The sequence below is a fragment of the Kogia breviceps genome, chromosome 11, assembly GCF_026419965.1.
Source record: "Kogia breviceps isolate mKogBre1 chromosome 11, mKogBre1 haplotype 1, whole genome shotgun sequence".
In the NCBI taxonomy this organism is placed as follows: domain Eukaryota; kingdom Metazoa; phylum Chordata; class Mammalia; order Artiodactyla; family Physeteridae; genus Kogia; species Kogia breviceps.
In genome coordinates, this window is record NC_081320.1 from 11,182,973 (window position 1) to 11,304,868 (window position 121,896).

The window sequence follows — 121,896 nt, forward strand, 5'->3', positions numbered from 1 at the left end:
AAATGGCCTGGTCAGAATCAAGTTGGTTTCTTTCCATTTTTTTGCACCCAGAAAAGACAGGATATCCCTCTGAGCTCCACATCGGCTGCCTCAGAGGCTGCTGCAAGCCAACAGGACCCAGCAAAAAAGAGTCAGAGGAAAAGGCAGCGCATGGAAGGGAAGCCAGGTGTGTGTGGCCATTCACACTTATCCCTGCTCTCTGAATGAATGAAAAGGTGATAGATCATCACGGCTCCAGCATCACTTCTTCTTCCCTGGACTCTCATGGGTGTGGGTCTGCAGGGCAGGGGAAAGGGTGTCCAGGGTGAGACTGGAGGTCGCTATCTTGTTCACCTTTGTAGTTATTAAAGACATCAATGACCAGAGAGTTTCACATTTGTCTCCATAGAGGTGCCCCCCAGGCAGAAAGATCCATGGAAAGAGGCGCAGGAGAGCAGTTTTTCCCCGGCAAAGAAAGGTAAATGTTAATTCACTTCCTACCCTCCTTTATAGACAAAGTGCAAAGGGGGTGACAGTCAATCTTATCCCTTCAGATGTCACATGCAACATACTCAAGGTGAGTGAGAAGGTAGGAAGAGCACAGTGTTTCCCAGGTGGGTCCCTCCCCTGATCACACAGGGTCCTTCCTCTCTCCTGGCAGCTGCTCAGGATGGGAGCCCTCTGGCCTCCAGTTCTGCCCCTCCAGAGGCTGTCTCTGAGCAGAGAACCAGGAGGATGAGAGGCCAGAAGAGGAAGAGACTGATGGATGTCAAGGGAGGTGTGGTGTCCTCAGCTTCCTTGGCCCTGAACAGAACATCAGTTACTGCTGAGTAACCACTTGTTGTCTTGTCCTCAGGAGGCAGGGTTCAATCTTCAGGGTGAGCTGCAAGGGAAGACTCAGGACCTCCCAGGTGGGTCAGGTCTGTGCTCACACAGAGTCTTGTTCCTGCAGCCGCCCAGGAGAGCAGCCCCCTGGCCTCCAGTCCCACCTCCCCAGAAGCTGTCTCGGAGCTGAAGTCCTGGAAGAAGAGCAGTCAGAGGAGGAACATGTGGACTGTCAGTCATGTCGAGGGAACGAAACTCAGGATGAGCAAGAGAAGATCCAGTTATCGTCCAGAAGACCAAGAGGCCTTCTACCGGCTTCTGGGTCTGTGCTCTGAGCCAGTGGAGTGTCAGGTCCCTTCTACACTGAGGATCCCAGAGGTCCCGGGATCATGGCCAAACCTCCCCCTGGGGCTCAGAGCAGTGAGGTGTCCAGGTGGCACAGAGGCCGATCACTGTTTCCACATTTCTACTGCGGTGCTGATGGGTTTTCATCTGACACAAGTTCTTGGAGGGAGAAGGGGAAAAAAGGACTCACGGTTGAGTGTTCAATTATCAAGACATTTTAGGACAAATCAAGGGAGGAATCCCCTGCCCACATTTATTCCCTCCAGTTAAGATTTTAGAGATTAGTGATGAAAGGACAAATTAGATCTCGCTGCCTTTATGCTCAAAGTGGGAGGAGACCAAAAAAAAAAAATCACAGAAGGGCTTCCCTGGTGGCGCAGTGGTTGAGAATCCGCCTGCAGATGCAGGGGACACGGGTTCGTGCCCCGGTCCGGGAAGATCCCACATGCCGCGGAGCGGCTGGAACCGTGAGCCGTGGCCGCTGGGCCTGTGCGTCCGGAGCCTGTGCTCCGCAACGGGAGAGGCCACAGCAGTGAGAGGCCCGCGTACCACCAAAAAAAAAAAAAAAAAAAAAAAATCACAGAAATCAGTTGTTCTCAGCCAGTGACAAATGCAGAGAAGGAAAAGGCAATGACACCTAGAGATGGGCTGTGAGCAAGAGTAGGAGAGCTTTGTGACAGATACTCAGGGAAGGTCTGCAGAGAAGGTGACGTCAGGCCCAGAGGCAGCACCGAGTGTGGCAGCCTGGGGGATGACATGGAGCTGACACTGTCCAATGCAGCACCCGCTAGCCACGTGCAGTTATGCAAATGTAATTCTACGTGCGTTAAAATAACCTTCTAAAACTCAGTTCCTGGTTCTCACCAGTCACATTTCATGAGCGCAGTAGCCACGCGTGGCTAATGGCTACCGTATCGGACAGCCAGCTACAGAATATTTTCATCATCACACAAAGCAATGCCCTTCCGGGAGCCAGGCCGCCTGGACAAGGGTCCGGGAGCGCGAAATGATCCATGACGCCTCCATCCTCCCGTCCGGGTAAATGTCATTGCCCAGGGCAAGGTGTGAAGGACGAGGAGGGCCTGGCATTCTCAGGCCGTCACTGGAAAATGGCACCTCCAGGGACAACTCTAATCCCAGATGAGCCTGCTGGGGCCAGGGGAGGCCAGGTCATTATCAGCAGGAAGTGAAGGGGTCCAGGAGAAGGAGGGTGGAATGCCCAGTGTCCCCCCACCCCCGCCCAGGGGGGTATGAACTCTCCACTGCCCACACCAACGCTCAGTTATCAGGTGGGGCAGGAAAGGGCTGCAGTCACAGGATGATGAAGGGACGGGAACGTAGTGCCCAGAGGCCCAAAGCCACACCCAAGCTTTGGCTCGAGGAAAGTAATGTTAAACTTTGAGAATCAGGCCATATCTCTTTATGAAACACACATACCCACCCATGTGTTGAAGATTAAATAACAATAGCAAAATTCCTGCCCCACAGTTGAGACTCACTCTCCCTGGGTCAATGGAAGGAACAGCTTTGTCACTGTTAAGGCTCTGAGCCTTCCTGGGGGAAGGGAGCTGCCTCTACTTCCTGAAACAGAGGAACTGGGAGAAGTTTCCAGTTCTCCTCCTCCCTGTGAAATGTCCCACAGCTCCAGGCTCGCTGCTCCCAGAAGGGCTGCTCCAAGGCCCTCATCACGTCTCCCTTCCTTTACAGAGGACCCTGTTATCCAGAGCTTCTTGGAAGCTGATATCTTCCTGAAAGTGTCTGACAAGGTACTCACAGCACTAAAATTATGAGGGACCAAGGGGTCTGAAGTGTCACCACCCCCTGGGGCTGGGGACGGAGGACAAGGTGTCCGCCTGAGCAGAGGCCCTGGACAGACCCGCCCTTGGTGCCAGAAAGGAAGAAAGGACACACTGCTGGTGCCCCGGCCCTTGGGCCTCTTCTCCCTGGCCTCCCATAAGCTCATCTCCACACATCAAAGGGCCATGAGACCCTTAGCCTCTCTCCTGCCCTGTCTCCACGCAGTACCTGCTCTCCATGGTGGTGGAGTACTTCGGCCGTGTCGGGCTGCCTGGTCACCTCTACAACAGGATCCACTTCTTCCTGGCCCTGTGAGCAATGCCTGAGGGCCCCCAGTGGTGGCTCAAGGCCCTCAAGGGCTCACATGGTCAGAGCAGGGGAAGGGCAAGGAGGAAGGTCCTGGGATAATGAACGTAGCCAGGAAACACCATTTGCTGCCCAGAGACTGAGGGACCCGAGGTAGAAAGTCCCAGGGAAATGGCAACAGCCAGAACCTTGACCTGGGCCGGGCCCAGCACGGGCCCAGCAGCCGTGGTGCTGAGGACGGTCCTGCCCTCTGTGGTCCCGGGCCCTCCTCCAGGGTGACCTCAGCAGCCTCTCTCCACTGTCTCGCCCGAGTCCTTGTGGGGGCCAGGATCAGCTAGCCCTCTTTTCTGACGGCAGCTACATCGCCTCTGACATGGAGGAGGACAACCCCACGGCCAAGCAGAGCATCTTCCAGTTCCTGCTGGGCAGGGAGCACTGGCCTGACCTCTACAAGCAGTTCCTCAGGTTGAAGGTGGAATTCTTCCATGCGATGGAGCACCGAGCCTGGGTCCCCCTGGATTTGTGTGAGGAGGTCTGTCGGGGATGAGGGCCGGGGAGCGCACCCCAGAGGTGGAGGCGCTGGGCCCCTCCTCCAGGCGCTCACCCTGCTGTGCTTCCCTTTCAGATCCAGGCCCAGAACCCACATCACTGGGTCTGGAGTCGGGCACGCCAGTGCGCCCCCTAGGTTCCCAAGGAATGGAGCAGGGGCTGCAGGTGGTCCAAGTGAGTACTGGGCCTCCTGGTGGGGACAACCCCAGCCCGTGCCCTGCAGTCACCTCCAGGGCTGGTGGTCACGAGGAAGTGTCCCTGCATCGCTTAATGCACTGTTAGCCTAGTAAGGGCTCTGAGAACTCCCACAGCACAGAAAGTAATTACTGTGTTTATACAGAAATTCTCCAAATAGATTCAATTATGGAATCATTTACTATGCTATACAAGGTCCCAATCTGCATATTAATTTTTCTTTTTTCTTTTTTTTTTTTTAGGAAAACTCTTGGAAATGCTGATCTGAGTAATGAATGAAAAAACCTCTGCAGGGTTTTGATCTGAGTTGATTTTTAAATATAAATACATGAAAAACACTGAAGTCATCCTTTCTGGAAAAGGAGCCATTACCATGGTGGTTCTTGGGAAAAAAGAGAACGATTAACTCCAACATGTCATCAAAGGTTTTGTGCGCTTTGCTCCCACTTGATGCAGGCTACCCTGAGCTGGGTCCCTGTAGTATGTGTCAGGGTCTAGCCTCACGTGGACGGAAGGAGCTCCTAGGGCTCTCTAGTCTCTGAACAAATAAGCTCGCTGGAAAATAAAGGAAACAAGTACACATGCAGGGCTGTGAGGAAGCCCGTGGCAAACGACACTTGCACAGACCGATCACCTGACTAGCATCACACGCCTTAGCATTTGTTTTCCTTGGCTTAAATTTCATTTTTATGTGTGGATTTACTTGAAGTGGAGGGAGACCTTCTGTGAAATGCATAAGGAACCCCCCTGCCTGGGCAGACGGCTGTACTAGGGCAGTCCTATGAGCCGAGCCCCCCACCCTTTGCCTCATTGCAGGGGCCCATTCTGACCCCAGGAGAAAGAAAAGGAGAGAGAAAAGCAGGGCAAGTGTGTTCTGAGATAAACCGAATTTGGTATGAAGTTTCATTCATCCCCCAGGTTTTTGAGGACCAAGAATATGTCAGGACTACATATTCCTACTGTATACAGCAGAAGTCTCAAAATTGGAAAGAAAATAGTGTTTTTACTACAATAAGAAAAAGAAAAAAGAAAGAAAGAAAAATATCCGGGGCCCCTCTTGGATCTGGTCTAAGAGCAATGAGGGTGACAGCTGATTTTCCCGGAGCCCCTGTCCTACACGCACCTTGTGCTGTGGTGCTGACAGCTTCCTCGCTGGGGGGTCTGCCTTCCACTCCGATCTCACTTTCTCTCTTTTCTTGTAGCTCCCGCCCCCCTCTCCCTCCCCCACCACAGGGCCTCCAGGCAGCTGTAGAGGGACAGCACTGGGCCTCCAGCTCTCCTCAGGCCTGCAGATCACGGCAGCCTGAACCTGGGGTGTCAAAAGCAGCCAGTGGCATGACGGCCCCCCAGCCTTCCAGTGGGTGTCAGCTGACAAAGACCCTGACTCCTGAGTGCTCTGAAAGGGTCTAGCAGTAAGGGGGGCACCCAAGGGAGACAACAGACCAGAGCAGGAGCCTCCACAGAGACCGAGGATGGGCCGAGGAGAAGGAAAGAAGGTCAGGGGGAGGCCTGGACCACCAAGGAGGAGGAATCTGAGAAGAGCCCAAAGAAACGGCTAGAAGGTAGTGAGGAAAAGAGGCGGAGACAGGAAGGAGAGAGACACAGGAGGAGAGAGGAGGACAATCAGCATCTCATCTGCTGGAGAGCAGCCTTATCCAGCGAAGAGATGGGAAATTTCAGCCGAAGGACTGAGGGAGGGCATGGAGAACATCCGTGGACCCATCTCAGGCGCACACAGAGTGGGAACAGAAGCGGGGAATCGTATGCTATCGTTCACGCTGACATTACAGACATAACCCAATCTTCAAACTCAGAAGGGAGAGAGCAGGGGAGGGGCTCATGAATGCTGCCTGGGGGAGAGGTGGGGAGGTGCCAGGGTGCCATCAAAGCTGGAAACAAAACAGTGGAAGCCGAGATAAGGAAAAGAGGGATTCAAGGAATCCTATGAAGGTATCAGTGTTAAATGCAGTCACAAAAACACGAGCCATCCTAAATGCCAAAGTCATGAATACAACAAATTTTGAGAGCAAACAGACCAAATAAAGATACACAGTTAAATATAAGAAGTGCGGTATAAATAGAGAAATATAAAAACTAGACACACCTTAGATCATATTATTAATAAATCTGAACTCACTACTAAGAGAAAAAGATCTTCAGATTGAATCACAAAGCAAAACCCAGCTGTGTGGTTTGTTAAGAGCTTATCCTTAAATCATCAGAGGTGCAAGGGGTACACCAACAGACATGCTCAACTAAGAGTAGGAATTGTGATTTTTACACCAGGAGAAGGAAAATTAAGGCTCAAAACCCTTCAGAGAGACCAAGAAGGTCACTTGGGGTCAGGGTGGGGGGCCCTGGGGGCACCTGTCCAGCATTAAAGGCCATCCCAGGGCCTGGGCTGGTCCACTGCAGCTTGATTTGCTCAGTGATGTTCAGGTTTACAGCTCTCTATATGTATAGCCCCTGTAGGTAGGAAGTTTTATTACCGGGCAGCTGCTATACAGTATTACTGGGTAATGACTGCAACTGCCAGACAGAAACTATCTAGTTCTTCGTCTCTTTTTTTTTCCCCTGGAAACGTCTAATTTTGCCAAGAAATTTCTGGTAAGGTTCCCAGGAACCTCACAGTCAAGTCTTATAAAAAGCCGACTCCTTTCAGGAAGCAATACAGTTGTTCAACGCTCTCTATCCCATGAAGGTTTAGCATTTTCTTCGAGTCCTCGAAACTTCCAGCAGCAAATGACCACAGTACTTTTCAGTCTGTGACACCCAGTCTGTGCTGCCCCAGAAGGCCAAGGTGGAAGCAGCTGGGCTAAGGGTTGGTTCTCTCCTCAGAGTGGCCACTGAGGGGCAAACCCAGAACCGACAGGACTGGGCAATGGGCCACACTATGTCCCCATCCACACACTGGTGACTCCGTCCCAGGAAGCCTGACACAAATGGGGCCAACCCCAATGCATTCCAGTTACTCAGCTACAAGGTCGCCTAGTCTTCCTTTATTTAGTCAGAGAGTCCCCTCAGCATGTTCGGGGAGACCCAAGGCCACTCGGGGGGTCAGTGCTGCTGCAGTACCGAGGCTGGTGCCTTCCGGGAGGGCCGGCGCAAGGATTCCAGGACTGCAGAGAACAGCCGAGCGTCTGACAACGGAAGAGGCAAGCAAACAGCACTGAGAGCTCAGGGGAGGTAACCAAGGGGCTGCAAACTCCACGAGCAAAGCCAGGGGAGAACAAGTGGTGGGGAATCGGGACGGGCTGTGTTCACATCTGGGTCATGACGCCCCACACAGCACCACAGGGTCTGCTCAGGAACCCAAGCAGAAAGGGTGCTGCTAAAGGGAAGCAGATGGAGGGGGTTTTGGAGGAGAGGATGAAGAAGCCCCAACAAACCTCCAGAAACTCCAGGGCGGTGCCCTCGGGCAGAGCTGGTATTAACGCCCTGCTGCCAGGTAGGCACCATCTGCCCTCGTGTCCGCCTATAACGGCTTCGCCTCCTCTCCCACCTCCCGGCCTTGCCTGGGCATCTCTCGCTGGCACCTCCCAACGGCACACTCTTACCTGGTCCCACACGGGAAACGTAGGTGGAGGCTAAGGAGAGAGGAGGAGGTGGTGAAGATGCCGAGTTGACACCCAGGCCCGTCACAGGGCACAGGGGATGACCTACAGGTGAACCAGTGCAACAGAGCGGGTGCGGAGGGAGGTGACCAGACAGCACCTGCGCCCTCCTCTAGGGACCTGCAGAGATTTCATCACCTGGGAGCTGGAGCTCCTCTCATCTAGATCTTACAGGGCAGGAGACTGCAGCCAGGGATGCTAATTACAGTGGATTTGCTAAGGATTCGTCCTTCAACTCCAGAGTTATACACATTTACCCAAAATACCTTCTTAATCTCCGAAATGGTACAGTAAGCAGAATTAAAATATTCTTGAGAAGTGAAAGATATGCACACAAATAAACACAAATGAAAGAAAAACAAGTGGCACCAACTAGCTTCCAACCACTGTCCCTGTGATGAGTCCCCCAGTAATGTGACTCCACAGATGAGGATCTGGCACGTCTGGGTTCTGAAAGCACACGGTCCACAGCGTCCCAAGGCCCTGCACCTGCACGTAAGACTCAGGATGGCGCCACTGACTACAGAGGCAAGGCGAGACACTTCACACCCGAGTACTGGAGTAAAAGCAGTGGAAATTAAGAACGTGTGTTTATTTACAGATTTGCATTGCTTTTATTGAGCTTTGTATAAAATTAATTATTTTCCTAAATTTCCTACTTCACATCTTAATGTACCATGGAAGAAATATTTTCAGCTAAAAGAGAAAATTTTTAATTAAGATAGTTGTTGTAATGACCAAGAAGGCAACACACAGGTTAGTTCAATTAATCTGATTCCAAGAAATTACACGAAGGCCTTTGTTTTTCCAAAGATGCACAGAAAAGGAAAGAGTCAGTGTGTCTGCTTTTTAAAGGTGTTCATAAGCTCTGCCTGGTGCAACGTCCTTGTAACTTACATTTAATCGGCCTCTTCCTGCGGGTCTACTGGACCAGGAAGAAAGGCAGTAGCGGACCAGGTTCTCAGATAGAAACAGCGTGATCTGGGCGCCCGGGCTTGTCTGGGCTGTGACGGGGAGCGGTGCGGACTTGGGCCAGCCACGCCTCCCTGGCCTCCGGGTCTCAGCTGTAGAACAAGGGGCAGGACCAGATGCCACCTGAGGGAGCTTCTGGTGCAGCTGCCTGGTCGATGGGCTCCCCTCGTCTGGGGCCTGAAAGTCCTGCCCTCTGAGCAGCCCCCACTTTCCATCCCAGCCTCACTTTCACTCAAGAACGTAAGATGGAGCAAAGCAAGAGGATGGAGAACAGGCAAGTCTTCCTTATCCACAGGCAAAAATCAAGGATATGGCTTTAGGGGCTCTTCTTTTATTGAAAAAGACTTTTTGGAAGCTTGTGACTGTAATGAGAAGCAACCAATGTATTTTGGAGAAGGCGGAACCTGGCCTTGGAAGCAGGAAAATACAGTCACCCGGGAAGCTCTGGAACCAGCGTGGGTATCTGCCAGGCGCAGTAAGTGCTGACAGAGGCCTCCACGTGGAGGGGGTGCTTTTCCGACCTCACCTCTGCTTCCTTCCACTGCCGGTTAAAAACTGCAGACACAGGGGTACAGAGGTGACCAAATCCTCTCCCCTCCCCCATTGCTTAACTGGAGAGATCTTCATACAGTGAGGCATTTTCCCCAAAATTTGGTCAGTATGAGGATGGGGAACCCAGAAGAGAGGCCCCCAACCCTGTATGAAGGAGGCAACAAAGTCTTCCTGCTTCGGTCTCAGATTGGTCCACGGCCTTCAGTTTCACCCAGTTCCCAACATCCTCTCCCAGCCTGGCCTACTCCTGTCGCTCAGACTGGGCTTTGGCATGTGCTTCCCTTGGAATCGTCACAAGTCCATTCCTCTGACAGTTCCTGCCTCGGCTCCCACAGGCTCTGGCTTTCAGTCCAGTGCTGGCTCCCACGCTCAGGCCTGTCTACAGCCCAGCAGGCTTGCCGGCCTCCCACCAAGCGCGTTTGCACACTGACCACCAGGCTGAGAGATGCGAGCCCCCCTCCTTCCTGCCTCCTCTCGGATGTCAGGAGATCCCCTAAGCTGGGACATGCCCCTCTCCGTATGCTGTGAAGTCAGCTGGTTTCTAGACAAAGGGTGAGAAAGTGGCCTTATTCAAGTAAGATTACGCAGCACCAAGGAGAAGTTCTGTGAGGCTTACACCAATGGTGTCCTGCGGTAAGGCCTGGCGTCTGTGCCTCAGAGCTTCCCACAAGTTCATGCCTTCACTCCTTTGGAAGACACTCGAGCGAGGAGCACAGATGTCAGCATCCGCTGGGGAAACAGTAATAACCTGAGTGTGTGTGTGTGACTGTACTGTTTCTTTAATCATGTCCATCTATGGAGGCAATGACATGCATTTCCATCGGTGTAAGCAGAGAAGATGGATGCACAAGTGAGGAATCACACTGTGACAGACATTACCAGTACTCACCAGTGCCTAGTTCTCCCCTGTGTGAAAGAACACTTATGAGGTGGAGCAAGTTATTTCGTGCCAACAGGCTGTAGCCAGAAGTGACATGGGCCACTTCTGGGCCAAAACACACTCCGAGCTGGATGCGTTTCTCCAGCTCTTCCCTGCCATGGCTGTGAGGAGGCTAAAACGTTCTAGATGCTGAGAGCCCACAAAGAGCTGGCATTGACTTCTCCGATGATCCTAACGTGTTTGTGCTCGGGAGCAGACTGTCCAGAACATCATCTGTGCTCCTCGGGAGGCCCAAAATATAAAGACAATGCTGTTTCCAGACCATCTGCAATCTTCCATCCTGCTCTCCCCCTTATAAAGCCTTATTTTTGCCTTTGTTGACAACATTCCAGTGACTGTTCTCCTTCATACGTGTGCAAATAACTCAAGTCATTCTTCAATCAGAGAAAAGCTTAGAAGTGATAAACAACAGAGAGTGAAGACAGCGACAGCTGCCCAATACTGAGTTCTCCATGCCGACTCAAATGGAATTTCCATAATCTACCATTTAAATTTTTTTCTTTTCTTTTTAATTAGAAGAAAAAACTCTTTAAGTGTGAAGAAAGCACATTTCACCCTCCCAATCAGTCACCTTGCCTATGCTTCACACGCAGGGGCAAAGTCCCGGGGCGGGCACACAGGTGGAACAGTGAGGGTCTGAAGAGAACCACGGATGCACGCCTTCTGGACGCAAGCCCCCTCTGCAGGAGCAAACACAAGGGTATCTGTCAAACTCTCAATGGAAACATTTCTATTTGCTTTCATTTTTACTTTTAAAGCTAAACCCCACAATTCAGGGTGTGGAAACGTGAAATCACTGGATGGACCTTGCAGCTTCGACCAGTTTACGGTCCCACCGGCCATTTAGGAGGCAGAGGGCACATCAGTATCTGGACACCAGGGAGCCTTCTTCTTCCTGAACTGGAAACCTGAAGCTGCAGACACCTTTATACAAATCCCTTTCCTCAGCATCTGGTCCAGAAACTTGATACAGACGTACGTTCTCTAAATCCTGGGTGGAAATGAACTCTTTTTTTAAAAAAAATTATTTATTTATTTTATTTCATTTATTTTATTTTTGGCTGTGTTGGGTCTTCGTTGCTGCGAGCGGGCTTTTCTCTAGTTGCGGCAAATGTGGGCTACACTTCGTTGCGGTGCACGGGCTTCTCATTGCCATGGCTTCTCTTGTTGTGGAGCATGGGCTGTAGGTGTGCAGGCTTCAGTAGTTGTGGCACACGGGCTCGGCAGTTGTAGTTCATGGGCTCTAGAGCGCAGGCTCAGTAGTTGTGGCACACGGGCTTAGTCGCTCCGCGGCATGTGGGATCTTCCTGGACCAGGGCTCGAACCCGTGTCCCCTGCATTGGCAGGCAGACTCTTAACCACTGCGCCACCAGGGAAGCCCCTGAACTTTTATTTTAAAATATAATTTCTGAAGACCTCTCTGTAGTGGAAATTTCTTATTTTCTCTATTTACAGCAGGCTTCATGTTGGGCAATTCTTCATTAGGGTATAAATCTCCTCCTGTTTAAGATGATCGACCATACTATGAGGATGCCTAGCACTGTCACAGGATGTACGAACTTACTTTAGACAAGATTATGGTGACACCTTAGGAAATGCTAAAAGCCCTTCATTGCTGCAGAAAGTAAAACTACATTACAGAGCTTCTTTAAAAACTTTGCATTTCTGAGCATAAAGTCACTTCACCTGAATCACCATAGCTGAAAGATTTCAAAAACTAATATCCATCTCAGCCCCCGCTGCTCTACTCTCTGAAACCCCAAACTAAAGTAATCATCAAAAGTTTTGAAAACAAACCAAAAAATTTTATTTACAAAAGTAAATTTTCACTCATTTTTATATTCTTATAATGTTAATGCGAACAGCAACAGTGTCTCTGGAATATTTAAAACCCTTGATTTTAAAATACATTGAGGTTTGTGCAGCTCATCTCCCCCCAGTTATACTATAAAACTTATAAAGGTTTCTTTAGCTTTGTTGTTTGGTCATGTTTTTGTGCAGAAGTCATGTTTCAGGGTAGGCTTACCACCAGACATGATCACATAAGCATTGGTTGTGGATTTCCAAGAAGCAAAGGAGCCAATCTCAGCAAAGCTCGCACTGGCATCTTCAGCTGTTTAAATTTGAAGAGGAGTTCTGCGAAGCTTGTGTTCCCTAAAGAAATGGAATTGGAGGGAAGGGGTCACATATCTAAATAAATTCAGCCATACATCCTCTTTCAAGGAAGCTTCAGACACATAATCACATTTCAAGCTGGCGTTCTTTGGTTTGAAAACAATTACTGAAAGGTAATATTTAAACTATGAATTTCCCTAATGTACTATAGGGTATGATTTGATATAAAATTTTAATTTATCCATTCTGTACTTCAGAAATGACCTGTAACCATATGTGAAACTATTAATACTGTTTAAATACATATATTACTTAAATATAATTAATAAATGTGCCCATCTATCCTCAATTACCATAATCCATGCCCTTAATAATTTGCCTAAAAAAAAAGACATAGGCTCAAAATGAGTAACAGAGAAGTTAATCTAACACCTCTTCCTCTAACAAGCAATGGTTCCCAACCTTGGTCCAACAGAGTCAGATGTAATTTATGTGGAGTACAGCCTGGGCATCTGGAGCTTTGAAAGCTGCCCAGGTGATTCTGATGTGCAGCCAAGGTCAAGAACCACTGCTCTAAAGGGACGCAGGAAGTGTATTACCTGAAAATTCTATTAAGCATCATCTTCCTCTTTGCCTCCATCCTCACCACATGCCACTGTCCACAGTTCCCTTTCCTCAGCCCCAACATATACACATGCATGATCCCGATGAGTCTCTAAGCCACAACAAGCATCCTAGTAGACATACAGATGGCAGAGTCTACAGGTGGGTCATATGATCCCATGAAGATGGACAGAGAAGAGTCTCATGATATGAATCAAGTGGCTTTCTGATAAAAGCATAACTAACACAAGAAAGAGTTGTTAAATGCTGCACAGAATATGAAGAAAGCAACTATTTCTCTTTAGTATTTCCTTTTATTGACTCTGCCAGTAATCTGTGAATTAAATGTGTTTAATAAACCTCATATAATAAATTTATTAGTCATAATAAGTTAAGACAAATTTCCTATTTAATTGTTATCCACAGTGTTCCCAAGACCTTGCTAAAACTCAAAGACAGAGAACAAATACATATGAGCCATGGAAAATATCTCCAATGTTCTGATACACTGTGGACTCTAACAGACCATTTAGACTTTTTTTTTTTTGGCCACAACACGTGGCATGAGGGATCTTAGTTCCCTGACCAAGGATTGAACCCTCACCCCCTGCAGTGGAAGCACAGAGTCCTAACCACTGGACCACCAGGGAAGTCCCCAGACCATTTAGACTTAATGCGATTGTCACTATGATTAGCTTTAAATGTATCATCTTGCTATTTGTTTTCTATTTTCTCTGTCTGTTCTCTGGTTCCCCCTTTTCCTCTCTCTTGGACTGAGTACTTTTTATGATTCCACTATAGCTCCTTTATTGCTTATTAGTTCTAACTCTGTTTTCTTATCTTAGTGGTTGCTTTATGATTTATAGTATCATCTCTATCACAGATTACCTTCAAGTAAGATTATACCTCTTCACAGGTAGTATAAGAGCCTTACGGCTGTAATTCCATTTCTCCCTGCCCAGCCTCTGAGCTATTATTGTCATACACTTTGCTTTTCAGATTTTACAAACCCCATAGTACATTGTTATTATTTTTATAAGTCAATTATCTTTAAAGAGTATTTTTAAAAGAAACAAACCTTATGTATATATCCATGTTGTTACCATTTCCAAAGCTCTTCATTCTTTTGTGTAGATCCATATTTCAATCTGACATTATTTTCCTTCTGCCTCAAGGACTTACTGTAACATTTCCAGTAGTGTGGGTCTGCTGTTGATGAATTCTTTCAGCTTTTGTGTGTCTGAAAAAGGCTTTATTTCATGGTCTTTTTTTTTTTTTCTTTGAAAGATATTTTTGCTGGGTATAAAATTCTAACTAGATAGTGTTTTTCCTTTGAGTCCTTTACAGATGTTACTCCACTAATTTATCACTTGCACTGTTTCCTACGAAAAATATGCTATGACTCTTATTTTTTGTTTCTGTCCTTTTCTTCTGGCTGCTTTTAAGACTTTTTATCATTAGTTTTGGGCAATTTGGTTATTATGTGCCTTGGTGCAACTTTCTTCATGTTTCTCAGGCTTGGGATTCATTGAACTTCTTCCATCTGTGGACTTTAGTTTTCATTAAACTTGTAAATTTTCCAGCCATTATTTCTTCAAGTATTTTTTTCTGTCCCTCTCCCCCATTTTTCTCTTCTTCAGGGACTCCAATCTCATGTAAATTGGGTCCTTTAAGTCGCAGAGCTTACTCCATTTTTAATGCTCTGTTCCTTTTTTAAAAAAATTCTTTCTTCTTTTTGTATTTCATTTTGGATAGTTTCTAATGCTATGTCTTCAAACTCACTTTTTTTTTATTCTGCAATGTCTAATCTGCTATTAATCCCATTCAGTGTGTTTTTCTCAGAATTATAGTTTTCACCTCTAAAAGTTCAGTTAGATTCTTTTTATATTTCCATATCTCTTAATGTTTTGAAATATGGAATAAGGTTATATGGAATCGAGTTATAACTGTCTTAATGTCCTTGTCTGCTAACTAACAACCATGTCAATTCCAGGTCAGTTGTAATTGATTCCTCACCTCCTTCATTTTCGTATTTCTGTATTCTTGAGCTTTCAGAATATAGTTATATTACTTGAAAAGCAGTTTGATCCTTTTGTGTCGTGCTTTTAAGATTTTTAAGGGGGGCTAAAATATTTTAGTCTAGGGCTAAATATTTCCCATTGTTGAGGCAAGACTACACTGAGTACAGCCCCTTAAATTGTGAAGTTGTGGGAACAGACACTGTTCCTGAACCTGTGCAAACTGGTTCTCTCTAATCCATTAGGACAGCTCTTCCCTCAGCCTTGGGAAACTTCTTCACAAGCATGTGTTGATTAGTAAGGACTCTTCTGATATTTGAGGGGGACCCTCTGCAGACATCTGGCATTCTCTGTGTGTAGCTCTCTCCTCTCTGGCACTCTATCATGTAAACTCTAGCTCCTTTGGCTCCCTGTACTCTCAGCTCCATCACCTCAACTGAAGGAGTCTTCCAGGCTCTTCCTGGATTCCCTCACCCTCCTTCACAGTCTGGAAACTCTCAAGGCTGTTAGCTGGGCCAATCACAGGGCTTATCTCATTTATTTCTCATCTCTCAGGGATCACTCTTCTTCATTGCCTGATATACATCTCAAAAGCCATTGTTTCATATGCAGTGTCCAGTTTTCTTTGTTGTTTTTTCAGTTTGTTTATTTTGTGTTGTTTTGTTTTCTTGTTTCAGGTAGGATAGTAAATCAGATCTCTGTTACTCCATCCTGGATGAAAAAGGAAGTCTATGCTTTAAAATTTTTTCCTCTTTTATTTTTAGTACCTTGACTATTATGCAACTAGGTGTGGTTTTCTTTGTATTTATCTTGCTCAGGGGTCACTGTAGGTTGATGTCGATCATCCATTTTTCAAAATTCTTAGCCTCTGTCTCTTTAAATATGGCTTCTATCTCATGTTCTCTCTCCTCATGTTCTGGGATCTCAACTACATGCATGTTCGACTTCTTCACCACGTTCCACAAGTCTCTTACTCTCTTTTCTGAATTTTCCATTCATTTTTCTCTCTGTGCTTCAATCTGTTTATTTTCTACACACTTGTCTTCCAGTTCATTTATCTGCTGTGTCTAATATGTTAATCTACACATTGAATTCGTTTTTCTTTTTTTTTTTTTTTTTTTTTTTTGCTGCACCCACACAGCTTACAGGATCTTAGTTTCCCAACCAGGGATCAAATCTGGGACCCGGGCAGTGAAAGCATGGAATCCTAAGAACTGAACTGCCAGGGAATTCCCTATATACTGAATTCTTAATTTTAGTTATATTTTTCAGTTTTAGAATTTCCATTTAACTCTCACTGATTCCAGATTTCTGGTGAAATTCTGTATCTTTTCCTCTATTTTCTTGGAAATATTAGTCAGTTATTAGTCATAGTAACTCCAGATACTGGAGTTATGGAATAGTTTATTAGTATATACTGGTATCTGGGGCCCTGTGAAGAATCCATCCTCTTCTGAATGTAAATAAAGGTTTATGCATGTGTAAAATTCAGATAGTTTGGGTCTTTTTCTTCTTCCAGAAAAAATTCTCAACAATAACACTCAAACATGAAGGAAGCCAAAAACCTAACTGGAGAAAATAACTCAGTTTAGAAACTCCTCCTAACAAGAAACTAAAGCCATCAGCGGGTAATACAGGTACTGAAAAGAGGATGTAGACATGCAATTACCTTCTAATCCTATAGACGGCAGGTGCCGCGGGGCTGGCACTGAGTGGTAGACGAGGAAACAGGCCAGCATGCTCAGCTGCGACTCCTCGCAGGGCTGTCCGTTGAGGTAGGCATGCACACACCCATCACCCCCAGCTGTGAGAGAAGCACACATGGAACAGAACCAATCGATAACAGAACTAAGAGGTACAAGGAACACCTTCTTTTTATTATTTTCTCATCAAGAGCTCATTGAGCACTTATCATATACCACACAGGTCCTGTGCTGGGCATTAAGGCTACTGTGGTAAACCAGACAGAGAGCTCGTCACTGCGGAGTTTAGAGTGCTGCGGGGGACGGAGATACTACATACCTAACGATGCAAACAAATACTAATCATAAATTATGATGAGTGCCATGAGGGTGCAGTGGTCACCATGGTCGTCTCCCCAAACACCCATTCTACCACCCTTCCCTCCACTGTCACATCTGAGGGGACTGACTGCAGCTCCAGGACTGGATCCTGATTTGTCTTGGCCAGAGGTTCTCAAACTTTAACAGGTATCAGAATCACCTAGCAGACTGATTAGAACACAGATGGGTGGGTCCTCACAATTTCTTGGATGGGCCAGAAAGACTGCCTTTCTAACAGGTTCCCAAGTGATCCCACTGTTGCTGCCCCAGAGACCACACTGTGAGAACCACTGGTCCGGGACAATGAGGGCAAGCCCACCTCCCTGACACAGCGACTGGTTCAAGGACAGGCAGACCTAAGCCACTCAGAGAGACATGCTGCCCCGGGGACTGATGGAGGAATGTGCACGAGTTCCAGTGCAAGCCAGAGACACAAGGAGATTCTTGAGAACATGTTTGCTAGAGGCTTCTGGGAAACAAATTCCTCATTCTTATGGCAAAGCTCCTGGAAGCAACTCTATTCTTCCTCTGAGTTGGAGGCAAGGAACTGTTACAGTCAGTTCATTGCCATCAGAAAGAAGTACTCTGAAGATAAAGCCATGGCACAGGGTGTCACTGATGGAACCTCAGAGAAATGGAGCTGGAGCCACTGGAGTGACAGCCTGCCGTAACTGTGGACTTCCAATTATATAAGTTTATAGGTGTCCTACTGTTAGAGCCAGGCTGAGTCAGGCCTTCTGTTACTTGCAGACAAAGGCATTTTGATACAGAGAAAAAGGTTGAGAGAGAGAAAGAGAGAAATAAAGATGGCAGGAAAGCTGCCTGAGGCAGTGTGGTCTTGGAAGGCCTGTGTGGAATGGAGGCTGCAAGAATGAGTATGAGTTGGGCAGGCAAAGAATGAGAGGAAAAAGGTTCTCGGGAGGGGAAGCAGCATATTCAACAGTCCCGTGGTGAGAAAGAACTCCATGCTTTCGGGGAACTGGAAGGGGCCAGGGTGCCTGAATGGAGTTTGTGAGGAGCAGGTGGTATAGAAAGAGGCTGTAGAGGGAGACAGAGGCCTTGCTGGTCATGAGGGGCCTGCTGGCCACACGGTACAGATTTTTTTCACAACTGAATCAGCAGCCTTTGCAAGGTTTTAGGCAGAAGTGTTGGGTCTGTTTACTCTTTGAAAGACCATTGTCAGTTGACTAGAGGCAGTGAGAGGGAGGTGAGAAAGAAAAGCAGGAAGACCTGCAGGAGGCGACAACAGTCGTCCAGGCAAGAAATAATCACGCTGTGTTCTAGGACAGAAGCAGCAAAATGTGGACAGAGTTAGGAGATATTTAAGAGTTAGGACTGAAAGGATGTGGTAATGGATTGGCTACCGCAAAAGAGAGGAGAGGGAGGGAGAGGAAGGGGCAAGGGTGACTCCCAGAAAGGTAACGAAGGAATAACAGTGAAATAGTGATGAAACTAAGAAAGAATGGTCAGAAGTTTTTTTTTAAAAAAAAAAAAGGACTGGGAAAGTGGGAAAGTGTGCCGTCACAAAGGCGAAGGGAGGTCTGTTTCCATAAGAACGAGACAGAGTGACAGGAACACTATAAGGAGTCCACTGAACCTGACATGAGGATGTTAGTCTGGTGGGAGTGGGAACATCTGAGGGTGGCAGCAGGAGGGGTGATAAAGGAGGCAAGAAGAGACCCTGCTGTGGCAGGGTCTCAAAAGAGGAAGGAGAGAACGCGGTCGGCTCACAGCTCCTTGTCAATAACTTTCTCATGCCTACTGGCTTTTTGTTTCACTGATTTTCTCTACACTTTTTCTGCTTCCAATTTCATTGATTTCAGCTCTTATATCCTTGCTTTGGGTTTATTTTGCTTTTCTTTTTCTAATTTCTCGAAGAACTTAGATTAGTGATTTGAGACTTTCCTACTGTAAGCATTTAGCACTATAAATTTCCCACTTTAGCAGGAAGACTTACCCTACAAAATTTCAAAATTTACTCTAAACCTACAGTAGTTAGGAAAGTGTAGTACTGGCATAAAGACAGAATACAGATCAATCGTACAGAATTGAGTCCAGAAACAGACTCACACTTATACAGTTCACTGATTTTCAACAAAGGCTCCAGAGCAATTCAATGAGAAGGAAAAGTCTTTTGCACAAATGGTCCTGGAACAACTAGATATCCATATTTAAAGTTAAGAAAAAAGAAAACTCCTACCTCATACCAGGCATAAAAAGTAGGAGAACATATCTGCAAAACATATCTGACAGAGCTTGCAGTCAGAATATGTTAAAAACTCCTACAACTCAATACTCAAGACAGCCAATTTTAAAAATAGGTAAAGGTTTGAACAGACACTTTGCAAAGGGTATATGAATAATGAACACATGAAAAAATAATTAACATAATGAGTCATCATGGAAATGCAAATTAAAAGTACATTGAGACACCACTACATATTCAGTAGACTGTCTAAAACTACAGACTAACAATGCCCAAATGTGCACTGCATCCCACTGCTGGCAGAAATGTAAAATTGCAGAATTTGGAAAATAACTGAGCATGTCAATGGGTAGTTTGTAGAATGTACAGATGATATAAGAATGGCAGAATGTTGATACTGCTGAAGCTGCGTAATGGGATTTATTATACTATTATGTTTACTTTGCATTATGCTTTACATTTTCCATAATAAAATATAAAAGTAAATAAAACTTTTTAAGTTCTTCAACTTTAAACCCATTTTCTTTGCTCAAGATTACAATCCAATTGAGGAGATAAATCACAAAACATGTACACAATATGATCAATCGGCTCCATTTTCAGACTTCGTGGCTACAGTTTGGGTTACCAGTGAGCCACCTTCAAAGTCCACATATGCATCTGTGATTTCACTGAGACACAAAAATGAATGACATTTTCCAGTGCTGCCACACGGCCTCTGCATCGTCATTTAATTTATTGTTCTCCACCTCAAAGCTAATAGTATCTGTGAGGGGAGACCACATACTTAAGAGTTTTTTTTAAGTGATAGTTCTTTTTAAATAAAAAAATAAATAGACATTTTTGGCAATCAGAGTGACACGTCAAAGCTGGTGAAGGTTACTTACAATGCTGTAACCCACCAAATGCCCTAAAGAGCAGTGAGGGGAAAGCAATTCAGGGCACTGTTTCAGAGAATGCTCTAGTCACTGCCAAAGCGTCATCACATTATATGAAACATGCAAATCAGAGAATCTGCAAAGGTTTAAGGACTTATTTCTTATCAACAGCAAGGGTCTGCTATGGGTGATCAAACACTAAATTGAATTTTAAAAACATCAACACCTATAAAATAAAATGTATTTTTTTTCCCTAACATGAGAACAAAATGATTATAGTTTTAGAAATTGTGAGACTGCACGAGCTTTCAAACCCCAAGAAGAAATAACAGCACACGCAGGTGTTAAACATAAACACTGGGAGTTTGAAATTGCTCTTTTCCATATATATCACTCACAATCTGGTTTACGGTTAAATTTTTTCGGAATTTTTTTTTCAAGAAACAAATAGCGTATTCATTTGGGGGGAGAGAAGGGTGCAGATGGGAAATAGGGAGGCAAGGGTCCCCCTCATGTTTGCCAAAAACCACTGCCCCACCCACCTCCACCCTCACCTCCCTCCTCTGGGGAGGGGCCCTGGCAGGCTCCCCCACTTCTAGTGGGTCTCCCTCTTCCTCCTCCCCTGCACCTCCAGTGCCTGAGCAGAGCCCACCTCGGCTCTAAAGCCGGGTGAAGACAGGCTCAAACTAACGTTCTTCCCCCTTCCTCCACCTCCCCCTCACTCCCATCTCTTGTCTAACTAAAATACAGAAAAAGCAAGAGCAGCTGGGGCCTGGGAGAATCAGTCACCCGGGGGCTGGGGCAGGGCAGGCAGCAGAGCCTCAGCCAGGCTTAGTGGAACACGCAGAGAGCTTTAAACAAAATTATATTCCAATTCCTGGGTTCTACCGGTTACTAACAACTTTACAGAATTAGGAAGTGTTCCTACTGATATCACTAGAGTTAGTATTTACTCAAAGCAAGTTGCTGTCAGATACATACCGGAAGCATCAGAACTGAAAAGAATAAAAAGATCAAGGGGTTAACTATTAAAAATCAATTTCAGGCATATATCACACATCAAACAGCTTTCCATATAGCAAAAGGCCCCATCACTTGCCTCCCATGATTACTTCTACACTGTCAGGAGTAACTTCACAATCTCCCTGCAATCACAAGGCAGTGCTTCCGCTGACAGAAAGCCAGTTACATGTGCCCCAGGTCCTCACTGACTGACTCACAGAACTGGTAAAAGAAGCATTCACTCTAAGTCCACATCAAGTTTTCAGTTCACACAGGGTAAAGGCAGAAAAAAGGGCCTCGGGTAGGTGACAGGCCACACCCCTAAGAAACAGAAGAGAGAGGCACTGGAAAGAAACATGATCTGATGTTAGAAAAAATAAAACAAGTTCCTAAGTGTCAAGTGGTATTTAAAATGCTATATGTATATTCTTCCTGTGGCTTATAAAGCAGAGTTAAATATATTTGTTGAAGAAGTTAAAGTAGATAATCAATGTAATTCACCGAACTGGAAACATCACATCTATAGCCATTCGGGATTGTACTCAGACTTAACTTGCTTTCCAATGAAAAAAAAGGTTAAGACAGAAACACCTGAGTCCCAGGGTAGCTTAAAAGCACAAAGGGCACAAAGCTGTTATTACCTTGTAGCCACTGGTCCAGAGTATTATCAATAGTGCATTTGACAACAGGGAGGAATTCTGAGTTCATAAAGAGCCCTCGCTTAGGGTGGTTCTGCAGCCGCTCCTGATGGCTTCTGGAGCTGAAAAACTCTAACACCAACTTTATCTGCCAAAGTTCAGATGTCTCGGACGTTTCTCTTCTCCCCAGTCTTCTTACAGCCTTGCAGAGAAGAGAGAAACAGCAATCCACTTCATGAAAGAGTAAAGATGCTAACTGTCACTTCCTCAGAGTTGTATACTAGAGCATTTTTCAAATGTGCCTCATAAGATCAATAAAAGGCAGAGGGGAAGTCATTCTGTGCTTTGCTGCAGTCTGTCCCACAGAGGAGCCCCCTACTGGGTTTACATACGTGACCCATTCTCTTCAAAATGAACACGAACAGCTTTCAGGTGAAAAAACAGCAAAGGCAAATGAGCTCATTCTTGGCTCAATGGCTCTGAAAAATGAAGACCAGTAGGTCTACAGCCAGTCACCTCTGGGAAACCCAGGTTGGGTACAATGACATGGCCAGGATCAGGCCAGGGATACCAGGGGTCAGAAGGCAAAAGAAGTTATTATTGATAATGCTGTTCTTGGGACCCATCTGCAAAGTCACCACGGCTGCGACCAGAAGGGATGTTCTTCTCTAGATACACACCCACAACTGCTAGGGGTGAAGGTTCAGAGCATAAAAAAAGAACACACTCTCAGCCAGCAACTAAAAAATACAACTCATTACTTACTTGGCTGTTGTATAGAGAGACACTGTGAGAAGCAGTACCAGTGTGGACATCATATATTCATACTTCTCAACCAAAAAGGTGGATACCTGACAATAACGGCATTCTAGGCCTACTCGGTTACACTGGAACTGGCCTTTTAATTAAGATTGTTACTTAACACAGGTTTTTGGGAATTATCTCCTGTGTTTTCCCACTCAGTTTTTCAATAGAGATTATTTTTCCATTAGAGAGTACTTCCTTTGACTTTAGACACTGAGTCCCAAATTCCCATCTGTGAACTCATTATATCATAGTAACTCAAAGGGCTGTTTAAAACTACAGATCCTGGACTTCATCTCAGAAATTCTGATTCAGTAGCTATGGAATGGGACTTGAGGATCTGAATTGTTAAGATTCCCCAGATAAATTTTAGCCAAGTTAGAAAACTACTGGCTTAGTTTAACTGCAAATTTGAGTCTGAAAGATATGACACTATTAAAAAAGCCGTATTTGTTACTAATAACCTAAAGTGAATAAATTAGTCCGATCCTTTAGGAAAGCTGTTGAGCATTATCTTCTGCATTACCCCTTTTAGGCTCTTTTAAAACAATAATAACACGAAAGAAATTTTAAAATGAACTCCAGCTCCCTAAATCCCCACATGCTGATGCTGTAACCTCTGTGAGCTTAATTACGCAGGTGTAACTGCACACTATGCTATCATCGGGGCACCGTTTGTTCACTTACTGCTCACTTGCACGATCTTTTCCACGAAGAGGCTTTATCGGGAGGAAGGCAAGAGACATGAGGATACTAGGGGAGAAAGCAAGGGAACGTGCTCTTCCTCTACTCGTCAGAGGAAGAGGCCAGAAGAGGCGAGTGGGAACCCCTGGAGTAACCCCACTTGTCATCATAAACTCTAAACTATACAGAGCTTTCAACTTTGATAGGGATTCCTTTTTTAAAATTCTAAAAGCAAATGAGAAACTAAAAAGATGGACATAGAGAGAATCTTACCTCACTGTTCATATGTTATGTGAAGTACAGGATAAATCTCATCAGAACTGGAATAGGTGTTTTGAACCATACCTGATCCATTGCTACGTATGCAGGCAACATCTCTGGGGTCTCCTGGGTCACACATTCATAGAGTACTGAAGAAAAGAGATCCAGAATTTCCTGTTTCTGTGGAAAGTCAGAATCTTTTTGTAGCACATCAATGTATATTCCAAAATCAATTCGAAAAACAACTGTATAGCAATTACTATGACCCATTCTTAAGTTCTGCAGTGAATGATATAAAAGGGCAAAACAGCTAGGTCTTTATAAAATCAAAGTGCATGCAATATTAAACACGCATAAAATATAACCAAAATTAAGGCTATAAGTGCTGTGGATGAGAGGAGTGAACCAAGCTGGGTAAAATGAGCAGACAGGACATCACAGAGCTATGTCTTGGGTTGGGCTGGCAAGAACAGAATCCAGAAAGGTCACCCAGGATCCACCAAGATGCAGTAGAAACACTGAGCAGAACAGGTTAGGGGAAGCCTGCACAGCAAGCCCAGCTGGGGTTAAGGGCAGCCATGGGTTTTCACCAGAGACCTGTGGTCTTGAGTGCAGGCCCCAGCCCTCACTGGTTGTGTGATCTTGGGCATGTGACATCTCTCACTGGCAGTATCCCCAACTGTAAACCCACAACAATAAAGTGCCTACCCTCTGGGTCAGAATTAAAGGAAAAAATTACAAAAAGTACTGAGCAGAGTACCCAATATACAGTGAAAATTCAGTAAGTGGCAGGAAGGTTATATCACTTAACTTTCAAAGCAACAATGTAAGGTAGGTTCTATTATAATCCCACTTTTAGAAATAAGGAAACTACATCTCAAAGAGGTTGAAAAATTTTCCCAAGGCTACACACACTTGCAGGCAATAGGCCATCGATCCTGGATATTCTAATTCCTACATCCAGTCCTTGCCATGTGAAATGATGGATTAAATCAAAGATCTACCAGCAAGTACCCTTTGAACTCTTAAGAGAACGGTTTTATGACCAACAAAAAGAAGGGTTACAAAACAAATAGAAAACAAAATTTATAAAATTATGTAAAAACAAGAGAAGGGTAGTAAACACTGAAAACATGAATTAGTACAAGAATGGACATGAAGTATCACCTATCAAAACTAATGTCTTAGGGGCTTCCCTGGTGGCGCAGTGGTTGAGAATCCGCCTGCAGATGCAGGAGACACGGGTTCGTGCCCTGGTCCGGGAAGATCCCACATGCCGTGGAGCAACTAAGCCCGTGAGCCATGGCCGCTAGGCCTGCGCGTCCGGAGCCTGTGCTCCGCAATGGGAGAGGCCACAACAGTGAGAGGCCCGCATACCGCAAAAAAAAAAAAAAAAAAAAAAAAAAAAAAAAAAAAAAAACTAATGTCTTAGGAATTTTAAGTTGTTTTCTTCTATCAAGGTAGGAAGTTACTGAATTTAATAGTTTTAGACTATGAAAAATCTATACTTGCCAAACAAAAATCATCCAATGTGCCTGAGGCACATTATCAATATCAAAGCTAGATATGGATATTTTAGGTTTTTTTGGTGGTCCACAGATAGAAACAACAAAGTCTAGCAAACTACATAATACATACCTGACCCATGTTCACAGTTGGTTTGCAGAAATATTCAGCAAATGACAGAAGTGCTGGATCAGAAGTGAATGCTGAAATCGTTTCAGGCTAAAAAATAAACAAACAAACAAGCATAAGTGAGATAATAAAGATTTTTTTTCATTACTACTCAAACTGTAATGCATGCACCTATAACCTACCTTATTTTTTTCCCACAGCGTTCCCACAAAACCCAAGGTAAAACTTGCTAGAGCTTCGTCAACCTGTTCTGCTGAGAAGTTTTAAGAAACTTTTTGCACAAGCTACCGTGAGCTACTGATTTATCAAAACAGGTGCTTCTTATACAACTCACCCAAAAAAGGCTTTCCCCCTCCTTCCTTAACGAACTGAAAGGCAAACTAGAAACTAGAATTGTTACTGAAAAGGTAAGGAAAAAAAGAGTATCACTCTAATAAGCCATTCACAAAAAGACAAATGCTGTCATAAGGTCACTAGGGTCATCAAAGTCATAGAGAGAGAAAGCAGAACGGTGGTTGCCAGGGGCTGGGCAAAGGGGGAGTGGGGCGTTAGTGTTAACGGGGGCAGAGCTGCAGTTTTGCAAGATGAACAGAGTCGTGGAGATGGATGGTGGTAGTGGCAGCACATCATTATGAATGTACTTAGTACCAATGAACTATACATTTAAAAGGGTTAAGCCAGTATATTTTATGTTATGTGTACTTTAGCACAATAAAAAAATTGGAAGGAAGGGTGAGGAGGACTATCACTCAAGTTTCAAGACTGAAAACAGAATATGAAGGTATTACCATTTTCCACCGAGTTACAGTTTACTTCTGAACTCCCAGCAGGAAGGAAATGGAGATGTCTTTTAATTTTTATAAATTTGACCCATTCAAACTCAAGTCTAAACTTATCTATTTTCTTTATAAATTGGATTAGGATCTTCGAGATGGGCCCTAGTTTATAAATCAAAGCAACAGTGCTAATTCAAGTTAAACTTTGCCCCAGAATCCTTCAAAAGTATTTCATAGGGACTTCCCTGGCAGTACAGTGGCTAAGACTTCGCCTTCCAATGCAGGGGGTGTGGGTTCAATCCCTGGTCAGGGAGCTAAGATCCCACATGCCTCCTGGCCAAGAAACCAAAACATAAAACTGAAACAATATTGTAACAAATTCAATAAAGACCTAGAAAAACAAAAAGGTCCACACCAAAATAATCTTAAAAAAAAAAAGTATTTCATAGAGAATCTATTGAATACTGACAAACCAAATTCACTGATGTCAACTATACCTATTTATTCCCTGGAAGCTATTATAAAGGCTCAGTCATAACAACTAATAAGTGCTACCTTGCAAAAATCTTTTATTTGGGTCATGTCTTAAGTAAATCTTAATGGATTTGAGGATTAATTATTAAGCTAAATTTTTTTTAGTGTTAAGATATATTCTGACTGTCCCTGCCACTAAATGTAAATCATCCTTAGAGTCCTGGCAGATGGCCCATATTTTATAATGGTTGTCACAGAAAACAGCCAACAGGCCCAAGATCATTCATCCTTTATAATCTGCAATGATTAGAGAGAGCAGATCTACCTAAACGGTACCATAAATGTTATTATCATAGAAGTATATGCTTTGGGTGGACTAGTGGGATTTGAACCTATTCCCTTTCATCATTCAATTTTGGGGGTTTTTAAAATTGAGATATAATTGACATATAACAGTTTATTAGTTTCAGGTGTTCAACATAATGATTCAACATATGTATATATTGAGAAATGATCACCACAATAAATCTAGGTGACATCCATCATCACACAAAGTTATAAATATTTTTTTCTTCAGATGAGAATATCCTTCAGTTTTTACCAATTACTACCTTGAAAGCCCGAGCTTCAGAGTTCCTGTTAGCAACAGTCTGGGCCAACAAACTTTGCCACCCCATTGGATCTTCCTTGTATGAGAGCTGACCTGCTCTGAGCTTAACATATAAAACCCCGTCCTTGGAAAGAATTGACCTGAAAGAAAACAAGAATGAATTTAATATGAGGTATTACTGGAAGTTGTTGGCTGGGAATGTAGTGTTTCCCAATAATAGTATTGGTAAACAAGTGAAGTCTTAAACAAGACTTCACATGAGGTGAAGTCTTCACCACTTTCCACTAAGATATATGATCATTTACTGTGTCTAAACTCAATCAGTCCCTACAAGAAAGTCATAATCAGGTTCTGCTTTTCCCTGCCATCTAGATTCACGGGACCTGGTAAATAAGAAGTCATTCTGACTATCAGCTCAAGTGTGGACTTCAAAGGAGGTATTTTATCTAACATGTCTTCATATTCCCTTAAATATCTATTGATTGGTTTATAGCAAAAAGAAAAGGATGCTGCAAATCTAAGACAGAACAATACAGAAAACAGCTACTATATAGATAGTCTGGGAGAAACAAAAATGAGGACTATACTTTAAAAACTGTTACAAGCTTGTTAAACTTTCTGGGAATTTAAAGACTTAATTTACACACTAATTGAAGTGTAAAATTATTCACCAATTGAAGTGTAAAATTATTAACACTCTCTGTTCTTCAAAGTAATTACTTGCATATGACTATTTCTACCCAAAAGCAATCTACCATAACCTCAATTTTATGAGAGCAATATAACAAGAGAATGGTAAAGAGATGCAACAGAAGACGTGGTCTGATAAACACCGTTACAAAGTTCCCTTTGTAGACATATAAATCAGCCTCATTTTCTTAAACTAAATCTTTCATTATTTCTCCAAAAGACAATTCCATTACTGTCCCAATTTAAGTCACTTCAAGTTTCTCAATGAATTAATATAAATAGGATTTGACTTCTAAATTTAAAATTTTACTTTCTAATACAAACTGTTTCAAAGATACAGACCACTTTATTCAACACTACATATGTCCTGGATGACATTAAAGGGTGACAAGGAGCATTCTACATAATAATCTATAATTTATACCTTCCCATATATTTCTATTCCCTTCACAGACACATCTGAGAAATTCTATATACTTACTTCAAGTGTTGGGTTCCCTTGCTTAAATCTATGAGCAGTTCCCAGTATCGTGGGCCTTTAACTTTAATCTGCCAAGATAAATGTAAACAGTCAATCCAATGCTGGGAAAGTGCTAGTTTGATAAAATGAAACCCATGCTTCTCAGAGGAAATAAAAATAAAATGGGCTAGGAAGAGATACTGAGAGGTTAACAAGCCCCATCTCCAGACGAACATGTAAGTGAATCATGTTCTCAGGCCATCTCAGCCATCGGTAAAGACCTTCTCTATTCCTCAGGACTATTCCTCCTGTACTGCTTTCCTATTTCTTATAAAACACTGAGAAAGCATAGACTTTTATTTAGCTATCTTTAAATGCTATGCTGTTCTGATTGAATTTACCCCTTGGATAAATCTCCCTATTCACATCCTACTTACCTGCTTTAAAAGGTGGAGTTCTGGAAGAAGGGTAGGAGCCATCAATTCTTCTTTGGTTTGTTCATACCACTGAGTGCCCTTTACAAATGTAAAAGAAGAGTCACAGTTCACTATATAGTCAGGGAAAAGTACAAAAAGAACATCACTCTACACTTCCCCTTCCCTGCAGTTTGTAGACAGATTGTCAAATGGCTCAAAATCCTCTCTGATACTCAAGTCTGGAAGGGCTACTGTCTACAATCTTTGCAGAGCTAGCACCACCTTCCAGCACTCTGAGCCCTGCACTTCACCTGCCAGCAGTACTGAAGCTCTGCACTTGAGAGTACTCTGGGTTTCTGCATGTTGTCTCCTCTCCTGGGAACGTGCCCAGCTTAGCTGGCAAATCTCAGCCCAGACACCATGTCTACTATGACGGCCTTCCAACCCCCAGAGATGCTGGATGGGAGCACCACGTCTCCACTCCCCCTGCATCCCACACAAACCTCCAATTTTCACATGCTGTTCTTAGTGCATCTGTGCCTGACTCCCCAGTGAAAGAAGTTCCTTAAGGAAAATGGCTATGTCATCTCAACTTTGTACCCCAGAGCCTAGCACAGTTTTGATATATGGAAGGTACCTAACAATTTTCTGAAGGAAGGATACATGACTTGTAATCTATCTGTACATCTAAATCAAAGATCTCTCATCACATATACAACCTTGGGCTTTAAAGCACTCTGCTAACAAATCTAAGAATCATTCTAACAGAATTCGTTTTTTTAGAACACCGCTATCAGCTGCGTAAAGTTAACAAGGACATTTTCAAACTCCAAGCTCTAAAGATAAAAGAGCAGCTGATCGGGGCTTCCCTGGTGGCGCAGTGGTTGGGAGTCCGCCTGCCGATGCAGGAGACACGGGTTCGTGCCCTGGTCCGGGAGGATCCCACATGCCGTGGAGCGGCTGGGCCCGTGAGCCATGGCCGCCGGGCCTGCGCGTCCGGAGCCTGTGCTCCGCAACGGGAAAAAGAGCAGCTGATGGTCTCTAAAATATTACACCCATAGACTACAAATGAGCCTGAACGGACCGGCAGAATGTACAAGAACTTTGGAAGCTTCCAGTTTTACGAGAGTTCAACTCACTACTGTCATCTTTTAAAGGACAACACTTTCAAAATATTTGGGTTTGCAAAGATGGATGAGTGGCAATAAAATTACAAATCAACAACAGGGGGAGGGCGCTACCTCATAGGTCACTTCTAAGAGGGCATAGCAGGGCGTGTTTGTGTCCACATCCACGGGCACGAGAAGTCTTGGTTCTGCAGCCAGCACATACAGATGCCGCAGAGCCTGGAGGTGATACCTGCTCAGAGAAAACACAGAAAGGTGGTAAAAAAAAAAAAAAACAGGTGACGGCACATGAGCTCTACAATCTGCTGTGGTCTACGAGTTAAACCAAGTCAGAGCCAAGTGATACCTTCTCAGGACAGCAATCCTAAAGGAAGATGATGAGGTTCAATTAAAAAGTAATGGGAGAAAAGATGTTTAAAAAAAAAAAAAAAAAAAGGTAATGGAGAAATTCTCTTTAAAAAATTAGATACGTGACCCTTGACCCAAGAATTCTTTGAGTCTTCACAGTGAAGAGGTTTTATAGGGAAGTAAAAATTATCTAAACATGAAAATATTTAGTAATAAATTGATCACTTATAATGTTTCAAATCCTTTTCTGCTCAACACAGGCATCTCCTTTTACCTTCTATGGGATCTATTTCTTTCTTTCTTTCTTTTTCTTAAGGTTTGGTAGGGAAAAGGGGGAAAGAAAGCATGACAGTTTTCCTCAGACAGCAAAGCTCTTCTCCATATACATCCCTATACACAAATACATACTCACACACCCAGAACACAGTACACCGAAAATTAATGGGTGACATTAATGGGGAACATTATTCTTGCTGTGTGTGTGCTCTTCTGAGTTTTCAAAAAAAGGTTTTTTTAACTTTAAAATTTATATTTTAGAATTCAAACACATATAAAGCTATTACATTTTAAGATTCCATAAAAGGATAAAGTGAGACTTCAAATTTACTTTGCTTTCACTGCAGTTATAGCAATACCCTCCCTCTTCCCACCCAAATCTACCCACTCCTATAAATCTACCAGAAACAAAATCAATCAACGCCAGAAGAAACGGATACATATACTGATACATATCAGTTATATAAAGGTTCTTGTGCTTATCACCAAATTGCTTTGTTTAAAATAGCTGATACTCTGACCAGCAACATGTGAGGGCAGCTCTCCCTTGTACCCTAACCAATAGCTGACTTCAACAACTCAAAACACCCTTCCCTCAACTGACAAATGACAGCCCACCTGTCCGAGTTTTATTAATTTCACAACAATAGTCTCATGCACCACGTATCACTGAATTAGGAACTTCAGACCAGGCTACTTTTATAAAGCAGCTGCCTTTCTGTCATTAGCGTCTCTGTGTTAGGCTGCAGCTTTGAACAGTGGCTGTGGCTGCAATGAGTGCTCCCTCTCTTGCTCCTTCTCTGGGCAGATCCCTGGGGGTGCCTTCAGTTGAGCTAACGAAGCACCTAGGATGTCACTGGGATATAAGGAGCTATTTTCTTCCCTTCCTCCACAAACAGAGATTGGCTAGGCCTGAAACTCATAGGGAAACGAAGTATTGGTGGTTCTTTCTGCAAGCCTTTCCCATGGTCTTGGTCTTGGGGTCTGAAAGCACCTGGTCTTCTGAGGCCCTTGGCTCCTTCCTCTTGAGCTCAACTTGGATGCTGCAGGTTCAAAGAAGGAAAAAGTGGACACAGTAGACGAGCAAGATGTGATGAGGGGAGGAGACCTCCACCCCCTCCAAGAGGGAAGACCTCTTTCCAGAGACAGGGCCAAGGGGGTGGTGGGGCTCAGGCCATCTCTCCGCCACGCAGTGTGCCGCCGAGGCTATGGCCGGCTTGGGTGGGGTGGGTCGGGGGTTCCGACCAGGGCAGGAGTGGCACTGGCCCAGAGAGGGCTTAGGGAGAGGTGCTGGGGGATTCTGGTCTTGAGCCCACCACTGGCAGATAGGGAGCCGGGGACTGATAGATGCAGTGCCCTCAGCAGCCCCGAACTGCTCGGCCTCTGACATGACAATCTTCAACACCAACTTCATGGGGGTGATGAGGGCAGGGGGCTTTGAAGGGCTGAGGAAGATGTCAGCAAAGCCCTGCTGCTTGGAGCAAACGGAATGGAAGGTGGGGCCAAGCCCCAGGGACTGAGGCGGGGGCGTAAAAGGCCAAATGGTGGTAGGGTCGATGAGGGCTCCAGAAGAGGATCTGTGGCTGGTGGTGGGCTCTCTGGAGGGTTTGCAGACAGGGAAGATGGTTGGAGTGGGGGTTCCAGGTTCCTGGGCAGAGGCTTTAGCTGGTGAACCCAGCTCTTTTTGCTGGGATGATGAAGCTTGGAGTCTCACTGGCAAAGCCCTCCGCTGGGGGTCTGGAGCTGGCAATGTCCTCTAGCATCACCACCCGCGTGGGCTGGGGGGCCTGGTCCACCTTTTGTGAAGGGCCCTCCTCTGGGCCTGGTGTTGTCCTTGATGGCTGCCGCAGGGTGGAAGAGGGCCGACGGACACAGCTCAAGGGCTCTGGGCATAAGGGCAGTGGGCCGGAAGGCCTGGCCTGTGGGGACCACGTGGCCCGCCTGCGTGGCTACGGACAGAATCCTGACGGTTGCTGCGGTGCCGTGGGCTGGAGATCTCCTCTTGGGGCACCAGGGGGACCATGTGGGCAGCCACGACATCTTCCAGGACCATGGCCAGGACCTGCCGAGAGGCTTTTTCCAAGGGCGAAGAGGCCCTGAGGGGCTGCAGATTCAGCCGTTTGGGGCTCCTGGCTCCCCATAATGCTCGAGCCAGGGGCTGGTGGATAAACAAAATGGTGTCTCTATCCATATAATGGGATATTATTTGGCCATAAAGGAAATAATTTTTTTTTCCATGCTGTGTAGCTTACAGAATCTTAGTTCCCCAACCAGGGATTGAACCCAAGCCCCAGCTGTGAAAGCGCTAAGTCCTAAGCACTGGACTGCCAAGGAATCCCCTTCTTTTTAAACATATCGAAAACTTGACCATATGCAGAGCTTTGTATCATCAGGCCACCTCTACATGTTTGAGGTTCTGTTGCTTACTTCCACTTCTAAATTGTCTAATTCTTTGCCGCATTTTGCTTTTCTGTCCCTTCTCTGTCAATCATACACAACTTCTCAGCATTCATGTAAAAGAGAGAAAACACAGAATTCATATAGACATTGCCACTAAATCAGACAAATTCCTCTCTTGGAACTAAACAATTTTGCCCAAACACATTCATCTTCTCTTAGCTGCTCTCTTTTGCATGATGAGTTTTTCCCTAAAGATAACCCTGTCTGCCTTACTTCTGGGTTTAGAGCAGCAGCTCTATTGCCTGGAGAGAGGGAGAAGACTGATCAGTCATCAGATGCCCAAAGCTCTCTTCCGGCTTAATATTTTGTGAGAGAAAACTTTTTAAAAGATGTACCCAGGGAGATAACTAAGTTGAAGAACAGAATAAAGCTAATTTGGAAACAAATCCATGGAGCCAAAACACAATCAACTTACCCCCTTAGAGAACTTAAGAAAGATCACATGAGGAAAATCACTAGACTCACCGGTTGTCAGTGCTGTGAGCTGGGAAGTGCGGGTAAAGGGCACAGAGGAGAGCCGCAATGGAAGAGTTTGATGTGCTCAAAGAGTACCTGCAAAACAAATTCGGGAGGGACAGACGCTGTTAATCATACTGTGCAAACTTTCACGGCATTCTCGAGAATCAGGAAATTCGGGTAGCGTGGCAAGGCACACTGATAGAGCTAAGCCTTGATCAATACAAATGCGTCAACGCTGTGAACATGACTTTACAGTCAGTCCTTAAGCCACTTCAACACCATCTACTATTTAAAGCAGGAGTGACTTTTCACAAATATTAAATTTTAAAACTTGAATTAGTAAGCAAAGTTTTAACCTAAAAGAGAATAGTAGTGAGGACCATGAGTGCAATTCTAGAGATTATAGGTATTGAAAAACTCAAGTGTAAAGTATGCTACATTCTCCAGTTTTATATATACCAATTTATAGAAATATGAACCTTACTTCTAAACATACAAGGTTTCTTTACTGGGTATCTCAAACATTTTTTTCCTTTCTGTAAAGCATAAGCATTTCTTTAGAATGCTAGACTAAATAAAACAGGCAAAAGCTACCATTAAAAATTTACAGTGAATGGATAAACAACTATTCCTTGAAAAACAAATAGTTCTTTTTCTTATCTATATGATAAACTTATTTTACAAAGGCCACATACTCTTAGTAAAGTAAAATCTTTTGAAATTTTCGTCCAATTATTTTACTGTTGCTTGAATTCCGCATGGCAAACAGGCAGATTTGTCTAAAGTTTTAGCTTTTCTTACAAATATTTTGAAATAAATATGGTTCAGATCACATAAAACCACTGTTGTCACTATTCTATATACATGTATCTTTTATTATACACATACACACATCCCCAAATCTCTTTCCTTATCTTTTTTAATAATTAGGATATCAAGTAAGAATTTAGCATTTATCATACATACATATATTTAATGAAGAAGAGATTTCAAAATTTAAATATGGAAATACTTCTATGTTGACATGTGCATAGACTAGGCCATTTCCGCTTTGCCATTCTGATAAAACCAAAATCCAAAGATAAACATTAGATATTAATGTTAGAAATGTTGAGATTAAGCATAAGGGTGTAACTATGCTATGAGAAATGTAAATGTTGTTACAGAGTACATATAAGCATTCAAAGATTTTAAAAGTCACTAGAAAAGCAGCAGCAGAATGGGAGAAAATCTACTCAGTATGAAAGAAGAACAAGTAGGGTCATGCAATGTGCGATGACAAAAGATGAGATTGAATAAAGATAAAATAAATGTAGGGGCTTATTTTGAAAGGAGATAAATTTTCAAAAATCATAAAATAAGAATTTTCATAATATTTCCTTAACCACTCTTAATTTTAAGCAATTAAAAGAAAGTTCTACAAAACCTGTCAAAAGGGAATGAATGCACACCTTTCTAACAATCTTTACTTTCTGAAAGGGTGAGTTCCAATGTTTTAACTCAGTCTTAAGAGTGTAAAATAGGACTTCCCTGGTGGCGCAGTGGTTGAGAATATGCCTACCAACGCGGGGGACGCGGGTTCGAGCCCTGGTCTGGGAAGATCCCACATGCCACAGAGCAACTAGGCCCGTGAGCCACAACTACTGAATCTGAGCGTCTGGAGCTTGTGCTCCGCAGCAAGAGAGGCTACGATAGTGAGAGGCCCGTGCACTGCGATGAAGAGTGGCCCCCGCTTGCTGCAACTAGAGAAAGCCCTCGCACAGAAACGAAGACCCAACACAGCCAAAAAGAAATAAATAAAGAAGCTTTCAAGAGCGTAAAATAAACCTACTGACTTATAGGAAGTATGTCAGTTGTCTAAGGTCACATACCAAATAAATGAAAGGATACACCATACCCACAGATTGAGAGACTCAATGTTATAACAGATTTCAATTCCTCCAAACCAATGGATAGACTCAATGCCACTCCGATCAATATTCTATCATGTTACTTAGTGTGGAAAAATCAAAAACAAATTCAACTATTTACAGAAAATGCAAAAAGCCAAGAACAGAAAATCACATTTTTGAAGAAGAAATCTCAGTTTGGAGGATTTACTCTAACTGGATATCAAAACTTATTACAAAACTACAATAATTAAGACAAGTGTGATACTGTGCAAGTACAGAAAAACAGACAATTGAACATAACAGCCCAGAAATAAACATATGTATATGGACATTTAATTTATAACAAAAGTGGTACTACAGAATAGTGGAGAAAGGATAAACTTTTTGATACCTGTAAGGTGTCAACTGGGGAAAAAAACACGGAAAAATTAGTTCCAGGTTAACTTTAAATCCAAATGTGAATGGAAAAGCTAAAAAACTTCTAGAAGATAAATAAGCAAATATCTTCATTTCTGGTGGATAAGGATATATTTCATCAGAAGGACAAAGAAGTACAAACCATAAAAGAAAAATATTAATAATTCTGTTCATCAAAAGACAACATTAAGAGAGTTAAAAGGCAAGCCACAGAGTAGGAGAAGATAACTACAACATACAAAACTGACAAAGGTCTTGGGATCATAATGATAAGCTAATATGGAATAGTCATATTAAAAGAAACAGAAAGTAGGGACTTCCCTGGTGGCGCAGTGGTTAAGAATCCGTGTGCCAATGCAGGGGACATGGGTTCGAGCCCTGGTCTGGGGAGATCCCACATGCCGCGGAGCAACTAAGCCCGTGTGCCACAACTACTGAGCCCGTGAGCCACAACCAGTGAGCTCACATGCCGCAGCTACTGAAGCCTGCATGCCTAGAGCCCGTGCTCCACAGCAAGAGAAGCCACCTCAGCAAGAAGCCCACACACCGCAACTGAAGAGTAGCCTTCGCTCGCCGCAACCAGAGAAAGCCTGCGCGCAGCAACGAAAACCCAACACAGCCAAAAATAAATAAATAATTAATTTTTTAAAAAAGAAACAAAGTAGAACAGTGGTTGCCAGGGGGTGGGGGAAGGGGAAATGAAGTGTAGCTGTTTAAAGAGTATATATAGAGTTTCAGTTTTGAAAATGAAAAAGTTTTGGAGATTGGTTGCACAACAATGTGAATATATCTAATACTACTGAACTGTACATTTAAAAATGGTTAAGATAGGAAATTTTATGTTATGTATATTATATCACAAATAAAAATTTTTTAATGAATAAACCAATATGAAAATGGGTAGCAAGAGATTTGGACATCACAAGAGGGGACTTTTCAGTTGGCCATTAAAGATATAAAAAGGTACCAAATACCATTATCCAGGAAAATGGAAATTAAAGCCACAATGAGATACTACTACGTGACGGCTAAAATTAGGAAGGCTAACAATAACAAGTGTTGACAGGATGGGGAGCAACTGGAACTTCATATGATGCTGATGAGTATATAAAATGGTAAAACCACTCTGGCTTACTGATGGCATTATTTACTGAAATAGAACATACATATACACCCTATGACCCAGTTCTACTCATAGATCTATCTATACATAACAAAATCAAAAACATGTATAAGAACATTCATAACAGTCCCAAACTAGAAAACAAACATATCCATCACTAACAGAATAGATTAAAAACTGTGGTATAACCATACAGTGGAATTCAACAGCACTGAAACATGAATAAACCAATGCTACATGCAACATGGATGAATCTCAAACATAATGTTGAGCAAAAGAAATAAAGTACAAAAGGATACACAGTATATGATTTCGTCTGAATTTCAAAAACAGGCAAAACCAGTCAAAGGCGTTAGAAAGCTATGTAGCAGTTATCTTTGGGCAGAAGTAAAGTAACAGTGAATTGGGAGGGACAGAGCAGGGTTGCAGATGGATTGTCTCAGTTACATCTTGATCTACATAATATCAAACAGATTTTCATACTGTAGGTAGTTCACTGAGTCATGCTCCTATGATATGCACACTTTTCTGTGTATGTATTTTGATTCAAAATAGATCATTAAAAGCCAAGGAAGTCTTATAAAGGGATGAGGTGGTTAGGAATGATAGATGCTGGAAAGAGAGCAAGGAAGTTGAAAACTAAGGCAATCTCATAGGATTTGGTGACTGAAAGTGTTCATGACCATTATGAGAAAGCAATTTAGTAGAAGAGTAAAGTCATTAATGAGTGGGAACAAGAGGTGATGCAATGAAGTACTGAGTACAGACTCTTCTGAGAAATGTAGTGATGCCAATGTGTTAGAGACAGGATGGTAACTCTACTAAGTGGGGCATAAATTGGTGGTTAAACTATTAAAAAGCCCTTTTAAAGTGTAATAATGCCCTGAGATAAGCTAATAGCTAGTCAGAACTGAAATTTTTCATGCATCTTCAAAATCAAAATAAGTCACTCTTTGAGATCTTGCTCATGAGATCTTTTCACTGAGGAAAAAATATATATATTCATTTACCTTCCTCCTCCCAAAAACAGAAGTCCGAGGGCCATGTGATGGGCTAAGTGGAAACCATAGTTCATTTCACCACCTGTTTTCATGTGTAAGAAGCGACAAAGCTGCAAAACCTTCAGGTTCCCCGAGCCAGCCATCACCATGGCGAGAGACAGCAGCACCACACTCAGGCAAGTCTCCAGGTTGTAAGGACCTGTCTGGAGATGCAGAAGATGACATAGTATAACCACTGTGCTACCTTTTCTTTATTATCAAAACTAAAGCAGCCAGCATTAGACTACAAATATTCACAACTTTAAAAAATCTAAAAAACCAATATTTTCCCCGAATACTAACAGCTATAAACATTTTGGCTTTCTTTTTCTCCAAATCTTCCCCTGTATCTATTTTGCTTTTAATGAAACTGAGATATTACTATACATAGTATTTTTAAGCTTTTTAATCTATTTTATTATGAGCAATCTTCACTCATCAATAATTCTTACAGAACATGATTTTGATAGCTCCTCTATATAACAGTGTAGATACACCACAGTCCATTTTTTGACTACTTTTAGATTTTTTGATGTTTCCAGTTTTCTAATATAAATAATGTTGATTAAATGTGGTGTTGTTCTTTTAACCAGGAAATAAAATCTTGCAGTCTTACTATCATCAGAGCAGCAATCCTCAAAAGCAACTGCATTTTTACTAAGTACTAATTTTTTCAAAAAGCAGTTACCATGATTCAGTACTGAGCATGGCACAAGGTATGACAATCCATGAAGGTTATAGCTTTTCTTATTTATTTTCTTGTCACAAGAATTAGATACCTTCAAGCATAGTCACATTCTCAACTAATATCCCAGAACTAAAATACAAAGATAAGCCAAAGCTTCAAATCTCCCATTCTAAATTCAAAAACTGTGCATATATTTGGCAACACATAAGTAATCGAATTATCAGTGAATTTTCTTCAAGTTTAAATTTATTCCCAAGGAGAATCATCATAAAAAGACTTACTACAGAAGCATTAGGTGCAGACAAATAAGTCATAAAATCTTTTGCAAATTTATGCTGGAAAAACAAAAGAAAAAATAAGGTTAAAAGAAGCATACTAAGACTCTAAAAAAGAAAACAGAACACAGTAAACGAAGATACTTCTTACCAAACAGTTAAATGCTGATAAGTTTTCTGAGCCAGCAAATCGAAAACCCAGAGACAAACAAGCTCCTGCAATTATGTAGACATGTGCCTGCCTGAAAACAGATCACAAGAAATTTAAATACTGTCCTTGTCTTGCTTTAAAATTCATTATTACTATTATTTGGGGATACAAATAATAAATATTCCTGTTCTCTAAATTATCAATAGTTTATATTCTTCTGGGAACGCTCAGCTGTGCCTCTACTCAATCAACTGGACAGATTTCCATCCGGTTTTCTTCAGTGGAAGCACCATGCGGCTCTTGCTGATCAAGTCGGCCTCTTGCCTGCACTGTTTCATATGCAGCAAAAGAAGATTATTTTTAACAATCACTGCCAATTTTTTTTAATGGAAAGGATAAAAGAGGAATATGTACAAGTTAAAACTCAGACACCGTTTTTTGAGGGTTAAGAACTCTATACTTCAGAGAGCCAAACCAAAAACAAACTTGTGAACATCTGGTAAATAATGGTTAGAAACATGGAGGATTCAGAATAATTATTCAAATCAAGGAGAGTATTCCTCCTACACAGTATATTCCAATTCATTTATCTGACAGATGCTAGAGTAGCTGATTTATATTACATGTTTTAGGACTTACGACAAAGTTTCCAAATTCAAATCCTCTGAACACGGCAATTCGATTTCACTGAGAGAGATACTATTTTCTCTTATAATCTGTCAAGACAGAAGGCAAGAATACTTGGACATTAACATTCAAGTTACAAGTATTTAATAATTTGAAGAGTAACATATTGCTTATGGCCATATTTATATAAAATAAGCTTTACCAAACCATCTCATTCAAAGGCCTATATTTTAATCACATTGAATGCAATCCAATTTCAAATCTAAGATTGGCCAAATAACTGAATAGGACTGAACGAATATAAACTGGAGGACTTAAGTATATTCTGAATCAATAACAAGAGTAATAATGTTTCATGCAAGTGAACTGAAATGCAAAGATGATGGCCACAGAGCAGAGCTGGGGCAGGAGTGAGGGGCAGCAGCAGGGAAAGTAGAAAAAAGCAGTTGCAGAGAACTCTAACCAGAGACGTATATTTCTTACTCATGAATGTTTCTAGTATTAAGCCTACCTACCTACCAAAGGTGAGAGTCACCAGATTAATTACACAAGCTAAACTGTCAATATGTTAATCTGTAACTACTGTTTAGAAACACATCCCTTTCCTTTTAGTATAAGTAGTGAACAAGAATTTATTTTTTAAAAAATATAGACAATATCTAACTTTAACAACCAAAAACTGATTTGATTCTCTTCACTTAAATACAAATAAAAAAGATAAAGCTACATATTCTCTAAACTTATGAATGCAAGTACACAGATGTAAAACTCTGAAGATTTATTCCTATAATTCTTCTTAGAAGATTGTTCAGGGGAGTAATATTTCAGGATGCTTTCCATAATAAATCAATAAGTATTCAGAAGTCGCTTATGATACAATCTTCCTATATACTGAATATCACCAGATCAAAAAACTTGAAATACCTTTTCTCTTTGATAATCTCAATGAGGTAAGCAACTATGTTGGCTGCGTAATATAGGCTGATAACTACTTCCATCTTTCTTCCTTCCTCTTGTCTTTATTTTTAATTTTGGATGTATTTACTCAGAAATTGAGTGACATTCTGAAAAACTGATAAAACTCCAAAGTGAGTAATTAATATATTCATGGATAACCTGATTATAACATTCATATAAATTAGCAATATCATACATGAATGAAATAATTCTATATTGACAGCAGACATTTACAAGCTCCTTTTTGTCTTCAAAAGAGCATGTAGCCTGGAGCTTGAAGGTCTAGATTCTAATCCCAGCAGGGCCACACACTAGCCCTGGGACCACATCTGTAAAAATGAGCAAAAATAAACTTCCTACCTTCTAGGTGTCTGTGAGAATTAGAGGACTTAACGGACTCAAAGCTCTTAAAATTAATGCTTGGCACATATGCTCTGCAAGTGTTAGCTCCATTATCATCATTATTATAGATCTGTACCATTGCTATCACAAGACCACACTTGATCATAACCACTTTAAAACATCACTAAAAACTTGGGTTATAAATAACTGTGGGGGGACTTCCCTGGTGGCACAGTGGTTAAGACTCCGCCTGCCAATGCAGGGGACACGGGTTCAAGCCCTGGTCCAGGAAGATCCCACATGCCGCGGAGCAACTAAGCCCATATGCCACAACTACTGAGCCTGCGTGTCACAACTACCGAAGCCTGTGAGCCTAGACCCGTGTTCCACCACAAGAGAAGCCACAGCAATGAGAAGCCTGCGCACTGCAACGAGAGGGGTGGGATAGGGAGGGTGGGAAGGAGACGCAAGAGGGGGGAGATATGGGGATGTATGTATATGTATAGCTGATTCACTTTGTTATAAGGCAGAAACTATCACACCATTGTAAAGCAATTCTACTCCAATAAAGATGTTTAAAAAAAAAAAAAGAGTAGCCCCCCACTCACCACAACTAGAGAAAAACCCAATGCGCAGCCCCCCAAAATTTTTTAATAAATAAATAAATTTATATATAAAAGAAGAAGGCATGCAGTCCAATTATGTCATCAAATAATAATCCTGTTTTAAATAAATACACAACTGTGGGGGTGGGGAGCACACTTCAACCCAGTCCTTGTAACCTTTGCCATGGTCTCCTAAAGTTTAAAAAATAGCAAGAAATATAAGGAGTAATCAAAGGGAAACATGTAATCACTTAAAGGCAGGTTGAGGCACAAAGGAAATGAACAAGAAAAGACCACCAAACTGCCCTGTCTTGTAGAGTCTTATACAAAAACCTCAAGCTCTGAAGTCCTAACAGCTAGTTTCAGTTTTGCCCCACCTCTTACTAGCTGGATGGTTTTGGACCAGTCTGTCCTCTTTCAATGTAACAGTGTTATACTGAACTCTAGCTAATGTGCGCGAAGTCGCTAGGAATGAAAGATGGAAAAGACACAGTAGCTGGCCTTGAGAAGTTCATGGTCTAATAGATACACAAACAGATAATCAAAAGTAGCACATCATTCCCACCCATACAATGGGGGCAATACTTTAACAATTTATAGCACAACACCACAAAAAAGAAAAACATTAGGCTGTAGAGGAAAGCTTTTTATGAAGGAAAAAGTGCTATGAAGATGCTAGTTACTGTATTTGACACATGCCTTAAATTCAAACAAATAAGCAGTTTACAAAGTGACCTTTTTAATCCCACCTTTGATGCTAAGTTGCTCCCTACAAGGGACCCTATACAGAATCAATGAGATGAGTGGGCAAGAACTAGGAGAAAGTGGAGAGTGACAGGCAATACCAACCAACAGAACTGTGAACTTATTATATGTCCTACTGTGTATCCCTGATGTAATAAAGACCAAATTTAAAATTATTAAGTCTGAAGTAAAATAAATATCAGAGAGATATATTTGTATTAAAAGTCCAAGAGACTTCCCTGGTGGTCCAGTTGTTAAGACTCCATGCTCCCAATGCAGGGGGCCCAGGTTCAATCCCTGGTCAGAGAACCAGATCCCGCATGCCGCAACTAAGAACCCACATGCCGCAACTAAGTGCCCGCATGCCGCAAGTAGGAGACCGCATGCCAAAACTAAAGATTCCACATGCTGCAACGAAGATCCCACGTTCCACAACTAAGACCCAGCACAGCCAAATAAATAAATAAATATTTTTTAAAAGTCCAAAGACTACATTTCCACAAAAGTTTAAAGAAAGAACTGACATGAATTTTCACCTTCCATTTGAGAATACAGTTACTTGTGTACATGTTTAACTTCATTTTGTAAACAAAATTTAGTAAAATAAAGTTTTCTCAAAGGCATTCTACATGTCAGATGCATCTTAAATGCAGCATAGAATTTAATATGGTGTCTTGCATTTGCAAAGGTTCAACAAACATATGCTGAATGAAGAAAAAGTATGTGTTCATCCTACAGTGTACATTTACTTTCCAAAAGGAACTGATATCTCTGACATCTAAATGTGCTGGGAGTTAAATGTCTGCCTGACCCATGAACCATACGTGATCAGGGCAGACTCAGCCTCCAGAGGATAAAAGAACTAAACTAAAATTAGAACCGGCAGACAAGAGACAGGGTTTGACATTTGATTACAAGTAAATTAACTGCTTGCTTTAAAACGAAATGTTGTGTGTGTGTGTGTGTGTGTGTGTGTGTGTGAGTGTGTACACAAATACACACACAGAGATATGTATGTATGTACATATGTATCAACACTCTTTAGAGGAATACAGTACAGAAACTAGAGTCTTCAAAAGACAACATGCACAATGTCCCAGATACAAATCAAAATTACTTAACATAAGAACAAGAAATGCAACATATTCTCAGCAGAAAAGATCATGGAAAACAATCCTGAAATGACCACACTGTTGGCATTAGAAAAGAAAGATTTTAAAGCAGCTCTTCTAACTAGAAGGACAGTATGCCCATAATGAGTGAAAACACAGAAAATCTCACCAAAAAAAGTAGAAATTATTTTTTTAAAAAAAGGAAAAACAACTAAAAAGTACAGTAAATATAATTTTAAAATTCACTGCATGTATTTAATAGGAAAATAAAATGCCTGAAGAGTGAATGAACAGAAAGATAAATCAATAGAAACTTGCAATCTGTAGAAAAGACAGAAAAAGAATAAAAAACCAGTCATCTCATATATACACTACCAAATGTAAAATAGATAGCTAGTGGGAAGCAGCCGCATAGCACAGGGAGATCAGCTGGGTGCTTTGTGACCACCTAGAGGGGTGGGATAGCGAGGGTGGGAGGGAGGGAGACACAAGAGGGAAGAGATATGGGAACATATGTCTATGTATAACTGATTCACTTTGTTATAAAGCAGAAACTAACACACCATTGTAAAGCAGTTATACTCCAATAAGGATGTAAAAAAAAAAAAAAAAAGACCAGTCATCTAATTTTTGATAAAGGAGGCACAGGAATACAATAAGGAGAAGGTGTTTTCAACACACAGTGTTGGCACAACTAAATATCTATATTTTTTAAATGAAAACCATAACCCTATCCTCGTAACATAAACAAAATTACTTTGAGATGAATTACGTAATTATACATAAAAGCTAAAACATCAGGGCTTTTAGAAAAAAATAAATCTTCAGGCTAGGTAAATATTTTTTCCATAGGACACAAAAAAACCACCATAAAATTAAAAGTTGATAAATTAGACATTATCACATTTTTAAAATTTTCTACTCATCAAAAATAGTACTAAGAAAATGAATGGGCAAGTCAGATTAGAAGGGATATTTGCAAAACATTTATCTGACAAAGGATAGGTTTCCAGAATATATAAAAAATTCTAGCATCTCAGTAATAAAAAGATAAATACAAAAATTTTTTTAATGGGCAAAATAGACATTTCATTAAAAAAGATATATGAAGAAGCAATAAGCAAATGAAAACGTTCTCAACATGCAAATTGAAACTACAATAAGGTATCATTACATATTGACCAGCAGATCTAAAATTAAAAAGACTACCACCAAATACAGTCAAGATGTGCAGCAGCTGCGAGACATGCAATAGCCAGCATTCTCATACACTGCTGGTCCCAGAGTAAAGCGGTGCAACGTCTTTGGAAAAATGTTTACCAGTCCTTATAAAACTAAACATACCGCTACTCTATGCCTCAGTAATTCCAATCCTAAGTATTTACTCAAGAGAAACTAAAACATAAATCCACATATATATTTGCATAAGAATATTTATGGTACCAAAACCTGGAATGAGCCCAGGCATCCAACAAAAGAGAATGAAAAAAGAAACTGTGGTATATTCATACAATGGGATACTACTTAACAATAAAAAGGTTGAACTACTGATATACTCAATGGTGTCTCAAAATCATGCTCAGTGAAAGAAGTCTTATACAAAAGGGTATACACTGTGATTCCATTAATATAAAGTCCTATATTGGGCAAACTAATATATTTTGGAGAAAAAAATCAGAAAACTGGTTGTCTTGGGGGTGGTGAGTGAGTGCACAGACTGAGTGGGAAGGGAACTTCTGGCCATTTTGATAAAGGTTTGTTTCCATGAACTTATACATTAGTTGAATCGTATCAATAGTATAATTAAAATTTGTGCAGTTCATTATATACAAATTTTACCTTAAAAGGAAAAGAAAAGAGGTAAACACTGAATTCTTGTTAATAATACACATGCTGAAGTACTTAAGGAAATGTGTATGACTATCTGTAACTAACTTTGAAATTCATCAAAAAATAATGGGTTGGATAGAGGAAGAGATAAATGGATAGATATGTGATTAAACAAGTTTATACAGTAAAATATTAACTGTAGAATCTAATTGGTTGTATGGGTGTTTGTATAAAGTTCTTTCAGCCTTTATTTTGAAATTTTCTTATTAAAACATTGGAGGGAACATTCTAGCATTCTGAAGGATAAACAGATTTATTTTCTAAATAAAAAGGTACTGAGGACATGGACAGTTAATTAAGGGCAATATTTAATTACAATACTTACAATATTTGATTTGGAGTTTTTACAAAAGAGTCTGCTTATTTTTAACTATTTGGCTTATTGTGTAAATATGCCATAAAGTAATTAAAACAACTTAACATACGAGATAAAATATTGTCACAAAGTATAACAGTATTTTAGATAAATGTATCCTTATTTAGGATAAAAATGTCAAAAATACTTTTTTAGAGTTCTTTGATACATTTAATTTTTAAAAATCACCATTTCTAGTGCTCTGTAACCAAACAAGGGAGGCTGTGGTCTGTGCTCAGCATACAATCTTAAAATGACAGTTCCTACATTTTCAAGAAATATAGTAATCATAACCATCACTACTGCCTTCAAAAGAAAAAGTATTTTATAAGGTTTTAGAAAATCCCACAGGAAAACATAATCTTATGTGATTAAAGATATAATAATATTTATTATACATACGTACTTGAGGAACGTTGCTATCAACCCACTTGGAATTTGGTAAAATATCATCCCACAAAATCAGGCATCGAGCAAGCGTCTTAAAAAATGCAATACAGAAAAATTAATTACAGCAAGCAAAGTTCATAGATTTTGTAACAATGGTAATACTGTTAACAGAACAATTTAAGAATTAGTTCCCAACTGATGAAAATTTTGAAAAAAAAAGTATATAGTATCAACCTAAGCCACTCATTAAACTAAACTGAAGATTTACATTTATCTCAAAAAATCTCAGATTGACTTGATCATCACTGAAGTTTGGAGGAGTTGGAGAGAAGTTTTTAAAACTTGCTCCATAGAAGAAAAATCATAAAGAAAAGAATCATACATAGATCTGTCTACATAATTTAAAGCCTTTCATATGCTAAAAGCATAAACATTGTAGAAAAGGGAAAATCTGAATCAAATTTATGTCAAACAGTTACTGTAACTAATTATACCCTTAATAGTATTATTGCATTCTTAACAGTAATGAAAGAATGTAAAATAAAGTAGTAATGAAGCCCCAGTGTCTTGTTACTTATTAGGAAGTTTTGAATAATAATGTGAAACGTTAAAATGTCACTCCAAGTATTATATATCAAGGTGGTTGTCTTTCCTGGCAATTCCTACAGTTATATTTGGGAAATTTCAAAAGAACACTACCAATTATATATACACACGATGGATTAACAGTAAAGCTCCTTTGTGGAAACATTTTATAGACTCCTCATGTTAACAGAAATTAAAAATTGCCAAGTACCATACCCTAAGTAAGAGAAATTCTGGCTTCACAAAGTCCAGCAAATACATGGTGTCGGGAGCTCGGAGCCAATCTGCAATGGATCTGTTGGTGGTAGATACCAGTAAGCGTTATTGCTCAAGAAGAGAATAAGATCATCAAGACCACAAGACAGGTTTCAAGAACCTTCCTTCCACTCCAACCACTGTCCTATTTTTTCCCATAGTACTTTACATCCTCCAACGTAATACTTAGTATGTATTTATGTCTTACTGTAAGTTTCCTAAGGGCAGATATTTTTAGCTTTCTTTTGTAAAATGAAACATCTCCAGTGCCAAGAAAGCAATGTCATATACTTTCATCCAAAAAGTAGATGAATAAACCTGTTTTTAACCACTTTGTTAATTTTGCAAACATTCACTTTGTCTAAAAAAGGAATATACAACATTGAAAAACTTCTTTAATCTTAGAATGTTTTTTAAATTAAAAGACTTAAAACCCAACTTACTCTTCTATACAAAATGTAAAAGAATAAACGCCAAACATCTACTTTCAAGTGTCAGCACTCATTACAGGGCTTGGGCAGGCAGAAGGAATAGCTATTAGGAAGAAAGCTCTTGAACTAAGCAGAAACCATTTTTAGGAATGGTAACCAGGAATATCATAATGCTAAGTATTTCTGATTTACCCAGGCCTCATAACAACAAGCAAAATTAATGAAAAGGAATTTAGACATTGTTTGATTGTCAGTGACATAAGCGATAAAATAAAAGTGAATAGAAATTGGCAACTGTATTATCAAATATCATTAAAATAACCAAATGTATTATTTCTAGATAAAACTCTATATCTTGTAGTATCTGAGAGCACTAAAATCAGGCTGATCTAGCACAGGAGCGGTTAACACAGTAAGATAATTTAGTTTTACTACTGAGGTCAGAAAGGAAGTCGCATGGTCATGGCAAGGGATGGGGTGGGGAGATGCAGTACCTGTTATTGGTTTTTAAGTAGATCATGGCCAAAGCGAGAGTGGCACCTGGACAAGTTACATCCACATTTATGGTATCTCCTTCCTATCAAAAGAAAAGTTTGTGTAAAAGAGCTCTGAATTATTATAAAATTCTTCTGAATACTGGCCTATGCTTAAAATTAACATATTTACAAATGTTGGTATGAAAACTACTCTTTTCAAATTAACTTCTGGGCTTCCAGTTTGATCTGTTGCTTGATTGGACTTACTTTGATTTGATAACTTGGAGATTTATGTTTCTCCCTGTGCATCCCTGCTTGAAAGCGCCTATGGCCTCCAACCATGTACTGATAGAGCTGCTCGGGCACATTGAGATCAGACATACCTATCAAATTACTGCCGTGCTGTAAACGAAGTAACAGACAAGGGAAAGGAAATTTTACAGAATAAGATCCATAACACATACCCATAACAAATAAAACAATAAACTAACTTCAAAGCCAGTCTTCTGGGTTTTTTATCAATTAAAATCTCATGAGTTAATACTCAGTCTATTAATAATTCACATTAAAAATTATAATACATACACAGGCAAGTTAATACTTTCATTTCGTAAAATACATAAAGGCTTCAAAATACAGTTAACTGCATTAACAGTTAAAGAAAATATTAGGTAGGTAAATGAAACCTGAACTATGAACACCTGAATCCTTTCATTATTGTGCCTATGAACTATTCCAGCAATAATAACTTACTGAACGCTTAACGCTCTTCCAGGCATGATTCTGTATGTTTAACATGGATTAACTTACTTAGTATGACAATTCGATCAAACAGCTACTATTTTACAGGTGAGGAAAGGGAGGCACAAAGAGATTACACCCAAGGTTACATAACTAGTAAGGAGCAGCAGTGGATAGAAAACAAGGCAGTCTGGTTCCACAGCCTATCGAGCTGCTTAACTATTACAAAATACTGTAGTTAAGTGATGTCAGGACTCACTGGTCAGGACCAGAATTCACATCCCAATTCCCAGTATGATGCTTTTCCATTGTTTTATCTGCCTCTTTAGTTCATGTGTCAAATGTGAAGAGTCAAAAGCCTAAACGACAGTCGACTTTCTTTATATAATTCAGTTTCAGTATAACACTGTATTGGTGGTTCTTCAAAGGACCCACATTCCAGCTGACATAGTCATTTAATGTTTCTGGTAACCCCACACTACATCTACTGGATAGGGTTAAAGATGGGGAGTCAGGGGCTTCCCTGGTGGCGCAGTGGTTGAGAGTCTGCCTGCTGATGCAGGGAACGCGGGTTCGTGCCCCGGTCCGGGAAGATCCCACGTGCCGTGGAGCAGCTGGGCCCGTGAGCCATGGCTGCTGGGCCTGCGTGTCCGGAGCCTGTGCTCCGCAGTGGGAGAGCCACAACGGTGAGAGGCCCGTGTACCGCAAAAAAAAAAAAAAAAAAAAACATGGGGAGTCAGAATGATACTGCATTCTGTCACAAAGCAGCTGCTATTGTGGCAACGTTCTGGGATACCTAGTGAACACCTGGGTGCCAAAAGAGAGTTCTGGTTTATCTCTAGTCCTACAGACTCTTAAGGCTCCCCGTCATACACCCATTTTCACTTTTTTCTGTTTTCTCACTGAGTGAACTGTCATTTCTTCATCTTACATCTTGAACTCTTTTCGAGAAACTTCATTCCCTTAGTTCATTCATGAACACTTATATCTTAGCCAGGGGGAAAGACACCTTAAAGCTCCATTCTTCACTACAATTTCTCTCCATTCCCAAATCTGGCACTTTGAAAAATATCCAGAAAGAAGAAAGAGCTGAGAATCATAGTAAGTTAAGTCACAGTAAGGCAGAGTGGTATTCAGAGTAAAGTGTCAAGGCTACTTGTCTCAACAAGCAGAACTTGTAACTGAAGCATCTGCAGGCACAGACTCTGCTTACCCCCAAGCAAACCATGCCCAGAGCCAAGCCAGCAGCCAAAGAGTAAGACTCTCTGTCCGTGCAGTATTCCATTTCAGGACCAGGGGGCCGTCCTATAAAACAGAAAGTAACACAATTCAAACTGGCCTCTTAAAATCCTAACTTGTAAAAGTTTTAGAGTTAACTTTCTAGTAAGTTGCATAAGAACTATGGATTCAATATAACCCCACTAAGAAAGATCTGACGTTGAAGAATTAAAAACCACCTAAAAATCCTGAAAATAAGACAATGATTAGGCAATTTATAGAAAACCAACTCAATGAGCTATTCCACAATATAAAATTAATTTTTTTAATTAGCTACTATTTTTTCCTTAATTTTTATAATCTTACTATCATTTTTACTTTGGTTCCTGTGGAATGGTAAAAATACACTTACGAAACCATAGCACTATTAATGCCATACCTATTTCAGCCAACAAGACTTCTGCGGTATGCCTATGAGCTGTCCCTTGATAAACAAGGCCGATGCCAACCACTGCAGCCACTTGGACGTTGTGAGGAACATCAAGCTCTGTGGACGTTGGGGGCAAGAGAGCAGGAATGTGGATGCTAAGAAGCCGTGTAATCGACATATCCATGGTGCCTAGTTTAGCAGCAGAAACACCAAGGAGCAGTCCAATGCTTGTCATCTCATGACCCTAAGACAGAAAATAGAATGAGACTTAAGTCACTACCAAAACAAATATGTAGTTTTGAATAAAATACTGCCTGCCAGTACTGTGACAGGCACAGTGAGAAGCTCCAAGAATACACGAGCAAACCAAACACACAGGCTCCTTGTTCTGATGAAGTTAGTGCCCTTGGGGAAGGGAAAGTGTTAAACTAAAAAATATATATTATTGAAAACTCATCAAATGAAAAAGTATAAAGATTATGAAAGAGTATTTTAACAGAGCCTACTTTAGATTAGAAGGGACTGGAGAATTATTAAGAATCTCTAAAAAGTAAAATTTACAATAGAATGAGTACAAATTAGCCAGGCAAAGTGGCAAGAAGGGAGGGCACTCAAATTTATAAAGTGAGGGAGAATGATGACAGGTGATGGAAAAACATGTAAATGACGCTAAGATGATTTTTTAAAAAACCCTCACATTGATATTCAATTGACTACAAGGGTGCCAAGACAATTCAATGGGAAAAAAAGAGTTTTTTCAAAAACCGATGCTGTGATAACTATACAGCCACTTGAAAAAGAATGAAATTGGACCCCTACCTGACATCATACATAAAAATTAACTTCAAGCAAGATATAACTAAAAGTAAAAAAAAAACTCTTAGAAGAAAACATAGGTGTAAATCTATGTAATATATATAAATCCAAGTGATCTTGTGCTAGGCAGTAACTTCTTAGATATGACATCAAAAGCACAGTAACCAAAGAAAAAGTAGATGAATTGGACTTCATCAAAATGTAAAACTTTTGTGCTTCAAAGACACCATCAGAAAGTCAAAAGACAACACAATGGCAGAAAATTTTTGCAAATCATGTATCTGTTAATGGACTGCTATTCAGATTACATAAGGAACTCTTACAACTCAACAACAAAGACAGCCAATTAGAAAATAAGCAAAGGATTTGAATAGACATTTCTCCAAAGATGACATACAAATGACCAATGAGCACATGTAAAGATGTTCAATATCATTAGCCATCAGGGAAATAAATGCAAATCAAAACCACACTGAGCTATTGCTTCACACCTACTAGGATGACTATAATTAAAAAGACAGATAATAACAAGTGTTGGCAAGAGTGAAGAGAAATTGGAACCCTTATGTATTGCTGGTGGGATTACAAAATGGTGCAGCCACTCTGGAAAACAATTTGGTAGTTCTTCAAACTTTAAAACAGAGATACCATATGATGTAGCAATTCCACTCCTCGGAATATACCCAAGAGAAATGAAAACATTCATCCACACAAAAATGTGCATATAAATGTTCATAGTAGCATTATTTGTAATAGTCAAAAAGTAGTAATAACTCAAGTATCCATCAACTGATGAATGGAAAAATAAAATATGGTATATCCATACAATGAATATCTATTCAGCAATAAAAAGGAATGAAGTGCTAATACATAGTACAACACAGACAAACCTTGAAAACATTACAGTAAGCAAAAGAAGCCAGTCATAAAAGACCATATATTGTCTGGTTCCATTTATATGAAATGTCCATAGTAGGCAAATCCTTATAGAGACAGCAAGTAGATGAGCAGTTTGCCAGGGGCTGGAGGGAAAGGGGAACGGAGAGTGACTGCTACTAGGCAGGGGGTTCCTTCATGGGGTGATGAAGATGTTCTAAAATTAACAGTGGTAATGGATGCACAACTCTGTGAATATAATACAAACCACTGAATTGTGTACTTCATATGGGTGAACTTTTATGGCATAGACATGGAAAAGTTTACGCCAAGAGAACGAGTTTGGTCTGCCAAGGAGCTAATACAATCAGTCTCTACGGCTGGAGCATAGGGAGCAAGGAAAAGAGAAGCACAAAGTAAGGCTGGGGAAGTGAGCAGGATCACACAGGCTCCTAGAATGTACATTAAGAGCAATGGAAGATCACTCAACAGTTTGACCAGGGAAGCAATATATTCCGATTTACACTTTAGAAAGATTTCTCTGCCTGCTATGAGAAGAATGCTCTTAGAGGTACAAGACTGAAGAAGAGCAAACAGAACAACTAGGAGCTACTGTAAATAGCCCAGGGGAGGCACAATGCCAGGAGCTGGCAGCACGAGTTCTCACCTTCGTCAGGTAGTCATGGATGTTGAGAGTAGCCAGCTTGGTGAGGTGCCCGTTCAGACCCAGGGCCATGAGAAAGCCGGCATACTCATTGGCTAACTCGGCGTGCTTGGGCTTATTGTAGACAATCCAGGCTGAGTCGATCTGGGAGGCAGGGGCTATCTTCAGGCCGGCAGCCACGCCATTATGGAAGCTGGCCCAGCTGGTCATGTTGGGAGGCACATCGATGTTGCCACTGTTCAGGTCTACCGTTGTGTTCCGAGGGGGTGCCCGCCCTATTCAGGCAAACAAAATTTAAAATTGAGAGAACAAAAATTCAGAAACCGAAATTGTTACATTTAGATTCTTTGAGAACAGAGATCACTTTTCTACATTCAAAACCCTTAACCCCTTAATACTTGTAATGATGTTAGGTTACTATGCATACTTAAAGTTTTATACACGTGAGTCAAACTTGATGCAAGGTGGAAAAACCTTAACTGTATAAAATAATTCACTGTCCTTTCTGCTAAAATATATGGGACTATAATAAGATAACTGATACCAATTTAACTGTGTACAAATCTGATTAGGATACCCACTGCTTTGAAATCTTTCTTTCAAACAGCAGGAAGTTCACGGAAAAATTAAAAGAAAATTAACATCACAAACTACATGAATAATAATTCCAAAATGTGATTGACAACAATGATGTTAATTTCAAATGTGCCATCCCATCTTTTGCTCTGGACGTTATGGAAAAATGATATTTTTTAAAAAGACAAGGAACTTTATAAATTTGCTCTATCTCTTACCTACACATCTCTCTATATGATATAGAAATCTAACTACACACTATTGGTAAAAATGCCAAATTGCATTCAAAGATACCTATATAAAAAACATTTTATACACTTGAGTTACCCAGTGAACCATAAAAGAGTGTTCACTAAATTTAAATTTGTGGTCAACTTATTTAAGAACAGTATAAATTAAATGTTTATGATGCTATGTTCTCTTTGAATGCCTTTTCTTGAGTGTTATGACTATACTGCATACCCGCAAATACTGAATTATCTCTGTTTTTAATATTCTGTATTAGCTCAAGTCATGGATGAATATTTAAAATAAATATTCTACATACAGTAAGTCCCTTACATACGAACTTTCAAATTGCTAACTTTCAAAGATACAAATGTGCGTTCACGTGTCCAATCCCGTAAGTTAGTTCACGCGTCTGGTGTACGTTGTCACGTGTGTGCATCCTCTACAAGTGGTTGTGCTTTTGTGTACTTTACTGTACGGTACTGTACAGAGTACAGTAGTACAGTATCTTTATTTCAAGCCCAGGATGTCCAGAAGCAAGCAATGATGTAGCTGGTACAGTGTAGCCAATTGTGTTAGCTGGGTACCTAGGCCAACTTTGTTGGACTTAACGAACAAATTGGACTGATGAACGTGCTCCCGGAACTGAACTCATTCATATGTAGGGGACTTACTGTATTGCATAAAGTTATACAGTTCGCTAGAGGTTTGAAAATATGGTTTTAAAGGAGTTCTGAAAGTTATGTAAATTTTAATTAGATGCAGTGTCTTGTTTGTAGTCTATATACACATACACACACATACACAGACACAAGCATAAAATAAAATATATTTGTATTTACTATTTGCTTCTTGTACCTAAGAGCTAACTCAAATGCTGGTCTGTGATATCACCACACTGGTGACAAGTTCATGAGTTATACTTTTACTTTCTCAAAAAGGGCAGAGAGATTAACAATGAAAAACTAAGTAAAATTTCTAAAACAACAATTCAACATATGCATAAGACATAATATGTATACACAAGAGAAAATAAAAGGCAAAGGGTAAAGCGAATTTTCTTCAATAAGAATAATTACATACAAAAGCACAACAGGACAAACCAGTGTCAGTTAAGGAACTATTTCAAGTGAACATTTTTTTCCTAAATGAATTTAGTATTAAAATAAGATCATCTATTGGGGGGCAGGGTGCTGGTCTGGGAGGGAGTCCTACCAGAATGATTAAAAGAATAAATCTTTGCATCAATGTCATAAATACATTTTAAATCACGCAAATTTAAACGCATTCAGAAAAAGAGAGACAATGATTCATGCATTTACTTTTTAACATCCACCCAAGCATTACCACCCAGATTTAATACATTTTAACATTTGCCAATTTTGCATGATTTTCTTTTTAACCCAAACCTTTTATATGAAAACACTCAGTTAAAAGACTAATAAAATGAACACCTATACACAGTACCCTCCATCAAGATTCACTAATTGTTCTGATTCTGCCATAGCTGTTTTATCTCTAAGAGAGAGAACAATTAAAATACTGAAGGTAACTCTGTTTGCTGTGTCTGTCAATGAGATCATGGCTCCAGAGAAGGTGTGATATAGGATATGGGAATGTGTTCTTCACTAGCCGATCTCATTTTCTGCTAAAAACACAAGCTCTTTACAAATCTCAGTGGGACCCTGGGTTTTTTAATTATGTAACTTAAAATACGGTGGAATGGTATTCGCATATACTATATCCTATACACTACTGTATGTATCATACACAACGTTCTGTATGGGTCACATATACTATATACTTTAAGGGATTTTCAATAACAATTTCAACTGTATACAACTGTCACATTTAGTATACAGTCAAACCAGATCAGGTGGATGGATGTGCACTATAAAACCCATTATAATCAGTAACGTTGGGAAATAAATACACTTATATCTGGCAGAAGTAAAAACTCATGTAACCAACCAGAAAGGAAATTTGATAATATGTTACATCAGTCTTAAAATCTCGCTGCCCTAGGAGTTCTATCTAAGCAATTATCCTAAATAAATAAGGTAAATATAACCCAACAATATGTTTGTAATGGCAAAAAACAATAATTTCCAAAAACACCAGGTGGTTTATATAAACTATATTTCATTAAGTGAAATATTCTGGAGCAAATAAAAATGAAGTTGTTGATTAAGAATGTGTATAAAATACATATACATAATTGTACACATATATATGCTAGATATAAAAGGATGCTCACTCACTATATAGTAAATTTAAAAAAACAATTTCTAAAACAGTTTTAAATCTTCTGATAAACAAATATAAAATTATAAAATGGAGAAATAAAATTGGGAAACAAATAAACCAAAGTGTTATTTAACACTAGTGAACTCTAACAAGCTGGGACTACTATGAGTGACCGTTTTTTCTTTTTGCTTAGTATATTTTCTTGTTTTTGTACAAGCATCATCTATTCATACTAAGACATAACAAGATATTTTAAGATTAAATATTTTTACATATTGAATTTAAGATTATGTAAAGTTTAATAATCTCATCATTCAATAGTATCTTTCTAAACTTCCCCAAGTGCCTTTTTATATCTTGAAATGGTCTCATTAAAAACAAAATTTAGCAATGGGCTATATTCTACTTCCCTCAATGTTTAATTTGATTTGCTACTTGAGCTTTGATAACCACTACAGTAGCTATTAACAATATTTAAAATCACAGGGGATAGAGCATTTCTTTGGTTTTAACTACAATGACTCAAAAGAACTCCACTAAAAATATACTCATTTTCCTTTCTCATTGAGCCCAGAATTTAACATACCAGTCAGATTCAACTTAGGAATAGGCAATGGCTCCGTTGGAACAGGATGGTATGAAAACAAGGTAAACATTCCCCGTCCTACTGGAAGAGCCATAGTTCGCTGACACAACTGGAGCAATCTATAATTAAAATTAAAACCAACATGTGAAAAAATTTTAAACAAAAAAAACTGGAATATAACCTGTAGGCAAGTATTTCAAAAGCAGCAGTGCTGTGTAAGATGAAGCCACATCAAAGTAAATCCATACAAAGTCTTGAGTGAGTCATCTAAACACGGTTGTTCTCATTTTAATACTCTTACTCCCATCAGAAACTCTAAAGGGGAGACACATTTCTTTCTTCTGTTTCATATTTGCTTTGAATTAAAACCAGCTGTTCTATAAACCAAGCCAACTCTCCCTAAGCATTCAAAAAGTAAAACCTATAATTCTACTCTAAACGATGCTAACCCTCTTGGAGGAGAATATCGTATTTGTTGGGTTTCCTCACTGTGCTGTTATCAGTTTAGCTGGGATCCTCCTCTCATCCTTTTTGTGAATATAGCCCAAGTGCCACCTCCATGGGTGCACACAAGGTAAAAAAGGAAGTCCCTATTTTGGAGGTCAGTGGATTTCACGGTGTCTCCAGGGAACACAGAAGGAGTTTCATTTACTTGATGGTGAGGACTTATAGGACTAATAGCACTACATGTCAACTATTTTCAAGGTTAAAATGGCTTCTACAGGCTATACTTTGAAACTAACACACTACAATTTAATTTGTTTCTACGTTAAAATAGATGGCATCAAACAAATTGTGGAAGCAGGGGCATTCCTAACCAGGAAACACTTATCACAAGTTATATCTGAACAGAGAAATATCCCTCCTCCTTCTGAGGCTAACTAGAGGCTGAAATTCTCTCTGCAGACAAAGTTATTCACAAGCACCCTCTCTCCCTAACCGTAAATATATATAGCTGCTTTTCTAGTTCATTGGTGAGGAAAATTGTGCTGTCCTAAGATTCTTTGGGAACACTGCCCCACATGAATCTAAAATCAGGGAAATTTAGAATCAGGCCAGCAGACTACATTCCATAACATGTTTAGCAGAAACATTATACATAATCTACAAATTTATAATAGTGAAAACAAAAACTGTATATCCCCCCTTCCATTTAAGATGCCATTGATTTTAAGATGCAGCACTATTTCATGAGGTACTAAAAAAGAAAAAACACTGCCATTTAAACCATAACACCGACAAACACCTACAGATTGAAAGACATAACCTGAAAGACATAATCTGATTTCAGAAATAGTAAAAGGTACAAAAAAAAAATCAGGATCATACAATCAGTGAACTCTGACAATAATCGCTGACTGCACTGAGCTTTACTATGTACTGGGCAGTGTTCTAAGCACTGCGTAGAAATGACCCACTTGATTCCCAGAGAAACTCTGTGAGGTGTGAATGCTACAGTCATGCCTATTCTTACAGTTGAACAAAATGAGGCATTACTTAATTTTTTATTTAAATTTTTACTTAAACTACAGCAGTTAATGTTTTCCTTTACCTGTTCTCTTTTTCCTCAATGAACTCGTGGTCACTGAGTTCCGGGTACTGCACCACGTTGACGCGGACAGGATGCGCACTCTGAAGGAGCCTTCGCACATCCTGCACCCTTAAGTCTTCACTCCATATTAGTGACATCACCTCCTGATTCATGTCATTCATGCCATCATCCTCCTCCTCAGTTTCTGTTCCTGAAGGAACATCTGATGAGAGCACCTGAGTAACAGACTAGGTTGTAATACTAATTTAAAAACCAGCCAACACACACTTATTGAACATGAAGATACACAGGATGAGCTACCAAGTCTACATCAGTGCAGAGAAAAAATATATTCCAAAGCAGGGCTGGCTTGGGTTCCCAATACATACTGGGACCCTAACCTAAAAATCTTTTTTTTTAAAGTATAATTAATATTGCCCACTTGGAAACATTCTTTACTGAGCCAAGGGGAAAGCTTTCAACTTAAGACAATGGTCGAGAAGCTGATTCCATTGAAAGATATATTCTAAATAAATTGTAAAAATCTAACTATATCCTAAATATTCCAAAAAGGACACAAATTACTGCAAACGGAATATTATTCCCATGCATTAAAGAACCAACACCAATTTAAATACTGTCTTTAATTAATAGAAGCAGAAGAAAACAACCTCGAAGGATATAAACCAAGGGCTGGAGGAGGTCAGACAACACTTTCTCACTTCTGTACTTTAAATAGAACAAATCATGGTTGGTTTTCACTTTTTTTTTTTTTCCTAAGTATGTTCCAACTGTATTTCTTAAAAGGAAAGGGATTAAATGAAGCAAAACAAGTGAGGAGAGTTAATTCCTTGCTTATCATTCTGTCCTCATAAGCTCAGTATGTACTTTACTATGAGCCTTCCCAGTCCAAATAATTCAGTCAGACTTTAAGATAAATATTAATAGCAGAAATCTCATTTTCTCTCCGAGTTTTAACTCCTCACAAAAGATTAACTACTAGGTGAAATGCTAAAGTTTTGCAACATTTAATGTGGAAGCAACATTAGCCTGAAAAAAGAATAAAGGTAGATATGACTAGATAATCAGTCTGACTTTAGTTGATAAAAATTTATTGTAATTCCTATGGAATATCTAATTTTAAAAGAAACTACATTCTAATAGGTGAGTTAGCAATAAGATATAGACCCAAATAGCTGATAAATTTGAGACGAGTTATAAAATGTAACCTCAAATAACTGAACAAATTTAACTTAGCCAGAATTACTTAAAATGACTTATAAATATAGATGAATAATTATCAATACCATTTGGCATTAGTGCTAATGATGTTCTCATTCATAGTAATAAAAGAGGTCTAAATGCTAAAGACTTATCTTGGTCAAGGTAAAGATAACCATATTATTAGCAAAAAAAATTGGTTTTCTGTTTAAAACAAGACAAATGCTAATTCAACTAAGAGTTGTTATTTCAGCACAGATTAAAAGACAGATGTGGACTTCCCTGGTGGCACAGTGGTTGAGAATCTGCCTGCTAATGCAGGGGACACGGGTTCGAGCCCTGATCTGGGAGGATCCCACATGCCACAGAGCAACTAGGCCCGTGAGCCACAACTACGGAGCCTGCGTGGCTGGAGCCTGTGCTCCGCAACAAGAGGCCGCGATAGTGAGTGGCCCCCGCTTGCCACAACTAGAGAAAGCCCTCACACAGAAACGAAGACCCAACACAGCAAAAATAAATTTTTAAAAAAAATTAATATACTCCTACCCCCAATATCTTCTTTAAAAAAAAAATTTTTTTTAAAGACAGATGTGCTGGTACAACCATGCTGGAGATGGGATCCCCCCATGGAAACTGCTTCTGTCACAGATCCGTTATTTAACTCTGATGATGGGAATAAATTTTGATAACAGTCTCTGAAGAAGCATTAATAGCCTAAGATCTAATGTGGATTATGAACAGTTACAATGTATTGATTATTATGTGTTGGTTCAAACGTTAATAAGAGATGAGCCAAATCTGCACTGTTTTCTCAGAGACATAAAGTACCAAAGTCACCAGGGGTGGAATAACAATCCCTGAATCCTCCTTAATCCTTCAGGTAAATGCAGTGCTACCATTTTTTTTTAAGTTAACTGCAGTTCTAGAAGAAGTTTTAAAAGTTCCGTTTTTAAGTTTTAAAAGAGGCTGATTTTAAAAAGAAAGGAGGATAACGATATATTTCACTTTCTATTTGTAGGATCTTAGAACCCATTCTTAAAAAAACAGATTTGAACATTAATGAAGGGCACTGTTTGAGGAGGCATTAACATGAAGACAGCTTCTAAACAACTTTAGTGCCCCCCTGCAAAAAAACCTTTTTCCTGGGGCTTCAGTTTTATGTGATTAACGATATATTTACACCTATGTAAAAGGTTAAATTTAAGAAATGTAACACATTAAAAAAAGTATGAAGGAGAAAATAGTTATAATTTATTCACATTCAGGACATTATGGGCTCTCCCTATTTCCACATAATAATTACAAAGTAGTTAATTACTAACATGGTACAAGTAGGGAATCAGTCATGGTAGCTGCTCTGCTGACTTGGCACTTATCCTGACTCAAGGCACAGAAAGGTCCAGGCAAGACAGAGCATTCACAAAATCTGTTCCCATGTTTGATTTACAATTAATAAGATTTGTCCAATTTTAAACCATATCTAGCATATAATATAAAAGATAATCTGATATATACACTTGCAAAAAGACTTAAAGGAAAATGGAGAACATTTCTACTCTGATTTTATTGAGGCTAAATCTGAATGTGGACTTTCCATATTGATACTCACAGACTTCCCTTTGGGCAAGTTTCCTTCACAGGCCTGCTTGGAAAGATCCTGACGTCCAATCAAGAGACAAACAGCTTCTGGCCAGTCTGAAGCAGGCTGCTCCCGACAGTGATAAATCGCATCTCTGATGGGAAGAGCAATTCCAAAGGGAAGAGTTGCCAAGTCTCTTAAAGCGAAACCTTGTGGTGAAAGGAAGGGAGAAAATTTTTCACTTAGACTTACCACTGTCCCAATTATTCTCTGAGTGAAGTTAGTAAACTCTATCCTAACAAATAAGCAAGAAACTGATTTTATTCATCTTACTACCAGACCAGTGTCTTGACCTCAGGGATTAGTATAAAATTTTGTTTTAAACAAAAAATTCCTAAAAACTTTAAGAAAAAGACCAACAATCCAATAGGAAAACCACAAAGGACAAAAAGACATTTCCCTAAGAGGAAACACAAATGGTCAATAAACATATGAAAAGATGCTCTATCCAATGAGTGATCAGGGAAATGTAAATTAAAACCACTAGAAAATAAAATTTCACACTCACTTGACAGACACGTATTAAAGTCAATAGATACCAAGTGTTGGTAACTATAGAGCAACAGTAATTCTCTTCCACAGCCAGTGGTGGTGTATACGGGTCCAATCACTTTGGAAAACATTCAGCATGTAGAGTTAGGTCCACCCCTATGGTCCATCACCAGACATACAGAAAGTTGCGCACATGACACTGGGACATAAGCGTTAAAATATTCATTAGTGGGGCTTCCCTGGTGGCGCAGCGGTTGAGAGTCCGCCTGCCGATGCAGGGGACGTGGGTTCACGCCCCGGTACGGGAAGATCCCACATGCCGCGGAGCGGCTGGGCCCGTGAGCCATGGCCGCTGAGCCTGCGCATCCGGAGCCTTTGCTCCGCAACGGGAGAGGCCACAACAGTGAGAGGCCTGCATACCGCAAAAAATAATAAATAAATAAATAAATAAATAAATAAATAAATAAATAAATATTCATTAGTAATGTTTCATTATGGCAAAAAAGGGAAGGGAGGAAAGAGCCCAATTGCTATCATCAATAGAATGGATAAATAAGTTGTAATATATTCAAGGAGTAGATCATACAGCAGTGAAAATGAATGATCTTCTGCTACATGAGTCAACATGGATGAATCTTTAATAATATTGAGTGAAGAAAATAAGATAGTAAAAAAACATGTTTATCTATTTACATAAAGTTAAAAAACATACAACACTAAGCAATATATGAAGTGATAAAACTCAAAAAAAAATGACAGAAGGTAATACAAAATTTAAGTAGAGTATGGTACAGGTACTTTACCTCTAGCAATGGGTGTATGAGAAAAGGATGCCAGGCAGGAGTAGATCCACAGGGCTTTCTGCTACACTGGCAATGTTTTATTTCTAATGGTGGGTCACCAGGACATCGATGTTCATTTTATTATTATTCTCTAAATACATTTTATACACTCTTATATGTATACCATATTTCATTTAAAAATACTTCAAATCCTCAGGTTAATTTCTTCTTAATAATTTTCTAAATTTTATAATATTATACATTATTTATTAATATAGAAGGTTAATTATTGAGGTAAAAATGTTACCTTATTTGAGAATAACACTTTTATTAAATACTATGTAATACACAAATGAATAGAACTCATATTTTTCAGCATAAGTATCTCATCTGTAATACTATAATGACAATTACTGGAATTGTCAAGGAAGCATACAAAAAAGAACAGTGAAAAACTAAGTCATTTAGAACATTCCCTAAATAAGAATTCAGAAACATCCTGTAATATTCATTAAAGCATTACTTTCTAACATACTACTCTATAACATTTTCCTTTTTTACATTTTCATATCAGTAATATTTTTTTTTAGTTCATTTTTATAGGAAATTTTAGTATTTTACTCAGCTTAAAACCTAAAGGCACAGGCTTAGGAAGAGAGAATAAACTCTTTTCCTTCCTTTCCCTTGTTCCAGGGGAATCTGTCTCTTGGTGCATAAAATCCCTGGCCTGTATCATTCAAAAGCACACCCTGAAATATTTACACATTACTTTTGGATTTTGCCAGAAATACTCATTTCTGATAGCCCAGATATTAGTATAGGGAAGCTGTGAGACTGTCAGAGAAAGGAAGGGTGGCTTGATGGGCCATCATGTCCATCCTGTGGGATCCTTCTGTAGAGTGAGAGGCCCTCCCTTTTCACGCCTTCCAGCTCTAGTGAGCTCTGAGGAGGAAGGGTCTACTTAGGAAGGAGAGTCCGGGGAAAGGATTTCAAAGACACATGAAAAGTAACAAAGACCACCTTACCTACATTAGTCATCCAGACGACTAATCTCTCAGCTAGACTAGAAACTGATGTAGAATGCCTGAAACTAAACCTATAAGAGAACAAACATGAAGTTATTAAACATGAAGTTATTAAACATATTGTGTAAAAGCACAATCTGAATAAAAGTCACCTGTTCTCCTCTTGTTCTGCTTGTGACTTCTGTGGGGCTAAAACAAAATGAAACTTTATTTTGATAGTTATCCTGGTAAAGAAAACACATAACATGTAGAAAATATATGCAAATAAAAATTCATTAATAAACAACTGCTAAAAATAATAAGCAGTACTCTGGCAGGCTGGAAAGTATAATCATTTCCCTTGGGCTAAAACAGTCCTTTTTTAGGCACACTGAAAATGTAAAATTTGTTACATTTTAAGCAAACTTAGTCTCCAAAAGTCAGATGTGGACTCCAAACTAAAACAGTGCAATTATGTCACCTCTAAAATGAAGCAAGACATGGCCTCTAAAGTACACTCAGAAAATTTTTAATTTTTTTTATTTCAACTCTGATATCAACATCTATAAAAATTTGTTTGGGAAAGCTTAACGTTAGACTGACTTACCTATACTTATTCTGGATAAATACTGTGAGGATTCATCAGAAACAGAACTTTCATCACCAAGTATGTAGAGTGCAATACTCTGCATAAGGAGAAAGTTAACATTATTTTTTAAACTATTGGGGCATAATTACATATAGGAAAACTCACCCACTTTAAATGTACAGCTCTGTGTTTTGACAAATGTTATACAATCATATAACCACTACCACAGTCATGATACAGAATGCCTGCATCAAACCAAAAAGTTCCCTGGTACCCCTTGGAGTCAATCCACTCCCTCCCCTACACCAAGCAGTGGAAATAACGCATCTTTTTTCTCTCCCTAAATTTTGCCTACTCTACAATGTCATGCAAATGGAGTCACAGAACACGTAGTCTTCTGTGCCCTACTTCTTTAACTCTGCACTCCTTTGAGATTCATCCACCTTACTGCACGTATCAGTAGTTTGTTTCTTTTTACTGCTGACGAGTATTCCATTATACAGATGTACCAACCTTTGTTTATCTACGTATAAACTGATTGACATTTGGGTCATTTTTGGTGAGGTACACCCTAACTCTCTACCCCTCTAGGCCTAACCTTTCTCTGCTTCAGTCTTCAAAGTTCTCGTTTGAATACATGCTACTATCACTAAGATCTACGCCTGCAGCTTTTTTTTTTTTTCCGAAAGAAAGTAGCAGCATGATCTTATTAAAATTTCAGCACAATGCTGGAGGATCTTCAAGTCCTACATTCTAAACCAATACAAGCACTGCAAATGATATATTCCTAAAGCTAGTTGACATCATATCTAACAAAGATATAATATGAATGTCTACAAATTGACTACTATTATTTAAGTTGAGGCTGAACACCTCTGGCTTATTCATATTTCTCTAGCTCCCCTTTGGGTAGATGTAACACTGAGTCTAACACATTTCAGCAGAGTTGGACAGGACCAATGTATCTGGTGATTTCACCTGAATGTTTCCACACAAGCAGCAAGGAATGAAAAAGTTCTGGGATTAAGCTGCTCTTAATACATTGTGAATGTATTTAATGCCACTGAATTGTACACTTAAAAATAGTTAAAATAATAAAATTATTTATATTTTATCAGCATTTTTTTTTTTAAAAAGAAGAATTACCATGCTGCGTGTCAATTTCAGAGCCACAGGGGGTTCTGAAGCCTTTCTCAACATGAAGCAAAGCAGAATGCAGAGTAAAGGAAAAGATGGGTGCGGAGCAAGGACATTCATACACTCCAGTGACGTTTGGGAGAGGAGACAAAAGATCTGGTTCTCCTCTAAGTCTGGGAAGGCTCCATCTCCAGAAAGGTCCACAAAAGACCTGTAGGCAGGCTACTCCAGTAGGGGGACCAAGAGAAAGGAGTGTGAAGGAACTCACCTTTGCCAACACCCTCTGGTTCTATTTGAAGGTCTGAACTTGGATTAACTATGTATTAACAGAATGAATTAATTTTTTTAAATAAAAACTATTTTATTTTTAAAAATTCAAGTAGGATTTTTTGTAGCTATGGAGAAGCTGATTATAAAGTTTAAATGAAAAGGCAAAGGAATTTAAATAGCTAAAACAATTCTGAAAAAGAAAAGTAATGGAAGGAAAAGTCATAATAACCAATTTTAAGACTTACTATAAAGCTACAGTAATCAAGAGTGTGTGGACCACAACAGAGATCAACGGACCAGAATAAAAAGTCTAGAAACAGACCCACAAGAATGTGGTCAACTGATTTTTAACAAAAGTGCAAAAAAGAAAGAATAGTGTTTTCAACAAATGCTGTTAAAAGAACTGACCATCCAAATGGAACAAAAATCTCAACATAAACCTCACATCATATAAAAATTAACAAAATGGATCATAGATCTAAATGTAAAACATAAAACTGTAAAACTTCTAGGAGAAAACTGAAGAAAATCCTTGTGACCTAAACAATGAATTTATAGATATGACACCAAAAGCAGGATCCATAAAAGAAAAAAATGGATAAACTGGTTTCATCAAAATTAAACATTTTTGCTTCACAAAGGAAACATTAAGAGAACAATGGAACATGACAAACTACAGGAGAGAATACTTGAAATCCATATATCTGACAAAACCTCATATCTAGGAATACTCAAAATATCTCTAGCCATTAAGAAAATGCAAATTAAAACCACAATGAGATATCACACACATCTATCAGAATGACAAAAATTACAAATCATGACAATACCAAACACTGACCAGGATGCAGGGAAATTGAAACTCTCACACATTGAGGGTGGAAATGTAAAATGGTACATATACTCTGAAAAACAGTTTACAGTTTCTTAAATATAAATATATTAATCTTAAATATACACTTACTACATGGCCATCAATCACACCTCTGGGTATCTACCCTAGAGAAATGAAAACTTTTGTTCACACAAAAAACCTGGACATGAATGTTTACAGCAACTGTATTCATAATTGCTAACAACTGGAGTCAACCCAAATATCTTCAATGGATGAATGGATAAACCAATGTGATATATCCACACAATGTATAGCATGCACTCAGCAATTAAGTGCAACGAACCGCTGATACAGCAACACTGGGATGAATCTCAAAAGCATGAGGGAATTTTCTGAGGGGGGTGATGGAACTGTTCTGAATCCTAATTATGGTGGTGATTACACGAACTCTACATTTGTTGAAATCCTCAGAGCTACACACAAAATGAAAAAACAAAGTTAATTTAACTGTATGATAATTTTAAAAATTATACTGAAAGAGAAAATGAAAAAAACAAGCTCGGCAACGCTTTGAATACATACCAAGACTACAAGCCTGCTCCTTTCGCAGACGGCGGGGAGGTAAGGATAGGGCGGCACTCCTTCACCCTTCAAACAAGAACTCACCCACTGATAAATACTTGGTGGCTCACAAGTAAAAAATGATGGATGATGCATAAATCCTGTTTGTCCTTTAAAATTAGATAAATGTTTATAAAGATACATTAATACAATACCGTTTTATTCTAAAGGAAAAATAATCAACAATACCTAGCATTTGAAAACTATCAGAATAACATTTTTCCAGTCTCCAAAATGCTTCATGTTTGCTGCCACAGTAACTGACCATATTAATATGTGGAATTTAATTGACTAATATTTTATCCAATCCTAGAAGGAAATTTAGAAAATTCTTGTGTTCAAGGCACATAAAGAATCTAAACAAAAATTTCTGCCCTAACCCTAAAGATGAGAAAACAGACAAGACACCCAGGATTGTGCTCTGTTTTAACAACTGGGCCTCATTCCTGAGTCGCTTTAACTCAGGGTCTAAGACAGTACAGTGCTTATGGAAATGTTCGGTATCTGTACTGTCCAATACGGCAACCACTAGCCCCATATGGCTACTGAGCACTTGAAACGTGGCCAGTGCAGCTAAGGAACTGAATTTTTAATATAATTAACTTAAATAGCACATGGCAGGTGGCTACTAACTGGGCAGCACAGGACAGCAAAGCACCCTTAGCACTGGAAGCTCTAAGCTTTTGCAAGGCAGAAACTTAGGGATGAGTAACATTTTCCCCCTACACTGAAGAAATTATGGCTCACTGCAAGTCAGAGATCAAACACTACAAACTAAAATCTGCCTGGTGGAAAGACACTGCCTCTGATTTAGAGGCTAATGGTAAGAAATATATCCTCTGCTATTCACCAAGAAAAATACAAGCCAATGTCACTACATTGTTCAGAAAACCTTTAACAGCACACTTACCTTGATCAATTGTACACACTTGTCCAGTAGTTCTGACAAGTGTTGGGTAATCTCTATAGTAATGATCTACATAAGCCTCCAATTTTAAGTCCCTAAAACAATAAGAACATATAAAAAAGAAATAACAAGGAAGGTATTATAGCATGTTCCTCCCAAAGAGTTAGAAGGACTCATCAGTTGAACTTTTCAATTCAAAAAATTTACTTATGAGAAAGAAGACAACCAGATCTAGAGCCTCTGTATTCTATTTCTGGACTTTAAAGTGCCCAGTATGACAAATGGAACCCAAACTCCTTTTGCTAGATGAATTTTGTGGATAAAACTACTGTGAAAACACTGTGGTCCATTTTCTCCTCTTTTATTAGCTGTGTGATCGTCAGCAAGTCAACTCTATGAATCTCAGTATTTTTTCTTCTAGAAAATGCAGAAACACCAGTTAACGCACTCTCAAATTTTTAAGATTAAATAAGATAATATGTTTGAGAAATACTTTACAAAATGTAAAACATTTTACAAATGTTACCGGTTTCAGAGAGCCATGATTAGGGTTTGAAAATCATTTCATTACAAAAGAATTTTCATCATAGTAATGATTTGTCATTAAGAGAAACTGACCATCAATTAAATCTGCCATGTCTCAGAAAAGAATTTCAGTATCTCAAGGAAGATAACAGAAATTAGAAAACATACTACAACCTTAACGCAGAGGTTGGCATTTTGATTCAAAGTTAACTTTCTTTATCACCAAGGGTCACAAAGCCTCAAATAACACCTAAGTATGACCTTCCCAGTGCAGTGCCAAACACAAGGTGCTAGAAAGGCTTTTAAAAATATTATCAGAACAATCTTATTATGGATCCACTATGAGAGGCTGAAAGACGGGCAAGACCACAGACTGAGATAACAAAGGAACAGCAAAGACAGCCCATGACTAGCAAACGACACCTGTTCTTGGAAACAAACTTGAGCAAGTTTCCTCATCGCTGAAACAGGGATTGTAATACCTACTTTGACAATTCCTACATGTAAATTACAATTTTGTTCGCTGTAAACACTATCTGAACATAGGCATTATTACGAAAACAGCAGGTGTCATTACAGGCCTTTCACCACAGTCATCGTGTCAAAATGAAAGCTGAGCAGGTCATCCTCACCGTGTAACACACTCCGGTGTCTTCCCACTCATCGTAGGACAAAGACCAGCAACCCCAGCATGACCCACAGGCCCTTACGTAGTGGATACCTTCAAACAATTCTGTGGTTTATAGAAAATGCTGTGGTTTGTTGAGATGGTAGATTTCAGAAATTTATTTACAAGCTTCCTATATGATATTCATGTCTAAGATCAAGTCAGCTAACGACCTCTTGAAGTTTCTAATCTCCAAACAACATTTACCTTGCCAACTGAACGAGAAGTTCAACAAGTGAACGAATTCCTTCTCCCATTAGAGTGTTCAACTTAAGCTCCTCATAGACCAGGTGAAGAACAAAAAAAATTGCAGGTATGTGAGTGAAAAGAAGTGTAGAAGAGTCCAAACTGAGATTCTGTGACAAATCCTCATCCTTCATCTGTGAAACTTCCAAAGGACTCAAACATAAAGATCTATTCAAAAGATGAGACTCAACATTCTGGTGGTAGTCTGAATTTAGTAAATATTCCCAGTCCTGAGAAGAATAAAAAGGATATTAACTTTTAAAATAATCCCTCCTTGTAATGTCATCATTAAAAAAGAAAATCAAATTCACTTAAAACAATTCAAGTTCCACTTTCACATTAAGTTGTTAATAATATAAAAAATCACAATGCTGAAAAATTAGAACCAACACTTAAAATAGCTAAGCAGTTTCCAGGTGCCAGCAATAAATATTAAGACAAGCCACCTTTAAAAACCACTTGAAAAAATGTAGTCACGCCCTTTTAGGGAAGAGACTTTGGAAGAAAAATCCTACTACCTACGTAGAGATTGAGAGAGAAAAATTTAAGATTATCTTGGGCTACGTCTTATGAGCCAAAAGTAGAGAAGGAAAGGTGGGAAGTGTAGCCAGGCGGGTATAAGGACCACTACATTGATTTGGGTTTTAGTAAGAGGAGAGGTCTACCTGTATCCAGCTGGTATATGTATCTTTCAATGTTTATGAGATGATGACGCTAGTAACGTGCCCAACTGTCAACTGAATTTTATATTCAAACTGTGCTACACTTTACAAGTATTAAGTGTGTTTTAGTTTCTACTTGTGATTTATTGTATTGTGCTGAGAGAATGTGGTCTATGGTTTTGTCACAACTTGGAATTTACTGGTACTTTTGTCAGGCTTAATACAGTGTGTTATTCTAACTTAAAAACTCTTGCAACGGATATAAAACCAACCATAAAAGTAAAAAATTTATAAGTTAGAAAACCAAAATAAAAAATTCTGCTCACTGAAAGACACTGTTAAGCCACATACTGGGAGAAAATATTCCCAAAATACACATAATGACAAAGAATGTCATATCTAAAATATATAAAGAACTTCTACAACTTAATAAATATTTTTTTCAATCCAATTTTAAAATAGGTAAAACACCTGAACAGAAACTTCACACAAACATATGCAAGTAGCTAATAAGCATATGACACAGTGCCTAACATCATTAGTCATTAGGGAAAGGCAAATTAAAACCTCTTAGAGAAACTGCTTTCCACATATCCAAATGGCTAAAAGGAAAAAGACTGACAGCAAATATTGGCCAACTCATATATTACTCGTCAGTGTTAACATGGTATAACCAGTCTGAGAACCAGCAATGACCCAACAAGTTCACTGCTAGGTATTTAGCCACGAGAAATGAAAACATATGTCCACAAAGACTTACTACTGAATGTTGGCAGCAGCTTTACACATAACAGTCAAATAACGGAAATGGGCTAGATATCCATCAGCGGAAGAATGAATAAACAAACTATGGTATATTCATACTACCCACCAATAAAAAGGCACAAACTGCTGATATCTGCAAGAACATGGATGAATCTCAAAAGCATGCTCAATGAAAGAAACTTTATGCCAAAGATTACATACTACATTCCTTCATTTGTATCAATCTAGAGCTGGCGACACTAACATACGACAGCATTCAAATCAGTGGACGTTTTGAGAAGAAAAAAATGATTTAAAATGGCACAGGAGAGCTTTATGGAATGATGGAAATGTTTTGTTCTTGAAAGGAGTGTGGGTTACACGAGTGTGCATTTGGCAAAATTGATCAAACTGCATATTTAAGATCTGAGCATTTCATTTATGTAAATTAAACCTCAATTTTAAAAGAATGTTTTGAAACAACAAGAATACACCCATGGAATCTGATACATTTGAAAACCTAAATTAAAGAAACACTGCCTAAAAAGGCAAATTCTGCCACTTTAGGTGCTCAATTGGCAGTAAAACATCTATAAATCCAAATTTAAATCACACAGCATTATGTATGTTTAGTAATTTTTAGATGATCATTAAAGACAAAAGTGAATAAATAGCCACAGAAAATGTAACAGGTCCTGTCCTTCAAAACAGCTGTCATTCAGTATTAAAATAAGTAAAAGGTGTTAGAAATACACGCAAATCAACAGGAACACTACAAATGTGGGGGACCAGTATAAAACTCACAGATTAATTTTTATTTGCAAGAAAAAACAATGCTTACATCATCAGATCCCGTCTCAGAAGGTCTTGCTTTTTTGGGTGCAATGACTGGGGAAAGTGATCCTTCAAAGTCAAACTGGAAGATAGCCCCAAAAGAGAAGACAAAATCATGTAAATTTATCACTGACAACTGATCAACTTAAATGATTCTGAAATCAGTTCTACCAATTATGGAAACTGAGGAATGTCACCAAAACTCACTTTCTCATCTGGAAAAACATGGTATGAAAACCTTTCTTCTAGGATCATTGTGAAGATTAAATGAAATCATCTATGTAAAGCACCTAGTCCAGTGCCTGGGCTCACAGGTACTGCAATGGTAGCTTCCTTTCCTCCCCTACTTCTCTGATGACACAGATCTTCACCCCACTGGCACAAAGAACAGGACCATTAGCTACACCCAAAATACGCCAAGTCTCAAAGAATCAACCCAGTGTCAGCCAAATGTCAGAACTTAGCAGACATTTATTTAGAGTCTGTCTACAGTGACAGTCTAACAATTCTATGGCAGAGATGGGTAGCTACTCTCCAAAATCTGTGTTCTCTTCTTTCTCCTGGACCCACAGCCAGGCTATGTATCCCTGCCCCCTCACAGTTAGTTGTGGCCCTCTGACAGTATGATTATGAATGAAAGTAGATGTCACCACTGCCAGGCCCAGTTCATGAAAACCTCCCATTCATGCTCCCCTAGGCTCTTTCCCTTGCAACTAGCATCAACTCTAAGGCTATCTTTGAAGCCTCACGTTGAAGAAGACAGATGCTCCATCAGCCTGGGTCCCTAATAACCATGAGGCCTGTTTACCTGCTAAGTACTGTTTTATGAACAAGATACACATTTTTATTGTGTGTGAGCCATTATATCTTGAGAGCTTCCTGTTATAATAGTTAGCCTATCCTAATGCAGTTACATAAAAGCAATTTTCTAAAAGTTCAGTCTTATTCAATTCCCTCTGGCATAACCTTTGCCACCTGCTACTTTACACAGACACTGAACTACCAACTAATCAACCATAACCCTATAAATAGCAATAGCTATTTTCCTACACTATAAAAACTTACATATTTATCAATTAATCTCATTCATCTGAAAGTTGGTTTCTATATAAAAACCAAACATAGATAGCAATAATTTTTAAAACTGAATGTTTAAATATAAAACCGCATAAAGTATTTTTTTAAACTGAATAAAGTAATTTAAAACACTGATCAAGAGAACAGATTTTCTTGTGAAGCCTTTAAATAAAACACAGCCCAACTTACACACAATATTATCAAAAAACAAAAATAACAAGAGCAAAATCAAAGCAACACACAGATGAAATGATAGCTATCTTACCTAAAACTTCAACCAAATATAGCGTACGTGTGTGCGTGTGCGCACACACACACATAGTCTAAGTCCCACAGTCAGAAAGAATGTCTCAGCTATGGTTATCAGATTCATTAAGACCTGGAATTATGGGAAAGGACAGCGGAGATTGTCTGATACAGATACCTCTTTGTGACATATATGGATCTGTCTTATTTTCATTATTTTAATATGTCACAGGTTAGCCAATCCTGTTATATAATTCTGTGGACCCCTGACCTTGATCTATCATAACCTGGATATAAAATATTCATTTATCTGCCTTCCCCTAGGGAAGGGGAAGATAGTTCCTCTCAATTCCATGAGAGGAACTATCTGTCTTCCCTAATGCGTATTTGAAAAGCCTGGCTTCATGCCTGGCGCACATCAGGGACTCAATATCTATCTTATGAAAATATGAGCATCCCAAAGGACAGAACAGTTAACCCTAGATGCAACCACTCACAGAATGCAAGAACTAAAAAGAAACATCTGGCCCAGTCCTCTCATTTAACTAATTAGTAAATTAAGGAAGGCCCAAAGAAATGCCAAAATCACAGAGCTAGTCATTGGCAGAAATTCGATACTCTACCCTCCACCCTATTACTTAAATGAAAACAAAAGAGATATATCTGGACAAGGCAAAATAAAAACCATTTACCACTGAGGACCATTTCATCCTGAGCTTTGACGGTGAGGACAAAAGACAGCACGGTTTAACTATACAGTCCTACAAATAAAAGTCAGAGCTGATTTCCCCGTTCCTTCCTTTAGGGCTATCATGCAATAAGTAAATCAAAGAATCGTGTTCTTCTTTACAAAAGAAAAAAACTGAGGGCGCTCAGTCCTAACCACAACATGGAAACACGAGGGGGCACTGGCTCTCTGCTAGAGAATGGGGCACAGTGATCTGTATTCCTCAACAAGTTCCACAGGACAGTAACATACAAAAACTACAAGAAGCTGAAGTGGACTTATTCATATTGTAGAAATCCTCAGTTTCTGTAAGGCACAATTTTTTCATATTTAATAAAGAATGGAAAAATCTGGAATGAAGTAGCATTCATGCAATTGTTTGGAATAAGAAAATTATCCCTATTTTCCCAGGAAAATTTTTCCCAAGGAAACTGCAGAGGGCGATTCTTTCATATGATGCAACAGACACAACAATGTTAAAAATAATACTTCATTCAGGTGGAAAAGGGCATTCATTCAACAAATGTTCACTAAGCACCCATCTATGCCAGGCACTATTGTGGGTCCTAGAGATAGAGTAGTGAACAAAACCAAACAAAAATCCTTGCCCACACAGAATTTACCTTCCTGTGGGAGGAGAAGAGACACACAAACAAAATAAATAAAATATACAGCATATTATATATAATTAGTGCTAAGAGAAAAAAAAAGATAAAGGGGATAATAAGGGGGTCATGGAGCATAGGTACAATTCTACACAGAATGGACAGGGCAGGTTACACTGAGGTGACATCTGGAAAAGGCCTCAGCTTGTCTTGTCTGAGGGAAGTCATTTTCTCCAGGGGTAACAGCAAGTGCAAAGACCCTGAGGCAGGAACATGCTTGGGGTGTTCAGGGGAAACCGTGGGAACCAGTGTGGCGGGGACAGTGGGAGCAAGGCAGGGATGAGCAAGCAGTAAAACCAGACGCAAGAGAAGCTGGCTCGCGTGGTGTCTGCAGGCCTTTGGCTTTTACTGTGTAGGATGGGAAGGCACTGGAGGGTTCTGAGCAGAGGACTGACTTGATCTGACTTTATTGGACAGGATTACTTTGGCTGCTAGGTGGAGAGGAGAATGAAACAGGTAAGCCATGAAATGCAAGTCAAAAAATAAAAACTATAAATGACCAAAGAGAATTTTTAAAAGCCATTCCCATTTACTTATACAGAAATAACATATTAGTTCTGAGTTGGCAAAGGTTCACCGCACTCAAATAGTCAATGTGGTGAAATGGGTTTAAATGATGCTGGTGAAAATGTTGACTGCTTGCACAACTCTTTTTGAACATTACTTCACCTAGTAATCCCCCTTTTAGGGTTCAATTCTTGGGAAATGACTAGAGATGTACAGATTTACATATAAAAGAATGTTTGCAAATTACTCATAAGAAAAAAAAGGTTCAACAATGTTCAGTTATTAGCTATTAATCATGATAAAACCACAGGGTAGCCTATAAAATGAAGGGGGTTTTTTAAGAACTTTTAATGATACGGGAAATTTTCATTGATATCGTGTTTATCTATAAAGCAACAGCAAAATGTTTAGAGTGGTTGTCCCTGAGTAGTATTATTTTCCTCTTAATTCCTCCATTTTCCACGTTCTCCTCAGTAAGCATGTATACTTTCATAATTAAAAAAACAAATGATTTTTTTAATGGATTTGCTGGTACGAAACCAAAATGTATAGACAAGTACAGCTGAGTTACCTGGAGAAAGGTAAGTGTGTTTTACAGTGATTTCTTCAGAGTGACCCAGGCAAGGCTGTCCTGGGAGTGATCTCCAGAGGCAAAAGGAAATCACCAATACTGAAGACACTACCCTGATTTTGTAAATAACCTACTAAGGGCCTGGAAGAAAGTTTCTAGGGAGGGAGATGAGGAACGCAGCTTTGTATAATTAGCAGACTAGATACTTACGCTAAAGCACTTTAAATCTCCTTCAAATCAAACCTTCCTCCTCACAGACCAAGCAATTGTGTGTGAAAACACAGTCTGGGCTTTAGAAAAGAACATTAAGCCATAAGTCAGAAGATACAATGAAGGCCCAGTTTTGAGCAAATCTCTAGTTGGTGATTTCTTCGTGTTTCAGTTTCTTCATCAACGAAATCAAGACTACTACTACTAATCCAGGCATAACTTATAGCCATTTTACAAAGATGAAGTGAGAAATAATAGCCAAAGTGCTTTACCATATTATGAAAATGCAATAATTCTAATTACTAGTAAAATGTTATTAAATATTAATGATATTTGACTTAAAATGTATAGATAATATAAGCCTTAACATTATTCCATTTCATTGAATGAGGTCTGCCTGTTAGTAAACTGATATGTTACATACTGTGAATACTGCACAACCGATTATGCAAACAAAATTGGTGGATTTGTTTTTTGGTTTGGTTGCTCTCTTCTTTCTTTCTTTCTTTATTTTTTACAACATTTTAAAAATTTATTTTAATAATTATTTTTTATTTTAATAACCTTATTTTATTGTATTTTATCTTCTTCTTTCTTTCATTCTTTTTTTTCCTCCCTTTTATTCTGAGCCATGTGGATGACAGGCTCTTGGTGCTCCAGCCAGGTGTCAGGGCTGTGCCTCTGAGGTGGGAGAGCCAAGTTCAGGACATTGGTCCACCAGAGACCTCCCAGCTCCACGTAATATCAAATGGTGAAAATCTCCCAGAGATCTCCATCTCAACGCCAAGACCCCGCTCCACTCAACGACCAGAAAGCTCCAGTGCTGGACACCCTATGCCAAACAACTACCAAGACAGGAACACAACCCCATCCATTAGCAGACAGGTTGCCTAAAATCATAATAAGGTCACAGATACCCCTAAACACACCACCAGACACGGATCTGCCCACCAGAAAGACAAGATCCAGCCTCATCCACCAGAACATAGACACTAGGTCCCCTCCACCAGGAAGCCTACACAACCCACTGAACCAACCTTACCCAATGGGGGCAGACACCAAAAACAACAGGAACTACGAACCTGCAGCCTGTGAAAAGGAGACCCCAAACACAGTAAGTTAACCAAAATGAGAAGACAGAGAAACACACAGCAGATGAAGGAGCAAGGTAAACTACCACCAGACGTAACAAATGAAGAGGAAATAGGCAGTCTACCTGAAAAAGAATTCAGAATAATGATAGTAAAGATGATCCAAAATCTTGGAAATAGAATGGAGAAAATACAAGAAATGTTTAACAAGGACCTAGAAGAACTAAAGAGCAGACAAACAGTGATGAACACCACAATAAATGAAATTAAAAATTCTCTAAAGGGGATCAACAGCAGAATAACTGAGGCAGAAGAACAGATAAGTGACCTGGAAGATAAAATAGTGGAAATAACTACAGCAGAGCAGAAGAAAGAAAAAAAAAAGAAAAGAAAAGAATTGAGGACAGGCTCAAAGACCTCTGGGAGAACATTAAATGCACCAACCTTCGAATTATAGGGGTCCCAGAAGAAGAAGATAAAAAGAAAGGGACTGAGAAAATATTTGAAGAGATTATAGTTGAAAACTTCCCTAATATGGGAAAGGAAATAATCAAGTCCAGGAAGAACAGAGAGTCCCATACAGGATAAATCCAAGGAGAAACACTCCAAGACACATATTAATCAAACTATCAAAAATTAAATACAAAGAAAACATATTAAAAGCAGCAAGGGAAAAACAACAAATATAACATACAAGGGAATCCCCATAAGGTTAACAGTGGATCTTTCAGCAGAAACTCTGCAAGCCAGAAGGGAGTGGCAGGACATATTTAAAGTGATGAAGGGGGAAACCTACAACCAAGATTACTCTACCCAGCAAGGATCTCATTCAGATTTGATGGAGAAATTAAAACCTTTACAGACAAGCAAAAGCTGAGAGAGTTCAGCACCACCAAACCAGCTTTACAACAAATGCTAAAGGAACTTCTCTAGGCAGGAAACACAAGAGAAGGAAAAGACCTGCAATAACAAACCCAAAACAATTAAGAAAATGGTAATAGGAACATACCTGTTGATAATTACCTTAAATGTAAATGGATTAAATGCTCCAAACAAAAGACATAGACTGGCTGAATGGATACAAAAATAAGACACATATATATGCTGTCTACAAAAGACACACTTCAGACCTAGGGACACATACAGACTGAAAGTGAGGGGATGGAAGAAGATATTCCATTCAAATGGAAATCAAAAGAAAGCTGAAGTAGCCATTCTCATATCAGAAAAAATAGACTTTAAAACAAAGACTATTACAAGAGACAAAGAAGGACACTACATAATGATCAAGGAATCAATCCAAGAAGAAGATATAACAACTGTAAATATTTATGCACCCAACATAGGAGCACCTCAATATATAAAGCAAATGCTAACAGCCAAAAAGGGGAAATGACAGTAACATGATCACAGTAGGGTACTTTAACACCCCACTTTCACCAATGCACAGATCATCCAAAACGAAAATAAATAAGGAAACACACACTTTAAATGATACATTAAACAAGATGGACTTAATTGGTATTTATAGGACATTCCATCCAAAAACAACAGAATACACTTTCTTCTCAAGTGCTCATGGAACATCCTCCAGGATAGATCATATCTTGGGTCACAAATCAAGCCTTGGTAACTTCAAGAAAATTAAAATCGTATCAAGTATCTTTTCTGACCACAATGCTATGAGACTAGTTATCAATTACAGGAAAAAAATCTGTAAAAAATACAAACACATGGAGGCTAAACAATGCACTACTTAATAACCAAGAGATCACTGAAGAATCAAAGAAGAAATCAAAAAATACTTAGAAACAAATGACAATGAACACACGATAACCCAAAAGCTATGGGATGCAGCAAAAGCAGTTCTAAGAGGGAGGTTTATAGCAATACAATCCTACCTCAAGAAACAAGAAATATCTCAAATAAACAACCTAACCTTACACCTAAAGCAGTGAGAGAAAGAACAAAAAAGCCCCGAAGTTAGCAGAAGGAAAGAAATCATAAAGATCAGATCAGAAATAAATGAACATGAAATAAAGGAAATGATAGCAAAGATCAATAGAACTAAAAGCTGAGGATATGGGGAGGGGGAAGGGTAAGCTGGGACAAAGTGACAGGGTGGCATGGACATATATATACTACCAAATGTAAAATAGATAGCTAGTGGGAAGCAGCCGCATAACACAGGAAGATCAGCTCGGTGCTTTGTGACCACCTAGAGGGGTGGGATAGGGAGGGTGGGAGAGAGGGAGATGCAAGAGGGAAGAGATATGGGGATATATGTATAACTGATTCACTTTGTTATAAAGCAGAAACTAACACACCATTGTAAAGCAATTATACTCCAATAAAGATGTTAAAAAAAATTATGCAAACATTACATTGGTAACAACAGAATATCTCAGGAGGAAAAACAATTATCTGTACTTACATTCCTTGTCCATGCTAAGCGGTCTGTGTTATAACCCATCATGTTCATGAGACAAGTCAGAAATAAGTTCCACTCTGAGTGATAACTGGGTCCTCCCGGAGCACTGTGGACACTGTACCACTTGACAAGCATCTGAACAGCTACTTCTTTTGGCAGGATAAGTTTAATTGCTTGCAAACAAGTTTGCACTATTAAAAGCAAAGGTTAACTTTAGTATGCTTCCTATGCATGCATTTCTTTTCCCCTTTTACTAAGAACATTTTTTAATTATTACTATATAAAGGCCAAGTACTAGGAAAAAAGAACTGCCATTAAAGAGCCAATGGGATGCAAATCTGACCTAGCCAATCAACTGACACTGAATTTAACAGGGCTTGCGAGAGGTCTCAGGGCAGCTTTCTGATCATTAATTTTGGATCAGAAATAGAGTAACCAAAGAGCTGAGATTACCTAAGACAGAACTGATTGACTTCCATGGCCCTGACAGTTATTAATAGCTCCCCATTTCACTCTCAAAAATGTCCTAGTTCGGACAATAAATTAAAGGCTATTCTAACAAAAACACACAATTTCTTCATTAATAAATTCATATAAAATATTGCTTCAATACTTCAATAAATATGTAACAATCAATATATACTTCCTCAAATAGCAATGCTTACCTAGCATTAAAATATGTTCTGAATGATTGAACATTCTGGTTAACCAAAGCTTTATAACTTTTCATCATTTCTGACAGCATTGTTTCTAAAATGTTTTATATGCTCTCTGATCAATCAATACCATGTAAACTATAACTTTCTTAATGACTCAATATCATTAGTATGACTATCACTTACAGTGCTACACTGTCATACAGAGACTCCCTCAGGGTGGCAAGGGCTTCTGCTATAAAGACGTCTGGGTCTGCTTTTAGTAGGAAATGGCCCCAAACTGCAATGCTTTCGTATCCTCCCATAATCTCTTTAGGGATTCTTTTCTTCCCTTCCCACTGGCACTGTCACCGGGGCCCATCCTCAGCAGCATATGCTTTTTCTCATCAATTTGCTACGTGTGTGCATACACAGCAAAGGTTGGAATCAAATGAAACCAATGTTAGAAAACCTAATAATCAAGTTTGTCATGATTGAATCCAAAATAAGTGTAAACCAGATACTGCCTGAGGGGCTGAGGAAAGCTTTATAAGTAAAGTACAAAAATTTACATACATGAACTATTTGCTTCTATTTGCTCCTGAGAAAGATTTTTTTTTTTAAATTAACCTGTTGTTTTCATGTACTTTGGTTAGGCTTATACTTCTTAAGATCACTGGCTAAATACCTTTCAGAAAAGCAAGGCACCTCCATACAAACTCAGAATATCATTTACTACACCAATGAAAGATACTTCCTAAAACGCAAAAGTCATTCTAGCCCACTTAGCAAATTCCAGAATTCACACAATCTGCCAACGCTCTGCTCTGGCAGTTAGACTTTGAAACTAATAGATGTCCTGAATTTTCTTATATCATACAAGCATTCTTTTCTTAATTTACATTTGTTGGCAAATCTTTTCAATTCCACAGTTTTCTTTACTATTCTATGTTCAGAAATATTCTTCACCTATTACTTTCCAAATTGCATTTCAATAATAATTCAAGCAGACTCCAATTTTATCAAAATACTCCTGAGTGTATTTTTACTATAATGTTAAGTTTTATTCTGTTAAAGGCAATTATGTTAATTTTCAATGTATCTAACAATTGAGAGATATATTTTTGGATTAAAAACCATCAATATGCCGAAAACTATTTTAGTTGCTTGGGCTTCCTTGTTTTTGAGATTTTCTTGCAAGAGGCGTGTCCATACACTGTAATCTCACTGCATGGCTTCTTTTTCCTAAGAAATCTCACAGAAGCAGAACTAGCACACACTTCTCGGGTTCCCCCAGCCTTAGAGCACACATGGAGCGGACAGCACAAAGTGCCCCCCAGCTCTTTTTTATAGCTTCTCAGCCAGCACAGTAAAAAACTCCATCTCATGGCTTCAAAAACAGCAAAAAATTTAAAAACCCCAATTATTCATGTAAATCAGCAATTACTGCAAATCTTTTAAATCAAACTAAGAACACACAAAAGTGAGGTTTGATTCTTAATCATACCTAATTCAGAGGTGGCAATTTCAGGAATAGTGATCCTAACCATGGAGCCATTACTCAGTTCCTAGGGAAAAGAATGGAAACAAATAAGAGCAAGTAATACAATCTGTGCATTCTAAGTCTCTGAATGTCTTAAAAATAGCTGATGCTTTACAAGACTGTCTGTCAAACAAAAATGCAATAAAATAAATGAAAAACAAGCAATATTTTTCAAACAGAATTGAATACTTAGAAGTTTTAGAAACAATAAATGTACTTATTTGTAAAACATTTACAAAAATTCTTATCTTTAACAAACTGCCTTATTTTCATATAGACACTTGAGTCAACATCACCAAAAATAAGAGGCTCACTTTTAAGAGAAAGACAAAAACCATGCCCATATAAAATTCAACTGATTGAACAAGCTTTGTTTTCAATAAATTTTTTAATAATACACAAACTTCAGAAAAGTTGGGTGGAACTACTTTAAAGTAAAATAGGGCAAAAAAATGACACATTACAAGAGATTTTAAAAATCACAAGAAACATTTGTTTCCATTTTTCACAAAATTCTGCGTTCTGACAAACTTTAAATAACAGCCAAAATTCTTGGAAAGTTGCCTGACCTTTTAAAAATAAATATGCATACTTACTAGCGTTACCCTGTTATGGACAGGGTCTCTTATAGAATGAATGTAAGTTCCAAGCTGTTGGAAAGTACAATCCTCATTATAGAGAGAATCATGAAGCTTTGAAGAATCCCTTAGTTCTGGAACTGGGGACAATAGAACAGCCTGTAAAAAGTCATAAATACAACACATGTGAAGCATGTTTTGAGAAATTAAGGTTAAAGAAACTATATATCTTTTTTGCATATGGTCTAGCAATTGTACATAATGGTTTAAAACCATTCTGCTCTAATCATGTCTAAGTACCTTGTAGCAGACCAAGGTCCTCATCAAAAGAAACTAGAAAAAGTCGATAAAAATAGCACATCTGACGGACAGCACTACAAAGCTCTGGAGACTACCTGGACTTGAGGGACCAAGATCAGGAGAGAAAGAAAGGAATCGGAAGGAGGTAGCCCCAGAGTCTTACAACACTTGGGATCTAATTGGTCTATCTGCAATCCCAAGATAAACCTATCTAAAACACAAATCCTAACATTCTTAACTCCATGCTCAAAAACCTATAATGCCCTGCAGACTGCATTTGGAATAAAAACCCTTTTCATCCTTTCTTTTTCAAGAGCATGTTAGGAAGACAGTGTAAATCCTAGCTCTACCACTTATTAGCTGTATGTCGTTAGACCAGTAACCTCCTTGTACCTCTCTATTTGCCCATTTGTAAAACAAGGATTAACATTTTCCTAATAAAGCTGTTTTAAGGGATTAAATGAGTTAATACATATAAAACACTCAGAACAGTCCCTAGTACACAGATAACACTAGAAAACAGGTTGTTATTATCCCACCCCCTGCCCTGCCTCACCCAAGAGACTACATGTACTTTTATAAGCATTCATTCATTCCACAGACTTCTTGAGTCTTCACTTGTATGCTGGGAGATGGAGATACAACTATGTGTTAAAATGTTCTGCACTGTCCTGCCTCCACACCCACACCCATGCAATTCCGCTTACCCCAAAGCCCCCCTCCATCTACAGACATCCTACTTACCCTCCAGGTCCAAACCAAGGTAGACACATCTCTAGAAGAGGAGCCTTTGATTCCACCACATCATCCCATCAGAATGTATCTTCCTATCAGTGAATCTCCTATGGTACTTCCTGTTCCTCTTAAGTCTTAATAGTCTACCTATCTTAAATTATAATCTCTTAAAACAGACAGTACATCTGTTCCACCCAAGTAAATTGTGAGATCCCTAGATGAAAAAGAATGCATCACTTTCCTCATTGCAGCACCTTCAAAAAGTACCTTACACATCAGAAGGGAAGTCAATGTATGTTTACTGAATCATTTATGTTTGAAAATATACACATTAGCCAAACTTCCAATTCTGTCATCATTAAAACAGAAAAAAGTTAACCATGGAGAGAACTAATATTTGACCAAACTTCTTTAAAACACTATTAATTTTTGACAACACCCACTCCCTGTCTTACCTCATCCAGGGATCCAAGCAGCTTACTCAGAGGGTTAGGAGTACTAACGCTGTCAAGCGGGGTGCTGGGACGAGGCATCGTGTTCGACATCGTCAGGGAGGGAGCTGGCAGCCCAGGAATGAAAACCTTTCCCACCTTTAAGCAATAAAAAAATGCGGAAAAAAATTAGCTTTAATGTTTTTGTTGTTGTTTTTTTGGCCACGCCACACGGCTTATAACTACTGGACCACCAGGGAATTCCCTACTGTATCATGTTCTTAAATGAAACGTTAAGGCACGTAAGTATATATTCCTTTAGATATTTCAAAGTCTATGATCACCAAACACAACTAAAAAACAAAGAGAATTAAAATTTTAATAATGTATCAAATTCTACCAACCAAATATGAATATCTTGGCATAAATTCTTAGTCTGATTCCTTCTTTACATAACTAAGGACTTCTCTGGGGGCAGGAAACAGGGGGAACGTTAATATAGTCAAGACACTATACAAAATTCAAGTATACTATGCATTTTTCTACCTCATTGGTGGTAAAGGCAGCAGAGACACTAAGCTTTCAGAGACTATAAGCATCAGTCTTGTTAAGTATTTTCCAGGCAGAGAGAAAGACATCAATTACTTCTTGGGAGCCAAAAAATTTAGGCTGAAGCGATACTCAAGATATTAAATCCAACCTAATTCAAACCGTGCTCTCTAGCTCACAATCTGTCTTATCATAAACTTTCAAATACTTCATCCTCAAAAAAAATTTACATAAACTTCATTGACCTTAAAAAATGAGCCAGCAATCCACGCTACCCACTCCCTTCCTTTCAGCTACCCACAGGGTTCTCAGGAAAAACACAACAGAAATTCACACCCACACAGGCTGAAAACTCTTGATAAGACTAAAAGGAGATACTCAGAACTAAAGTCGAATTTTGACAATATACATATTTATGTCAATATACTACCCAAAAGCTAATAGAATTACAGAAGTTGCCCAAATAAAATCCTTAGGATTAAAAAACAAAAATGACAGGAGAACTAGTATCTATGAAGTTTTTAAAAAGCCATCAGAGACCACCCCCACTCCAGGTCATAAAAATATGCAATAAGCACATTCCCTGCTATTCCTCCCACTAATTACCACCACAACAAAATCTGCATGAAATGTATGATGTAACTAGCAGAAGACTCCAAAAGGTGAGGAAAGAAGACTGACTGGCTAAGGGCCTGAGAACCAGGAATGAACTATGAATTCCCTAGCTTTTGTTTTCGTTTCTCCAACTCCCTATATAACCAGGCCTTGGGCTCTCAAGAGGCCTGCAACCCAGAAATGCCCACAGGCACACACCAAAAGAGAGCCCATGAAAACCTTGCTCTTTTGGCCAAAACTTGGTCAGGAAGAGAGACTGAGCAGGGCAGAAACACTTTCGCCCCACCTGCCCCACTTCAGGCAAACACACAGAAAAAGCCACAGCCCTCAGGGCCCGCCCCATCAGGAGCTGTGTTTGGAGACTATGGGCAGGGTCCTGTCATCCCACCTGCAAGGACTAGGTGGCGCCCTGCCCCAGCACAGAGACAGGCGGGGAGGCCTATCTTCCAGCCCAGCCATGCAGTAACCATGAGGCATCGCCTCCCCTCAGGCACTGCAGCTGCAGACACTGCGGACAAAGCTCTGCTCTCATTGCCACAAGGCAGCCCCTCTCCACCTCCCCACCATGTGCAGCAACTGTCAAGGGGGAAGAGCCTGGCTTTCATCCTCCCTCTATATAATAAAAAGCAGCCTACCTCTCCCCTCCCTCTTCCAGAGACTGTGGGTGGAGCACTCTACTCCATCCCTACCCTGCAATAACAAAGCAGCAACCCCTCACTGTCCCAACTAGGGAGTGGGGGGAGGAATGGAGAGGAAGGAAATAGAGAAAAGGACTTTCTAAATACGTATATGAAATCCTGGTGTGTTTTTTAGGATTAAAAAACAAAAATGACAGAAGGACTAGTATATATAAAGTTTTTGTGAAACTGACCAACAATGAGTGACCCATGTGTGAAAGTGACCAACAATGACACAGTAAAAGATCTGAGAACTAAACACTGATCTATAACACCACTTGGTTCTCAAACTGGCCTCTAGGTAACGTGGAAGTTGAGGCAGACCACAAACTCATTACGGAAGCAGACAGGAAAAAAGACCCAATCAGGAAAGGAATAGCTAGAAAACTTCTAGACAATGAACAACCTACTCCAGACAAACACGATAGGAAAATACTGCACCCCACCCCTCGCCCTGTGAGCAAAGGCCAGGTGGGAGCCTGGACTTCCATTATCACCTGGCTGTAAAGAGGCACCAATTTGAGAAAAACAAAAACAAAAAGCTAACAGTACTTTGGGTTAGCAAGAATGTAAAGAAACTTCGAGAGTTCTCATACACTGTTGGAGGCAAGGAGTATAACCTTGCAACCTTGATGCAACCTACACTTTGGAAAACAATGTGGCACCATGCGGCTAAGTTGAATATGCATATATTCCTTTTTTTTTTTTTTTTTGCAGTACACGGGCCTCTCAATGTTGTGGTCTCTTCCGTTGCAGAGCACAGGCTCCGGACGCGCAGGCCCAGAAGCCATGGCTCGTGGGCCCAGCCGCTCTGCGGCATGTGGGATCTTCCCGGACCGGGGCACAAACCCGTGTCCCCTGCATTGGCAGGCGGACTCCCAACCACTGCGCCACCAGGGAAGCCCAAATATGCATATATTCTAAAGGCTAGGAGATTTTTTTTTTTTTTTTTTTACTTTTAAAGCATTGTTTATTAGAGGAAACAGCAAAACAACCCTAGTGGCTGGTAAAATTCTGGTATAATCATACAACGGAAAACTAGGTAACAGTGCATGAGTCAACAACAGCTACACATCAACACAAATAAATCTAAAAATAATATAATGTTGAGCAAAATAAGTCAGAGAAGAGTATGTGGTATGTTTTCTTCATATGAAAATCCAAAAACAAGAAAAACTAAACAATTTACTCATCACTGATACATACATAACTGCAAAAACTAGTAATAAAAACAAGGGAGTGATTTATTCCAAGTAAGGATCTCTGGGGGATGAGGATACAATGAGGAAAGAAAATCCAAGCGACTGTAAACATATGGCAACGTCCTATTTCTTAACCTGGGTAGCAGTTATATGAATGTTTGCTTCATTATCCTTCAAACTGTATTTAAATTTCATAATTTAAATTTGTAAAATTTACATTATTCCATATGTAAAGTTCACAACTGTTTAAAAAGACACAGACAACATATATTATACATTTAATACAATGAAACTAAACTTTGAGACTTAAGAAAGCTACCCATACATCAATTTCAAAACTATATTCTTTATAAAACTTCAATTAACTTTTTTCTTTTTTTAAAGTTATCTATATTCATTAGTTTCCCCAACTGCCCTGTTTTCCTAGTGCCAATCCATCTAATGACAGTGAGTCCTAGACCTCCAAATAAGTCCCAACCTAAATTGAAGACTTCATTGTCAACTCTTACAAGAATCTTCTGCCAAATTCTATAGACAGGAAGTAACAAATTTTAAATATCAAACTAAAGTAACATTAAAAAATAATAATTAAGGAAGTAGTCCTACTAAAAGCATGAAATGCTATTTATTACTTACCCGAACCACTCCTGTGTACAGCACCAGGTTTCCACTGCCTTCCAGGACCAGCATAGTGTCTATCTTCTAAAAAAAAAATAAAAGGCAAAAATTTTATTTTCCAATCTGTTCGAATTATAAAGCACAATGATTTTCAACTTCTCAAGAAATGTGCCTGCATTTACCTCCACTGGAGCTGCATCCTTTGCCTGTATGTTGGTGACGGAGCCAAAGATGAGCTGGGTTTTATCATTACTCTCTTGAAACTTTACACATCTAAATATTCAAATTAAAAAAGAAATACACTATTGATATATGCAACAACCTCTACTGATCTCAAGGGTATTATACTAACTGTAAAAAGCCAATTTCAAAAGGTTACTTACTATATGATTCCATTTATAAAACATTTTCAAATGACAAAATTATAGAGATGGAGAACAGATTAGTGGTTACCAGGGATTGGGGACTGTGGTAGATGGGTGTGGTGTATGTGACTCTACAGTGGGTAGCATGAGGGAGATCTGTGAGGTGATAAAGAAGTTCTGAATATTGATTGGGTGTTCGCACAAATCTACACATGATAAAATTTCATGGAATCATATACACACATAAATGAGTACACGCAAAACTGATGAAGTTTGAATGAGGCCCGTTGATTGTACTAATGTCAATTTCCTTAACAATGCACTATAGATATGGAAGATGTTACCCCTGGAGGAAAAAGTGCAGGCTACACAGGACCTCTACTACTTTACAACATCCTGTGATCTATAATAATTTCAAAATTAAAGGTCAATAAATTGGTAAATATATAAATACACATTTTACCTAAGAAGATAAATGAAAGGCTAATAAGCACATGAGAAGATGCTCAACATCATAAGTCATTAGGGAAAAGTAAATTAAAACCACTTCAGGGGTTTCCCTGGTGGCACAGAAGTTAAGAACCCGTCTGCCAATGCAGGGGACATGGGTTTGAGCCCTGGTCCGGGAAAATCCCACGTGCCGTGGAGCAACTAAGCCCGTGAACCACAACAGCTGAGTCTGCGCTCTAGAGCCCACAGTGCCACAACTACTGAAGCCCACGTGCCTAGAGCCCGTGCTCCACAACAAAGAGAAGCCACCACAATGAGAAGGCTGTGCACCGCAAGAAGAATAGCCCCCCCACTCACCGCAACTAGAGAAAGCCCATGCGCAGCAACGAACACCCAACACAGCCAAAAAATAAATAAATAAATAAAATTTTTAAAAAACACTTCACACCCACCAGAATGGCTATAATCAAAGAAAATGACAATATCAAATCTTGTCGAAAGGAACCAAGATGGGGGAGTAGAAGGATGTGCTCTCACTCCCTCTTGTGAGAATACCAGAATCACAACTAGCTGCTAGACAATCATCGACAGGAAGACACTGGAATTGACCAAAAAAGATACCCCACATCCAAAGACAAAGAAGAAGTCACAATCAGATGGTAGGAGGGGTGCAATCAGTAAAATCAAATCCCATAATTGCTGGGTGGGTGACTCACAAACTGGAGAACACTTAAACCACAGAAGTCCACCCACTGGAGTGAAGGTTCTGAGCCCCACATCAGGCTTCCCAACCTGGGGGTCTGACAACAGGAGAAGGAATTCCTAGAGAATCAAACTTTGAAGCCCAGTGGGATTTGATTGCAGGACTTCGACAGGACTGAGGGAAACAGAGACTCCACTCTTGGAGGGCACACACAAAGTAGTGTGCACATCGGGACCCAGAGGAAGGAGCAGTGACCCCAGGGGAGACTGAACCAGACCTACTTGCTAGTGTTGGAGGGCCTCCTGCAGACACAGGGGGTGGCTGTGGCTCACCATGGGGACAAGGACACTGGTGGCAGAAGTTCTGGGAAGTACTCCTTGACATGAGCCCTCCCAAAGTCTGTCATTAGCCCCACCAAAGAGCCCAGGTAGGCTCCAGTGTTGGGTTGCCTCAGGCCAAACAACAAAAAGGGAGGGAAGCCAGCCCCACCCATCAACAGTCAAGTAGATTAAAGTTTTACTGAGCTCTGCCCAGCAGAGCAACACCCAGCTCTACCCACCACCAGTCCCTCCCATCAGGAAGTTTGAACAAACCTCTTAGATAGCCTTATCCACCAGAGGGCAGACAGCAGAAGCAAGACGAACTACAATCCTGCAGCCTGTGGAACAAAAACCACATTCACAGAAAGACAGACAAGATGAAAAGGCAGAGGGCTATGTACCAGATGAAGGAACAAGATAAAACCCCAGAAAAACAACTAAATGAAGTCGAGATAGGCAACCTTCCAGAAAAAGAATTCAGAATAATGATAGTGAAGATGATCCAGGACCTCGGAAAAAGAATGGAGGCAAAGATTGAGAAGATGCAAGAAATGTTTAACAAAGACCTAGAAGAATTAAAGAACAAACAAACAGAGATGAACAATACAATAACTGAAATGAAAACTACACTAGAAGGAATCAATAGCAGAATAACTGAGGCAGAAGAATGGATAAGTGACCCGGAAGACAGAATGGTGGAATTCACTGCTGCAGAACAGAATAAAGAAAAAAGAATGAAAAGAAATGAAGGCAGCCTAAGAGACCTCTGGGACAACATTAAACACAACAACATTCGCATTATAGGGGTCCCAGAAGGAGAAGAGAGAGAAAGGACCAGAGAAAACATCTGAAGAGATTATAGTCGAAAACTTCCCTAACATGGGGAAGGAAACAGCCACCCAAGTCCAGGAAGCACACCGAGTCTCATACAGGATAAACCCAAGCAGTAACACGCCAACACACATAGTAATCAAACTGCCAAAAATTAAAGATCAAGAAAAATTATTGTAAGTGGCAAGGGAAAAATAACACACAATGGAACGTCCATAAGGTTAACAGCTGATTACTCAGCAGAAACTCTGCAAGCCAGAAGGGAGTGGCAGGACATATTGAAAGTGATGAAGGGGAAAAACCTACAACCAAGATTACTCTACCCAGCAAGGATCTCATTCAGATTCGATGGACAAATCAAAAGCTTTACAGACAAGCAAAAGCTAAGAGAACTCAGCACCACCAAACCAGCTCTACAACAAATGCTGAAGGAGCTTCTCTAACTGGGAAACACAAAAGAAGAAAAGGACCTGCAAAAAAAACCCCAAAACAATTAAGAAAATGGTCATAGGAACATACATATCGATAATTACCTTAAACATGAATGGATTAAATGCTCCAACCAAAAGACACAAGCTTGCTGAATGGATACAAAAACAAGACCCATACATGTGCTATCTACAAGAGACCCACTTCAGACCTAGGGACACATACAGACTGAAAGTGAGGGGATGGAAAAAGATATTCCATGCAAACGGAAATCAAAAGAAAGCTGGAGTAGCAATACTCATATCAGATAAAACAGCCTTTAAAATAAAGAATGGGGCTTCCCTGGTGGTGCAGTGGTTGAGAGTCCGCCTGCTGATGCAGGGGACGCAGGTTCGTGCCCCAGTCCGGAAAGATCCCACATGCCGCGGAGCGGCTAGGTCGGTGAGCCATGGCAGCTGAGCCTGCGCGTCTGGAGCCTGTGCTGCGCAATGGGAGACACCACAGCAGTGAGAGGCCCACGTACCACAAAAAAATAATAATAATAATAAAATAATAAATTTTAAAAAAATAATAAAGAATGTTACAAGAGACAAGGAAGGTCACAACATAACGATCAAGGGATCAATCCAAGAAGAAGATATAACAATTGCAAATATTTATGCACCCAACATAGGAGCACCTCAATACATAAGGCAAATGCTAACAGCTATAAAAGAGGAAATTGACAGTAACACAATAGTGGGGGACTTTAACACCTCACTTACACCAATGGACAGATAATCCAAAATGAAAATAAATAAGGAAACAGAAGCTTTAAATGACACAACAGACCAGACAGATTTAATTGATATTTATAGGACATTCCAACCAAAACCAGCAGATTACACTTTCTTCTCAAGTGCGCACGGAACATTCTCCAGGATAGATCACATCTTGGGTCACAAATCAAGCCTCAGTAAATTTAAGAAAATTGAAATTCATATCAAGCATCCTTTCGGACCACAACGCTATGAGATTAGAAATGAATTACAAGGAAAAAAAATGTAAAAAAAAAAAACACATGGAGGCTTAACAATACATTATTAAATAACCTAGAGATCACTGAAGAAATCAAAGAGGAAATCAAAAAATAACTAGAGGGCTTCCCTGGTGGCGCAGTGGTTGAGAGTCCACCCGCTGATGCAGGGGACATGGGTTCATGCCCCGGGAGGATCCCACATGCCGCAGAGAAACTAAGCCCGTGAGCCATGGCCACTGAGCCTGCGCATCCGGAGCCTGTGCTCCAAAACGGGAGAGGCCAAATACAGTGAGAGGCCCACATACCGCAAAAAAAAAAAAAAAAAAATCTAGAGACAAATGACAATGAAAACACGACGATCTAAAACCTACAGGATGCAGCAAAAGCAGGTCTAAGAGGAAAGTTTATAGCTATACAAGCCTACCTCAAGAAACAAGAAAAATCTCAAGTAAACAATCTAACCTTATGCCTAAAGGAAGGAGAGAAAGAAGAACAAACAAAACCCAAAGTAAGCGGAAGGAAAGAAATCATAAAGATCAGAGCAGAAATAAATGAAATAGCAACAAAGAAAACAATAGCAAAGGTCAACAAAACTAAAAGCTGGTTTTTTGAGAAGATAAACAAAATTGATAAACCATTAGTCAGACTCATCAAGAAAAAGAGGGAGAGGACTCAAATCAATAAAATTAGAAATGAAAAAGGAGAAGTTACAACAGACACCACAAAAACACAAAGCATCCTAAGAGACTACTACAAGCAACTCTATGCCAATAAAATGGACAACCTGGAAGAAATGGACAAATTCTTAGAAAGATATAACCTTCCGAGGCTGAAACAGGAAGAAACAGGACATATGAACAGACCAATCACAATTAATGAAACTAAAACTGTGATTAAATATCTTCCAACAAACAAAAGTCCAGGACCAAATGGCTTCACAGGTGATTCTATCAAACACTCAGAGAAGAGCTAAAACAATCCTTCTCAAACTCTTCCAAAAAACTACAGAGGAAGGAACTCTCCCAAACTCATTCTATGAGGCCACCATCACACTGATACCAAAACCAGACAAAGATACTACAAAAAAAGAAAATTACAGACCAGTATCACTGATGAATATAGATGCAAAAATCCTCAACAAAACAGTAGCAAACAGAATCCAACAACACATTAAAAGGATCATACACCATGATCAACTGGGATTTATCCCAGGGATGCAAGGATTCTTCAATATACGCAAATCAACCAATGTGATACACCATATTAACAAACTGAAGGATAAAAACCATATGATCATCTCAATAGATGCAGAAAAAGCTTTTGACAAGATTCAACACCCATTTATAATAAAAACTCTCCAGAAAGTGGGCACAGAGGGAACCCACCTCAACATAATAAAGGCCATATATGACAAACCCACAGCAAACATCATTCTCAATGGTGAAAAACTGAAAACATTTCCTCTAAGATCAGGAACAAGACAATGTTGCCCACTCTCACCACTATTATTCAACATAGTTTTGGAAGTTTTAGCCACAGCAATCAGAGAAGAAAAAGAAATAAAAGGAATCCAAATCGAAAAAGAAGAAGTAAAACTGTCACTGTTTGCAGATGACATGATACTATACATAGAGAATCCTGAAGATGCTACCAGAAAACTACTAGAGCTAATCAATGAATTTGGTAAAGTAGCAGGATGCAAAATTAATGCACAGAAATCTCTGGCATTCCTATACACTGATGATGAAAAATCTGAAAGAGAAAAAAGCAAGGAAACACTCCCATTTACCACTGCAACAAAAACAATAAAATACCTAGGAATAAACCTACCTAGGGAGACAAAAGACCTGTATGCAGAAAACTATAAGACACCGATGAAAGAAATTAAAGATGATACAAACAGATAGAGAGATATACCATGTTCTTGGATTGGAAGAATCAATATTGTGAAAATGACTATACTACCCAAAGCAATCTACAGGTTCAATGCAATCCCTATCAAATTGCCAATGGCATTTTTTACAGAACTAGAACAAAAAAATCTTAAAATTTTTATGGTGACACAAAAGACCCCGAATAGCTAAAGCAGTCTTGAGGGAAAAAAACAGCGGGAGAAATAAGACTCCCTGACTTCAGACTATATTACAAAGCTACAGTAATCAAGACAATATGGTACTGGCACAGAAACAGAAATATAGATCAATGGAACAAGATAGAAAGCCCAGAGGTAAACCCACACACCTATGGTCAACTAATCTATGACAAAGGAGGCAAGGATATACAATGGAGAAAAGACAGTCTCTTCAATAAGTGGTGCTGGGAAAACTGGACAGCTACATGTAAAAGAATGAAATTAGAACACTCCCTAACACCATACACAAAAATAAACTCGGGCTTCCCTGGTGGCGCAGTGGTTGAGAATCCGCCTGCCGATGCAGGGAACACGGGTTCGTGCCCCGGTCTGGAAGATCCCACATGCCGCGGAGCGGCTGGGCCCGTGAGCCATGGCCGCTGAGCCTGCGCGTCCGGAGCCTGTGCTCCGCAAGGGAGAGGCCACAACAGTGAGGCCCGCATACCACAAAAAATAAATAAATAAATAAATAAAATAAACTCAAAATGGATTTGAGACCTAAATGTAAGACCGGACACTATAAAACTCTTAGAGGACAACATAGGAAGAACACTCTTTGACATAAATCACAGAAAGATCTTTTTTGATCCACCCCCTAGAGTAATGGAAACAAAAACAAAAATAAACAAATGGGACCTAATGAAACTTCAAAGTTTTTGCACAGCAAAGGAAACCATAAACAAGACGAAAAGACAACCCTCAGAATGGGAGAAAATATGTGCAAACAAATCAATGGACAAAGGATTAATCTCCAAAATATATAAACAGCTCATGCTGCTCAATATTGAAGAAAAAACAACCCAATCCAAAAATGGGCAGAAGACCTAAATAGACATTTCTCCAAAGAAGACATAGAGATGGCCAAGAAGCACATGAAAAGCTGCTCAGCATCACTAATTATTAGAGAAATGCAAATGAAAACTACAATGAGGTATCACCTCACACCAGTGAGAATGGGCATCATCAGAAAAGCTACAAACAACAAATGCTGGAGAGGGTGTAGAGAAAAGGGAACCCTCTTGCACTGTTGGTAGGAATGTAAATTGATACAGCCACTATGGAGAACAGTATGAAGGTTCCTTAAAAAACTAAAAATAGAATTACCATATGATCCAGCAATCGCACTACTGGGCATATGCCCAGAGAAAACCATAATTCAAAAAGACACATGCACCCCAATGTTCATTGCAGCACTATTTACAATAGCCAGGTCATGGAAACGACCTAAATGCCCATCGACAGACAAATGAATAAAGAAGTTGTGGTACATATATACAATGGAATATTACTCAGCCATAAAAACTAATGAAATTGGGTCATTTGTTGAGACATGGATGAACCTAGAGACTGTCATACAGAGTGAAGTAAGTCAGAAAGAGAAAAACAAATATCGTATATTAACACATGTATGTGGAACCTAGAAAAATGGTACAGATGAACCGGTTTGCAGGGCAGAAGTTGAGACACAGATGTAGAGAACAAATGTATGGACACCAAGGGGGGAAAGCCGCAGGGGGGTGGGGTGGTGGTGTGATGAATTGGGCAATTGGGATTGACATGTATACACTGATGTGTAAAAAATTGATGACTAATAATAACCTGCTGTATAAAAAGATAAATAAAATAATATTCAAAAATTTTAAAAAAAATCTTGTCAAGGATGAAGAAATTGGAACACTCAAACATTACTGGTGGGAATGTAAAATGGTACAGCTTATTTGGAAGACAAATTTAGCAATTTCTTTAAAAGTTTACAATGAATTTATCATTTGATCCATTCCTAGTTATACCTATCTATCTACATGAAATCATGTATGTCCACACAAAGGCTTTGGCTCCAATGTTCATAGTGTCATAGTCCAAAACGGTCAGAAAAGTGGAAACAAATCAAATGCCCATCAACTAATGCCTAGATAAACAAAATGTGGTATATTTATACAATACTACACAGCAAGAGGAATAAAATATTTATACATGTTACAACATGGTAGGCCCTAAGAAACATGCTAAGTCAAAGAAGGTGGACACAAAAAAACTATCTATTGTATGATTCTATTTACATAAAATTTCCAGAAAAGGAAAATCTGCAGAGGCAGAAAGCCTATAATACACTGGTTGCCTGAGGTTGGGAATGGGAACAGAGACTGAATGCAAGTCAAGCACAAGACATCTTTTGAAAGTGATAGAAATTTTTAAAACTGGAGTGTGGTAATGCTGCGTAACTGTAAATTTACTAAAAATCATTAAACTATACACTTAAAAATGTTAATTTTACGGTATGTAAATTATTTCAATAAAGCTACTTAAGCCAAAAAAAAAAAAAGAGAGAGAGAGAGAAAAAGAAAAAGAAAAAATAGTCCTAAGCTTACTTATACCAAATCAATGAGATACATAAATGCACTTACCGTAACTGGAGCTGGGACTCTACTAAAAAGCACAAGAATTTCTGCCCACATAGGTCAGATGTAATAAAGACTTTTGAGGCCTGTGAATTTTTCTCCCTGTAATAGATATATTAATAAAGAAACTGTTGGCACTCACTTAAAAATCTACCATAGTAATTATTAAAAGTCTTTGAAAATATTCTACAGGAAATACTACTTGGGCCAGCAATAATCTTGAAGACACAAAAGCACTTCTAAGAATTGAACTTCATGATCTCTAAGATTCCTTTCAGCTCTCTGACTCTGAGTCCACTACACAGCTTTTTTGGGGAAAAATTACAATAAATGTAATCATTACCAACAGACTTTTTAATTCCACATTATTCAAGCCGCCTACTGCTAAAATCATGCAAACTTGAAGAGATCTTAGACCTCTTACAGGGTCTAAGGGGTCAGACGTTTTATAACATGACCTCTCCAATCTATCCTCACTCTCTCTCAGATTAGGCTCCACTTCATCCCTTTTTTTTTAACCCATACTCAAAAATTCTCTATTCTCAAGAATTTCATTGTAACTCTGTACCATAAGGATCTGCAATATATCCAACTTAGCAATAAGGTATTTAAAGACAAATGATTTTTAAATACAGGGAATTTTTATTCTACAGAATTTTTATTCTATATATAAGGAATCTTTATTTTATAAGGAATTTTTATTTTATATATATAAAAATAGAACATACTTCAACACTGTACTCACATCTTTCCTTTCCTCCAACTGCCTATCCTGGACCTGCCAGCCTAAGAACATGAGCCTGTCTTTCTACTTGGAAAGTAGAAAGCTTAAGGATAGCTTAAGGCCGCACAGCCAGCTGTATTTTCAGTGCTTTCCCTGCTCTGGGTATATAGTCTTTTCGTAGCCTACTCTCTCATATTAAAATGAATCTTTAAATACAAAGATGGACTAAATATTAGATTATATAAAGGACTTACTGTAAATTTGGCTGGGTGTAAAAATGGTAGCATGGTTAGGTAAGAAAATGTCCTTATTTAGAGAAACACACTTAGGTATTTAAGGGCAAAAATGAAGACTAATTTTCTCTAACATAGTTCAGGAAAAACAAAACTCTCCCTTGACCCTGAGATTCCCTCAGCTAGTTTTGTATCCCCATTCCCATTCAAAGGTAAACTCCTTGGACAGTCTGTATATCTATGTTCACCTCCTCAGTCCCCATTTACTTTTTCCACCCCATTCCACTCCACCCTAGACCCCCACCCCCAGGTGCTCTGGCCAAGGTCACCAGTGACCTTGCCATCCAGGTACTGCCTCTCTGAGCTCACCTAAGAGTGCCACACTTCACCAGCACCTGGCAACATTGGCACCTTCTTCTCAAAAGCCACTTTTCTTGTGTTCCATGACATGTCCTGCTGCTTCCCCCACCTGACCTCTCTTGCTCTGTCTCTCTGCAGCAGCTTTATCCCTTTTTACCTCCCCCCGCCAAATCTTAAGTTTCCAAGACTTTAGTCATTAGCCCTCTTCTGATTCTACATAGCCTGGTTTTAACTATTCGGAGGTCACAGACTCTGAGAATCTAATGAATGTTAAACCCTCTCCTAAAGAAAAGGCCTATACACCACACATACCCATGATTACCATCTTTGATTCCAGAGAGTTACCAGAACCCCTGCAACTGCAAGCTCATCCACAGGCCTTCCAGGAACCCAACGTCTACACACTCCATAAACTCCAATCCACCTGTCTTGCCTCCATCACCACTGATAAGTGACTGCTCTGACCCCTGAGTTTATGACCCACATATAAAGCACCTTCTTACAGCTCTCATCAAACAGAACAGCCCAAAGGGCCATCTCTCTCCACCTCCTCTTTCGCAGCCCTTTCCCCTCCTCCTGCACAAACAAATGGAGGGTATTTTAAATTCCCTGAACAAACCACACATTCACACTTCTGCACTTTTCTTCTGATCCCCTCTAACTACTGTGTACTGCCCCGCTTACCCACCCAGGAAATACCTAGTCATCTTTCCAAAGCCCTACCAACAGATGAGCAGTGCCATCATCCTCCAGCTGTCTCTTTCTGAGGACAGGGACAGCAACTTATTTGCTGATAAACCACAGCCACTAGCACACACACTGGCATTGACTGAATGAATAGTTAAAGAGAACATAAAAGGAAGAAGGTCACATGGAACAGAGGTCTGAGCTGTGTTTCCCAGAAAAACAGCTGATACTCAACTAACATAAAGACAAAACTGAAGAAAAATGTTACAAATTCCCAAGTTTCCTAATCTATAGAAATTAGTTGTCTCTCCCTAAAACATCAAACACCTCAAATCTGAGAGATTACTAAGTTAAGGAAGAAATAGCAAATGACAAAAGAATATTTTTATGATCACCTTAATATCACTAACATCCTCTACTGAAAATGAGGTAGCCTTTAATACATATCTCTATGTAGTTTACAAATATTAATAACTGCTTATACTCAAAGGAAGCTTTACACAAAATACCAAGTATTTTCTAAAACTTTTAGTATCATTTTTCTTTGAATATAAAAATATATACTCCAAACCTTGTATTAGTAATCGTTTCTGTCCATAAATGGTCAATACAAAGTTCAGGAACAATTGGCTCTGTTTCTGGTGCAAGAAAGGAGCCGTTAGAATTACTATTTGGAGAATGAGAAATACTGTGTCTCTTTGGAGATTGATTATGGCTTGAAAGGTTGAACCTTTGCACCCCTGAAAAAGAGTGCACTCCTAAGGCTGGAGAATGAGCACGACTGCAAAATAAAGAGAACAGAGCACACCACAATTAATACCGCAGGCTGACAGAACACACTTCCTAATAAAGCTTTCCAAATTCTATGTACGGAGAGTATTCATAACATAAACCCAGTCAGAAATACAATTTTTTTAAAAAGGAGTAGCTACTTAAACGGTTTGTCCACATGCTTTATTATATTCTAAAGATTTAGAATTCCTGTTAGAATTCTTTTTTTTAACTGAAAATCAGTTCATTTTCTGCCTCAGAAAATCAATTATTTATATCAATAATATTCAAAAAAGTTTAAACTATGTTCCTATACATTCAAACATATACACACCAAAAAAACTATGTCCCTATTGCACCAGACAGATATTAACAAAAACAAAAGAAAAGCTAATGCAAATTAAGACAAAAGAAAACAGTACCAAAAAATTTCTGTAATTAATATTCACCAAACAGGGCTTCCCTGGTGGCGCAGTGGTTGAGAATCCGCCTGCCGATGCAGGAGACACGGGTTCGTGCCCTGGTCCGGGAAGATCCCACATGCCGCGGAGCAACTAAGCCCGTGAGCCATGGCCGCTAGGCCTGTGCGTCCGGAGCCTGTGCTCCGCAACGGGAGAGGCCACAGCAGTGAGAGGCCCGCATACCACAAAAAAAAAAAAAAAAAAAAAAAAAAAATTCACCAAACAGCTGCCACTTAGTGGTAAAAATGAGGCACTCTTACAACAAGCACTGGCAGTTTCTAAATATGACTCAGTGAAAAAGTAACACAGTGGGCCTGGAAGTCTTAGTAAAAATAGCACAACTGGAATAATGCTGTTTTCTCTAAAAGATACTCAGGATCTGTCAACAGAAATTTTAAATCCTTCAAATCACAAGAGAAAGTTTTAAAAGAAGGTATCTTTTTCTTGGGATGTCTTGTTTAAAGCAAGGAAATGCTTCCACACTTAATTCTCACCTGAGAGCTGCCATGTTGGAAATGGAAGGCGAGCGGGAGTGTAGGCTGGGCGAGGAGGCTGAGCGACTCTGGCTGTGGATGGAGGAGTAGTTCTGGAAGGGGGAAGCCACGGGGGAGTCTCCCCTGGAGAGGCTTCTGAGGTGTGCTGTGAGCGAGCTGCTGGTGGCCACATTCTGTGGGGTGGCCCCCTGTTCAGAGAACTTTAAAACAACATTTTCTTCCTTAAGTCAAAATGAAAAGGGGGAGGGAGGCAGAAAATAATTAGATTAAAAGGGCAATTTCCTTGTGAGAATGCAGGGTAGTTGCCAGTTATTAAAGATACATCTTTTTAACTAAGGCACTCAACCAATTTCACAAGTGATTCTTCTAAAAACCTGCAAAGTTTTTAGTGTTAACTATCCTTTTCTATTAAGAAGTGATCTGCCTTTACCCTTACCTCTGTTTTGACTCTCCGCAGAGCCCACACAGAATGCAAACCTTGAACGGTGTCATAGGTCATTACAACGGAGGGATCAGTATTGAGAAAAACAATTTTCATTGCATGATCTACAACATATTGTACCCGTGATGAACCAAAAAGACCTTAAAGACAGAACAGAAATGATCAGGTAAAGAACAATGGACTTTTACAAGGCTGTTGTTTATGAAGTGACTTCTTGCAATTCCTAAAGATAAAGAGAAATCAAGGCAATTAAGGCACAAAAATCTATTAATATATTATGTAATTAACCCTCAATTTTTAATAAATTTACTTTGAGTATCAATTCCTTTAAAATATATTAAAGATGAGAATGTTACGAGTTTTGATTTCACACACATGCAACTAAATGTTGAAGATTTGTGCTGACTAAGCCATTAAATTCATCAGCCACAGGTAAAAGGTCCATGACTCCTTTAACAACTGACTTCTTCTTAAATTGCACTCAACCATTTGGCCAAGTTTGACTTCGTTACTGGTTCTTTTCTTCTCTAAGAAATCTGTTCTCTACTATAACTATTCAAACAGTACTGAACAGTACACTACTGTTTCTGCTTTACTGGGTACACATGCAAAATAAGTTTTTTCCTAGTGAGTCCAGCTTCTACATCTACAGTACCATAAACTGGTTTCTACATCCTTATTGGACTGTTTCCTAAATGCTTCCCTCTCAGTTAAAATATTGAAAAATTTTTAAAGAATTATTTTATAAAAGGAGTACTTTACATAGAAAGAAATAAAAATCATTCATGATTCCACTCAAAAATATCTCTACTAATAAATTTGGGAGCACTCCTCTGAGTTTTTATTTTTCCTATACAGACATATTTTTTATGTTCTTACAAAATTAGGATGATTATTGCAGTTAGTTTTCTACCTTACTTAACATTATGAATAAGCAATTCCTGAGGTCATTAAATATTATTCAAAAACATGATCAATAATGGCTGCATACCATTCAATCACACACTCTGACATGTTTTTCTAGGTTGCTTGTAGTTGTTAGCAGTATAATATAGAACTATCAATAAACTTTTTCTGTAAAAGGCCGAAGAGTGAATAGTTTAGGCTTTGCAGACATACTGACTCTGCAGCATAATTTTTTTTGTTTTCTACAACCTTTTAAAAAGGTAAAAACCACTCTTGGCTCTTAAGCCTTAGAAAAACAAACTGGATTTAGCCCCTAGCCTGTAGTTTGCCAAGCCCTGATATAGAAGATATGGAAGATAAAAACCTCAGTGGTATTGCAGAATATATACTGGGGATAAAGTCCTTAAAGTAAAATTGGTCAAAGAATATAAATATTTTTTTTTTAGCCTTCAAGTCCTCATTGTTCATAATAGCCTATGTTTGGTCACATTTAAAATTTTAAAACAAGCATCTAGAAATACCTCTAGGAACTACTAAAAGTCTGAGTCCCAACAAATTATGTTATTATGAGCAGGGAAAATGAAATATTAAAAATTTCCAAAGTAAAGGTCTAAGGCCCTACATTTCTTTTTTCCAAAAAAAGGAAACGATTTTAGTTTATCTAAGTATTGTTCATTTACTTAATAATTACTAAGGAACAAAGTCCAGAGGCATCTACAGGTAAGTTAGAAAATATATCAGTATTTCTCGTTGATGTATAGGCTCTATTTTTACTAAAAGAATAGCTGTTAAAACAATTAATACCAGGGTATTCAATGAATTAATATGAATTATTTTCATAATAAGTTATTTTTAAATGCCTAAATTATATTATTTTTATAAAACAAATCTAATTTTCATAAGCTCCTTTACTTCCTCCCCATCCCCAAACTCAAAAGAGAGACTACAGAAAAGATTTTATAAAAATACACTTACTTCCAGATTTACAAACAAGAGGTGTAATTTCATCTAGTGGATGCAGCATGCTGAACATAGTGGGTAAAGGTTCTCTAGTAAAGAACAAATAAACAATGACCAACACAGGATGACTCCATTTGTGCACAAATTTTGTACTTTCCTTACAAAGAAATGTCTTCTGCAGATTACACTACCAACTAGAAACCTACCATCTCAAAAAGCAACCCTCTAAAAACTTTTCAACTACTGTTTTTCACAGTATCTTCTATTTTATTCCTAGAACTCTCTCCTCTTATGCAGGGTAAATTTGCACACACACACACACACACGGAACTCAGTGTAGCCCAGGGAGTATCTGTGAGCAGCAGTCAACACCTTACAGAACAAACAGAGTAATGGGCATAAGGCAGTCACTTTTTTAAAAAAACCTCTCTTAGTGGCAGTGTGTCTCCAACAGCTAGGAAAGAAATTTAGTCTTCTAGACCTATTTACAAAGGAGAGTATTAAAAAAAAAAAAAAGAAGAAGAAGAAGAAACATTTCAAGTAAATAAAATGGCTGCATTTTCTTAAGGAGTGACTGAAAAAAGAGGAAAAAACAGACCTTCTCTCTAAACACAGAGAGAGATTAAAATCTGTAAGCAATTTTCTTAAAACTCAGTGTCTACTACTTGCACCACACTGTGACAGGTACTGTATGTTCCTGCCCTTCAACGAGCTCACAGCTGATTAGGGAGACAAAGTAAACAGACTATAATTTATTACACACCTGAGACATATGAAGCCCTATGTCAGAGATTATATACATTAGCTTGTTAAACCACTGCATAAATCCTAAGAAATAAATGACAGTATTCATCCTGTAACAGATAAGGAAACTAAAGCCAAAGCTAATGACTTGCCCAAAGTAACATGATGGAAAAAATAGCAGAGCTAAGAATTGAGTTTTGTTATCTTTAAGCCAAGTTTGCTCAACTTTACTACTTGGGGAAAAAAGCTGTAGATAATTGCCAAGTGAGAAGCAGAACTCATAAGGGTACGATGCTGAGATGAGAGAAAAAGGCATCTATCTGTGATGACAGCATGGAAATTATCATCATCCCAAACTTTTGGGTAAACAATCTTACCTTAGAACCAACCAAAAAAAGCCCAAGGAATCACATTCTGACCCGCATACCTGGGTGGGCCTGGAGGAACCTCATGTGAAGAGCTGCTTCTTTCGAACAACAGGCCATACTTCGTAGGCCAAACATTTGCAACCTATTGGGTAAAAGGGTGCGGAAAAAAACTGAAGTAAAAGAAACTATTCTTTATAACATGTTTTTACGAAACATTACAGAACATTAGATTTTCTTCCAATTTAATAAGAGTTTTGCAAACTAATAATCATTAACTATAATTTTTTTAAGTAATTCTAACAAGTAAATCTAAGACAAAAATCAAATCTAAGGATGAGAAGTTTGACCTGAAATTCCTGCCAGTAGCTAATATCAGTACCAAAATGACAATGTGATTAAAGTGTAACAACAGCATTAGGGTATGAAAAAGATAATGAGAAACAGGAGAAAGACTAATATTGATCAAGTGCTTGAAAAAAAACCAAAATGATTTCTTATATGTCACTTAAACTGAAAAAAAACCTCTCAGAAAAGATTTCATAATTCACTTCACTAAATAATTTATTTTTAAGACAAAGGATGGAAATGGTAAGCCACTACAATTTTATTTCAGTAAAAATAACATTTTTTATTACAAGACATGAGAGTAGCAATACTTCTGAAACCAATTAATTCACGAATATTCTCCAATAAAACACAAAAACATTGAAACACTCGAGTTTACCTGAAAAGGTAAAGAAGCTATGTAATCCTTTCCTTCTATGCTATGCATGTTAATACATGAGCTTTGCAATATACATATGCATTTTTCTACTTCATCACTACCTGAAAAGAGAGAGTACAAGATATATGCATTGTTTTCAAAAAAAAATCCCAATAATCATAAATTTCAATTCCCAGGACTTCCCTGGTGGCACAGTGGTTAAGAATCCACCTGCCAATGCAGGGGACACGGGTTCGAGCCCTGGTCCGGGAAGATCCCACATGCTGTGGAGCAACTAAGCCTGTGCAGCACAACTTCTGAGCCTACGCTCTAGAGCCCGAGAGCCACGACTACTGAGCCTGTGTGCCACAACTGCTGAAGCCCAAGTGCCTAGAGCCCGTGCTCCACAACAAGAGAAGCCACGGCAATGAGAAGCCTGCGCACTGCAACGAAGAATAGCCCCTGCTCACCGCAACCAGAGAAAGCCCGCATGCAACAATGGAGACCCAACACAGCCAAAAATAAATAAATAAATAATTTTTTAAAAAATAAATAAATTGCAATTCCCAACAGCACAAATTCTTTAATGCACAATATAAAAATGCTTGCACTAATCGACCATTATTAGTAGCTTACTTATTTTGAATGAAAAACAATGAGATAAACATTTGGGAAAAAAAATGAGATAAACATTTGGCATCATCATAAGATCAAATAAAATTTCAAAAAGAAACTTACTGTAGTCCTTTTCAGACTTATCCTGTGATATAATGAAGTCACACCACAATGCCTAAAATCAAAACAAAATGCTTACCTAAGAAAATTACATCTAAATAATAACCTATCAACTAATGGTATCTAAATAATAGTGTCACATAATGGTCTCTCCTCATCAACTCAACACATATACCACGGGAACAAAGAAAAATAAGATAAAATTAGACTAATTAATGATAACTATCTTAAGGAAAGATAAACTGTGCTTGCAAATAAAAAGAAGAGGGAAAACAAAATCAAGAAACCTACTAGATAGAAGCTTTGCAGCAAAAGTGAATTCAAATAGTGGTTCAAGCTGTAGTAAACCCTATATCCTATACAAAGCTAAAGATTATCAGAAGAGTTGAAAATTGCCAAGCTATTTTATAATCTCCAGACTTACCTAATCTCATCATTCTTTGACTCACCAGAAAGAATATTTAGAAAAACATTTCCCTTTCTTAAGGGCCCATCTTAAAAATATATATACAAACTAGGAAAAGCCATTAAACTTCAACTGGTATGCTTGACAATCGCTTATTGAAATTTTTTAATGGCATTTTTATGTGTCTTTTTAATTGTGGTAAAATATACATAACATAAAATTTACCATCTTAACTGTTTTTCAGTGGTATTAAATACATTCACAATGTTACATAAGGGGGAAATTATCAGCAAAAAGAGCACTGGCTTCAACACTCCTGGATGGAACTGCTTTCACACATGCTCTCAAATTTGGGAATAATTCAGTTTACCCTTCCTAATAAATTGTTAGAGGAGTACAACACTCATCAGGAAATAGTTCATGGAAAATAAATAAATAAATAAGCAGTGTCGAGGTACAATTTCAGTGTCTACAAATGGGGAACTTTACATGAGTAAAAAAAGCTTCTAAAACCTCCTGTCAGTAGCCTAACAAGTAATGCAACCAACATAAATGTTTTCATTTCTCCCCCAACTTGATATTCTAAAAACTTTCAGTACGAAAAGATGAAACAGTACAGTGAATATCTATCTCACCTGAATTTTGCCGTACCTGTTTAAGGGCATTTGAGTACATGTGGAATTGCAGGGGGTGGGGGCTCACTATTTGAAAATTGCACACATCATGACACTTTACCCCTAAACACTTCATCGTGCATTTCCTAAAACTAAAGATGTACTCCTATATAACCACAAAACCATCATCCCACCTGAGGAAAAATAATGTAATTTTCTTCTAGCACCTGATGTCCAGTCCATTTTATCAAGTAATTCACAGGGTAATACCTTGGTGCCATGGTAATATCCTTTCACCCAAGAGTGTTAATATCCATTAACAATCCTTTTCTGAATCCATTATTACACTGGAGGTTACAAAGTGGTGATATTTTTAACTCTACCCTTCTTTCTATATTTATTAGCTGGCATTCATCCATAAATAAGGGTGTTCCTTCATTAACTTGAGATGAACTGCACGTCTTCCTAGAAAGGCAGGGAAAATGCTTAATTCCTTCCCTTTAATTACCGATTTTCATAATAGAGTTAGGTGTAATAGCCAACTGCAACGATAAGTTAGTTTTTTTCTTTCTCTTTCTGATTATCACTAGGAACCAGATTTTTATTTATTAAATACTCTGCAATCAATTATAATCATAATGTGTTAACAGTATTCTTTGTACCCTAAATGCCTTAGAAATTTTTATTGACAATAACAAATTGAATTACTCAAGAACAGTGTTTAAAGACTATCATTAAATTGACAAAGGATGGTGTAAAAAAAAGTGATGATACAGAAAACAAACGAAATTTTTTAAATGGACACCCAGCTGCTGGGACCATTACACTGTTTTTATTATTTCTATTAAATTTTAGGACAAAAACTTTTTTAAGTGTTAAGCAGTCAATCAAATGCTAAAATTCAAATCAACTCACCTGTTGAACAGGACTGTCAACTGTAAACGCTTTATAAACAGCCAATGCCTGGCTTTTACTTCCTTTGCTCCAGATAACCATATTTCCAGCCACATAGAGTTCCTCATCGTAATCTACTTCTTCTCCAATTTCACTTACGCCTTTCCTTAACTGCCAGCTCTCCTTAAAAATTAACACATGTAGGACATGTTCAAGCACTTTTTTCCAAAGTATGGAGCAGGATTTATTAATTAAATCAAATAATCATTCAGAGGCAAGTCTCCTACTCTCTCTGTGCCTGGGGAGTAAGACTCAATCTAAGCCCAATTCTTAGAAGCTTAGTGCCACTGATTAACAAAGTGGGGTGTGTGCATATGTGTATTATATACCTTACAGGATGTTTTATATTATATACTACTATATTATTTGCCCAAAATATAAACAAACAAAAATTATACCATATCTACAGATCCCAAAATCAAATCAACATGCTAGGGAAACTAAAATGGTATATAAGGTGCATGGGGAAGTGATGGAGAGGGGGCAGGGAGGTGCATGTAGAAATCACTGGGGGAGTTTATTCACAGGGTAGATTTCCCTGCTTCACAACTACATATACATTCACCTTCCTTCCCTTGTCCCACTCATCAAAATAAATGGGAAAGAGAAAGGTTCAGATTTCTAACTACATAGATAGACTTCCTCTCCCTGAGATTTTGGTATCCCAAATGGAATGAAAGTGGAATAAGGTGGGAAAGACTGATTTTCTGACACACGCTAACATCTCATTCTCCTATTTAAGAACTAGTACTCTATCTACTTATGTGGCATTTTTTTTGTCCTCAAGAAACATGTAAGTCTTTCTGCAGCAGGGACCATTTCTAACTCTACCATCTAATAATCAAACAACATGAAATCTGGTCCCCACACACTAAGTGAAGAGAAAGAGGTTTAGAATGGACCATAATCATAGTACTTACTATAAAACCATGAGTTATATGTCTAAATAAATGGTTATGACACCATAATACAATGAAGTCATTGTTTTAGTCTTGACTGAAATTACCAAATCTTAACCATTACCCTGGAAGTAGCATTATACTCATTTCTCAGTTGCAGGTAGCCTTAAATTACAAGTAGATCACAACATTCTATGTTTCAAAAATACAATGGGAAACTTAACGGAACCTTCTGTTTCTCGTGGATCGTAACCTCCTGAAGGGATCCCACCAAGCCAGCAGCACCATCAGAAGACCATAACTCCGACGCTGGCTGCAGCTGGCGAAGCTGAAGGTTCAAAGCATTAGGGTGGTGCTTGCAGTGGTCTCGACCAAAAGGAACAAATTCCTGCAAATCCCCGGCTGCAATCATTGTTGCCCTTTCTTCATAGAAGTTCGACATGGGTTCCAAATATCAACATTATTTCTGTATGAATTCAAACACACTCTGGTCAGCTTCTAGAGTTAAAACCAGAATAAAATATCATAAAAGTTTACAGAAGAGCCTTTAATCCTTAGATGAGTGTCAATCCTATTACATTGTAGGTGTACAAGTAATTATAACATCAAAGGTCATTCCAGATCTGACTCTCAGGTGATTACAGTTGTCGCCACATTTTAGCTGGAGACTGACCAATAGACCGTTACCACTGAAGGAAACCACTGGGCTGAGACAAGCGCTTACATTCCACAACACCGATCCTGTTTCCTACTACTATATGCTAGTTTTTCCACACTTCACATATGAAGTATTTAGACAAGTTGTACTTTATAGTCCCATGACTGCCCGGCTTCTCAACATTAAAGGTCATTTCTGTTCAGCTGTTGGAAACTCATTTGAAAAGCACACCTCAAGGACCACTGGCATATTGGAATGAAACAAACAAAAAAACCCACAAAAAACCACATATTACTTCTGATTCATCACAAATTGAACTACTCGTTTCAGCTGACCAATCCACAAAAGACCTAGTAAACTGTCAAATGTCATCAGTAGATTTGACACCCCAGTCCACCTAAATATATGACTACAATCAACTCCAATTTGGGGTCCAAACACAGGAAACCAAGGCATGAAGAACTCTGGCCATGGGACAGCCACACCTGCAGCAAATTTATGAGTCCCAGCTTTTAATTAACACAACCTATTACAGTACAGCTTATCACTATAAAGATGTGGCTGTGCTGTGGGGGGAACCATGCCTCTTTACTTCCAAAACATTTCTACATACAGTAGTTGACAGCTAGTAAAATTCACTGCATAATGTGGTATATAAGGTGGATGCCAGTTTTCTCTCCAAGAAAACACCTACATTGAAAATGGATTTTGTGGCATCACATTTAAGCTACGATCCTCAAACACAGATCAAAACCAACATTTGACCACAGCACCATAGACAACTTTAAAGGGTTTGAAACGGCACTCACAATTAAAAGTTTAACTAAATTTGATTTATATTTCTCACCTGAGGTCTTCTGGCATCAGTAGGGTTTTTTTTCCTGCAAAATCTCAAAGCCCCTGTAGTTCCTATTCAGCTCCTCTAGGGTCAAAATTACTTTGCTATGAATTAAACGCTATTCCTGACATAACCATATGCCACAATCAAAACACTTTTATTTTCCTCCCACTAAAATTCAGAATTGAGAAGACCTGAACGTGGGATATAACTACAACAGTACCTTATAAAACTTACAAGAAAAAAATAAAATTCAGCTGGTCTTCCTATATTCTAGTCAACAGGATAACCAACATAAAAAAACTTGCGAGTTCATCCGACTTCAGTTGTGCGATTTTGAAATGTTATTCTATTAAAACTTTAAGAAAAAATTACAAAAGTATTAATTATAGTTATTTTCACAGTACAATATCTTTTTCTACTAATTAAGGCGACACATTTAATACTTTTGCAATACCCCAAATTTTTATGTGTTTTTACTTATTAGGGGACAACATAAAGAGCTGCAGTTGAAAGTACTGTATTAAATTGATATGCTATAAAACAAGATATTAGCATTGCTTACTAGGAACAAAAACTACCCCGCCAGAGGTAACCACACAGTTACTTCAAGAGTAAACCCAAATGCACACAGAAGACACCTTGAGTTGAGACTCCTTAAAAAGGCAAAGCTTCCCCGGCCTCTTTAGGGTCAGGTGAAACAATCAGTCTAAGAGCCTGGGTCTCAGAAATCGTTATCAGAGCGGCAAGGGGCTGATTTAGAAGCTGAGGCCCACACGGGACACCGCGTTTAGCTAAGGAAGGAAGCCGGCACAGAGTGGAGCAGGAAGGTGCACCCCGTAAAGCCCAACCCGCAAGCTGGGGTCCCCTTGGCTCTGGCACCCGCTCAAGGCCCGCCCCGGGCTCCCAGCCCTCTGGGTCACCGCGCGCGGGTAGGCCTCGGGGCGGGTGAGAGGGATACCGGACAGGCAAAGAACCCCCAGGCGCTGCGGGCCCGGGCCCATACCTGTGTGACTCGGGACGCGTCAGGCGCGGCGAGCCCCGGCTGCTCCCCGGAGGCGCGGGGGCCGAGGGGGCCCGAGGGTGGCGGCGGGGATGGTCAAGGTGACTCCTCGGCCGCTGCAGCTTCTCATTCCCTCTCCCTCCCCAATTCCGGAGGAAGACTGGGCAGCAGCTGCGAACACGACTGCTAACGACAGGCAGGCGTCCGGGAGAACCACTCAGGCGAGATGTTCAAATGGACGCGTCCATGTTGACTTTCCCGTCCTGCTTCGCGCCGAGGCGGGGCTTCACCGGGAGCGAGCGGCGTTCCCGCGGTCCTAGCGCCTCCGCAGTTGCGCGAAGGAAGCTCGAGGAAGAATTTGCTGGGTATTTATTTGTACCTTCAGCCTGTACTGGGATAGGATCTTCCTGGTGTCCAGATCTTCTTCAGGTCATGTCAATACGAGCCTGAACTGCCTCATAACTATGAATTAGAAGGTTTTCTGGCCAACTTCGCTCTCGCTTCCTGACCCCCAAATGGGAGGTATATGCCTCCAGGCTTGGGGGACGGTGGGGACTCTACTGATTTTCTCTCTTTACCAGTGCACTTTAACCTTTTGGGGGTCCGGACCTTTTGAAAAGTTGATGAAAGGTATAGAAGTCCTCATAAAAACGTTGCGTGTAATAATCTGAGCTTCACAGAGACTTGCCCTAGCAATTCATAGATCCAGGTTAAGAACCCCAGCTTTACCCCTCCCTCTCTGTCTGTGGATTCTACCGTACAATATCACACTTGTGGAAACTGTATAACTCTGTTGAGCTCTAATCTGCCATTGCGTGGTGTCGCTATGTTAAAAGGATTGATAGGCGTCCTTTTGCCTGAGAAATAAAGTTCAAATTCTTTAACCAGAAATATAAAGTTGCCTGAAACTCTATATCTTCACTAAAATTATCTCCTTAGGGTCTCCAAACTCACCTTGCACTTCGTGGTATCTTGGTATCTTGGCTCATTCTCATCTCTTTATTTGAAATGTCAACCTTCAGGGTTTAGCTCAAATGGCCTCTTTTCAGAAGGCTTTACTCCAACAGGAAGGAGCCTGCTGAGGACTGAATATTTGTGTCCCCTCCCCAAATTCCTCTGTTGAAACCTAATGGCCCATGTGATGATACTAGGAGGTGGGACCCTTAGGAAGTGCTTAGATCATGAGGGTGGAGCCCTCATGAAAGGGATTAGTGCCCGTATGAAAGAGACCCCACAGAGCTCCCTGGCCCCTTCCACCAAATGAGAACACAGCAAAAAGACGGCTGTCAATGAACCAGTACCATATTGTCTTGATTACTGTGGGCTTGTAGTAGAGTCTGAAGTCAGGGAGCCTGATTCCTCCAGCTCCATTTTTCGTTCTCAAGATTGCTTTGGCTATTCGGGGTCTTTTGTGTTTCCATACAAATTGTGAAATTTTTTGTTCTAGTTCTGTAAAAAATGCCAGTGGTAATTTGATAGGGATTGCATTGAATCTGTAGATTGCTTTGGGTAATAGAGTCATTTTCACAATGTTGATTCTTCCAATCCAAGAACATGGTATATTTCTCCACCTATTTGTATCATCTTTAATTTCTTTCATCAGTGTCTTATAGTTTTCTGCATACAAGTCTTTTGTCTCCTTAGGTAGGTTTATTCCTAGATATTTTATTCTTTTTGTTGCAATGGTAAATAGGAGTGTTTTCTTAATTTCACTGGTGGATAGACCTGGAGTCTGTCATACAGAGTGAAGTAAGTCAGAAGGAGAAAAACAAATACTGTATGCTAACACATATATATGGAATCTAAGAAAAAAAAATGTCATGAAGAGATTAGTGGTAGGACGGGAATAAAACACAGACCTACTAGAGCATGGACTTGAGGATATGGGGAGGGGGAAGGGTAAGCTGCGATGATGTGAGAGAGTGGCAGGGACATATACACACTACCAAATGTAAGTTAGATAGCTGGTGGGAAGCTGCCGCACAGCACAGGGAGTTCACCTCTGTGCTTTGTGACCACCTAGAGGGGTGGGATAGGGAGGGTGGGAGGGAGGGTGATGCAAGAGGGAAGAGATATGGGAACATATGTATATGTATAACTGATTCACTTTGTTGTAAAGGAGAAACTAACACACTATTGTAAAACAGTTATACTCAAATAAAGATGTTAAAAAAAAAAAAAATGAACCAGGAAGCACAACCTCAGCAAACACTGAATCTGCTAGCACCATAATCTTGGACTTTCCAGCCTCTAGAACTGTAAAGAATAAATGTTTGTCATTCATAAGTTTATGGTATAACAGCCCAAAGGGATCAAGATAGAACTTAGCCTATCTTAGACTTTAAGACCAAAATATCCCCCGACATCTCTCCCTGAGGGTACACATGAGGTCAAATTAACAATCATATTAACAATGCTCTGTCTTTATCTTTTACCTATTTCCTCCTACAGGGTCCCCCCTCAGCCACTCCCCCTCTAAGTCCTCTTCCTACCAGTCCTCTTCCTGACCTGGTCTTTCTGGGAGAAACAACATCAGGATACCCCAGTTGCCTCTCAGAGTCTCTGAGTGCCACCCTCCACCTCTTGCCCCACCTCAGCCACCACCATGGCCTGACCATACGTGGGCCCTCCTAGAGAAAGGGACACCATAGGCTGGTTCCACCAGCCCTGCCAGCCCCACTACCAGCCACTTGCCACAGAGGACGAGGCCCTCTGCCCTGGCTTTACTGTGCCATCAGGCCATGGTCACACTCCCTGGGGCACTGGCTTGGAGGGAATGCCTCCCCATGGGTGTGCAAGCTGATATAAACCCAAAAGTGTAGGGAGCAAATTTAGATCAAGGCAAATTCTGTTCAAGAGGAGCAAGGCAGGAAGGAGCCAGAGACATAAATTCCCTTTTCTTTTCCCTCTGGTGGACTATTCTACATCATGGTTTCTTTGCACAGCCTGCCAGACATCCTCTGTGGCTGAGTGGGCATGCCTGCCAAGCAGTCAGCTGAGTTTTGGGCAGTGGCCAATGCAGTGTTTCTCATCCTTCCCTTGCCTTCATTCTCTCTTTCATGGGCTAAAGCATCAGCACTCATCAAATTTGCCTCCAGCTCTATGTTTTAGAGAACACGGTCCACAAAGTGTGTCCTATGCTGTTTATTGTCCAGTCTGTGAATAGAGTTACTGAAAGGGTTCGCACAGCTCTTCCTCCTGGATGTGCCCTTGTCTGCCAATAAACTCTCTCAACATGCCTCTCCGTGGCCTCCGCCTATGATGTTTTCCCAGGACTGGGGTTCCCTGAAACACAGGACTTTCCATTTTAAAACCAGACATCCCAAGCAAGCTGGGACCACAGGGCACCCTAATTTGCAGTCATAAGAGGCAGGTTTCACATGCATTTGAGCAAAACCTTACCTTCTGGGACCTTGAGTAATGAACCCCGCAGCACATAAAACACAACGTCTTCTCTATTCAAACTTCTGGCTAGCCTGGCTGGCCCAAATATGTCTCACCGGTATTTGTAAAAACAGTTTCAACATCGGGGCAATTTACAGCACTGCATTGAACAAACAGGAAGTCTGAACATCTAGGAAATTAGAGGTTTAATTCGTTTAATCAAAGCTTGTCCCATCTTAAAGGGGAATTTACTTTTCCAGTTTTAAATTTTCCCTTCTCAAAGAGACGGTTTACAATATTTTGAGTCCACCATGTAAATGCTACCTTTTCAAATCTCAGTAACCTACTTTGCCCTACAAAAACACAACAGTTTTTTAATGGGAGCACAGGCTCCGGACGCACAGGCCCAGCGGCCATGGCTCACGGGCCCAGCCGCTCCGCGGCACGCAGGATCCTCCCGGACCGGGGCACGAACCCGTGTCCCCTGCATCGGCAGGCGGACTCTCAACCACTGCGCCACCAGGGAAGCCCCAACACAACAGTTTTAGAGAGCTGTAATTAGAGATTAAATTGAGAGTAGGTGTCATGTGGAAACTCAACTAGATTCAACTCTCTGTTTGACAGAGGCAACTCTGAGGTTCATTTGCTTAGTACCTTTTGTATTAAGTTCTTGCTTCCCAACTCTGATTTTATCCAGCAATATTTTACTACTTTAAGCCTCTGGATCTCTTGGCTATAAATGCTAAATTAGTAGGCAGCAAGACTTGAAATAGTGACTGTAATGGACTTTTTCATAGCACAGTGAATATGTTGTTATATGATACTGAATGGGGGCATTAGCTATAAATGGCACCAAGCAGTCATCCCCTGGATGGTAATATAACCAGCAACAACTAAGGAAATACTTTCTAAAATCCCTCCATGATAAAGGTATCCTTTTTTATTTTTATTATTTTATTTATTTATTTATTTATTTTTGGCTGCAATGGGTCTTCGATGCTGCGTGCGGGCTTTCTCTAATTGAGGCGAGTGAGGGCTACTCTTCGTTGAGGTACACGGGCTTCTCACTGCAGTGGCTTCTCTTGTTGCAGAGCACAGGCTCTAGGCATGTGGGCTTCAGTAGTTGTGGCACACGGGCTCAGTAGTTGTGGTGCACGGGCTTAGTTGCTCCGTGGCATATGGGATCTTCCTGGACCAGGGCTCGAACCTGTGTCCCCTGCATTGGCAGGCAGATTCTTAACCACTGCACCGCCAGGGAAGTCCAGATAAAGGTATTCTTAGCCATTGTGAGACTTTACCAGGTAAGGGTGGGTAGTTGAAGTTGGTAGAGAAAGAGGGACACCATACACTGAGAGAGAAGAATTACAAGGCTTGAATTCTCACTTGACTAGTTAATAAGTTCAGAGGTAACTTGGTATAGTATTTATATTCCCACCGCTGAAAAGGGGGGGGGGGGCTTTCCAATTTCCACAAGTGAATATGTGCTGTACATCATATCTATAGCTTTTTAAGAACTCGAGCAGTTTGAGATTTTTACCTTCTCTGCCTGCCACAGTTCCATAAATGCTGGTAGAAGCCAGAAAACTGCCGGGTCAAAGATGAAGAATAATTTGTTACTTACAGCAGAGCATCCGCATTTTTGTGCCAGTTCTCTGAGTCCAAATTCCCACAGAGTGATGTGAAGGCTGGAGGACATCTACATGCACCCTGGGTTGCATCACAGGAAAGAACAGTGAGCTTAGGAAACCCAAATCTTTAATAATGGGTAGTAAGAATGTTTGCCCTTGGCTCCAAGGAAGGCACGATCTCCATCTTCTAAGGCTGTGAGCAAACCTGCCCTTTGCTCCAGAAGTAGACACTATCTCTGTCTTCCAAGGCTGTTTCCTACACAAAGGAATGAGGGCAGACAGTGCCCCCAAGCAACAAGCGGAAATGTGAAAGACCCATGGAGAACTGTCTCCCAACATGGCAAAGTATAACTTTCATTTTAATGAAACTTTATTATTAACTAGCACCCCTATCCAATATCAAAGTTTCTTCTATACAACCAAATTAAAAGACACAGGACCCGGGACTTCCCTGGTGGTCCAGTGGGTAACAGTCCATGCTCCTAATGCAGAGGGCCCGGGTTTGATCCCTGGTCGGGGAACTAGATCCTGCATGCCTGCCACAATGATTAAAAAAAAAAGATCCTGCGTGCCACAACTAAGACCTGGTGCAGCCTAAATAAATAGTTCTTTTTAAAAAAAGACACAGGACCTAATTCCATAAAGGTTGTGTATTTGTCATCTCTTGCTGTGAACGATATTACCACAAACCTAGTGGCAATGCACACTTATCTCCCAACTCCTATAGTCAAGAATCCGGCACGGCTTAAGTGGCTCCTATGATTGGGGTCTCACCAGACTGTAGCCACCATTGGCACTGAGTCTTGAAAGATACTTAAATCAGTTGGGAGGCATAAATAGGAAAAGTCATTTTAGGCAAAGAAATCGGCCCCGGGAAAAGGCTTGGAGATGACAAAGTTTATGACTGGTTTGCAAATACCCCAAGAAGTTTAGGAGTAGAGAAAATAAATACAGGAGTATGTGCAGAAAGAGAACTAGCAAGCCAGGATGCTTATTCAAGAATTATCTATGGGGCTTCCCTGGTGGCGCAGTGGTTGAGAATCCGCCTTCCGATGCAGGGGACGCGGGTTCGTGCCCCGGTCCGGGAAGATCCCACATGCCGCGGAGCGGCTGGGCCCGTGAGCCATGGCCGCTAAGCCTGCGCGTCCGGAGCCTGTGCTCCACAACGGGAGAGGCTGCAACAGTGAGAGGCCCGCGTACTGCCAAAAAAAAAAAAAAAAAAAAAAAGAGTTATCTATGGACCACATCAAAAGGACAAAGAAACCAACTCTAAGGGGTGCCACTAGCCTAAAGGAATAATATGAGTATCATAAAAAACAATGATCTTGGGGCCTTCCCTGGCAGTCCAGTGGTTACGACTCTGCACTTCCACTGCAGGGGGCACGGGTTTGACCCTGGTGGGGGAACTAAGATCCTGCATGTTGCATGACGTGGCAAAAAAAAAAAAAAAAATGATCTTAATGGATTAAAACACATTAGATATGTAAAAATGTGCATTCATAATGATGCTAAACAAACAAACAAGACCTTGTTGATTAACAATGGAGGTTACTGGTGCACCAACTTGTTTCTCTGAAATTTGATAATTAAAGTGAAAGTATCTGGCACTTATCTAGTCCTTACTCTGTGATCTCTGCATTTCAAGAATAATCAATGAGGGGAAAGGGACAAATTGGGAGATTGGGAATGACATATACACACTACTATACATAAAATAGATAACTGGGAATTCCCTAGCAGTCCGGTGGTTAGGACTCCGCGCTTTCGCTGCCGAGGGCCTGGGTTCAGTCCCAGGTCAGGGAACTAAGGTCCCACAAGCCACATGGCATGGCCAAAAAAATATATTAATTAATTAATTAATTAATTAATTAAATTTAATAAAATAGATTACTAACCAGGACCTACTGTATAGCACAGGGAACTCTACCCAATATTCTATGATAACCTCTATGGGAAAAGAATGTAAAAAAGAGTGAATATATGTATATGTATAATTGATTCACTTTGCTGTGCAGCAGAAACTGACACAACATTGTAAATCAGCTATACTCCAATAAATTTTTTTTTTTTTTTGTGGTACGCGGGCCTCTCACTGTTGTGGCCTCTCCTGTTGCAGAGCACAGCCTCCGGACGCCTAGGCTCAGTGGCCACGGCTCACGGGCCCAGCCGCTCCGCGGCATGTGGGATCTTCCCGGACCGGGGCACGAACCCGCGTCCCCTGCATCGGAAGGCGGATTCTCAACCACTGCACCACCAGGGAAGCCCCAATAAAATTTTTTTTAAAAAAAGAATAATCAATGAGCTGGTGAGAGAACGTTTTTTTATAGAAGAATCCCAGGTAGTAAAAAGAATTATTGAAAGTATTAGAAATTCACTGTTCCCAGATAAAGGACTTAAGAGACGTGCCAAAATGCAATGTGAGGACTTTTTTGGGGGATCTCTTGACCTGAACAAGCCAACTATTAAGGGATATCTTGGACTCAACCAGGGAAATTTGAATATGTACTGAGTATCAGATGATGTGAAAGAATTATTAATTTTGTTAAATATGATAATGGTGATTAAGTTCAAAAAAATCCCTATCAGTTTGAGATGCAGATTAATTTAAGGGTAACATAATGTGTCTGGGATTTGTTTTAAAGAACTGAAGCCAAAAAAGATGGGGGGGAGGGAATACATGAAACTAGACCGGCAAAACGTTAACAATTGTTGATACTTTGTGATAAGTATGAGAGTTCATTACTAGAAGTGGAATCACTTTTGCCTATGTTTAAAATCTCTCACAGTAAATATTTTTAAAGAGAAAATAATAAATAAACAAACACTACCTTTTCAGAGAGGACTTTTCCAACCACCGTCTCGAAACTGGTACCCCAAGTCCCCCTCTGCAATCCAGTTTACCCCCTTTAGAAAACTTTTCACAAACTTTAACTCTTCTTTTTAAAAAGTATGTGTGGGCTTCCCTGGTGGCGCAGTGGTTGAGAGTCCGCCTGCCAATGCAGGGGACGTGGGTTCGTGCCCCGGTCCGGGAAGATCCCACATGCCGCGGAGCGGCTGGGCCCGTGAGCCATGGCCGCTGAGCCTGCGCGTCCGGAGCCTGTGCTCCGCAGCGGGAGAGGCCACAACGGTGAGAGGCCCGCGTACCGCAAAAAAAAAAAAAATAATAAATAAAAAATAAATAAATAAATAAATAAAAATAAAAAGTATGTGTTTCTTAACTCTCTCTCTAGAATACAAGCTCCATCCTCCTCATGATGGTGGCAAGCACCTACCACTCAGTCACGTGCATAGAGGATGAGCAATATATATATTAATGAGTGAATGAATGAATAACGAAGCCAGATATTGGTGAATGTGGGAGTAACGAGCACTCTCAGGCACTGAGAATGAGCGTGTAAATGATGGGGAACATCTCTGGGAGACAGAAAGGAGAGTAAAGATAAGTAGACCAGACTGCTAGACTGCTTTCATCATAGGAGGAAAAATGGAAACCACCAAAACGAGGGGACTTCTAGGTTAAAAAGACAGATTAAACAGAGTGCTCCCTCCCCAAGGGTTAATTAAAAAACAATAAAGGATTTTATTCTAAGTTATAAACTCAGGAGGATGTGATGCACAGGAAAGGAGACAATAGCTTAAATGTTTCAGAAGCTGTAACGCAACAGAGTGATAAATTACATAAGTCATTTAAGAAAACTGAATAGTAGGAGTTCCCCAGTGGTCCAGTGGTTAGGACTCCATGCTTCCACTGCTGAAGGCCCGGGTTCAATTCCTGGTCGGGGAACTAAAATCCCGAAAGCCGTGTGGCAAGGCCAAAAAAATAAACAAAAACTGAATAGTAAGCAACAATAGGGGAAAGGTAAGAACCAGGCCAAATTATACCATAAAACCACAAAAGTCTTAGGAATTGGTGGTATCAGGTACCCCTAGTGTGAATAAAGAAATGTCACAGTGTTAAGATGAGGAGGTTGGGTTGAGAGTCCATTTAAAAATGAATCCAGGGCTTCCCTGGTGGTGCAGTAGTTAAGAATCTGCCTGCTGGGAGGACCTTCAAGATGGCAGAGGAGTAAGGCATGGAGATCACCTTCCTCCCCACAAGTACATCAAAAATACATCCACATGGAGTTGTGGAACAACTCCAACAGAACACCTACCGAACGCTGGCAGAAGACCTCAGACTTCCCAGAAGGGCCTTCGTGCTTCAGCCGGTTGTCAGACCTGAGCCTCTGAGACGGGACAGCCGAATTCAGCACATTGGACCATGAGAGACCTCCCAGCCCCATGTAATATCAATCGGTAAGAGCTCTCCCAGAGATCTCTGTCTCAACGCTAAGACCCAGGTCCACTCAATGACCAGAAAGCTCCAGTGCTGACACCCCATGCCAAACAACTAGCAAGACAGGAACACCACCCCACCCATTAGCAGAGAGGCTGCCTAAAATCATAAGTTCACAGACTCCCCAAAACACACCACTGGACACAGTCCTGCCCACCAGAAAGACAAGATCCAGCCCCTCCCACCAGAATATAGGCACCAGTCCCCTCCACCAGGAAGCCTACACAACCCACTGAACCAATCTTACCCACTGGGGGCAGACACCAAACACAGCGGGACCTACATACATGCAGCCTGTGAAAAGGAGACCCCAAACACAGTAAGTTAAGCAAAATGAGAAGACAGAGAAACACACAGCAGAAGAAGGAGCAAAGTAAAAACCCACCAGACCAAACAAATGAAGAGGAAATAGGCAGTCTACCTGAAAAAAGGATTCAGAATAATGATAGTAAAGATGATCCAAAATCTTGGAAAAAGAATGAGGAAAATACAAGAAAAGTTTAACAAGGACCTAGAAGAACTAAAGAGCAAATAAACAACACTATAAATGAAATTTTAAAATCTCTAGAAGGAATCAATAGCAGAAAAACAGAAAAATAGCAGAAAAAATGCAGAAGAATGGATAAATGACCTGGAAGATAAAATAGTGGAAATAACTACCACAGAGCAGAATAAAGAAAAAAGAATGAAAAGAAATGAGGACAGTCTCAGAGACCTCTGGGACAACATTAAATGCACCAACCTTTGAACTATAGGGGTCCCAGAAGAAGAAGAGGAAAAGAAAGGGACTGAGAAAATATTTGAAGAGATTATAGTTGAAAACTTCCCTAATATGGGAAAGGAAATAGTTAATTAAGTCCAGGAAGCACAGAAAGTCCCATACAGGATAAATCCAAGGAGAAACACTCCAAGACACATATTAATCAAACTATCAAAAATTATATACAGAGAAAACATATTAAAAGCAGCAAGGGAAAAACAACAAATAACATACAAGGGAATCCCCATAAGGTTAACAGTGGATCTTTCAGCGAAACTCTGCAAGCCAGAAGGGAGTGGCAGGACATATTTAAAGTGATGAAGGGGAAAAATCTACAACCAAGATTACTCTACCCAGCAAGGATCTCATTCAGATTCAATAGAGGAATTAAAATCTTTACAGATAAGCAAAAGTTAAGAGAATTCAGCACCACCAAACCAGCTTTACAACAAATGCTAAAGGAACTTCTCTAAGCAGGAAACACAAGAAAAGGAAAAGACCTCCAATAGCAAACCCAAAACAATTAAGAAAATGGTAATGGGAACATACATATCGATAATTACCTTAAAGGTAAATGGATTAAATGCTCCAAACAAAAGACACAGACTGGCTGAATGGATACAAAAACAAGACCCATATATATGCTGTCTACAAAAGACACACTTCAGACCTAGGGACACATACAGACTGAAAGTGAGGGGATGGAAAAAGATAGATATTCCATGCAAATGGAAAGCAAAAGAAAGCTGGAGTAGCCATTCTCATATCAGAAAAAAATAGACTTTAAAACAAAGACTATTACAAGAGACAAAGAAGGACACTACATAATGATTAAGGGATCAATCCAAAAAGAAGATATAACAATTGTAAATATTTAAGCACCCAACATAGGAGTACCTCAATACATAAGGCAAATGCTAAAAGCCATAAAAGGGGAAATAACAGTAACACAATCACAGTAGGGTACTTTAACACCCCACTTTCACCAATGCACAGATCATCCAAAACGAAAATAAACAAGGAAACATACACTTTAAATGATACATTAAACAAAATGGACTTAATTGATATTTATAGGACATTCCATCCAAAAACAACAGAATACACTTTCTTCTCAAGTGCTCATGGAACATTCTCCAGGATAGATCATATCTTGGGTCACAAATCAAGCCTTGGTAACATTAAGAAAATTAAAATCATATCAAGTATCTTTTCCAACCACAATGCTATGAGACTAGATATCAATTACAGGAAAAAACTGTAAAAAATACAAACACATGGAGGCTAAACAATACACTACTAAATAACCAAGAGATCACTGAAGAAATCAAAGAGGAAATCAAAAAATACCTAGAAACCAATGACAATGAAAACATGACTACCCAAAACCTATGGGATGCAGCAAAAGCAGTTCTAAGAGGGAAGATTATAGCAATACAATCCTACCTCAAGAAACAAGAAACATCTCAAATAAGTAACCTAATCTTACACCTAAAACAATTAGAGAAAGAAGAACAAAAAAACCCCAAAGTTAGCAGAAGGAAAGAGATCATAAAAATCAGATCAGAAATAAATGAAAAAGAAAAGGACACAATAGCAAAGATCAATAAAAGTAAAAGCTGGTTCTTTGAGAAGATAAATAAAATTGATAAACCATTAGCCAGACTCATCAAGAAAAAAAGGGAGAAGACTCAAATCAATAGAATTAGAAATGAAAAAGGAGAGTAACAACTGACTCTGCAGAAATACAAACGATTATTAGAGATTACTACAAGCAACTCTATGCCAATAAAATGGACAATCTGGAAGAAATGGACAAATTCTTAGAAATGCACAAGCTGCCGAGACTGAACCAGGAAGAAATAGAAAATATGAACAGACCAATCACAAGCACTGAAATTGAAACTGTGATTAAAAATCTTGCAACAAACAAAAGCCCAGGACCAGATGGCTTCACAGGCGAATTCTATCAAACATTTAGAGAAGAGCTAACACCTATCCTTCTCAAACTCTTCCAAAATACAGCAGAGGGAGGAACACTCCCAAACTCATTCTATGAGGCCACCATCACCCTGATACCAAAACCAGTCAGAGATGTCACAAAAAAAGAAAACTACAGGCCAATGTCACTGATGAACATAGATGCAAAAATCCTCAACAAAATACTAGCAGACAGAATCCAACAGCACATTAAGAGGATCATACACCATGATCAAGTGGGGTTTATCCCAGGAATGTAAGGATTCTTCAATATATGCAAATCAATCAATGTGATACACCATATTAACAAATTGAAGGAAAAAAACCATATCATCATCTCAATAGATACAGAAAAAGCTTTTGACAAAATTCAACACCCATTTATGATTAAAAAAACCCTAGTGAAAGTAGGCATAGAGAGAACTTACCTCAACATAATAAAGGCCATTATGACAAACCCACAGCCAGCATCATTCTCAATGGTGAAAAACTGAACACATTTCCTCTAAGATCAGGAACAAGACAATGTTGCCCACTCTCACCACTATTATTCAACATAGTTTTGGAAGTTTTAGCCACAGCAATCAGAGAAGAAAAATAAATAAAAGGAATCCAAATCGGAAAAGAAGAAGTAAAGCTGTCACTGTTTGCAGATGACATGATACTATACACAGAATCCTAAAGATGCTAGCAGAAAACTACTAGAGCTAATCAATGAATTTGGTAAAGTAGCAGGATACAAAATTAATGCACAGAAATCTCTTGCATTCCTATACACTAGTGATGAAAAATCTGAAAGAGAAATTAAAGAAACACTCCCACTTACCATTGCAACAAAAAGAATAAAATACCTAGGAATAAATCTGCCTAAGGAGACAAAAGACCTGTATGCAGAAAACTATAAGACACTGATGAAAGAAATTAAAGATGATACAAACAGATGGGGACATGTACCATGTTCTTGGTTTTGAAGAATCAACGTTGTGAAATTGACTATACTACTCAAAGCAATCTACAGATTCAATGCAATCCCTATCAAACTACCACTGGCATTTTTCACAGATCTAGAACAAAAAATTTCACAATTTGTATGGAAACACAAAAGACCCCGTGTAACCAAAGCAAACTTGAGAAAGAAAAACGGAGCTGGAGGAATTAGGTTCCCTGACTTCAGACTATACTACAAAGCTACAGTAATCAAGACAATATGGTACTGGCACAAAAACAGAAATATAGATCAATGGAACAAGATAGAAAGCCAAGAGATAAATCCA

At 39.6% G+C, this 121,896-nt stretch overlaps 1 protein-coding gene and 1 pseudogene across 3 annotated transcripts; both read right to left on the reverse strand.

The window, feature by feature from the left end:
* Nucleotides 1–10,584: 10,584 nt before the first annotated feature.
* Nucleotides 10,585–108,805, reverse strand: ANAPC1 (anaphase promoting complex subunit 1). 3 transcript variants are annotated; one of them, XM_059079069.2, is made up of 49 exons: nucleotides 108,538–108,805; nucleotides 106,265–106,501; nucleotides 105,098–105,259; nucleotides 103,166–103,217; nucleotides 102,449–102,549; nucleotides 101,784–101,866; nucleotides 100,628–100,701; nucleotides 98,741–98,886; nucleotides 98,305–98,525; nucleotides 97,150–97,359; nucleotides 94,581–94,676; nucleotides 86,111–86,201; nucleotides 85,947–86,012; nucleotides 82,292–82,426; nucleotides 80,820–80,960; nucleotides 80,188–80,248; nucleotides 78,049–78,236; nucleotides 70,528–70,602; nucleotides 68,242–68,510; nucleotides 66,846–66,937; nucleotides 65,897–66,045; nucleotides 63,091–63,169; nucleotides 62,657–62,693; nucleotides 62,505–62,575; nucleotides 60,176–60,354; nucleotides 57,367–57,581; nucleotides 55,815–55,933; nucleotides 52,181–52,452; nucleotides 49,831–50,065; nucleotides 49,387–49,478; nucleotides 47,700–47,834; nucleotides 47,451–47,533; nucleotides 46,487–46,565; nucleotides 45,702–45,776; nucleotides 39,303–39,379; nucleotides 38,664–38,754; nucleotides 38,519–38,572; nucleotides 37,520–37,713; nucleotides 33,084–33,170; nucleotides 29,649–29,766; nucleotides 28,429–28,506; nucleotides 28,013–28,080; nucleotides 26,843–26,981; nucleotides 24,985–25,071; nucleotides 23,431–23,526; nucleotides 21,601–21,799; nucleotides 16,480–16,614; nucleotides 12,101–12,228; nucleotides 10,585–10,754 (listed from the first exon to the last, which is right to left on the reverse strand). In XM_059079069.2, exons 2-48 carry the CDS (start codon nucleotides 106,475–106,477, stop codon nucleotides 12,113–12,115), a joined length of 5,835 nt encoding a protein of 1,944 aa, XP_058935052.1. In that variant the 5' UTR covers nucleotides 106,478–106,501; nucleotides 108,538–108,805; the 3' UTR covers nucleotides 10,585–10,754; nucleotides 12,101–12,112. The 3 variants fall into 3 exon arrangements, with proteins under 3 accessions (XP_058935052.1, XP_066863333.1, XP_058935049.1); XM_067007232.1 differs by lacking the exon at nucleotides 10,585–10,754 and adding an exon at nucleotides 104,377–104,647 and having other exon boundaries at nucleotides 11,858–12,228; nucleotides 108,538–108,803; XM_059079066.2 differs by lacking the exon at nucleotides 10,585–10,754 and having other exon boundaries at nucleotides 11,858–12,228.
* LOC136792197 (proline-rich protein 14 pseudogene) lies at nucleotides 31,078–32,349 on the reverse strand (annotated as a pseudogene).
* Nucleotides 108,806–121,896: the final 13,091 nt, after the last annotated feature.

What these genes read in the sequence shown, in the direction of transcription:
- ANAPC1 (XM_059079069.2), bottom strand. Translation starts at nt 106,477, where the DNA reads ATGTCGAACTTCTATGAAGAAAGGGCAACAATGATTGCAGCCGGGGAT. An exon ending in TCCAACATGGCAGCTCTCAG is followed by an intron (nt 97,360 to 98,304) that starts GTGAGAATTAAG and finishes TTTATTTTGCAG; the next exon opens with TCGTGCTCATTCTCCAGCCT. An exon ending in TTTATCCAGAATAAGTATAG is followed by an intron (nt 62,694 to 63,090) that starts GTAAGTCAGTCT and finishes ATTTTGTTTTAG; the next exon opens with CCCCACAGAAGTCACAAGCA.